At 43.9% G+C, this 130,000-nt stretch overlaps 8 protein-coding genes across 10 annotated transcripts; 3 read left to right on the plus strand and 5 right to left on the minus strand.

Moving 5' to 3' along the window:
* Window positions 1-18,777: 18,777 nt before the first annotated feature.
* On the minus strand, window positions 18,778-20,267 carry fam167ab (family with sequence similarity 167 member Ab; the record flags this gene model as incomplete). Its single annotated transcript, XM_084483724.1, has 2 exons — window positions 18,778-19,041; window positions 19,785-20,267. 2 exons carry the CDS (start codon window positions 20,265-20,267, stop codon window positions 18,778-18,780), a joined length of 747 nt encoding a protein of 248 aa, XP_084339850.1.
* A 4,367-nt stretch (window positions 20,268-24,634) lies between these two features.
* On the minus strand, window positions 24,635-32,741 carry lca5 (lebercilin LCA5). The gene is made up of 10 exons (XM_084484263.1): window positions 32,638-32,741; window positions 30,517-30,911; window positions 28,571-28,839; window positions 27,648-27,953; window positions 26,929-27,066; window positions 26,632-26,728; window positions 26,048-26,181; window positions 25,768-25,936; window positions 25,224-25,606; window positions 24,635-25,181 (listed from the first exon to the last, which is right to left on the minus strand). The coding sequence occupies exons 2-10, from the start codon at window positions 30,902-30,904 to the stop codon at window positions 24,732-24,734; spliced, it is 2,334 nt and encodes a 777-aa protein (XP_084340389.1). The 5' UTR covers window positions 30,905-30,911; window positions 32,638-32,741; the 3' UTR covers window positions 24,635-24,731.
* A 397-nt stretch (window positions 32,742-33,138) lies between these two features.
* On the plus strand, window positions 33,139-38,990 carry sh3bgrl2 (SH3 domain binding glutamate-rich protein like 2). The gene is made up of 4 exons (XM_084483574.1): window positions 33,139-33,327; window positions 35,180-35,365; window positions 36,679-36,762; window positions 37,910-38,990. Exons 1-4 carry the CDS (start codon window positions 33,283-33,285, stop codon window positions 37,922-37,924), a joined length of 330 nt encoding a protein of 109 aa, XP_084339700.1. The 5' UTR covers window positions 33,139-33,282; the 3' UTR covers window positions 37,925-38,990.
* A 2,922-nt stretch (window positions 38,991-41,912) lies between these two features.
* On the plus strand, window positions 41,913-59,701 carry LOC311363762 (scavenger receptor cysteine-rich type 1 protein M130-like). Of its 2 annotated transcripts, none has more exons than XM_084483733.1 (18): window positions 41,913-41,936; window positions 47,203-47,279; window positions 47,400-47,477; window positions 47,984-48,010; window positions 48,091-48,405; window positions 49,850-50,143; window positions 50,689-51,003; window positions 51,268-51,564; window positions 51,783-52,097; window positions 52,282-52,590; window positions 52,694-53,002; window positions 53,165-53,479; window positions 53,779-54,087; window positions 54,182-54,472; window positions 54,576-54,911; window positions 57,785-57,892; window positions 58,073-58,157; window positions 58,466-59,701. In XM_084483733.1, exons 3-18 carry the CDS (start codon window positions 47,435-47,437, stop codon window positions 58,620-58,622), a joined length of 3,825 nt encoding a protein of 1,274 aa, XP_084339859.1. In that variant the 5' UTR covers window positions 41,913-41,936; window positions 47,203-47,279; window positions 47,400-47,434; the 3' UTR covers window positions 58,623-59,701. The 2 variants fall into 2 exon arrangements, with proteins under 2 accessions (XP_084339859.1, XP_084339858.1); XM_084483732.1 differs by lacking the exon at window positions 41,913-41,936 and adding an exon at window positions 42,681-42,694.
* A 1,983-nt stretch (window positions 59,702-61,684) lies between these two features.
* On the plus strand, window positions 61,685-62,926 carry LOC311363766 (SH3 domain-binding glutamic acid-rich-like protein 3). Its single transcript, XM_084483738.1, has 3 exons — window positions 61,685-62,017; window positions 62,314-62,481; window positions 62,791-62,926. Exons 1-3 carry the CDS (start codon window positions 61,970-61,972, stop codon window positions 62,851-62,853), a joined length of 279 nt encoding a protein of 92 aa, XP_084339864.1. The 5' UTR covers window positions 61,685-61,969; the 3' UTR covers window positions 62,854-62,926.
* A 3,499-nt stretch (window positions 62,927-66,425) lies between these two features.
* ism2b (isthmin 2b) lies at window positions 66,426-77,830 on the minus strand. Of its 2 annotated transcripts, none has more exons than XM_084483958.1 (6): window positions 76,913-77,830; window positions 73,280-73,522; window positions 71,937-72,279; window positions 69,545-69,682; window positions 69,375-69,443; window positions 66,426-69,045 (listed from the first exon to the last, which is right to left on the minus strand). In XM_084483958.1, exons 1-6 carry the CDS (start codon window positions 77,045-77,047, stop codon window positions 68,528-68,530), a joined length of 1,446 nt encoding a protein of 481 aa, XP_084340084.1. In that variant the 5' UTR covers window positions 77,048-77,830; the 3' UTR covers window positions 66,426-68,527. The 2 variants fall into 2 exon arrangements, with proteins under 2 accessions (XP_084340084.1, XP_084340083.1); XM_084483957.1 differs by having other exon boundaries at window positions 73,280-73,528; window positions 76,913-77,829.
* Window positions 77,831-78,020: 190 nt separating this feature from the next.
* sptlc2b (serine palmitoyltransferase, long chain base subunit 2b) lies at window positions 78,021-101,782 on the minus strand. The gene is made up of 12 exons (XM_084484104.1): window positions 101,539-101,782; window positions 95,656-95,850; window positions 94,795-94,949; window positions 93,457-93,605; window positions 92,057-92,181; window positions 89,502-89,595; window positions 88,175-88,280; window positions 87,235-87,454; window positions 85,715-85,841; window positions 82,649-82,784; window positions 81,862-81,991; window positions 78,021-80,787 (listed from the first exon to the last, which is right to left on the minus strand). Exons 1-12 carry the CDS (start codon window positions 101,755-101,757, stop codon window positions 80,671-80,673), a joined length of 1,773 nt encoding a protein of 590 aa, XP_084340230.1. The 5' UTR covers window positions 101,758-101,782; the 3' UTR covers window positions 78,021-80,670.
* A 6,841-nt stretch (window positions 101,783-108,623) lies between these two features.
* Window positions 108,624-116,682, minus strand: snw1 (SNW domain containing 1; the record flags this gene model as incomplete). The annotated part of the gene is made up of 14 exons (XM_084483635.1): window positions 108,624-109,706; window positions 110,423-110,586; window positions 111,340-111,457; window positions 112,580-112,682; window positions 113,248-113,389; window positions 113,736-113,852; window positions 113,949-114,014; window positions 114,243-114,312; window positions 114,474-114,578; window positions 114,853-114,959; window positions 115,275-115,370; window positions 115,629-115,790; window positions 116,004-116,157; window positions 116,621-116,682. The coding sequence occupies 14 exons, from the start codon at window positions 116,680-116,682 to the stop codon at window positions 109,511-109,513; spliced, it is 1,662 nt and encodes a 553-aa protein (XP_084339761.1). The 3' UTR covers window positions 108,624-109,510.
* Window positions 116,683-130,000: the final 13,318 nt, after the last annotated feature.

Genomic DNA, 130,000 nt, shown 5'->3' on the forward strand with positions numbered 1-130,000 from the left:
GTAGTGTTAAGCTACACGATGCTCGCTAGCTCTTTGCGCCTTTTTTATGCTAATGTTAGCACTGAACTCCGGGACAAACAACCTGCATCTGCCATCTGTATTTTTCCACCAGGCTCTTTTATGCATAAGTATGCACTGGTTAGATGCCATTCTGTGAAAATCGATGCAATTTTTAGAATAATGACAACTATTAATACTACATCATTGCAAGGCTAGCCTACTTGACGTGCTATCTTTCTGCACTGCCACATTTTACCCTGCATTCTTTCAAAACACCGGCTGCATTGTCTTTGTTTATGTTCATGCATGTCAGAAAGATTGTGATTAACTTTGCACGGAAATCATGTGGATATATTGCAACAAATGCCCTTTTGCAGCATTGCTTGGTCAGCTATTTCTCGAGTTACAGATAATACATGGTCAGTTCATGTTTGCTGGAGAGATTTATGTTACTCTTGTCTAGAGTCTAGTGCAAACAGCATGGTGCCAAAGCGCTTATGTAATCCATGCAATAACTATGCATTGGTTAGATGCCATTCTGTGAAAATCCATTACCATCATTTACTTTCTCTTTGAAATTGCATTAAAATGTCTGACTCCGTTTGTAGGACCACTTCGATGAGACACAGTTAGAGTCACAGAGCTGATGGTGTTAGGAAGCTCAAGCCAAATTCCATCCCAACACTGTTCGTCTTTACCCCACCGACACCGCCCAGCAGATCCACCAAACGAAACGGACTGAAGATGAACCATCTCTGAATGCAAACATTCAGAATGTATTCAGAATGTATTATACGCTATATAGTGTAAGAAGATATTAAAGATTGTCTAATACAAAATGTATACTTTTACCGTAATATTTGAGATGTTTTAATGGCTCTTCCCAGATTTCACTGTTGATATTTTAATATGAATATTGAATATGAATTTTCCTGTTGGAGGATCTTCCTGAGAGTCTGTTGTTTAAATGATTGCGTACTGCTAGGATTTGAATGCAAACATTCAGAATGTATTATAAGTTATAGTCTAAGAAGTAACCAAAGTTATTTTTATATTGCTAACGTCTGATTCATTTTTTATGAAAGAGAAAACTCTTTAATTGATAAACAAAATCATACGTGTATGGTCTTTTTTCCCTTGGGCATTAGTCATCAGTCAGACTTTTAACAATAGACACAGTCTGATCATGACACCTAAGTAGGCTACGAGAAGGGTTAATTTGATGTTTAGGGGAAATATTTATAGTCTAGATTAAAATAAATAACCAAGAAGTTGTAATTTTTAGCCAATGTCTCAATAAGTAATCGTAGGCTACACGGCGACGGCTATCGGAGAAGGTGAACGCGGCTCCACTGATAGGCGATCAGGGCTCCAGAGTGCGACCTATTAGGTCGCATATGCAACCTAATTTCTTAAGGTGTGAGTTAAAATTTAATGAGGTCGCTCCGGTGCTACTTGCAGGAGGACGAGCAGATATGAAGCGGTCGATAGTAGATTATTTTAAGAAGAAAAATGTCTCGGAGGAGACAAATGAGGCTGTTGTTGGTGCTGGAGAAGGGTTAGCAGAGGTAGCAAAAAGAATCTCAGATTCTTATTCTGAAGAGGACAGTGACAGGTTGGCGAAAGAGGCGGGGGGCAGTGGGGAGAAAAAAGAAGTATTGTTTTCAACAAAAATGGCTGGTGCAGTTCCCGTGGTTGCGTTATGAGGGACAAACCATGGTGTGTGTACTGCAGGACATGTGGCCTGTCCGTTGCAGGCAAAACACATTTTGTAAATGGGTCTACACAATTCAAAGTTCAGTCATTAAAATTACACAATGAAAGCCAAAAGCACAAGACGTGCAGGGACCGCTGCATCACATGAAGCTCCCAGTCTCTCCCCACCTCATTTAATCGGATAAATGAGACCAATCGCTCGGCGGAGAATGAACAAATGATCATCAAGTTTAACACCGCCTACAACATCGCTAAAGAGGAACTCCCGTTCACAAAATGATGAAGAATAACGGACTGAACGTCAACACCACATATTCCAACGACACTGCGTGTGCACAATTTGTGGGAGTTATAGCAGACACACTCAAGGGAAAGACCGCTGACAAAGTCGCATCCGCCCCCTACCTCTCGTTCATGCTTGACGGTTCCACTGACAAATCCACCAAAGAGTGCGAGATTATATATGCCCGTATCGTTGAAGATGGAAAACCAATATTCTTATTGGCCATATTGTGGTTGAACATGGCCATGCAGAAGGTAAGGAGTGTGTCTCATATAGCCAAATGATAATAACTATATGGAAAAATGCTCTATAGGTTAATTATAATTTCCGTTAGAATTCAATTATTATTTAATGCCATCATGCCCAGGTATCTTATAAAAACACACAGAATTGTGTGTGTGTGTGTGTGTGTGTGTGTGTGTGTGTGTGTGTGTGTGTGTGTGTGTGTGTGTGTGTGTGTGTGTGTGTGTGTGTGTAAATATAAATATTCCATGTTATGTGCTTAATTTAAGGCGTTTATCTTTATTTTTATTCTTTATCTATTTATTTGTCAATCTTTCATAAACATAAGGTCATGTATTAATAACACGCTTTACAAAGAAAAATATGGTGCTACCTAATTTGTTTTGGTGCTACTAAATGAAAAGCTAGGTGGCACCAGTGCTACCTGTCAAAAAGTTAGTCTGGAGCCCTGTAGGTGATGTAGGCATAATTGTCTGTCTTCTCGAGACGTTCAACGTGATATATTTGTAAAAGCGTTTATATTTTAGCAAAGTATGAGAAACCTTTTAACATTCACAAACAGTTTATGATGATAATGAGCGATTTGTTGCAACATCTCATCTTCGTTCCATTGGCAGACGTTGTACAGTGAGCTGACTTGGGTCTACAAGATGGCACCCATGATTTCAGTTGGCAGAACTCTCTCTATATACGGCTCTGCCCAGGGCTATGTGATGCACCCGCTGCAGAGCAGCAATCACACCTCCATCATCAAATTTGCTGCTGCAATGGGTTGGTGCACCTGATCAGCAGAAACAACAATCAAATTGGCCTATACCTAAAAAGGAGCCCTATGAATTATAAGCCATTTAAAAATTTTCACTTTGAGGTTTTCTGACATTAAGTCGAGTTCCCCTAGCCTCCCTATGGTCCCCCAGTAGCTAAAAATTGCGTTAGGTGTAAACCGAGAAGTAGCTATCTTGCGCCGTCTTTGAAAAAAGGAACGCTGAAACGCTTCGATTTGGCTTCCGGCCCCATATGACGTCATATGGGGCCATGTTACCTTCCCTTTCTCTGCTTGGCCCGCCCAGAGAATTTGGCCCGCCAATGAGACAATGAGCTAGGACCGTGCGAGCGCCACATGTGTGTGTGTGAATACACACTGTAACGCAAGTGTTCTTTGTTATTTGGATAACCGTTCCGCTGTTGGTGTAAAGGCCCATTCACACCCTACGGTAAATACGGATACGGACGCTTTTGTCTGGTCCCGGAGGTCGTCCGTCAGTGGGTCCGTCGCCTCTGAGCTTACAAATCCGGAGTGCTCCGGACAAACCGGAGCACTACCACCGGAGATCGAGGCGGCAGTAGAGGCAGAAGTCCCAACCACGAGAGTAGTAGGCCTATAATAACTGATATGTATTGTTGTGGATTTTCGTATATAATCGTATATAACACGCGTGGAGCGTCTCTAAGCTTAATATCTAATCGATACGCCGCCCAAGAGATTCTGCCCTAAAATGGCGGAGTCCGAGTTAAATAAGAAGGTAGAGGTGGGCGTGTTCTGTGGCTTTAAAAGCCCGCCCCCTTTCATCTATGTATGATCAGCTTAAGTTATGTTTACTCAGCATTGTGGCTATGGGAGAATATTATGGCTGAAATATGTTACAGTATATATATTTTGTATTTAACGTTTTATACTTATACTATATACTTGACCTTATAATTTTATTGTACACCTGCTTTGGCAATGCAAATGTATATTTTTTTATGCCAATAAAACTTTTTTGAATTTAAATTTTGAGCAGAGAATCTTCAGGTTGGTGAGGGGTGCCACATGCCACCTCCACGGATGACACAGAGCATAATCATCTCCTCTACAGATACCATGTTTGCGATTGTCGATGCCGGTCATTTTATACACGACAGTCACTGCCCTCTAGAGGTTGTTTTGCGTAACATCCATAACACTGAAACCGGACGGAGGTATGAAGGGTAGTCCCGGAGACAACGTTTAGTACGGACGGACAAATTTCGTCCGGATCCGGAGGTATGAGGCAGCCTTCATGGCGCATAACATGCAACACAATAACGCAAGCTTGCATGTAGCTCCCATTTGGTGAAAAGACTAGACTGCGTCGGGTTGGTTGAGAAGGAATTGGGAACCGCGACATGGAGGAAAAAAGGATTGTTTCCTAGGATTGTCCGTCGGAGCCCCGCTGTAGCGGGCAGTGGGGCTGGGCGGGCAGCCCCGGGGTTGGCCAGCGTTCAGCAGGTAGCCCCGGGGGTGGCCAGCAGGCAGCGGGGCTCAGACAGACCGCTGCCGTGGCAGCAGGGCTGGGCGGGCAGCCCCGGGGGCGGCCAGCGTTCCGCGGGGATCCGACGGACAATCCTGGGCAACAATCCTTTTCTCCTCCATGTCGCGGTTCCCAATTCCTTCTCAACCAACCTGACGCAAACAACCCCGGGCAACAATCGCGGGCAACAATCCCCTTCTCCTCCATTTCATTTCTCCGTTGAGTCTGTAGCCTACTTAATATTGACGTGGAAGTGGAAGAACCAGAGGCGTCTAAGAACCCGTCGCAGTCGTTTGAGATTCATAATATCATACAGAGGCGCAAACAGTTTTTGACCATGATAATATATATTATATAGATATCTAAATATAATATGATATTATTTAGATATAGAGCTCCAGGACTCCCGCCGGAGCACCCGGAGTGTTCAGTGTTCCACTGTAAACACTAGCGCATGGTACCGTGGCTGCAAGCTGCTCAGGGCCACACCCCCACCCTCCACCTTGACCCGCCTCTAAAAACGGCACGTTTGTGGAGAGCTCATTGTGGGACTGGCTCGTAGTGGCTGTAACTCTGCACCAAGGCTGAATTTCTTAAACGTCTTCAAGTACTGTATTAGGGGCCCACTAACACCTTTATTAAAGCATCCATAAAATAGCATGCCATGGGACCTTTAAACAAATAACATTTCCTAGCATTCAGCTAATATCTCCTCATGATCCAATAGCTATGCGACCCCTGAGGGTGTTGTAAAAAAACTCTGGTCTTCTCAGCAGCACGTAGGCTGATAACTATGAAAACTATGTAAACTACACTACCGTAATTTCCCGCATATAGGCCGCATCGTGGACAAACCGCAAGCCTTTAATTTATGTATTAAAAAAACAATTGTGTGCATGAGAACGGTGAGAGTACATCAAACGCGCGTAGCAGCTCGGACCCGTCTTTCTTTACTGTCTCCGAGTGTGTGTCGCTGTTAAACACCTGACAATGAGCTAGTTTACCATGATAAGACCGCCATATGAATCTGGAAAAAATGAATAAAGACAGGATTTGGTCTCCTATATTTCCTATGTAGGATAACTCATGTGTGTTTCCATTGAAAACAAGAACATTCAAAGTGATCCTAAACTTTAAACCTACTCTACGTTCTGTTGGGCAAAAGCATCAACCAAGAAATTTAAACAAATAATACAAACTGAACTTCCACCATCATGCATAGCGCACATTTAAACAGATAAAAGAGCAAAGAGGAGCCAGCTCAATAAAAGCATCTTCCCTCATGGTATAATCTATCTATCTATAATCTATGGTATAATTCACCCCTGTGAGATGCGTGCCAGCTCACCAGCATAACCTGCAATGTCCACAAAACCAAGGAAATGGTTCCAACCCAATGTAGAAGAGTATATCACCCTTGTAGTTATGTGGCCCAGAACATTTGACTCGGACTGTAAGAAAAATAATAGCTTGTAGCCTGTAGAGGCCTAGACCTAATCACTAGTATCAAAAGAATGACCTGACAGGTGGTGAGTGATATGGCTGTGATCTAGCCCCCTAGTTCTAGCCAAAGCAGGTAGCCTCGGTCTAACATCTGCCGACAACAACCTGTATATCAAAGCAGCATCTTCCTCATGGTATAATCTGAAACCCCTGTCAAATGTGCTAGAGGGACTCACTTCACAACCAATAAGCTTTTATATAAGACAGGCAATTAACTTCCCTTCCCTCTCTCAAGCAGTCCGAGGGCGAAACAGAAATAAACTTTCAGATTTTCTAGTATTTTCAATTACAGTATCTTCATTTTACAATTGTATCTCTATGCTTGTAAAATTTATATTAATGACCATTAATACTTACAAGACACTGCTTGAAAAGTAGATTAGGATCTTCACGCAGGAACACAGGAAGTCCTTTCATGGCTGCTTCCTTGCCGTGTCTGACGATGTTGGTGGTCTCAAAGAAAAAAAGAAAAAACAGAAAGATAGCTCTAATAATAGCAAGACTAATTGTAATTCAACAGATTGAATTTCATCTGGGCAAAAGTATTGTTTGGTACTGTACTGTGCACACACCTCATCATCAAGCTTTCTCAGTATCTACTTCAGATCCTTGCCAAACTCTGTTTTTCGGGCGCGGTACAAACTCAGCAGTAGGGGCGCATATTTTTCTACAGCGGCTCTGAATGTTCCGAGTAGAGAACTTTGTTTGTAATACAGAAAAACTCCTCACAAATCTGTAAAATGCAGGAAAAAACAAATATGTACAGAGGAATAGTAAGTAAATTGGGAGAATTTGTAACCTGTCAAAAATTGTCTATAGCCATTATCATTTTTAAAAGCATTTACAGCCTCTCCAGGTTGTAGTGGGTGCCTGCTTGCGTGAATGAACGTGCGTGCACGTGTGTTCGTGCGTGTGTGTCGTCGCTTATTCAAAACTTGGGAATTAATACGGCGCGGTAAATAAAGTATTAAAAGCGAATAAGGGACGCTGTTTTTGTTGTTTATTTGGTTTTGAACGAATAGTTTTGGACGCATGCATCGGCTTTGAGTTTGTTACTTTGATATCACACACACACACACCAACCTGCCCGAGTGATGCCGCAGCGCGTTGACTAGTCCGTTCTGAGGCGTCCATAGGCTTTATGGTTTGTGTGTTTGAAAGCCGTGACACTCCTTTACCAGTTGGCCTGAAATACTCGACTTGATTCGGAGGTCTCACCTGCCTCAGCCATTTTTCATATCAAAGCAGTGAAGGCGGGGGGAGGGGGAAGAAAGAGGATAGCAGATTAACCAGCAGGGCGCGCACAGCGCACAGACTTGTGCGGAGGTGAACTTACAGTGAGCCGTTTGACGGGAGATCAAAAATAAATAGGCGGTCGACTGACCGCGGCACTAGTCTCAATCTGCTACGACCAACAACTCTGGTGGTCTGATCACGTGCTAAGTGCATGATGCCTGTAGTGCTAAAGCGAACTCACCGACGAGAAACTGTGTCAATTTCCAATGGATAGTGTAGCCCAGGGGTCCAAACTTTTCACCTACCATAATCTAAGATCCGAATCATCAGGCTGGGGCTAATATTCAGATCTTAGCTCCGCCGCCGGGGTTCCGCCGCCGGCCATAGGCCCGGTCAGGAATCTAGCTAAGATCTGCTAAGAGCTGACTGGCCCGGTGGTTGGGGACCGCTGGTGTAGCCTATCTATGGGCAATTAAAATGCATGAAAAGGCCATGCTGTATGGATAACGCGAACACATTGGGTACCTACATCTAATAGAAAAGTATTCATCGAACCGCAGGCCTTGACTAGGCTAGTCTACATAAAAAAGACGTGTGCAACTAGCCTAGCTAAACACCGAATTGTGTTCTCATTTAGGAATGAGGAGTTGACGTCACGGCACAGTAAGCCGTGTAAGCCCCCCCCCTTTCCGCCATGTTGGTAGGTACGCCCCTCCGAGTGCAGCTGAGCTTTGCGTTATTGTTGACACGGTAGCTGCTAGCAGAGGAGGTTGTTGAAATTCTTTACTGTTTTAACAATGCCTGGAAGCAACTGCTGCGTTAAAAACTGCTCCAATGCCTCACACGATCGCCGAGGAAACCGTAAGAACAGTGGGCTACAGTTTTTTAGGTTCCCTAAATGGAGAACGCACTTAGGAGAGCAAGTATCCGACATCACGAGGAGACGTCGGATTTCTTGGGTGGCTGCAATCAGAAGAAAGGACCTTACTTTCGATAACATTCCCCAGTCGATAAGAGAGTGTTCTCTGCATTTTCACTCAGGTACGTTCTCTAAAAATGTCTTTAAATTTGTTTATGTTGTCGTCTCTTAAAGCCACGGAGTGTACCTTATGTTGGTGCGAACCCTGAAGTGCATCTGAAGTTGTTTTCTAGCAGCTAGCTAGCTACCTAACAAACTGTTGCTTCTTAGAAAATGCTCGATGGCCCAACCATTAATGTTGTTTTAAACAAAACTAGTTGAGATTCAGTTCATGACATTAGTGTTTCCCATGATTGTTTTGAGCTTAACTAACACATTTTCTGTAAAAGCTTAAAGCATTGATTACATTGCATTAAAGCATTGATTGTACATTGTACATTGCATTAAAGCATTGATTGTAATTAAAGCATTGATTACATTGAGTTTTCATAATCTAATTATTCTGTTCTAGGTAAACCATCATATGAGATGGTGGAGAACCACCCTGACTGGACACCATCTTTGCGGTTAGGCCACAGTGATGTCAAGCCAACAGATGGAGCGAGATATCAGCGGCATGTAATGCGCAGCAGGACCCAGCTCCAGGAGCAAGTGCCACCGCTGGCAGAGCATCAGGAGCAGCAGCCTCCATCCCCGACAGAGGGGCAGTGGCCTCCATCCCCGACAGAGGAGCAGCGGCCTCCATCCCCGACAGAGGAGCAGCGGCCTCCATCCCCGACAGAGGAGCAGCGGCCTCCATCCCCGACAGAGGAGCAGCGGCCTCCATCCCCAGCACAGGAGCAGCGGCCTCCATCCCCGACAGAGGAGCAGCGGCCTCCATCCCCGACAGAGGAGCAGCGGCCTCCATCCCCGACAGAGGAGCAGCGGCCTCCATCCCCAGCACAGGAGCAGCGGCCTCCATCCCCGACAGAGGAGCAGCGGCCGCCATCCCCAGCACAGGAGCAGCGGCCGCCATCCCCGACAGAGGAGCAGCGGCCGCCATCCCCGACAGAGGAGCAGCGGCCGCCATCCCCGACAGAGGAGCAGCGGCCGCCATCCCCGACAGAGGAGCAGCGGCCGCCATCCCCGACAGAGGAGCAGCAGCCTCCATCCCCGACAGAGGAGCAGCGGCCGCCATCCCCAGCACAGGAGCAGCGGCCGGACCTGGAATGTGGACTCTGCACATCTAGAGGAGATGTAATCAACAGTCTTTTGGAGGAAAACCGAAAGCTGAAGGAGGAGCTTGATGAGTACCGGATGAATGAGAACTTTCTGAGTGGTGATGATAACATAGTGAAGTATTACACAGGACTTGCAAGCTGTAATGTTTCAGACACTTCTATGCAGTCTCACCCCATATCTGCCTCAAGGTAGGATGAAGAAACTCTCACCCTTCCAGCTTGTCCTGTTGACTCTAATGCGCCTCAGACTAGACCTGCCAGTAAAGCACATCAGCCATCTGTTTCGGGTACACAGGACAACAGTCAGTGATTTCTTTCACCATACCCTTGGAGTGATGTATGCACGGCTGTGTCCATTAGTGCACTGGCCAAGCAGAGACTGTTTATTGACGAGTATGCCACACCAGTTCGTGGAATCGTTCGGGAAAAATGTAGCCGCCATTGTGGATTGTTTCGAGGTGTTTATTGAAAAACCCTCAAATGTACTGGCAAGGGCACAGACTTTCTCTCAGTATAAACATGCATACACCATGAAGTACCTAATTACACCCTTACACCTACAGGGTGTAATTTCTTTCATATCCCAAGGGTGGGGTGGGCACACTAGTGACAAACGTATAACAGAGCAAAGTGGTTTCCTCAACAAACTATTGCCAGGTGACATTGTGCTGGCAGATAGGGGCTTTAATATCAGGGAAAGTGTGGGTATGATCATGTGTGCTGAAGTTAAGGTACCTACGTTCACAAGGGGTCGTGCACAGCTGGATGCGAAAGATGTGGAGACTAGGGCCATAGCACATCTCAGGATTCATGTTGAGGGTGATTGGTGTTGTGCGCAACAAATTTAAATTCTTACACTCCACTGTACCTGTGAACATGCTCATCAAATGTGAGGGTGAAAACCTAATGCCGTTGGATAAGATTGTCACTGTTTGCTGTGCCTTAACAAATATGTGTAAAAGTGTTGTTTGAGTGCCTCCTTACTGTTTCGTGTTGAAATAAATTCTTGAAACATGATATGGCGTAACTTTATTGAGAACTGTTAGAATAGAAATAGAACTATAAATTGAATAAATAGAAATTGACAGTGCAACATTTCAAAAGGTTGAAACAGTAAACAGTGCAAAAGAACAATGTGCATTTAAAAATAAACATTTAAAAATAGCAAAGAAATCAAAAAGAAATGTGCATGGATGTACAATCTCACTCAATCAACACTATTCAGCACAAGAAGGGCAAAACCATGCAGTGTCAGCAGAAGGGGTGTCCACAAGCCCCAGGCAATGGAAGTGATACCACTGAATTGTACAGTTCTGGTTGTCACAGGCCACCATTTGACCTTCCTCTGGTCCAGCACAGAGACACCACACTGCGTTTGTTCGCTTTGGTGCTTTTTGGGCAGACTGCTTCCTTGGACTCTTCACCACGGTCTGTGGCTGTAGTTCACGAAGCACACTGGGGCCAGGTGATGCTTGGGAGGTAGGTGGTATCGAGAAATATTGCACCGCAAGTTCAGGGAGAGCCACCTTCACAAAGAAGTCCTGTGCCTTCTGAAGCCGTGCATTCCAAAATGTTTTGTCTGGAGCTATGTGCAGAATCACACAGTCCTTCAATATCCACACTACAAAGTCACAGTAGGCACTCTCTGTTACAAACAGTTGGGTCTGGACCTGGGTGTAGTACTGGTGGTTCTTCTTGAGGTGCACCTGACCATCAACAGCATGCAGACAGAAGTTGCAGTCATCTGATGAGTACGCACCAAGGATTGTGCTGTCCTTGTACTTCGCGGGGCATTTCACTTCTATGCAGCCTTTCCCACAACAAGTGCAAGTAACAATGGCATCTGGCGATGCTCCTACCTGTGGGAAGGCCGGGTTGACAAAAAACCCACAAGTTTCCACTTGTTGATCGGTGTGCTGATCCTTTGTTTGGGCAGTGTCATCTTGTTTTGTTTGTGTACACAGCCTGCGCATGCGCGCTACGTAGTTTCCGGCCGGTCCCTGCGCATGACATACGTCACGACCAAACGCTATTGCGATTGGTTATGGCAGATCCAGAGTGGCACTGGGCAGATCCAATAGTTTTAAACTTCAACAGACACCCGCCTCCAAGTGAGTGAACGTTTGCCAATTACAGCAGTTCCAGACCTTCTGTACAAATGAAATGAAGTACGATGGTCTGGTAGCACCAGGCTATGGTGAACTAATGTCTGTTGCATAAACACAATGCATTGAGGACGCTGTGATTCTTCCAGCCCGTGCAGCAAACCAAAGTGATGAGTTGTGCTGTCCCCGCGTCCTTCTCTCTATCTGCACTGCCTGTTCCTCAGACACATCAGCAATGCTCCCTATGGTCTGGCAGTGCTTCTGCAGCGCAGGCAAGTCACTCCTATCAAGGCCACTTCCATTAGCCAGAGACTGTAAGCTGCGGATGGGCCGAATAGGGTCTCTGAACTCATCACAGTATTCGGGTAGCACACTCAAAATTGCTGATCTTGTCCCTGTCGTGCTGATTTCCCGGTAGAATACTGCTAGCTCTTCCGGTGTTGGTGTCAGTGTGTCATTGGCTGTTTTGGCTGGACGTGTTCTCAGCGCAGGACTATTGTGGGTCTCACCGTCTATTAGTCTGTTTAGAGACCTCCGTGTAGCTGCAGCAGATATGAAATTGATGCGTTGGCCAACCTCTGGCAGGACCTTGTTAATGCTGCTTGGCAGCTTCCAGTAGGCCGGTTCGTCTGTGACTGTGACCTTCTCCTTTAACCGTACACAGGCATCGACCATAAACAGCAGGGCTCCGACATGGGTTCACGACTCCGCTACACCAACCATGCATGTACAGTGGGCCGAACACACTTGCCCCGATGGTGTGAGGATGACCCATGGGGTGAGTGGAGGCTCGCAGAGCCGTCGTGAATGCATGAAGAGGTAAATAAATTAGAGAAACAGTAAAAAGCCTTGAAGACAAGGGACACAATTTATTTCAAGTTACAGCCTAGTCTAGATCCCCCATTTCCATTTGTATGCAGCTTTCCAGATTTACATTTGTCTGCAGCCTGAATCTCACAGACCTTTCATTCACATCGTTAATGGCTTGCTTTAGTCTAACCAGACCATTAACTACCCTAGCCTAACCAGAACTGGTTTGTCTACTTCGAAGCCCCCAACACACAATGCCTAGTATGTTTCATTGGGCTAAAATCAAATTAGCATAACAAGCTGCAAAACATGTGGGAAGTTAATCTAACGTTTGTGTGCATGGAACACCTCGTTACAATCTAGTGTTTACGAAACAATCGCGGTAAATTACTTTGTCACTTTTGTCAACGCAATGTATTCACAACACATTAGTATTAGCATAAAACTCAAAAGGTGAAGCAACTTACCTTTGCCAGTACAACAGTGTTTTGACCGTTTGGAGGCTTGTAGATGGCCAGGTCTTGCACCCAACCACAGCAGAATGTCTCATAGCTTTCTAGCGATTTATGGCTTTCAAATTCTTGCATCGTATATTGACTGATGCCAAAAACCAAGTAGTTCACTATGTCCATATATGTGCAAGGTGGTTAAAGGTCCAGGTCTCTGTCCCATTCTGCTGCAGGTAGCTCGTATGGGTCGACGTTGTTTAAGTCTGACAGCTTCTCCTCATACCTCTGCTTGGCGCTGGTAGTGAGTTTGTTCCTGTAAGGACCCTTTTCCTTCGCCTTATTCTTCTCCATTTATTTCTATCGTAATTTCTCCTGCGTCTCTGCGTCTATGTTTCCTCATCTGTCTGTATGCCGCTCTGACAACGTTTCTCCTGGCAACCGTGCTACCAGCATGGCGGATGGGCTCAAACCCCTTTCTTTAGGCTTAGGCTACTGTCTCCGAGTGCGTGTCGCTGTTTAAAACCTGACGAGGTGTTCACCAATGAGCTAGTTTACCATAATAAGACCGCCATACGAATCTGGAAAAAATGAATAAAGACAGCGAGGATGCAGGGAGTTCAGCAAGGCTACAGCTGAAGATCAAGGTAAATAGGTGCTGATATATTTTAAACGTCAGCATTAGAGGAATTGACGTGTTCCCCGATGGACAAATTTAACGCACAACTGTGTGTTTATGCTGAGACTGCTTTGCTTTTTGCTACCTGTCTGTGTGCGCCGTGCGGGATTTGCGCACCGTCAAGGGAAAGAGGCGGTGGTTGAAAAAAATATTTCGACCGCTTATTAAGTTCACTCGTTGCTTATAATGGTTTATTCGTTTCCCAGCATTTCATTAATTTAAATTATTATTATTATTATTTTTTTTTTTTTTGGTGAAACACAACACTGCCAATGTGGCAGTTCCATGCGCAACGGGGATTTATAAGGCTAGTTTTACCGCGATTAAGTGTTGAAGAATGAATGCGGGTGATGCTTGGTGCGCGTGTGTGTGCGCGCCCATCTGTCTAAACACACGCAAATTAAACACGTAAGTGTATGAGAAGGAAATCGAGTCAGTCGACCTGCGATAAGCAGCTGATTCTGAACGGACTCGTCTTCGAGATGGACGTGTTCTAACACATTTTTAATCAATGAAATGTTAACAACAGTATATATCTGACCATTTAATTTTCGAAATTTTAGGTGAAGCCGAGCTTCCCTTGCAGTCGAGAAGTCGCCACTACGAAAGAATGCAATGTATCCAACTAGCGGGATCTAAACAAACTAAGCTCCAGCGAATTAATACAATGCAGAAGTAGTGGAGAATGGCGAAACACAGCAACTCTAGCCTACTCTCAACCAAAATAAAACTATGGTAAACATGGTGAGCTTAAACACATTTAACCATTACCTAACCATCACCTAACCCTGACCATTAGTGACAATAAAATATATATTTAATTTTTTTTGGACGAAATTTGAGACCCCCTTCAAATTTTGCTTTGGAGGCTTTCAGGGGGTCTCATGGGTTAATCGGGGGGCCCAGCCCCCCCGGAACCCCCCGTATTTCGCACACTGGTTGGGACTATCCCAGCCTGGCATGATTTAAGTTTTTCTTTATATTCCTTTTTATCTTCGCAGATCCACCATTTCGTCCTCTGGTTTTACAGGCAGCCACAGATTAAGCGAAGGTCCGACCTCACTACCTGCCCTTCTGCTGCTGATGCTTTAGTTACACAAAACAGACGAGGGCACGGACCCTCTCAAGTGGAATGCTACATCTGGTCGTTAAAACGCCGCTTTGGCACGTGGCACCGCCCCGCCCGGGACACACACTGTGTGAGAACCTGCGATCTTATGCATCGGAGCAAACAACATCCGAGGACAGATTATGGTGGGGTTGTGCATCAAAGCTAACGTTTAGTGACAAGGTGACATCGTTGTGAGACAACGGCAAATAGTGGCGGAGAATTGCGTGACTTGCGGGCCCCCATGCTGTTCCAGTCATGCCTGCTTTCTCACGCTACATGAAGGGAGTTCGGCTAATTGGGGGGCCTGTCGGAAAATTTCAGGTTAATCCAGTTTCGGTGGGAAAATCGACCAAACCCTTTTTCACCCCCTCTTTCACAGGTAGTAAATACAGAAGGTCATTCAAAATTCATGAGCGGTTTTAATTAAGCCGTTTTTGATAGAATAATCCAAAAATGTAACAGAAGAATGATTTAATTTGCTACCTGGAGCGTTCCTCGTGTTGGAGAACAACTGGAATTGTGTTGATAGGCTTACTTCTTTTGTTGGAAGCTGTTAAAGTCAAGGATTAGTAGGGGAGCACCATCGTATTAAAATAAGCACCCTAGAAAGTGTCTTTAATTTCTCCATATCAACAGGGCCAAAGATCTTGGAACAAATGTTAAGACTTTGATTTACTTCCAAATCCTCAAGTACTGACTTAAAGGCTCAAAACTTCCAATAACTCATGAAATAAACATCTGAATTAGTGCAAACTAAATTACTCACCAAATGTCACCCTGTCCCATGACAGATCTTCAGGTTAGCCCCTTGTGATTCAAGTCTTGTGTCTCTCGCTGCTGGCCCAAGACGTTTTCACTCGAAGAAAAAAATTCAAGCCCTAGACAATTCTGAAAGGTAAAACTGATCATATACCATGATTCCGCGAATCAATATCCTATTTAAAAAGTGATCATGAAAATATATTTTTAACAATTACCACATGTCTGTCTGCTTACATACCGTATGTTCCTTTGTTTTGAATTCAGAAAACAACTTTAAATTGTTGGCATACCTCCACGAACAAATGTAAATAGGATCGAAGACAAATAGTAGTTATTGGGTAGAGATAGGAGAAGGAGAAGAAGAGAGAAGGATTCAGTGTGAGTAGGCTACTCAACATGGCAAGACATGTGCACATTCCTGCTCACAGTACACAGCACCAGTGTAGAACTTTTCTTCTGCTCTCTACAGGTCTACTCATTTGTTTTTGGTTAGAACTGCTAGTCAGCTCAATGCAAAGTGGATGGTTAATACTGTCTGCTTTATGTGTACCCCTCAATTAGATCCTCGTTTGGTTTAATGTTGGAGGCAACATGTCTATTTGATCCTATTCCTGTGTCTCTAAATCATTTAATTGCACGTTAAACCAGCAGCATAACGTCATCAGTATTTCTGTTGTCAGGGAGCAGAATCAACGGATGACTAATATTGAAGTGTAATGAAATAATAATCGCAGTTACAAGGTTGTAGGCCTACAGGTTGGAATGCATTTCTATCAATCATTACATGCTGTTGGATCGTTGCTGGGCAATACCCCATTCCACAGATGTCACCTTTTATATCCAACGATTTTTTTACTTTTAAGGTAGATGTTCTTCAACATATATGTTTCCCTTGAATGACTCATTTAACAACAAAGAGGAGGGGTTAGGGGGGTGGGGTGGATTTGGGACTTTTAGGAAGAATCAAATAATACACCATGCACTAAAAAACCTACTTGATGTGACACTTGAGCAGCCAGTCACTGAAAGGGGCTCGTGGCTTTCAGCCGCGATAAGCTCACATAGAGCTGGAAGTCATGCATGAAAATGAAAAAAATCCCCCTCTGCTCAGCAGAGTCATTGATCCTAGCCAGGCCACAGGGGTCCTGTACAGATCAATGGAGACACGTCGGTTTACAGAGAGCAGAATGTACAGCATGCCTTCCCCTTTGCCCCACTCACCATATGGCCAAGTCGTGTTCCCAAAGCCAGTGATATGCCTTAACCCACCCCTAAAGCCGCCAGATAACCCGATTTTATATTAAAACATATGCAACTTTTCGTCTTTTTCGTCACCCTTTGAATCTTTGTCCACATATTTTTATATCCAAGTCCACTTTAACTGTTGATTTTTCACTGACTTTAACTGACTGATATACATATTTAGATCATCCGCAATGTCACTGACAGCCTGGGCCACCGTTTCCCTTGAATGACTCATTTAACAACAAAGAGGAGGGGTTAGGGGGGTGGGGTGGATTTGGGACTTTTAGGAAGAATCAAATAATACACCATGCACTAAAAAACCTACTTGATGTGACACTTGAGCAGCCAGTCACTGAAAGGGGCTCGTGGCTTTCAGCCGCGATAAGCTCACATAGAGCTGGAAGTCATGCATGAAAATGAAAAAAATCCCCCTCTGCTCAGCAGAGTCATTGATCCTAGCCAGGCCACCAGGGGTCCTGTACAGATCAATGGAGACACGTCGGTTTACAGAGAGCAGAATGTACAGCATGCCTTCCCCTTTGCCCCACTCACCATATGGCCAAGTCGTGTTCCCAAAGCCAGTGATATGCCTTAACCCACCCCTAAAGCCGCCAGATAACCCGATTTTATATTAAAACATATGCAACTTTTCGTCTTTTTCGTCACCCTTTGAATCTTTGTCCACATATTTTTATATCCAAGTCCACTTTAACTGTTGATTTTTCACTGACTTTAACTGACTGATATACATATTTAGATCATCCGCAATGTCACTGACAGCCTGGGCCTACTTCTTATGTTACTTTAGCATTTCACAGGTGTGAGTGAGATGCCAAGATCATTCATTTTTGTTGCAGTCACAGTGCAACGACAATAAAGATGGATCTAACCGAATGTCTTTGTGTCTTTGTGCAAGAGAGGCACGCAGGGGCCTCAGGGTAGGAGACACGTAGGGGGGCCCCCCATAACAACAAGAGGTGTGAACCTTCTGACATCGGGTTCATGTTTTGCCGCTAGAGGTGTAGCAATGTGCTACTGGAAAGGAAACGTTCACCGACAAACTAGGGAACATAAACCAATGTGTTTTACATGTTGAGCTGCTGTTTTTTTTGTTTTTTTTGGGTGAGGCCCATTAGGTGAGGCCCATTAGTTTGACGTGTAACTAACAGGCCTTGGTCTCGATACAGCTTGTCCTCAGCTAGGCTGGGTTAAAGGTGTGGATGTCATGAGTTGGATTATTTAAGGGACTGCTACAGCCAGGAGTTCAGGTCAAGACTTTCCAACAGTGTGATAGGGATACTCAGCCAGTAAGAAAACAATAAAGTTTAATCATCATTGATTTCATCATAAGAGAATTAGAGTGATTAGAAAAAAATATATATAATCACAAATATATATATTTTTAAAAGGCATTTTTCATTTCAGGTACATGGGGATAGTACTTAGATACTCCTATCCCTACATTATACACAATATAAATCTATCCATATTATTTACCTCAATACTAAGCAGACCAAATGTAGAAATCCTACATGAAATCTTGAACGTAAGCAATTTAAGAGTTAAACATATCTAGATTGTTTGCCTGAAGATTAACTCTATCTTTAGCTGCCATTTGCAAATTTAACAGAATAAAATATTCTGATGTATGATCATTATTTTCCATAAAGGCCTACCACATATTATCAAACCCTATGATGTCTATGTCTCCCTCTTTCACCATCATCTGGAGAAATGGAGCCATGATTTAGCATCCATGAACCCATCCGGTCGTGTCGATTTTCACCACCCAGTGGTTACCAACCGAAGGGTCACGGACCCATTGCGGGTCCACATATAGGGTCAAGGGAGACTGGTGACATATATATATTCAATAGATATTCAGAATAAACAATGTAGATATTACATATTTGGAAAAAAAAATTGTGTTTTGAAAAGGCTTAAAAGGTCTCCTAAAGGTCCAGTATCGATGGAACAGACTGTACCCACGTGTGAACTACTACCAATCATCACTTTGTGCAAATACTATATTAAAACAATGTGTGTGTGTGTGTGTGTGTGTGTGTGTGTGTGTGTGTGTGTGTGTGTGTGTGTGTGTGTGTGTGTGTGTGTGTTTATGGCCTGGTTGGAAACCAACCGGCCACTGCCATGGCCAAACAGAACCCCTTCCCACAATCCCAGGCTAGAGGTCTTTCAATCTCATGGATGGGTGCGGTAACGTAGTGGCTAGCACAGCGAGAAGCGCCGGGAGTTGATGTTCATCTTGGTGACGCCGATGAGCCTCAGCGGGGCGGAGAGCCCCAGGCCCGGCGTGACCGGACACTCGCACAGCAGGTCGGACAGCTCGTCGCGCTCCTCCATGCCGAAGGTGGCGTCGTTCAGCATGCGGCGGTGCTGGTGGCACGTCTGCTCGATCTTCAGCTTGTGGATGTCGGCGCGGAGACGCATGAGCTGTCTGGCCAGCTGCTGGTCCTGCACACGCATCTCGGTCATTTTTTTGAAGAAGAAACAGTGCAACAAAAAAGCAAAGCGATGGAAGAGATGGAGAGTGACCATGAATGGATGCGATGTGAACAGGCACGGATATAGCCATGATCACAATGGTATTTCCTGGGATGTACGTTGTAACCTTCTGTGTATTTACGTTCATGGGTGTCTTGCAAATTGTCCTGACAAATAGTCCAGTGCGGTGTGATAAAAATGTGTCATGTGAAATATTATAGACAAGCCTTTGGTAAGTCTAAACAGTAGTAGTTTGAGTCGGTGCAACCGTATTTGGTTTCTGCTGCCAAGCGTTTAAGTATGTGGACCCAGAATGAATGAGCAATCTGAAAGTACAACTGATTGTACATGCATGAATAACTCAGATTCAACTCTGAATCCTAATCACTTCTACTTACTCTAAACGACTTATCGTGACTTACCGTATAAGTCATTTAGAGTGAGTGGAAGTGATTCCAGACCATCACAAACTGATGTGCTTTGCTAAACTCTATTAAGTTTCTCCCTTGGTTTTCACTATAAACATAACATCATTGAAATACTCTCCCCCCTACTCCGAACACCAACATCAGCCAACCGGTTTCAACTTTAAAAAGTGAATAGACTTTAAACAATGCCTTTGTTGATACAAGAGAGTAATAAATGGGGGAAATGAAGCCCTACGTATTTCCTTAACAACTCTCTGTTTAATTAACCGCCCCCTGGATTGAACATTAAACCTGGCAGCTCACCAGTTCTTTCCGGAGCCAAGTGAGAGCCTCGTCCATGTTTCCGAAACCCCTCAATAACCCTGATGGAAACCGGATCCCCCCATCATCACTGGGCGTCGCCCCAGCAGTAGCAGCAGTGGTGGTGGTCTGCTCCTCCTCCTCCACCTCCTCCTCCATGGGGCCCTTTGAGGGGCGGGATGTCTTGTCTCCAGGCTGGGTCCCTGGCCGGTCCACAGAGGGAGCCGGGGGGCCTGTGGAGCCGAAGCTGGGGGACTCCACGTGGGCCTGCCACTCCAGGTAGGAGGGCCTGCGGGTCTGCAGGTGGAGCTTCTCCGTCAGCGCCTTAAGGGACAGGAGGTGGTCGTCTTCACTGCCCACGCTGGGTCCGGCGTCCTTCTCTTCCTCCTCCTGCTCCACCTCCTCCTGCTCTTCCTCCTCTTGGTGTGTTTCCCGAGGATCGCTGGTGGCGCACAGCGTTGTCATGTGAGCTGTGGACGCTTCCATCTCTGTTCGGCCTCATAAAAACGCTGTACCTGAAAGAAAAACGTAAAACCCTTTCTGTCCAAATTATGAGGAAAGATGAAGGGGATTCTAGATATGAACTTGGGTGTTAAAACTTGATTCATGAGTTTGTGCCGGTTAGTACGTGCATCTCCTAGCAGATGGGTACTCGATTTGATCCCCACTGTCCAAAGCAGCAGCCTAACCTGTAGGCATCCTAAGAGCAAGACCCCTCAGTCCTACCTGCTCATAGGTCGCTAGTGCTAATGTAGCTAGGTCGCTTTCAATACAAGCATCTGCTGAGCCATCACAATAGTACATACATTCATCTGTTAAGAGGAGGAAGCACCTAGGAAGAGACACACCCGACACACACTGACCAATTTTTTTGGGAAGGAGACGTTTCCATGGCAACCAACCTGGCCACTGTGGATGAGTCAGTGTTTTCGTCTTGGTTTCCCAAGACGAAAAAGCCCAGTTCCAGTCTGTGACTGTGGCAGCAGATTGACAGAGAAGAGGAGTGTTAACTTGATACTCGATCCCTGCTTCTGTGTGAGGAGCCCAAAGATCATTGGCCGGGCTGCTGCTGGAACGGTCAGAAGAGCGCAGGACCACATTGGTTGAAGGACTAAGCATTTTTAGCACTAAGACTAAAACCTGACTACATCATCCAGATGATGGTCAACTCAGGCTCGGAAAACTTGACATGGACGCAGTAGCAATATCAAACATAGGGTGTAATTTGTGGGTTGACAGATACCCCGCCTAGTTATTTCTCACTGCAGGCTGCTGGTGGGAGTTATGTTACACACACCCATTCTAATGACTCTGACGACAATTGTTCTTAAGTATAAAATGAAAGAAAAAAATGTGTATGCTCATGTAGTGTTCTTAACTCATAATCTCCCCTGCGAAACTAAAATAAATAGATGATATCATGATGGCTTCTTCTATTCCCATTACCGTAGTTGCGGTTTTACATTGGCATTATTTCAAATCTAGACTCAGTCCACACAAAACACCCAACCAAGATGAACAAAAAACAAGGTTGGCCTATCTCGCAAAATATCAACAAAACAACTAATGAGCTACGCAATGAAGGCATTTACAAAGGATAGTCAGAGTCCAAAGTACTGTTCTTTCATTCAATACAAAGTGGGCAGAAAAGAAGCCTCATGCTCCTTTGCACAAAATGCTTAACCACTCAATAAGCAGTTACCCCTCCTTTACACAGTCCATGGTTGTTCCATAATGGGCCAAGGAGCGGACAGTGGTGAAGTCATTGCCCTTGTATCTAATGATAGGCCTGGCTGTTTTTGGCAAGGTGCGGGCAGACATGCCCCGCTGTGCCAAGTGGATGGCCCCTCTGAACGCACAGGGAATGGACTCTGTATGGGAAGGAATCGATGCATCTCCTGAGACGGTGTGCATCGTAATAGCATCACATTATGTGCTCAAGAAAAGAGAAAGAATCCATGCCACATGCATCTTTTCAAGGTTTTCTACAGGACACTGCTGCGTTACAGGACGATGAATATGAGGGAAAAGAATGACATAGCTTTTTCCAATATTATGGGATGGGAATTATAGATAAGTCAAGTAATAAAGACCATTCACAACCAGTAAAGAAGAAGGCTAATTACTTATTTGGTTCCACTTCACTACCTTTAAGTCCTAGTCCACTTAAACGTCACTTAAACATTTAAGTGGACCTTTAAGTCCACAGGACTTAAAAGGTTTGTGCTAATAGGATAATGAGTCAGCGGAAGGGAAACATCAACAATAGTAACCTAGGTTATGTGTGTTTCACATCATTTGCCAAATCCAGGGGCTGATATTAACAACGGCATATTAGAATCATAAGCCAAGAGGTTTTCAATGGAAACGGTGTCCAATTCAAAGCAGCAACCATAGGCTATTCCTTCTGTGCTGGCTGACAAGTAGTTTAACAGGCACTTAAATCATTTCTAACAAGACCAGGCAGTTATTTTCATCTGCTACCTTCCAAAAGTTACATAGCCTCCTCAATATCAACCCGGTGGCTTGGAGAGTGATATGGCATTAACGGAGCTCGGAAAAATAAAAGATCTAATTGCCCTCCATGATTTAAACCTCCTTTTTGACATATAAACAACCTGGAACGCCAGCCTCCCCACCATATTATGACTCTGGTTTCATCGCTACTGGCTGCAGATTGTGACAGCTCAGCAGCTACGTCCAGAGTAGTATGGGTTGCCATACCAAAAAAATCCATTTCTCTGTGGTGTTGAGTATGAGTTCATCACATCTGGTCTGGCCAAATGGCTTAGAAATGTCTGGGTAGTCTAGTGTCTATGCCATGGAGTCAATGTGGACACAACACATATCTCCTCCACTCGAGGGAAAATGTGGCCTATGCCTTAAGTGTTTAAGTAAGCCTGTGAAGGGGATATAGGCAAATGATAGGCCTATCATTCATAATTGGATAAATTGGATAAATATATTGAAATGTAGACCAAAGCAGACACTTTCATAAAGCCTTAACTAATGCCGATGGTTGAATGAGGGTCCTACATTTATGATTACATGAACAGCACAGTCAATATTGATTGCTTGCTTGATTGATTGATTGATTGATTGATCACGCGGGTTCCAGAAAGCCAACATACACACGTAACCGTATGTCATCCATTGAGTTCATTAGTTCATTAGGGCGAAACATTTTCATGCACAATTTATGAATGAGTGAGAAGAAGTATACACACAATCCAATCCCATGCCAGAAGTCAAACGTATTGAATAGCGGGTTCTCATTGGAATTTAAATTGCAAGACACGTTCGCGTATTTATAAGGTCAATAACACACATAAAACATACATACCTAATAGGTATTGACATATGCGTATATGTTATTTGATATATCAACTCTTTTTCAGTAAGATTGTTGCAATCTTGGTCAAGACACTTTTAAGAATAAATAAATACGTGCATCCATACCGGCAGGCTCTCTGCGTTTACTTCAACCCTCTGACGGAAACTCTCCTGCGGAATGACTCTGATCTGTATAACGACGACTACACACTCTCTCACTGATTTCATTTATATATCCTCTGAGTTCCCGCTACAGCTTCATCTCTGCTCACTTGTTGTTGTTTTTTCTTAACGGAGGGACCGAAGGAGGGGCAGTGAAAGGTGGCGTCAGGGTTTAGTTGCTTGGATACCTCCCAGGAATCTCCTGTGGTAGTTCATAGATCCAAGGGTCCGAACGTACAGAAGGCGGTACCTCTCGTCATCACCATCCAATCACTGCTCAGATGATTGGTTGGGAGCAGGGACAGGTGCCGCCCACTGTACGTTCAGACCCTTGGAACTAAACTAATGCTTTCCCTGTCACACGTCCCTCATCCAAAGACAAAAATTGCAGCAATTGCACCAGGGACTAACTAATACGTGGAGAATCGGTTGACTTCGTTTATTGACATAACAAAGCTATTTGACATACAAATAAAATACATGTATACACACTGTATAAAAACGGAAATAACAAACCTAATTCATAAATAACAAATCATTTCCCTCAAATCCTATTACTAATAACAGTTACAAAATATACACGAAGTATTAACTATTTGAAATCTTTTGAATGAGCACTGGCACTTAAAGGTAGTATACATAAGCAGAATGAGATATGGGAGCATTGTTGTTTACTGTTCTGAAGTTGGTACAATTCAGGGTTTATTTGACAAAATGTTATATCATATTTTACATTCTGGCACCGTATTCAATTTTCCATCATTCATCTAATAGGGTAGATTGCCTCAATTTCCTCTCAATTCAAGGCTTCACAAGCATGATTGTATCAGCTCCAATGCAAACTGTACTATTTAATAAATATACTAGCTTACGAATTAAGTACAATAACAAAACGGAAGTTCAGAAAATATATTTTTCTTGACAAAAGATTCACAATGACATCCAAACAAACACAAAATAACAAACACCATACATGAAATGATGAGTCGTGTCAGAAGAATAAGTGATATCAATGTATCATTTCATTCATATAACAGACTTGTTCAAAGAACAGTGCTGTTGGATAGCGTCTAACAGACTATAAGGGTTGACAATGTATGTACATATATTTTTTATACATTAGCACATCAAATTTGGACAATGTATAAAATTATACATTTGTATAATGTATTCATTCCATTTACAATACTTTTACCTGAGTACACAACCAATCACTGCCTACTACGTATTCTGAACTGATCAGATAATCAACCGCCTGTAGCTTAACAGTGCTTTAGCAAAATTTAATTGGAACTACTATGATGTCACTTCCTGCATCCAGATGTTCCAGATTCTGAACAATGGTACAGATACACACATACACACACACCCAATAACTTCCTCATACAAAAATTGCCTCACAAAATATTTTATAATAAAAAAGGTACCATCCCCTCCTCTTCTCCTGTGAGCCAATCACAGAGTGAGTTCCTCGATGTCGTCGTCGAACGAAGCGATGGCTCGGACCGCTGGCCGGCTCTCCGCCACGTGCAGCGTGCCCTGGAAGGCCGCCGCCGCCGCCACTGCCTCGGAGCCGAACAGCTTCTCCCGCCGTGGGCGCGTGTCGCTAGCAAGTGCCGCCATCCTATTGGATGAGCTAGAGATCTGGGCAGGGGGCGTGGCCAGCGTCCCAAACAGCTGCTCCATCAGACTGACGGAGTTCCGGCCCTCGCTGCTCCCCGCGCTCCTCTCCCTCTCCTTGTCCCCCTCTCTGGGCGGCGGCGGGGGTGAAGGGAAGCCGGAGGAAACGGAGCCGCGGGCAGGGGGTCGTCCGATGGTGGGGGCGTAGCTGCCAAAGGTCAGGTCGTCTGGGTCCGATGGCTGGGGCCGCGGCGGCCCTCTGCGCCCCACCCCCACCCCCACCGCTACACCCTCCCCACCCTTCCTCCCCCCGTCCCCTGCCCCCACAGTGGTGTGCGCTGTGCCTGCCGACTCCTCCAGTTGTGTGAAGCTGAAGATGGCTGCAGGGTTGAGGCTGTGGGGTGGGGGTGGTCCCGAGGCAGCGTGGTGGTGGTGGTGGTGGTGGTGGTGTGGGACAGAGTGGGGGTCTCGGTCAGAGAACACATGGTCCGGGGGTGAGGGCTCCTTCTGCAGGTCAATCTCCCTCAGCTTGGAGAGCAGACGGTCCTTCCTGCGTCGCTCCTCGTCGGCTTCCTCCTGGTTCCATCTGCTGCCCACCACCTCCTCCTCCTTCTTCTCCACTTCCTCCCGAAGCGGGCCCCTTCGCTGCCTCTTCTCGTCCAGCTTGTGGTTGAGGGTCGCCGGCTCCCTCTTCTCCTCTTTCTCCCATCCTGTTGAAGGAGCATGTTCTGATCAGGAAAAATATGTGTATTCTTTAGATAGCTGGAAAAAGGGCATGGACCTGTGGCGCCCCCATGTGGTGTATCCAGATTTGAGCCTTTTGATTCTATTTTGTGGCGACATAGGAATATTAACAAAAAAATGTTTTTACCCTCTTCTGATTTTGGCTTTGGCTTCAGCTCTGGTCCATTAGAAAACAATTTCTGCAGCCGTTTCTCCTCCTTCTCCCTCCCTCTACCCTTTGCCATCTCTCTCTCCTGATGGTCTTCATCCCTCCTCTCCCGGCTTCCCTCCTGCCCCCTGTGGTCGTTGTGGAGCTCCTGTACAGGGGAGAGAGAAGAGGAGGGAGAGAGTAGGTGAGGGGGGATCTCAATGTAGCATTTGGACGTCAAGAGTTGTAAAGGTAAAAGGTTTTAATCTTTTTTGTCTACCTTGAAAGACAGGTTATCGGGCGTTGATCGATTGGCGTACTCGTTGCAGTCGGCGATGGCCGCAGGGGGAGGCGTGGGGAATCCGGGGCTTGGAGGCCTGTCTTCGGTCTGCACTGCCTTGGTGATGCTGGGGGCTGGCAGGGAGGGGAGGAAATTTTCGTCATTCAGAGGGGAGCAAGTTTCACAAATCACTTTAGGAGATTGAATTTCACTTTCTTTTGCTTCATATTTGATTGTTGACAAATCATGTTGCAGGGACATAGTTGGTGAACAGACACTAGGCATTCGTAATCTGTAAAAAGTATGTGTCTGTAAAGGTTTCCAATCAACGTAGACTGGCCACTGTAGAAATACACATTAAAATCATTAAGAGTTTATGTTCGGTAGGGTATAAATCTAGGTGCAACTCAGTCCCTTGCAGTCCTGGTTTCCGGCCCAGTTCTCTGTGCAGTCTGCCCTCAGAAGATCTAGGACTGCTGGATCCGAGATTATGTAAATGTACCCTATACATTTGTAACATCACAACACAACACAACAACACAAATACACGCAAAAACAGACAGCCACAGACAACAGGGCCTTACCTCTGCTCTTCACTCCGAGATCTGTGTCTTTGCGAACAGAGGATTTCATCACGCGGTTGGCGTAGATGTTCATCGTGTCCAGCTCCCTCTCCTTCTCCTGAATACAGAGACACAACAGTACATCAGTGTCCTCTGAGCATGCTGCGATGCTTGATCCATGTTCAGCATTGTTAAAGTGCACTGGGATTCTGTTTTTACAAGAGTTACTGTTCCTTCCTTCGATGTGTGTGTGTGTGTGTGTGTGTGTGTGTGTGTGTGTGTGTGTGTGTGTGTGTGTGTGTGTGTGTGTGTGTGTACCTTTAGTTTACCGCTCAGCCTCACCAGCTCCTCCTGCAGCGTCCTCATTTCCTCCTGAACGCCAGTGGCCTTTCTCCTCTCGGCAGCCAGCTGCCGTTGGTAGCTGCCGTTGCTCAGCTCCAAGCCGCGTTCCAGCTCCTGCAAGGTCACACACAAGTCAAGACCTGTGGACCCTGGGCATGAAGCGATCTCCTGAAATGCTGTGGATTGATCCAGCGTCCAGCCTGCGCCTCACTTCTACAACTGCCCTAACTTGTAATAGTGTGTAATGGTTACGATCGTGGCCATGTAAACAAATGGAGTTACTGTTAAACCCTCATTATGGAAAATGTCTGGGACCCTGTGACAGTGCCTAACCATGTTGTACTATACAGATCTAGCTGACCTCGAGTCATGGATAAGATCCTGATGACCTTGAACCATGGATATATGTTATAGATCTGGATCACCTTGATCCGTGTGAACTATATAGATCCAGAAGACCCTGAGTCATATATATGTTATAGATCATGATCATCTTGATCCATGTGTACTAATAGATCCAGAGGACCTTTAAATGTAGACATGTTATATTATATATCAGGATCACCTTGATACATGTGTACTATATAGATCCAGAGGACCTTTAAATGTAGACATGTTATAGATCAGGATCACCTTGATACATGTGTACTATATAGATCCAGAAGACCTTTAGCCATAGTTATGCTATAGATCACCTTGATCCTGCGCTGGGCCTCCTGACCCAGGGTCTTCTCCTGCTCCAGCTGGCGGCTGAGATCCTCGCGGGGCCCCAGCTCCTGCTTCTCCGCCAGCCTCCGGAGCCGTGCCTCCGCCGCCTGGCTCCTCTGTAGGCGCTCCTCGGCGTCCTTCAGCCGGCGTTCCGACGCCCGCTCCCGCTCCTGCGCCCGCCGCAGCCGCTCGCGCAGCGTCGTTGTCTCGTTGCTGTGTCGGGTGAGCAGCTGCGAGATCTCGCTCTCCGTGTCGTCGTAGCGATGCAGCGCCTTCTCCTGGCGCACCTGGAGCTGAGGGGATACAGGGAGGGTGGGTTGTAATGGGGTTCTGACGTTATGGACGGACCAGCCCCCCCTGTGGTGACCTCATCATCGCCTCTGGAGAACGAGGCCTCAAATGTGCAAATCCATCTCAATCCATTTCGAAATACTATCAGCATGTGACTTCAAAAGTGGGAGAGCCTAGCACCCGTCCATACAACCTTACGAAAAACGTGGACGTAAAACGTCAAAATACACATTCCATAGGGAGCTTGGGGCAGCAGTGGCTCAGGAGGTAGAGCGGGTTGGCTGGTAACCGCAGGGTTGCTAGTTCGATTTCCGGCTCCTCCAAGCTGAGTGGCGAGGTGTCCCTGAGCAAGGCACCTAACCCTAACTGCTCCCGACGAGTTGGCTGTCGCCTTAAATGGCAGACACCACCGTCCACCGTGTGTGAGTGTGGGCATGAATGGGTGAATGTTAGGCAATATTGTAATAAAGCACTTTGGATAAAAGCGCTATATAAACGCAGTCATTTACCTTAACCGCATGGCTTTTGCCGCAGAGCAGTGTAAACGCTGTGTGCATGTTTACCCTGCTCGTACACCGTGTGGTGGAAGTGTGGCCTCGGGGACCGGCGTCAGCGTTACCTGCCGCAGCACGCGGTTCTCCTTCTGCAGCTCGTCCGTGCGCAGCTGCAGCTCGGTGAGCGCGTTGCGCAGCTCGTTGATCTTCAGCAAGCGTGCCGACAGCATGCGCTTGGTGACCAGGTCTAGGTCTTTGGGGGCCGCGGGCTCCTTGCTCTGCAGGGAGCGCCCGCCTCCGCCACCACGGTGCAGCGGTCGGGACAGAGAAGGGGGGCCACCGTGGCGCTGGGGGCGTGTCACTCCCCGACGGACCCCTCCTCCTCCTCCTCCTCCTGTAAAGGCGTACGGGGTGGTGATGGGGAAATTATTTGAATGCGATTCCTTTGCAGTTGACTTATTTGGTGAAAGCTTTTCATCCAGCGCAAACCAAGTGACTTACAGTACATTTTGGATACATGGCAGGTAGGGGGCTAGGCATTTTTTCAGTATTCAAGTTCCAGTATCTTTCAGCTGGGAGTTGAATGCCTTAGCTTCAGAACTATTCTGCACCCATCTTAAATTTGATAGAAAGTATTCCGAAAATATTCCCTGGCATGCAAGTAATTGCCTTTTCTTCATTTACATAAACTTTTTTAAATATTTCTATTTGAAAGAGTGTGGAAATCTGATTGCGTCCTTCCCTTACATAAGGGGGGAGAAAAAAATGGACCCTAATAACTATAGGCCAATATCCAGGCTGTCATGTTTGGCAAAAACGTTGGAATCTCTTTTTAACTGCCAACTCAAATTTTCCCTTTCAAATCACTCTATTTTGTCTGTACATCAATCTGGTTTTAGAGCAAACCATAGTACTATCTCTGCCATCACTCTGGTCACTAATAATATTGTATCTGCCTTAGAGAATAGAAAACACTGTGCTGCCCTGTTTATTGATCTTAATAAAGCTTTTGATACAGTCGACCATTCTTTATTATTAGATAAATTGGTTAGCATTGGTCTAACTGGAAATGCATGTAACTGGTTCCGTAATTACCTATCTGACCGATTTCAATGTGTAAAACTAGGTAATGTCCAATCTGGTTTCTTACCCATAACCAAAGGTGTTCCACAAGGATCAATTTTAGAACCAGTCCTATTCACCATTTATATTAATGATATTGTGTCTCTTGTCAGTGGTTGTCAAATTCATTTATATGCTGATGACACCATTTTATACTGTGTTGCTGACTCTGCAAAATCAGCTGTTGAGAAATTGCAACCGTCTTTTGATGCTCTTCAGAATGCTCGTTTCACTCAAGCTGGTTCTTAATCAAACCAAAACAAAATTAATGTTGTTCTCAAGGGCAAGAGATAGTGCTGGACTATGTGGATGTAGTTTATAAGTATGCGTCTGCTTCTACCCTAAAACCTTTGGATTCAGTTTATCATTCAGCACTTAGATTCATTACAGGTGATTGCTTTAAAACCCATCACTGCATCCTTTATGAAAAGGTTGGTTGGCCTTCTCTTTTTGTGAGATGTACAAAAAACTGTTTTAAATTTTTATTTAAAGCTTTTATTGGGAAACAGCCACCTTACATGTGGACCATGCTGGACTGGGACACAGAGACCTATTGTACCTCCTAAAGGTTCCCAGAGCTCACTCCAGTCTAGGAATGACTGCCTTTTCCATCAGTGCTCCTAACTCATGGAATGCTTCTCATTCCATGATACTTTTGGTTTATTTAAATCTATGATTTCTTAATTGTACACATCCCACTGTAACTGTTTTAGCTGATCTCATTCTCATTTAGTATTTCATCCTATTTTATTCTTGCTTTTTATATTGTATATACTTTATAGATATATTTTTATTGTAATTTTTATGATGTTATCCTTGTTGCTCGTAGTCACTGTAAATGAGGGAAACCTCAGTGTCTCTCGAGGGAAAATAAAGGTTATTGATTGAAAGGAGCAACGCCGCCATCTAATGGGAGGGTACAGGAACTACAACAACATTCGTCCCCCACCTGTCTTGCGGAAAGGACTGGCCTGCAGAGCCCCATTGGTGCGGGGCCCTCGCGGCGAGGTGCGCGACGGCGTGCGCGACCGCGAGTAAGGCGAGAGCGAGCGCCCCGAGGAGCGAGACTCGTAGTCGTCTGAATATAACGAACTACCGGCACTGCCACGCCTCTCTCCATCCGACGCCACGTCCCGGTCGGGATCAGTCTCCCAGATCCGGGTCTTGGACCTGTCCTGGCTGCGGTCCCGGACACTGGGGCTGCGCTTGGGAGTGGGCTGCGTGGACACTGGGGAATCTTTTCCTTTGCTCCGGATGGACAGACGGCCCGGGTCGGAGTTCCGGTTGTCGTCATGGTCACCGCTGTTGGTTTCCAACTCCATAGGGTCACTTGTCATGAGCTCACTGTGTTGAGGGGAGGCCAAAGGAAAAAGTGTTTCCTCAGTAATTAGGAATTAGTCATGTGTCAAAAGTGTTAGTGTCAGTGTCAAAAACTAAATCTAGCCCAAGAACCAGTCAAATAAAATGAGGAATCATAAAAGGCTCTCAAGTCTAATTGTATTATGCAAACCTTACAATAATCCCATTTTTAACAGTCAAATTGAAAGAAAAAAATGTAAGGCCTTATAACAAAAACACAATTGTCATATTGATTATCTCCTATTTATCCGTTCTGCAACCAGGCCAATAAGCCACAACACATTCACAATGGTGAATGTTCTCAATAAGACAGCATGAGGGGTGACACCCCGGTCACACAAACAACACTGCTCCTCTAGCTGTGACATACGTGGCAAGCTCGCACAATTATGTTCTCTACATCCTTTACAACGGAACAACAAAACTATGTCTATGTCTACTATGTATATCTATGTAATTATCTTTAAAATTTGAATGCTGTTGTGAGCTGTCTAGGGTTAGGTTAGGGTTTTTTTGCAGGAGGTTCTTAACCCTATTAAGTGTCCTGGTCACGTAATCAACCACAGACAAAGGAAAAGCACTTGATATCACGGTGTCCATGACAACAGGGGTAAACACAGACACCGCCTCCTAATATGGTGGGTCAGATACAAGTGCATCTATGTAATCTGGATATTGATTGAACAGCCAGATCACCCTCCATAATAGGTGGAAAAATACTAGTTAGTCAAGGAATATAAACTTCTGCCTAACACACACATGTATCAGCCATGTCAAGTTTCTGACAGCCGCCCTCCTAACGGTTACAAAAATCGGAATCTGCACATAACATATATATTGTCCATCTCTTTGACCATGTGAACAGTATGCAATCAGCAATCATCTCAGGAGAAATTGACCTACTATGAAATAATAGCTTCATCGGATTGTGTAGTGATTTCTTAACTTACACAGCCCCTATCCTCTTACAAGTCATCAAATTCATCCTCATATTTTAGTCGTGCCAACTATAGAGGTCATAACGTCCAAACGTATGCACGACGACCAATGTCTGGTAACAAAAGAAAGACAAAGAAAATAGATCAATTCGTAAAGGTGGATTGCTAGTGTCCGTATCTACGCGTTGGTGTCTTGTCCTGTCGTGACTGCAGGGGACTGAAGTAGAACATTTGGTAATACCCGTCAGGTACATCAAGTCAAGTGTGTCTGTCGTTCAGCCGAATACACACACTGGGAATAATGCCTAGGATACCACGTATTCAATAATACGTATATAGCACAGATAGCGAGCGATAGCGGAGTTATCTTCGTGGTGATTTAATCTACTAGTTACAAAACAAGGCGTGTGGCTACTTAGCAAACTAGCTGAGATTAAGGCTAGCTAGTTCACTGACATGCTAGCAGTGCAACAGGCTGTCCATGTTGGACTCGTGTTGAAGTTATCATGTTGTGGAGCTAGTGTGTCTGTATGCCATCCGCTCGTACACAACTTTCCTCGGCTTTCCAGTAGCAATATATATATTCGTGAACTAAATACCTGCGCTATCATTTGGAGTCTTGAGTTGAATTAGCCGAGATAGCTAAATGGCTAATATCGCTCGGTATACACTTACAGCGTGCCAGTAAATAACCACAACACCACCCAAAACAACCAATTAGACATAAACTACTCTTTTGGCGCAAAGAAAAACTCAAAACCACCAGAAGTTACCTCGTAATTTGGAGATATAAGGGTTAGATTTGTGTTTCTTCGCTCCAAATCATCTGCTCCTGACAGTCCCATCGCCGACGCTGCACCATGGCAACCATGGAATTGACTAAAGGAGTAGCAGTTCCACTTCCTCCCACGGGTGGCACTGTGGTGCACTTTAATTTAGTTTTTATGTAAATACACTATACATTTCGTTATAGCAGTAGGCCTACTACCGCTGTTACAACTATTTTCACGACTAATGGTAGGATGAGAACGAGAATGTTTCGACGATGATTCGATGCTTCTCAGTGAACAACATTTCCCAATCACACATACGCTGGATCAATCACAGGTGCAGCTTACTGGTACAGCCCGTCCCTAGCTGTTTGTGTGATGGTACAGTCGCGTCTAGAGATCGTGACGATAGACGCCAGCGTGAGAGCTCGGAAACGCACCGCGCGTTATTATTATGGCAAATTGTGCGCTTGGAGACGCGCGCTTTTTCCCATCTACCCAGGTTCTCGTACGATTCGACTTTTAAGCAAAGTCGTCTTTTACTATATATATATATATTTTTAAGGTTAAGTACTGTGAAAGGTCGAAACAGTAGCGTATTGGCTATTTATCAGCGTTTTGCGCTCGGATAGTTCATCGAAGATTAAAATGGTCATCAAGGTCTACGTTGCCTCCTCGACCGGATCTGTAGTGGTGAGTAGTGTGGCGTGATTTAGGTATTAAGGCTATTTGCATTTGATGCGTTTAGCCTATAAATCATTCGTTTCTTACTTTATTTTTGTGAGATGGTTTTGCCAGCACAAAGCATAACAGGAGCTCCCAGTTATGAAGGCCTAACGTGCTGCTCAGCCCCAATTGAAAAAAAACTTTTTGCCGACTAAATTTTATGCATTCACACATTTTCTATATTCAAGACACATGTTATAGATCTGGATCACCTTGATACATATGTACTATTTAGATCCAGAGCACCGCAAGTCGAACGCACACAACCCGCATTGGTGTATAATCGCTGCTATAAAAATATGTATGGCTCCATTTGTGTTGGCTTTAAGTTCAGCAGTCCAGATTTGCCGAATGATTTCCATTTATCGCCTCTCTCGTTCAACCTATTTGGTTATTCTGCACTCCACATGTCCTACTTTGGTTATTCTGCACTCCACCTGGATTGAATTTATTGCTTTCCCTTTTTAACCTGTGGGTTGCCATTATAGCAGATATACAACACAATAGTAGGCCTACACACACGCGCACACACAAGGATCATCACTTGTCTCTTTATTTATTCATTAAATGTAACACATTAAAAGCATTTCTGACAAATTCTTAAAACAAGAGCGAGCTCAGAGGATAAAGACTTGACGTTGTGAACATGTGAAAAATGGGATCACATGAACCGTTAAAAAAACAATGGTCTGGGCAGATGCCAACATTGAAGACAAATCCAGTTTATATTATATCTTAACCTTCTGTTGGAATAATGACAATCATTAACGGTGTGTAAAGTGAAGTTAATACCAACCCCTTTACCTTATAGACAAACGCTGAAAGAAAGACAGGCTTGTACGCCTTTCAGTTGGGCCTATTTTGGTCAGTTTGTTTGGCTCTTTGAATTGAAATGGAACAAAAGAGCGAGGAGGTGATATATTCAATGCATACATGTCATCCATTATTGTGCTCTGGCATGTGATGCAGCAGGGGCTAAAACGAGATCAACTAATTAAGAAAGAGATGGAGATATTGTGGATAGTTGCGTCATTCATACGTCCGAACACGACATGGAAAGCACACACAAAATAACATAGACAGGAGGTAACAAATGGAGTGTGAAAGAGAAATGAAGGAAGAGGTGGATGAAGGGAGACATCATGTAAGGGACAGCAACGGAAGGAGACAGGGAAGATAAAGGCACTAGGAAATAGTTCAAAATAACAAATTTGTCATTGGCTGGTAATGATCTGGTTGCTGAATACATCCATAAAGGAGACCCTTGTCAGTAATGTCTCCGTGTATCTATTCCACTTCTATTTCTGAGCATGAAAGTTTAGCCTTGGATGATTGTGTGAAGTGGAATCTAGGTTTCGGCTATAAAATCGGAAGTATAATCTCCCACGCTTTGCATTTTGCATTTCTCTGTTAGCAAAAGCATGTATTGCTAAAATCCAGTTCATCCTCCACAAAAGAAAATAACTAACTTGGTTTTACAAGACAAAGGTCTCCCTGCTGGTCTCCCAATTAAAGCTTTTTTTTTATCAGGCTGTATATGAACTATGAACAAAGAATATTCAGAGACAATGGAAGCCTGACACAGTTTCCAAGAGTCTTGTTTGGGTGTGCAGTGTCTGTAAATTACTTTCCAGCACAGACAATAGCTGAATTGTAATCACACACACACACACACACACACACACACACACTTAGTGAGTTTTTATTTACAGTTCAGAATCACCTCTTTTTCAGACCACATTAATCCAGCCAACCTCCAATTTTTCCTTTCCGTTCCTAATTTCTCTTCCCACCCTCTTCCTGTTCTCATCCCTTCCAGGTGAAGAAGCACCAGCAGGACGTGGTGAGTTTCCTGGAAGCAAATCGCCTGAGCTTCCAGGAAGTAGACATCACCATGGGGGAGGAGGAGAGGCTGTGGATGTGCCGCAACATCCCCCAGGACAAGCACCCAGAGGTGGGCAAGCCACTGACGCCGCAGATCTTCAATGGAGATCGCTATTGTGGGGTAAGGATTTTCCAGGGTTTATGGTGGTGAGATTTCCCAGTCCAAAAGTTCTGGGTCCAAGTCCCAAAGGTCAGAAGGCAGTAGGAAGACAGTGCTCGTCATTTTGAGTTTGAGTTGGCTGACGTGCACCACCCAACGTGATCCCTGTTTCCATGTTTGTACACGGCTGTAATCCAGAGTGAGTGCCATAATCCAGTCGAGTGATGTCGAAGATAATCTCATCTGGCAGCGCTCTCTCTCTCTCTCTCTCTCTCTCTCTCTCTCTCTCTCTCTCTCTCTCTCTCTCTCTCTCTCTCTCTCTCTCTCTCTCTCTCTCTCTCTCTCTCTCTCTATCAAAGCTAATCCTATATCACTCCCAGTGGACTGCTGGAAGAGCAGCCATACACAGAATGTCAAGAAGGCAGTCTATTGGGCACAGCTAACCGAGCCATCAACCTCAACAGTGATGTCGCAGCGAGTGGTTAAGCACTGGCCGTCTGTAGTAGAGAAATAGGAGGCTGGGGGCGTGGCTCTCGGGAGCCAATTGAATGGCAGGTCAATTAGCGACAGGTGTCAATCACTAATCAACTGTCTTCTTTTAAGGGCAAGAGACTGCACAAAAGACTAGTGTTAAAGGAGAACAGAACACAGATTGTAGATGGGTTTTTATTTGATGACTCCCTCTATAGGTTATTCTGGGTTCACACTACAGTATTGGAAGACTGATTTTGTTCACGATTTACTCATTCTGACAGCAAAAGCCTCTATTCTCTTGATGACACCACTGGGACCGTACATACGTACCGACATTTTTCGGTACGGGTCTAACGTTTCGATGCATGTTTCATTTCGGTACGTACCAGAAAAAAAAAAAGATCTATTTTTTTTTATTTTGATATTGATATGTGATATTGATTATCACACACTCTGTGACTGCCTTGTCTTGTCTTGTCCTGATGTTTTGTGTTGAGGACCTCAATGGAAATAAGTCCTGGACTTTATTATTTTTATCCTCACTTGTATTTGATGTCTTTTCATTTGTGTAAGGCATTTGTTTGATACAATTTTATAAATCAAATCAAAATCAAATCAAATTAAAAAAAAACATACCGAACCGTGACTTAAAAACCGAGGTACGTACCGAATCGTGACTTTTGTGTGTCGTTACACCCCTAGTCTAAAGTGAACAAGGGAGCCAGTGGCACCGCCCCCAGAATAAAGGTGGGGTAGGGGGTTTTGTTCCCCTCCAAACCAGCCACAGCTCCGCAGGGTTGTTTGTATGCAGATGTTATGTAATACAGTGCATGTCCGTTTCCTGTGTTCCCCCCCAACAGGACTATGAGGACTTCTTCCAGTCCAAGGAGAACAACGGCGTGTTTGCCTTCCTGGGTCGCTCTAGTTCCCAAGCCTTAGAGAAAGTAAGGGAAAGTAAACACTGCATTGGAACACACCACACACAAACACACGCATCAACACATACATGCATGCACACACGCAGACACACACGAAGACAGACAAACATACAGGCACAGATAGCCGCTTCGCTCACTGACATAAATGGTTCAGACACAACTACCCCCCCCCCCCCGCTCCCCCCCCCCCCCCGCCTCTCATGTCTCTGAGGACACTACTAGAACAGCAACAACAGCCTCAACATGAACTCCAGTTTGCTGACATTCTTAACCATTAGCAAACACTGGCTGAGTGGAGTAGTTGCAGCTCAGTCAAGCTCTATGTCACTCTGCATTGATGGAATAATGTCTATTGTCTTACATTTCAGAAAACAAATTCTGTGATTTGTTTAGGTTTACATACATTACATAAAGATTTACAATTTAGAATAAAATTATTAAATTGTAAACCGAGGTAAGTATTTATTTTATGTAATGGTGGATGGCACCAATCCAAATATACAAATATTACAACCAAAATGTATAACTTCCATCTGATGCGTCCTTTATCTATGTCCAAGGGACATAATGCTTCCAAAGATGGCGTTCAGAGTGTTTCTTTCTGGAATCTAGCATTATTGAGGCCACGCTTATGAGGCAAGGGTTCGGTAATTGATTGTCATTGGATTTCCCCCTCGGTCACATGGTATCGTTCTTACATTTGATTGGATGATTCAATTTTAGATAGGATTAAGTACAGAACAACAGGATGTCTGTTTTTCCACTCCGAAACTGTTTATCTGCTGAAATGCCTTCTGTGTTTGTTTTTAATAGTGCTTCTAAGAATTATTTGCATTATTTATTATTTGACAAAATTTTGAATGTGTCCATATTATGGATCGATTTTATGTATTCAAATATTGGTATGGTGGTCTTAATTCAAGACTGTAACTACCTTTTGGTATACATATATACCCCTAAACCTTATCTCTGTGATTCTTCCATCTGTTTGTGATTGTTATATCAGATTTTATTATTTATCTTGTTGTTTCCCATGCCAAGCACATTGCACTGAACAGTGTTCCACAAAGATAAGCGCTATATCAATCACGTTTGATCGAATGACGAAATTTAAAACAATCAAACAATTTAGATTGAATGATTGATCTTCCAGGATTCAGAGTCCTAGAGGGCGCTGCCACTACAGCAGCAGTGCGTGCCTCTCTGCAGTCGGTGAAGAAGAGGAGGTAGCCGGGGGTCACCGCCGCCCCCTGTCCCGCATTACTTTCTCCTCCTAGATCAACTCCACCGCGAGGGCCAATCGCTTTGTGAGAACATCGGCTGTTGGCCAAGTGACACACACAAACACACACACACATTTTCCCAGATGCACAGCCCCCCTCGCCCTACTAGAAGTTTGTTTGTGAGTGCTCAGAAACCCTTCCAGGAACCGCCGTCCCACCACTGCCAGGAGGAACTATTGTACGTGTGGACAACCGTTTTGCACTCACGTTTGGTTTGTAAGTTGTTTTGCTTAACGATGCCAACTGGCATGCGACATCGGTGTGTAAGATAGAATATCGTTCTAAAGCTATTTGCTAAGCCTAATGTTGTGCAATGGCCTTGAGATCAAAGGCATGATTGCTTTCTGTGTGGGTCGTGTGTGTGTGTGCATGTGTGTGTGCATGTGGAAAGTGAGTAAGTCTTTGGAAAAAGCTCTGTGTTGTCTATGTGGTTCATGAGGTCACGACGTTGTGTGCGTAGCGTCAAGTGGACGAGGAGATGACTGTCGATGCAATTAAAATCAAAGCTTGTTATTTTCAACAAAGTGGGCGGGAACAATGCTATACAGCTGTCAATCAAAATTATTTTAATTCATTAATAAATTATAGACAATCAATTAATGAATCAATCTTACAATGTTTCTTAATTTAACTCTGTAAAACAAACACTGTGCAATTTCAGTTATTTTTTAATTCAATGTGTTCACTCCATTGGTGTGTTCCCTCAACCCCTTGCACCCCTTGCCCTTCCTCCTCATTCCCACCCTTAGGTTCTGCCTATTAAATTATCACGGGTAGATGGTCAGATGAGTGCTGAGGTCTACACAAAGGCCTGCACATGCTCAGTGTTGTGAGTGCCATCTTGTGATGGCACTGCCAAAATGGCTAACCATGGCACTCGCATTCAGGTTATTCCTATTAATTGAATATGTCATTTTGTATAATAAATAATGGCTCATTTATACTAGGTATCCAGTCAGTAGTTTATGTGTCCTTTATAGTATTTCATTGCAATATTGATGGATATGAAAATCATCTCTTCATTGTCCTAATATAACTACTATTGGTTTTACTGTTCAGGACAGTTTGACCAAGGATACATAAGTAAATAGAAGGTAAATTAGGAAGCATAAATCATGGTACGTTTCTTGTAAAACCATGGTACTGTCATTAACCTTGGTGTTCTGTGAGACTACTTCAGAGTTCACCTGGACTCTGCATAGCCTCCCCCCTTACCCCCCACCACCCCTCCTCCCATAGTCTCCTAAAACAGTGGTTTTCAAAGTGGGGTCCCCAGACCCCTGGGGGTCCGTGGCACATTGCCAGGCAGTCCGTGAAGAGTTTGCTACAAAATATGTGAAAAAATAAAAAAAGGACTGTTGAGAACTGTCTGAGCATTTTTTTCTCTTAGGGATTATTTCACTTCTGCATGAGATGGAGATAGCTATTTGTAAGTTTCTGCAAACCATGGATATGTTGAATCTCAACATTACTGAACCAAATATGTGTTTTATATCAAGATAAGTTTACTGTAAGTGTATATCAAAGTAGAGTATTTGTTGTTTGTGCTGCTCTTAATGCACTTTTGGTGTTTTTAGGAAATAGTTGATCTACAGTCATGTATCTAGAAACGATGTGAAAGTTTTTTTGGTTCAGAAATTGTTATATTTTCGTAAAATGGGTTGAGATTATTAAGAAAAAGATGTATTGACATGAATAGCATTCCATAGTTTGCTGCTAGGGTTATATTCTAGAAAGCTTGTAGTAATAAATTTATTTTTTTGCATAGCTTAATGTTGTCTTTCCCTTTATTTTCTTCTTATATTGCACCTGAATACTTAGTTTACAGTACAGTTAAAATCACTAAGACTTTGCATGAAATAAGTGGAACTGTGAATCAACTTCACGTACTGTATGTCGCCTGCTGTGACTTCTTGGTTTAATGTTGAATTCAAGATAACCCGAAACGCGGTAAAAACAACCTCTGACTTGTTCAATTCGAGATGCCACACCACCCGCATAAGTTGCTTGTGATGTAATTTCCTGGCTTGTAGCACTTATAGCGTTCCCATTCATCTTTGTTGGCATCACTACATGCAAGAAAGCTGGGAGGTTTCCAGGGGTGGGAATCTCTTGGCACCTCACGACTCGATTCTGATTCAGAGGTTAACGATTAGATTCTAAAATGATTATCGATCGTTATCAAATTTTTTTCATGTACATTTCCATGTGTGATTTTCAAAAATATATATACATCTGAGTTTGCTATTCAGAGTTTGCAGATCACTTGCTACTTTTGTGATGATCATTAAAGACAATCAACAGAGTTCTGCAGCAGGCAAACAGAATGTTATAGCAGGCGAACAAATTAAAAATATATATATATAAAAAAATATATATATAAATATATATATATATTTATATATATATATAGAAATAAAAAAATATATATTTTATTTATTTATTCAAATTCAGATTATTAACTTATCTGTATCGAGACGGAATCATTCTAGAGAATCGCGATGCATTGAATTCAATTATTTTTCCCAGAGATTTCCCACTTGTGCAACTCGTGCAGGTGGTGTACGAGGCATTTCGAACACACCAGAAATTAAAGTTTGTCCAACTCGTGTTCTTTCTGAGTTGTCTTGAATGCGGTATGAGTAGGAGTGTACGGTATAAACGGTATAGAAAGTAGCTACACCGGTGTGAATTCGCGCTACGGTATGAAGTTTTACCATACCGTGAGGCCGGTGTGACCAGTAGACAGTGTTGTATGTAACGTGTTACAAAATAAGTAAATAAGTATAAGTAAATACAGTAATGTAACTTCTTTTTCATGTGAAAAGTTACGCGAAACTACTGAAAATATGGTAACAAAACGTAGTTCCTTTTTCAATTCGGCGCAACGTTTCCCAGGGACCGATTTGACAGCGATACTGCCTTCTCAGGGAGTATGCTATTGCGCAGGCACACAGGCACGCAGGCACGCAGCCTGCGCAATAGTCCCTTCACAAGCTATCATTCCACACTGTACGAGACAGACGCTGGTAGCGTGAAGCTGTCTCTGCATCTCAGACATCGTTTCCGGAGGCATTTTCCAGCCAGTCCTTACGACAAAAAAGCCAGCGGTGGAACGAGATAACAAACGCCGTCACTGTTTACCTGTGTAAGGACATGGTTCCCTTTCAAAATGTTTAATGGGCTTTAAAGAGATGGTCAAAACACTCGATTCCAGGTACCTGCCCGCACACACTTCAGCCATATTGAGATGCCAAAACTATACGGCAAGGTCCGGGACCAAGTGGAGAAAGAAATCCATGCTATCCATACTGGAAGTAACTTTTGGAAGTGGAAGTAAAAGATTTAGCATTTTTTTTCTATTGCAGTTTTGCTCAATAAATGTTCTTAAAATACTTCTGTACTATGTGAAATATTTCCTAGTAATACAAAAATACAGTAATAGCTGCCTAACCAGTATTTTACCCCTTCAGAAGCATTTATATCGAAATTAGAATATAAAATTAACATACCGTGATATAATACCGTTACCGTCTATGCCTCAAATCATACCGTGATATAAATTTTTGTCCATACCGTACAGCCCTAGGTATAAGTCTTCAAGTTCAAACTGAGTATTCTCCTTTTAATTACTTTTTAGCGAATTAGAAGATGCCTTTATCCAAAGTGACAAAGAGTGAATACCAATGCTCACATTTACTTTTCCCAAACTGTGTAAATATTTCCTACAATTTACAAAATACAACTTTAATCATTGATCCAAAAGTCACCAGGCATCCCAAGTCCAAAGGCCATTTTTCTCATTTCATCTGTCACCTGTAAAGGGATGTTCATTCGATTTAGTATCCTGGATTTGTCTGCTGTTAAGGAGATCCTTCCGTTGGGTGTACTTAGAAGGTAAAACTTCGCAATCATTATCTTACCAAAAGTGTTGCAGATTTTCTTTTTGTTTGTTTTCTTCGCAACATTGCCAGTCAATAGGTTCTACTTTTTGTCCACATAAATGAGCACCTACATATGGAAACCACTACTACCTGTGTATTTATTTTAATTCTCAGTATTAACAGTTAGGCTGTCCTTCATAACTACTATGAAGGCCAAACGTCTTCACGTCCTCCTTGTTATAGCCATAGGTAAGGATGTTTCTATCCTCTTCTGTTGCAAATGTGAAATATACGTGAACATTTCTAATCAAGATAATGTAGGGAATGAACTATTAGATCAATGCTATTTATTTGACAAACAGCACATTGACCAAATAATAACATCCCGATTACATCTGTTCCATCACAATGACATATAACAAGACACACAGACACACAAGACAATTTTTGAGAAAAGCGTACAATTATTTGAGAACTTATTTGTTTGTCTATTTTTCCAATCCTGATTTTCTGAACAGGATCAAGAACTTTATCAGCTAGTAGATTGCATCTTAGTTCTAGTTCGTTCTGGCGTAATACAATACAATACAATTGTATTAGCAATAGTTATAACAAAATCATTAGCCAATATTTATTATTGATAGGCCAATGGTTATTTTTATAATGCACATTATCATTATTATAAGGTAATATAATTATACTATTATTATTATGAATCCATTAATTGTTTTGTTTCCTCTGTAGGTCTACTGAATTCCCCTCTGAGTGCAGGTAAGTACGTTCAATCCATTTTACAAACGTGCTATACAAAGAGCAGAAGACCACGACATACGCCCACCCTCCAGACGCAGCGGCGATGCGGCTGGTCAACGGGCCCACCAGCTGCTCCGGTCGAGTGGAGGTGTTCCACGACAAGGTTTTTAATCACAGTGAAGACTGGCCACTGCAGGAGAACGCATTTTAAAATCCCCTTCTGGAGAATTAATTCACTCGCACAAACTAGTTTAGCTTCAGTAGATTAGCTGTGTAACGAAACAGGAAAAAAGGTGTAACTCCGCCCCTTTCAGTTTTTGGTTTGCGGCCAGGGCTCTGATGTGTCCCCCCAGAAGTTCTGCTACAACATAACGGTTGGTTTATTGTAACACTGCTCGTGCAGTCTACTAGACTAAATTGTTGACTCTGATATGCAAAGACAGGAGCGTGTAGACCTCTTAAATAGAAACCTTAATGGTGATTTAATGTTTTAGACTCTTTTTTTAATATAATCGTAATTTTCTGTAACATTTTGTAAAACGGTATTATATGTGAGACTCTGTTTTTTTTCTGATAATAATTTTTTTTTTAATTTTACATAATGAACAACAAAGATAACAAACAGGGACAGCAACAACAACAACAACAACAGAAAAAAAAATAAAATAAAAAAAAAAATAAAAAAAATGAATGAAAGTTCATGAATACATTCATGAGTCACCCCAACTACACACACACACACACACACACACACACACACACACACACACACACACACACACACACACACACACACACACACACACACACACACACACACACACACACACACACACACAACACAGATGGAGTGGTCCCGTTCTGAGACTGGCGGGGCTGGAGACATAACCCACCAGGACCGGGCACCACACAGAGAGTGCTGAGAGGGATACATTGAAGCATCATTCTGCCCGCTCACAGTGAAATGCAACATTTTAGCATTAGGAAACATTTAATCCTGTTCTCCTCCACCTATAGCGCGAGAGGATCTCTTCAGAGAAAAAGAGAAGAGAAAAAAATAAATATATAAAAATAAAATTAAAATAATAATACATTTTTTTTTATTTTTTTTTCCCCCTCTTTCTTTGGAGTAATATGGCAGGTACCACCAAAGAAACCATAACAACAACAATAATAATAGTAAATAACTAAATAAAATTTCAATAAACAAGAGTGAACAAAATGGCTCATCATTGTCAGTGTTGTATCAGGATATATCCTCATCAATTTGATTTTCTTTCAAGAGTGACATGATTTGACTCAGAGAATCTGTGTGGTCACTGCCCAGATCTTGCAGGACAGAAGCTGCTTGTTCCATAGAAACAAGTTCCAGAAAGTCCTTCTGCCAGTTAACTATATCAAAACAATTTGGTTTCTTCACTTTCCAGTTCATAAGGATTAACCGTTTAGCTGAAAGGAAGGCTAGGTCTAATAAATATTGAATTTTTTTTGTGGTTGCTCCCTCTATTTGTTTTCCTAGAAGACCCACTGCTGGTTCTAAAGGAAAGTTGATTTTAAATAATTTACATAGATAATCTCTGATTTTTAACCAAAATGTCTGTGTTTCTGGGCAGTGCCACAGTAAGTGGATAAGAGTTCCATTAATTCCACACCCATGCCAACATTTATCTGTAACACCATTATTCATTTTCTTAAGTTTATGTGGAGTGATATAGGATCTGAACAGAATCTTAATTTGTATGATTTTATACCTGACACATTTTGAAAGATTATTTGAGCGGCTCAAGATAGTTTCCCATTGTTCTGATGTTAAATGTATGCCCAAATCTTTCTCCCATTGTGCTTTTATAACTTTAGCAAAGATGCAAGAAGAAGTACAACATAACAGTTTATAGATTTTAGATACCTTTCCACTGCCAGAGACTGCATCCCTGAACTTAATATCAAAAGAGTCATTATCTGCTAATATGATATTTGCAAAGCTTTGCATGATGGACTTAATTTGAATGTACTGGAATGTATCCGAGTTATTCAAACCGAATTTCTTCTTGAGTTCATTGAAGGAGAGCATTTCTCCGTTGCTTCCCAGGATATGACCTAGGTTGGTGATGCTTTTTTCTTGCCATGATTCATTACATTAACATTAACATTTAACCTCTTTCTCTTGACAATTCCTTTTCTCTGTCATAGTGTAAACAAGTTTATTGAATCTAAATAAAACTACCTGACTACATTTTGTAGTAGGCGATTGAATCGGTTCTTCAGTAATTGACCCGGCTCCTCAGTAGGGGCCCAACCGACAGCTCGCAGCTCTCCCAGCCTCCGCACGATAGGTGAGTGGTGCATGACACAAACAAGGTTGATTGTGACTGGACCGGAGAGTGAGGCAATATAAAGAGGTTCAGACTTGTTCCCCGCTTCGTGGCCCATAGGGACTGGGGTGGTAAGAGACGCCACAGAGTTTGATCAAAACGCGTATAGTCTAAATTTAGCTTAACCTCATAGGGGCTTAAACGAGTGACCTGTGTTGGACACATAGACCAGAGTCTTCCTCCACTGAGCTTAGCCGAGGAACTCTAACACGTACAAAGAGGGCCAGCACAGGTTAAGCCCCGGGGCCGAAGAGAAACCAGTATCGGGTACCCCTCTCCTAGACGTCAGGAGAGGTCTTCCCACCTAGTGCGACTGAAGGTTCTCATATAGCCCTCATACTATAAAAACCCATTATAGGTTGGAACACTCGACAGTAATCATTCATATATCGTCAAGGATCTGGGAAAGGAACTGAAGAATCTACTGAAAATGTTCATTGATAGAGATTACTATTGGGATAATTGGTTTAATTTAGAACATGGATTTGCATTCCATTGGAATTTCACCTGTCGGCCTTCTTAGTTCTAAACTCTAGCAGGGTGATGGAACCACAGATGTATGTACAAAGACGCCACTTTGACAGCTTTGGCGCGTTGCTTCAGATCAACGTTGCTAACATATTTGAGAGGCCAAGACTGGCTATTAAACAAATACAAGTAAACGGGCTGCAGTTTGTAATATATGATTTAATATGAATACAAAAACTAAAATCGGTTGTAAACATAATTGTGCTTATTCCATTGTATTTGCTTATAGACTTTACCAATATGGCAGCGAAGTTGACTTACGATCCAAAGGCCAATTCTGTGTCTATGTATATGTCTATCTATCTATCTAACTGAATGCAGAATTAGGTATTCAGTTCCTTCATGCTGCTGGAGTTTAGTTCAAAGATGGGACCAAGATAAAATAAAGATATTAAAGGAGTTATATCATGCCACCAGGTGTAAGTGTGATTAGCCATTACAAGCCGTTTGAAAATCTGCCTTTCCCTGTGCCCTAGTGACATCCTTATTGGGCCTACCTAGATGTATGTTGGATAGATCAGTCCACCAGCCTACCCAGTGGACTGTGGAAAATGTTTCTTATCTATCCATCATACATCTAAGTAGACACGCCCACTAGTGATGTCACTAGGGCACAGGGAAAGGCAGATTTTCAAACGGCTTGTAGTGTCTAATCACACAGTCATGGCAATTTCCTTTAACATATATTTCGTCTAGGACAGATGATATTTCTAAACGCAAAAAGCACACACTTGTAGACAATTTACCTAGGTTTAATGCATGCATACATTACTCTTTAGCAGAGTGAGTCCAGAATACAGTTTGACAGAGCTATTTATACAGTTTCCCATCCTCCCCACATTGTAGATGTCAATAATCAAATCAGGTAATGTTTACCCAAGACACAGAGTTGCCTGTGTTCTCATCAAGCAGAAGAGTGCATAAGAGGATGTCTTCTCCCTTGTGACCGGTTTACCCAAGTACGAAGGTTAACATTTTGATTGACTCTGAGGAAGGCAGGCCGGTTACCCATAGAAAAGGGTTTACATTTAGATGCCACTGAGGAAGGTGGGACAGCTGACCAGAGCACAAAGGCTAACATTTTGATTGACTCTGAGGAAGGTAGGCCGGGTACACATAGGAAGAGGGAGATACCACTGAGCAAGGTGAGACAGTTGACCCGAGCACAAAGGTTAACATTTTGACAACATCACTCACTCTGACCGTAAGGTGGCTGAACCAAGCACAGATTATCAAAAAATGACGTAAAATAAAAAAAGGTTATACTAACGAATGTGGCTTTAGTGTTTTTGTGTGGAAGAAAGATTTTTGCTCGCTATGTTTTTTAATGTCATTGTATTGGATAAAATATCCTAGCCTCCAGCATTGTTTCCTTTTTGACCGATATTGCAAGATTTTTATTTTAGTTTTAGACCACTGCTGAGGATGATGATGTCAGATAATAAAGTATATTAACTGTGCCAATGTGGATATCTCATAGCGATGTACTTTTGAATAAAGTAGTGATTGATCAAGTGAATGATTGATCCAAAAGTCAACAGGCATCCCAAGTCCAAAGGCCATTTTTGTCATTTCATCTATGTCACCTGTACAGGGATGTTCATTTTGTCTTTTTTTCGTTTCCAGACTGTTCCACTATTTCAATTTAGTATCCTGGATTTGTCTGCTGTTAAGGAGATCCATCGGTTGGGTGTACTTAGAAGGTAAAACATCGCAATCATTATCTTACCAAATTGCCACAGCCAATAGGTTCTACTTTTTGCCCACATAACTAAGCACCAACATATTAAACCACTACTACCTGTTTTTAATTTTATTCTCAGTATTAACAGGAGTTGGGCTGTCCTTCATAACTACTATGAAGGCCAAACGTCTTCACGTCCTCCTTGTTATAGCCATAGGTAAGGATGTTTCTATCCTCTTCTGTTGCAAATGTGAAATATACGTGAACATTTTTATAATCTAGATAATGTAGGGAATTAACTATTAGATCAACGCTATTTATTTAAAAAACAGCACATTGACCAAATAATAACATCCCAATAACATCTGTTCCATCACAATGACATATAACAAGACACTAGAGACATTCTAGAGACACACAAGACATTCTAAAATTGTTTTGAGAAAAGCGTACAATTATTTGAGAGCTTATTTGTTTCAGTCTACTTTTTCCAATGCTGATTTTCTGAACAGATCGAGAACTTTATCAGCTAGTAGATTGCATCATAGTTCTAGTTAGTTCTGGCGTAATACAATAATTGTATTAGCAATAATTATAACAAAATTATTAGCCAATATTTATTATTGACAGGCCATTAGTTATTATCATTATCATTATTATACAATGTAATATAATTATATTATTATTATTATGAATCCCTTAATCATTTTGTTGCCTCTGTAGGTTTACTGAATTCCCCTCTGAATGCAGGTAAGTACGTTCAATCCATTTTACAAACAACATGTGCTATACAAAGAGCAGAGACCACGACCCCCCGTCCCCCCCTCCAGACGCAGCGGCGATGCGGCTGGTCAACGGGCCCACCAGCTGCTCCGGTCGGGTGGAGGTGTTCCACGACGACATCTGGGGCACGGTGTGTGACGACGGCTGGACCATGAGGAACACAGAGGTGGTGTGCAATTCGCTAGACTGCGGCACGGCTCTGGAGATAAAGGCGCGAGCCTTCTACGGCGAGGGCAAAGAGCAGATCTGGTTGGACGATGTGCGCTGCACCGGCCGGGAGACCTCGTTGCAGAAGTGCGAACACAGGGGATTGGGCAGCAACAACTGTGGCCACGCCGAAGACGTGGGGGTCGTGTGTTCAGGTTCGGCTGCAGTACAACGACATATTTTTGTATTTGTTTTTTATATATCGCCTGTTGTCCTTACACTCCACACCATTGATTTGTTTATCTTGTCTTGCATGTCTTTACCCTTAAAGTGTAATTCCGGCAAAAATTGAACCCAGGGTTTTTTTTTCGGAATTAACACCCATAAAATAAGCCCTCCAGACACTTTTTTTCGTTGATAATAGAGTATAGAGCTTGCCCGGAGCAATGTAACAGCCCAAATGGCTTCCATGTTATTGGCTAGGGGCACAGTGAACACTTCCAAATCTGCATTTTTTTAACCACTAATATTGTGCAAAATAGCACCAAACAGCACCAAACTTCTGCAGTAGCATAACAAGTCGATTACTGTAAATAATTACAGCTACTGTAAATAACATAATCTTAACAATCTCCCCTCTTCATACTTGGCTGTTTTAAATTAGTTGGCGCCTCTATTATATTATTTACGGTAGCCGGTAATCGACTTGTGTGGACTTCCTGGAAACATGGACCTACCGGTAAGACACAGACTGTAACATGATGTAACATGACCAATGTGTCTCGATGTATCGTCTGTGAGACGGGGGTGTTAAGTGCGTAGCCTTGCAGCCATCCAGATAAGACCCGCCCTTGCTTAATGCCGTTCATCATGGACAGTGGTGTGACACATGGCAGTAGACCTTATAGGCCTACCTAGAACGGCGCAATATGCATCTGTACATTCACACGGGTTAAAAGGGGGGAAGCAGATGAAACAAAAGTCTATGTCAGTGGGGAAGCAAGGCAGGTTTTGGTCTACCTGAAGATGAGTTCAACCACGCCTAAGGAGTCCAACAGCCTTAGAGAAGTTTGGTGAAAATTTAGTATTGAGCAGCATATTGAAAAAGAAGAGTCGTCAGATTGGCCACATTGTGAAGTAGTGTTATATGTCTGTCCAACATGAACAAAATACAGATGACATTCCAGGTCAACTACCTGCCACAATGGCAAGGCTACAATTCTATCTAGACACCTCCAATCTCAGCACTTGATTGGTGACTGAAAAGAGATATATACATATATGCATACGTATCAACGTATCGTTTGCTTAGTTTTCTCTTTTCCATTAGTTACGGGACATTGAGACCCTAACTTATGGGAAAAGGTATTCAATAAATTACTTTTTGTTTGTGTTTTGCAGGTGCTGGTGCTGTTATATTTATAAAATCGATAATGATGTAATATTTAAATAATAATTATAAAATATATTATAGTAATTATTTAATTGAATATGTAATATTATCTATGAAACAAGCGACAGTTTCATTCAAAATTAATTTATGACCCTACACAGTAGAAAAGTCAGAAGTGATTCTTACTCTTACACAGTCACATAAATTTAATTCACAAATTCACGGATCTGTTGGTTCGTGGTAACTTGTTGAGTTTTCTTTTTCAGACCACATCAAGCTGCTCAATGGGACTCAGCGTTGTGAGGGTCGCATTGAGGTCAAACATGGTGATCAGTGGAGGAAATTGTGTAGCAGTGGCTGGAGCCAGAAAGAGCATGAGGTGTTGTGTCAGGAGCTGAAATGTGGGACCCCGCTTGTTGGACAGGATATGCCAGACTTTGGGGACAGAAATACGCTAATAGGAGTCAAAGCAAATTGCCAGGGAAACGAGACGTCACTCATGGAGTGTGAAGTCAAAGAAACAGCCAACACGTGTGACAGCGCCTCCCTTCTCTGTACACGTATGTTAAGCCTTACTTGTATTGTTATTGGTAATGTGTGAAGAATGTGTGTGCCATTTGGTGGAAGCTTTTATCCAGGTGACTCCACTAGTCACCCATCCCCCTTGAAGAGCCATGCTTGAAGAGCATGGCTCTTCAAGGGGTGTAGGGTGTGGGGTTGGATTCCCACTGGAGGGAATTGTGTAGCAGTGGCTGGAGCCAGATTGTGGCCATTTTTGCAATCTCAAAAGTTTGTTGAAATGTGTTTTCTTAATACCAACCACCCTTGAAGAGGGTGGCTCTTTGAGGGTAGGTGGCCCTTCAAGGAATCAAACCCCACACCACACCAGGTTGATCCAGAGCCATGCTCTTCAAGGGGTGTAGGGTGTGGGGTACTTGAAGAGCCATGCTCTTCAAGGGGTGTAGGGTGTACAAAAAAGGCCACAATGTGAACGACTGCCAAACAATGTCTTATAAATAAACATTATGATATTCATATATCAGACATTGTTATTGGCATTTCACTCTTGTTTTGTGAGTAACTGTCCCTTTCTGAACCTGGATAGACAGTAAACAGATTCGGCTGGTCAACGGGACGACTCGTTGCTCTGGACGAGTGGAGGTCTTGCACGAAGGCCAGTGGGGATCAGTCTGCGATGATGGCTGGGGCTTACAGGAGGCAGATGTTGCGTGCCGCGAGCTGAAATGCGGGACAGCCCTGGGGGTAAAATACCAAGCCTACTTTGGCCAGGGGGCTGGCCCCATTCTGCTGGATGACCTTGCGTGCACTGGCCAAGAGAGAGCACTGGGAGAATGCAAACACGCAGGCTTTGAGGTCAATGACTGCAGCCATTCGGAAGATGCTGGCGTCATGTGTTCAGGTAATCACTTTTATTCACAATTCATCTCCAAATCAAGTGGGAATTCTATGTTGACAAACTGGGAAAAGGGTTCAACTAGTTTTTTCACTAAACAAGTCAATGTTGGAAAAGTCCCATTTGACGCAAGCATTCAGTAGATCTTTGATTAGGTGTGATCATGGGATCAAGAGACAAAAAGAGAGGCAAAAGAAGATAGAAGGCTTTTCAGGCTTGACAAGTAAAAGGTGAGAATGCGTTATGTAATATACTATTTGCCCTTTTCAGAGAAAGTCAAGCTGTTCAACGGCACTAATCGTTGCAACGGTAGACTGGAAGTTGAACACGTGGGCCAGTGGGTGAAGATTTGTAAAAACAGCCATTGGGGCAATAAGGAAGAGTCACTGGTGTGTCGTGAGTTAGATTGCGGCACGCCGGATAATAAGGCTGTGAGGCTCAACAACAGAGTGAGTACTATTCAGGGAACTTTCACGGCCAGTTGTGTCGGCGCTGAGAGCTCCATCGCCACCTGCCCGCTTCAGTTGAACCCGAGCGCATGCGAAGCAGTGGTTGTTTACTGCACAGGTAAAAGATAGCTTATTGATTTTTTTTCATCATGTGCATAATTGAGGCACAACATATTCTTGTTTATTATTTTAGAAAACATTTGAGATGTATACTGTGTGTGTGTGTGTGTGTGTGTGTGTGTGTGTGTGTGTGTGTGTGTGTGTGTGTGTTTTGTGTAAATACACGTCCAAGTAGCTGTAGAATCAATGACTATTGTATTCATGTATTACGTACAGGCCAACCAGATATTAAACTGGTCAATGGCACTGATCGATGCACGGGGAGAGTGGAGGTCCAAAACGACGGCCAATGGGGAACCGTTTGTGATGACTACTGGGACATCAAGGACGCACAGGTCGTGTGCCGAGCGATGGACTGCGGAACACCCTTACTCATCAAACCTGGAGCCTACTTTGGCCCGGGCAGGGGAAACGTCTGGTTAGATGACTTGGAATGTTTTGGTAACGAGACCTCCCTCATGCAATGCAAACACACAGACTTTGGTGAGAGCAACTGTGGCCACATGGAAGATGCTGGAGTACAGTGTTCAAGTGAGTATCCTGCATCATTGCGACCATTAACTGTTCAGTCATTTAGCAGACAGTTTAATCCAAAGCGACTTAACAGATGCCTACGGGTAGGCTTTGGACATCAGGGATCAACCTTTAAGCAACAAATGTCATTTCAGACGGTTGTGTGATTGCGATTCTGATCCTCCCATCCTGTGTTCTGCAGTTTCCATTCGATTGCTGAACGGGAGCAACCACTGCTCAGGCAGAGTGGAGATCTACCAGGAAGGACAGTGGTCACCAGTGTTTAATGCTAACTGGGGGCTCAATGAAGCGCTTGTGGTGTGCAGAGAGATGCAATGTGGAGAACCGGTGGTGACCTCAACACCGTTCAATTTCGGACATGCTAACAACAGGCTAACAGGGTACACCACCACTTGTAATGGCAGAGAAACCTCGATAAGCCAGTGCTCCCTGAGAGGTTATGCCCAGACCAACCGGGATCATGCTGCTGCGGCAACGGTGGTTTGTTCAGGTAAGAACTCTTTGGGAAGTCTCGGAAGTCTTGAAGGCACACCAATCATCCGTCACTATTTTTATATATTTTATATTTTGTCCTAATTGTCCTAATTGAACAGGTAACGTGAGGTTAGTCAATGGATCCAATAAGTGCACCGGAAGGGTTGAAATGTACCAGCATGGCCAATGGGGAACTGTGTGCGATGAAACCTGGGATATGAAGGATGCAGAGGTGGTATGTACGTATCTCCAATGTGGTAAGGCCCAGAAGATCCCCAATTCTGGCTTCTTTGGCCGAGGCAGCACAAACATGTTGATTGGAGAAATTAGTTGTAATGGACATGAGCACTCACCTGACGAATGCAAACAGAAGAACATCGGTTCCTCGACTTGCAACAGCACCTCAGTGGCTGGTCTTCTTTGCTCAGGTAAGATAACTTAGTTATTATTGTATGTTCTATATTATATATAAATTAATACTATTAGACCACTCCCAAGAAAAGAACAATCTAATTCAAATGCATAAATATTATGTAGTTATTCCAATGACCGATTTTATATTTCTTCCAACCACCTGTCCACCACCACAGATGGTTTGCCCACGCGCTTGGTCCATTCTACGGGTCATTGTTTTGGGAGAGTGGAGGTCCAACACGCAGGCCAGTGGGGCACCTTGTGTGGTAAAGACTGGTCCATGTCTGACGCCATGGTTGTGTGTAGTCTCTTGGGATGTGGGAAGGCGGCGAGCATCTCTGGCAATGCACAGTTTGAGCAAGGCACCGGGCCCATATGGGAAGCCAGCGATCTGTGTTTCAACAATGAGGCATCAGTCTTCAAATGCTCACAGAGTGGATTCAACGGCACTAGCTGTGGCCACGAACAGGATGCCAGTGTTGTCTGCACAGGTACACTGTGAGCTGGTTAGATAATGTTATACTACTCAGAATGATTCTGAAGTCTGATTGCCAATGAGCTAAAATCTGGGTGATCAGGGTGTTTCACTTTATATGGCTTCATATTGTTTTCGACCAATCATGTTGCTGGAAGCTGAAATCTGTAAGCACTTCAATTGCGGACTCAGCTTGAGAATCTCCTGTTCTCATCCCTATCCCCTTCTGTTTAACATGTTTATTATTTCCCCAGCTTAAACAATCAATGTATCTTTATTTAATGCAGTTCTCATTTCATCTCTTCTTGTATCCAGAACCGATAAGGTTGGTCAATGGCAGAAGTGAATGTTCTGGCCGGCTGGAGATTTCACACAATGGCGAGTGGGGAACGGTATGTGACGACGAATGGGAAATGAGTAACACTGACGTAGTGTGCCGGCAGATGGGGTGTGGCCATGGCATTTCTTTTGGTGGAAGTACTGATTATGGTCAAGGAAGTGGCCCGATATGGCTGGACAATGTTGTTTGCACCGGTGAAGAGGACTCAATCACTCAGTGTCCTCATCAGGACTATGGCGAAAATAACTGTGGTCATAGTGAAGATGTGGGCATTGTATGTTTAGGTAAGCAAACACCATTTGTTTTGGAAAATGTAATTGTCATTTGTATGGTATTGATCTGTTTGTCTGACATTGATATGTTTTTTCCTGTTTGCAGGTAATATACCCAAGCCACATGTATCTCTGAACCCGGGTCCAGAGGTAAATTTTGGTGATAGAGTTGAAATAACGTGCTCTGTGTTAACCGACCACCTGGGAGGAATGTATGTCTTAGAAAAGACACCAGGCCCCTTCAGAATGCAGAGATACTCTACGAGCGAAACTGTAACCTTCACTATCCCCAAGACCAACTTGAGCCATGGAGGCTTGTATCACTGCCATTATCAAAAGAAAATCCAATCCAAAACCATTGACATGCTGGGAGATCCTGTTGAGCTCAAAGTCACAGGTCAGCATCACTGTTTTACACATTTCTGTTGTTTTCATGACATGCCATTACAACAAGGCGTCGGCCAATCCTCTGTGAGTTCTGTTTGGTGTCTCCTTCACAGTGAGACTACAGCAGCCCATCATCTCCCTGCCATCGGGTGGCCCCATGATGCTCCTGCCCACTAACAAAATAGAGGTCAAGGGAGGAAGCACCTTCGCCATCTCTTGCTCCATTTTCTCCAACTACGAGGGGGGGACCTTCTACCTGCGCAAGTCCAACACCACCACCACAAAGCATCAGGCATCGTTAGGCCACTCCATCATCCAAGTGGCTTACTTTGATTTCTCCAGCGTGACCCCACAAGACCAGGGCGATTACACATGTGTCTATTCCATCAATATCTCTTCACAATCCTTCAATTCAAAGCCCTCGAAAACACTCCAAGTCATAGTGTCAGGTGAGTTGCAGGACTTTGTGTAACCTGGTCAGTGTTAGTGCAGTGAATAGACCCTTTTCAGAAAGGTGTCATCGTAGGATTAACACAGGTGTGGGTACTTAAATGGAGCGGACCCTTAATTTGTGTTCTGAGCAACACAGATCCACATAGACCTATTATGGGTCTATGACGGATAGTTAAAAGCAAAGTGAATTTTTGCATGCCACAATTAAATACAAAATCAATGCAAAGAAGCGAATAGATGCGAAGAATAGAGACGTTTCTTGGCGGTTGGTGCCGACTGCGTGAAAGGTGTGACTGGCGCAGCGCAAATGGTTTTAATGGCGCAGCGCAAACCTAAATTACTACTTCTAAATTATGTTTGCTAGACTTGAAATGTATGCTGACCAGAGCTAGTGAGCAGAGCAGAGTGGTGCGAATATTCCGCTCCTCGCTCACGTAGCTGTTCACTCGGCCGCTCCTCCACTCAAGGTCGCGTCAAGTCGCTCCGCTCAATTTCGCTCCCCGCTCCACTTAAAAATCCTCCCGCTCCAGAAAAATCGCTCCACGCTCGCTCCACTTTAAAAGAGGGAGAAATAATCTACTATGAATTGGCACCTTAAATAGAAAACTTAAATACTAAAGAACAAAGAGCAACAGCAATATATTTCAGTCATAGAACATTTATTTGCTTTGCTGCTGTTGCTGCTGCAGTTCTTTCTCTATGAAATACAATTTCATGAACAGCGATAAGTACATTACAAAGATTGTATTAGGCCTACTTTGAATGGCAAAACTAACTAAACTAGCCTGTATTTACTTTAGCCTTCTACTTGATATGAAGCATATTAAAAAAACTCACGTTTTTCTTTGCTCTGTGTGTGTTCGCGTAGCACACTCATGTTTCCGCAAAATGTGTCTTCTTAGATTCCAAAGTGAATCTTTACTCACTGAAACAGTGTCACCACATGGTTGATCTTGCTCTACATTGTTAGTATCTAGTTTTTTTGTAGTAATGGTACACTTGTATGACTTCTCAGTTTCCTTTCTAAAATATTTAGTGAACTCTCCAATCTCCAACAAGCTTACAATGGCCAATATTTGAAATTTACCGGTCGTGGTTGTATTAGGAAGAAATTAATTCTGGGTGGATTTGCTTGGGCATGCCTCAGACTCGTGGTGTGAGCGGTATCGGAGCGAAATTGGAGCGGAACAGAGCGGCCGCTCCGGCCTCTAAATAAAAAAACGGTCCACGCTTCAGCAAAATTCCATCCGCTCCACTCACTAGCTCTGATGCTGACAGGCTTATATGACGCAGCTTCATGCAAGTTTCGCACGAAGCTGTGTCATATAAGGCTGTCAGTGTTGTGTTTCTCTCTGCATCACTCACGTCCTGAAGTCCTAATTGAAACACAAAAGAGCCATTTGTGACTAAGGTTTGTAATGTCCACCTAATCAGATATATGGGAACAAGAAGCAAGATGTGATGAAGCTTTGAACTCGCTTTGTGCATGACATCAGATTTCAGATTCACTTACACATGTGAGATTTTGGATACTTATCCCACCATGCAAGTTCTCATTAGAGGTCATTCTAACCTACCAGGGTATAATAACATTCTCAGTGTAATTTTAAGTGTTTATTTTTAGGGTTTAATGAGGGTTGGATGAGTCAGATTATGAAAGAAGGTCTATCACACTCAACATGCCAAGATAATGTAAAACAGACACGCATGTAAATTGTTTTTAGGGGAATTACTGGGCAGAAAAAAAACACAATATAGAAAATAAAGTAAATAATTGTATCTGAACATGTCTAATTTCAGACACTTACTTCCAAATCATAGTCAAAAACAAAACTCTTAAATAATGCCATGTGTTGAGGTTGATCCAATTCAAGCCTTAAAATAAACCCTATATAACTAGTAGGATAAAAGAGGCGCGTCTAAAGCGAGGAACACACTGGCCCAACCATCTGAAACGTTTGGGGAGACTCAGGCCGTTTCTCAATACCAAGTACGCGAACTACGGACTGTAAAATGTTCCTATATATAGCCTATTATTATAGCTTACATACTAATATTTTAAAACATGGGAATGCGAAATGCATCCTGGGATATTTAACGGTCCCAAGTCTACACAAGTCACCTCCGATGCATCCTCAGTAGAACGGCCTCATTGAGAACGCATCGAGAACACTTCTGGGTTTTACGACTGTACTCGCGTACTTGCGTACTTGGAATTGGAACAGTACTTGGGCTACGACTGATGACGTTTCACGAGAACGCAAGTACACAAGTACAGACGAGAACGCAAATTGAGAAACAGCCTCAGACGAGTTCGGGAACAAATCTTTTCGGTGTGTGCAGCTGTGTTGGAAGCTTTTGGAACAGCAAGGATGGTGTCCGGTCAGATTCAACATGCAAAATCTGAGAGCGTAGGCGTCTAAGGTATAGAGCCTCTGATTGGTTGTGTACACAACCAGTCAATCAGCGTGGTGTGTTGGAGGGGCGGACTAGTGCCACGAGACTAGCGCCTGCATCTCCCACAAGCGCAAAACGTACACGCTACTGTAGTCGGCAGTAATCTTCGCAGTGTGTTTCAATGCAATTTTTCTGCAAAGGGGTCAGACGAGAGGCAACATCGGATAAAGGCAGTTGGTCGTTGGTTTGAGTCTGGGGGCGTTAAAATTGGGGTTTCATTGCTGGTATATACGTATATATATACATATTCAGATAAATGTTATAAAAAACAGGCTTCACCCCTAAGCCCCACCCACAATATAATGTTATTGGTTACTGACAGAAAAGGTGTCTAAAGGGTAGGTCTGGAAATGGATATCAACATACTTTTGGTAACACCTGGGGGTAAACTCTTCAAAACTTTCTCCAACAGGATCTGCTGTCTCTTCAACCGTGACAGGAACCATGGTTGGTCTCGCGCTAGTCCTGATACTGTCAACCATTGTGTATCTATGCTGGAGAAGGAGAGGAATGGCGTCACGTTAGTGGCACACACACACACACACACACACACACACACACACACACACACACACACACACACACACACACACACACACACACACACACACACACACACACACACACACACACACACACACACACACAGGCTGCTTTTTTTGCTACCCCAAGAAACACTATGTTGTACTTTGTGTTTTAGGCACCATGGTACAGTTCACCAGTAGAGTTGGGGAAGTGATTAAAGAAGACACTGCAGAAATAAGAGATGGAGCACAGAGTGAAAGGTAAAGACAGAAAACAGATAATGTCCAATAAAGCGGTTCATAATTATTTGTCAATATAGAGTCCAAGTTGTTTTATAAGGGAAGACCGTGTGATATGTTTGCAATTCTTCATAGTTTAATATAGAGGCATGATATTCTAGTGGCTAGGCTTCCCAACGAAAGCCACTGGATTCAAACCCCAATGTCTTCCTTTTCCGTCCATGAGCAAGATGCCCTCACCCATGGCATGCGTCTAACACGACACTTAGTCGCTTTGCTGAATAACCTCACTAAAAGTTCATACAAATATGCATTATTGTCATCCTCAGGGCCTACAACACCCTGGCGAATGAATATGGCAATGGTTCCAACCCTGAAGATAAGGGCCCAAACGAGGTTGAGTCCCATAACAATCTGGAGAGAAATGCCGCCGAAGATCTAACCGGGCGAGTTTGTTACGAGCTTGAGCCACTTATTCATTCATGAAAACAAACACAGAAGTGCCAATGGGTTGTGGTGTTATGTAATCATTCCTATATTATCAAGGATCTGGGAAAGGAGATGAAGAATTTACTGAAAATGTTCATTGAGAGAGATTACTATTGGGATAATTGGTTACCTTTAGAGCATGGATATGCATTCCATTGGACTTTCACCTGTCTGCCTTCTTGGTTCTAAACGCTAGCAGGCTAAGATTTTAAACAAATACAAGTAAACAAGCTGCATTTTGTTATATATGACTTAATATGAATACAAAAAATACTCACGGAAATCGGTTGAGCAATGTAAACGTGCTTCTTATCAAGAGAAACCGCAGTTTATCCTGTTGTATTTGCGAATAGAATTCCCCAATATGGCAGCAACGTTGACATATGATCCAAAGGCCAATGCGGTGTCTATGTACTGTATATACTGTATGTCTATCGATGGAACTGAATGCAGAATTGTGCATTGAGTTTCTTCACTCTGCTAGAGTTTAGTTTAAAGATGGGACCAAGATAAATCAATCTATTAAAGGGGTGATATCATGCCACCAGATGTAAGTGTGATTAGCCATTACAAGCCGTTTGAAAATCTGCCTTTCCCTGTGCCCTAGCCTAGTGACCTCCCTAGTGGGTGTGTCCACCTAGATGTATGCTGGCTAGATCAGTCCACCAGCCTACCCAGTGGACTGTGGCAATTGTTGCTTATCTATCATACATCTAGGGGGACACACCCACTAGTGATAATCACAGATTATAAAAAAAAGGACGAAGATAAAAAAAAAGTTTATTCGAACGAATGTGGCTATGGTGTATTTTAATCTGATTTAAATAAATGCCATAAAAAAGGCATTGGTGTAAAGAAAGAGTTTGCTCGCTATGTTTTTTAATGTCTTTGTATTGGATTTTATATCCTAGAGAGCGAATGCCTACAGCATTGTTGCCTTTGTGACCGATATTGCAAGCTCTATATTTTAGTTTTAGACCACTGCTGATGATGATGTCAGATGACAAAGTAAAATTAACTGTGCCAATGTGGATTTACGCATAGCGATGTATGTTTAAATAAAGTAGTGAATGTTACTTGAAAATGTTTTGTTACTTTAGAATATAGAATATAATGAATGTGGCAGGGGAGTCAAAGCAGTGATCATAACAGTGGTACAACAAGTTGCAGCGACTGGATAACCTGCTTAATAACCTGAAAAACCTGTTTCAGAACCTGCTTAATCAGCATTGCACCGTTGAAGGATCCGGACAGTTTTTGAGGTTATTTGTTAGGACGTAAATTAGCCATGACTTTTGTTCAACTCAAACGTCTCACGGTGTATATGTGTTCCGAAGTTGGGCAGTTGGCTATCAATTATAATTACTAGAGATTTCGTGGGCACATTGAGCCTAGTTTAATTACAACATCTAGTTGTAATTAAACTAGGGCTGTCAAAAGATTAAACATTTTAAATAGCGATTAATCGCATAGTATTGGTGAGTTAACTCTTGATTAATCTTACTTTTAAATTTCTATTTTAAATCCACTCCAATTGAAGTTAAATGAGATTATCAAATGGAATGACATATTATCATTCATACCAAATGTACTTAAAAATGTGCAAAAACTAGACCAAGTCATCTTGAGGGAGTTTTATTGACTCACTAAGTGTGGGTTGAATATGAAACTTACGGAACACCACAGATTTGGGAATTGTAAACAGGCAGTTAAAAATTGTAAACCAACAGTTACTACAAGTGTAGTTAAATTCAAATAAGTAGCACCACAGATTTGGGAATTGTAATCAGGCAGTCACTTACTGCAAGTGACCTGACGTTTTTTACCTGTTTTTTTATTTTTATTTTTGAAGGAGCAACAGTCTATATTTTTGAAGGAGCAATAGTCTATAGACAGAACGTCTTACCTGGGAGAGTATAGACGGCGGGGCCGTTAAACCAGTCGGAAGGGGGAGGGGGATATCAATATCACAAGACATTTCGGGATGCTCAAGATTCAAGTTGAGTAATATTAAAAAATAAATAAGGTTTAGCAAAAAATGTAGACTGTAGACCTGACGTCTTACCTGGGAGAGTGTGTCGATGGCTGGCCGTTATCTTGATCCTGCCGTTGTCTTCCAACTGAGCGGATAGGCCTATGTAATGGCGCGTTTCCACCGAGCGGTACGGTACGGTTCGGTTGCGTTTCCACCGCCAAAAGTTGGGCAGGGTCCGTACCTATTTTTCGGTAGGCTACTCCTCCCTTGAGGTACCAAGCGGTCTGAAAGTGCGCCGAAAAGGAGGGAGCCATACACGCCATCCGTTAATTGGGCGACAGAATCGTCACTTCAGTGCGACAGGGGGTTAAAAACAAACAAACACAGTACCAGCAAGGTATTTCTGGACAACGGCGAAAGCTTCGATCGTTTATTGAAGAAAATGTCGCGAAAAAGTTTGCCGTCCTTCTTGGACGTCCTCCATTTTTGCTCTTTGTTTTATGTGTCGCATTCTTCTTTTAATTTAATTTATTAGCAGGCTAAACCGTGTCGCGCTGCTATGATGTCACGATCGGCTCACGATGGAAACCCGAGCCGCAACCGAGCTTTCCCGTTCCGAGCCGGACTTAACCGTACCGCACCGTACCGCAAAGCACCGACTGCTGGTCACATGAGCACTGGAACAAGTGTGGAGAAGCAACTTGTCCGGCGACAGGCCTACTATTATAGTCGTAAGCTATATCAGTTATAAAACAAAAAATATAGAGGCCAAGGCCTATATGTTCCAAACGAGCAGCTTCCATGGCTGCATGTTTTTTTTTTTCAAACACAGGATATCGCAGACGAACTACCCTTGCTTGGTAGGCTATCTTTCACTAAAAGTGCCAACAAATAAAGATGTAGGCCTACACAAGCTTCGATTCTGTGTTTGAATGCCACTGCTCTTGCACATGCTCAGGGAGATCGAGGCGCGCAATATGCTACATACGTGCGAAGATTATGGTTGCGTTTAAGGTGATCATTCTCAATTCTCAATTCTGAATGCAGAGCAAGACCGCGAAGTGTGAGACAGCGAGAGGGTTAATTAAATAAATAAAGGAAGAAGGAAGTGTGGGTGGGGCAGACAGACTCTACGCAGACATTCCAGTGGGTGTGTTCAGGTAAGTCATGTCGCGACCTGCTCACCTGTTCTGCTACTGCAGCAAGACACCACCTTGATGTAGACGTGTTGTTCACATTCTCTCAGTTTCTCTGATGTAGGCCTACTTATAGGTACACCTCTGCTTAATTTACTCTTCCCGTCACACTGCTTTAAACCAAAGGGTTCACTAGTGGTTCATCGAGATTTGATGTCCTATAGAGTCTGATCATGTCAGAAATCCGAGTGTATTACTCCAGTGTCAGCGGCTGTAAACAGGTAGGTACCGTATTGGTTTTGTTTAATTTCACGTTATGTTATGTCTCATTTCATGTTACGACTCCCTAACTGAATAGGCCTACTAATGGGTCCATGGATTAATAACTTCCACGACATCTCTTTACTTTGTCAATTTAGTGTATTGCCTTTCGGGAGCTGTTCTCGTATCTACAGCCTGTACTGAGCGTTCTGTAATGTAGTGTCCCTGTTCACTTCAGTATGAGGCACTGGCTCAATGGATATGTCCAAAACAACAACAAAAAATAATCACCTGGCTCTGCGTTTACTTTTTCTAGACGAAGAAACAACAGCAACACATACTAATGGTTTTGGACGGGAAAAAAATAGTCCACACTGACGTGGACGTTGCCCAGAACCCTGAGCACAAGGACAAGATGAGGAGGATAGCCTGCAACGACACAGCACTGCCCCCCCAGATATGCAACGGTGACCAATACTGCGGGGTGAGTCCTTAAATCCACGACCACCCCTTGGTATTTTGATCACGTTAAAACATTTTGTCAACTTCGTGATGTTCCTCCAGCAGCCACACCTCTGTGCTGGGGGGTGGAGCTATGTGGGTGTGCCGCACATTCTGCAAATATATGTGCAGAACTGAATCACTGAACCGCAATATAGACTGTAGTCGCAGTACCCAAGTGTTTCTGGTCTTCAAACTTGCTATATTTGTTAAATACATGCACACACAGACACACGCAAACTTAGCAGTTGTCTTGTTGTATAATTAACTCTGTATTTCCTTCTTTCTATAGGACTATGAGGCGTTTTTTAATGCTGTAGAAGAGGAAAAATTGCCAGAGTTCCTTAAACTCTGATGACGACAACAAGGAAAAAGCGCATATGTGCCGACACATTTTTTAAAGATACAAATAAAGAGTTGTATAATTATCCACATGACTCAAGAATTACTGTTGCTATTCGTAGATTCTCTCTCAATAAATGCCACCCATTACCAATACCTTAAGCAATATCTCTTCGATTAGGCCTATATAGCCTATTATTATTTTTTTTAGCAAATCACGCACTTCATTTTAATTATTATTATTATTATTATTATTATTTAAAAAAAAATCTGTCCAATTTAATTGTAAGTGGTTACCCTTGCAATGAGATATGTTAAATAAAGCCTGATATAGAATATATATATATATATAATACATTCTAGGCCAATAGCAGTGAGGCTTCGTGGTATAGCCCTCATAGTCCACTGCAAAAGTAAACAATTGTTGAATGATTTTAACACATAAATCAATCTCAAAAAGTGCAAACGTTTTACATTCACACAACAATGTAAAATAAATCCGGCCTATCCGAGGGCTAAGCCTCAATGGTTTTGGTGTGAGATTGGGTCAAAGGAAGCGTTTAAACGGCAGGCAGTGATTTACACACTGATTAAATGCATAGACTTTGACAATCTTGCCTAGGGCGCCATGTTAGTCAGAGCCGGCTACAGGAAAGCTGTAGGCCTACAATGATAAACCTTCTGTTAGGGAACCTGTGTATTACGTGACGACGACCAGTAGAGGTCGCTCCAAGATCTCATAATCGCCAATATTTTCCCCATGCTGTGTTAATAGACAACCCATGTAAGGTCGCTGTTCACATATGTAACCGTGGACAGTTTAAGCAGCAGTGAATAGCAGAGCAACCCTCTGAGAGTCATCATGCGTTCCCTTTGCCCCATTCAAGATTATTAACCAAACTGTCTGATCATCTGCAGTCACTTCAAATACTTGGAATAGTTATTATTTCATTCCATACCTTGGCCAATAACCATATATGTCCATTTTCTCACTTTAAGAAACTGTGCTAGATGGTCGTGGCCAGTGGCGTCACTAGGCTGTTTTATTCGGGGCCAAAGCCCCGGATCAAATTGAAATAGCCCCGAATCTATTTGTGTTTGAAAAAAATAATAATAATAATAATAATAAAAAAAAGACAATTCAACCCCCCCCCCCCCCCCCCCCCCCCTACAATCGCACCTACAATCGCGCCTGGTCGTGGCTTTGAGATAGCTTGGTATTGTAAGTGGCTGCCTAGGATGAATTCTCAATTTGTATCAATGGAGAGAGAGACAATCAAACGGACTTATTCAGACACAGGATTATACCACGTCCGACTTTTTTTTTATTAGGAATTACTCTTTAAGATGGAGTTATTAAAAAGGTTTGGTGAAATCGTGTCATCCGTCGGCGAGAAGTGACTCATGAATATTCAACAAGTAGGGATGGGCGTAGGGCGTTTATAAAACCTGCAAATGCATGTTAAAAAACATATGTGGTTTTAGCTTCCGGAACCCCAGCATTTCAGGCAGCACTTCTCGCCTCACACACATTTTGGACCATTAGCCGGTTTTCCCAGCAGACATTTGAAAATACAAATAGGCCTACTAATAGTCTCCATCAGATAATCTGACCAACATCTTTTAGTGCCGTTTTTATTTTCTCTCTCTCCCTTTCTCTCTCCCGCCCCCCGCCCCCACCTCATTTAAACATCTGTGGGTTATTTATCTGTGATGGTGAAACAGCAATGTGGTGGACATCTGTCCTGCATAAACCCACTCACTTAGAATGAACAACATGCTTAGAGGATACCTCATCCACCTTCCTGTATATCGATTTGGGCTCAAAATAGAAACCCAGGTTTAGATTAACATATGCCAGCAGCGATATATATAAAGATTTGATTTTAACAGAGGGGAAGAGTTTCCAGGTTTAGAAAATGAAAGCCCTCCATTGTATTTTTAGGTTTAAGTGTCTTTGCTAAAGTTACTTTAATGGCAATGGTGTGCCATTGCTGAGTAGGCCTACTTCAAGCCCAGGCTCTGTGCTGTTTCACCCCTGAAGTCCTGCTATAATAACATTGTAAGACTGCAGCTGGATCCAAGATTACTGGCCAGTGATATCATCCTTGGCCCTGAAAAAGTGAATAAAGAGAATTAATCAAAATAAATGTTATCCTATCCTCACATTTCTTACTCCTCAAAGATGTCAGCAATGCACACAACGTATAAATACAAATGTGATTCAACTATTTAAAAATCACTACTTTACACTCCTCCTCATTGAATAAGAGAAGCCTGTTTGATTTTTCTGAATTAGTGAGTTTTTAATGTGAAAGTCATTTAAATCCAATCTTTATTAGTTGAAATTGTTGTTCTTTCTTCAGATTGAAGCATACAAAATTAAATTTGAAGGGCTTCTGGCCTCTGTTATGATCGATTGTGATAAAGATGTGGTGTTAGACCACATCTCAGACTAAACAAAACACAAATGGGATGAGGTTGTCACTACTACTGGACCCCAGTCTCGAAAAGTGGAGATTTCTCAAGAACTATAACGTACAATTACTTCACAACATGAGGGTAGGATAGTGTAGAGGTGTAGGGTGACTGACTCCCAACCGAAAGAGTCTTTGTTCGATTTCCTGTTATGGCCATGGCCTTACCCAGCAGATGTTCTGCTCTGTCTCCCCCTCTATGACAAGGTGGTCCATCGTTTTCCCAGGCTCTACACCTGTTCTTGACTTTCACACCTGCCTGCCTGTAATCCACCCTCATCTGTCCACCTCCTGTTTGTTCTCTGTAACAAACCTCTGGTTTAATTCAACTTCTTTTGTCTGCGCTTGGGTTCCTCCCAACATTCACAAATTTCCCAAGAACTACCTGCTCTTCAATGACATGTATCCAAGGTTGCTTTGGACAAAATCATCTGCCTAATAAATCTAAATAAAATGCATCCAAATACAATGATCAGCAAATCTATAAAACTATTTCTGACCAATACGGTCAGAACCAATAACAACCACGATGAGCCAGGGGATGAATGCAAAGTCTTTATGTATTTTTATATATATATTTATAAATGTATATATCTCTTCAACTGCATAACAACATATTCACAGAGCACACACTGGAAGTATACAACAGATTCAACAGACACTTGATATGATGGCGGTGAGGAACATGGCTTTCGAGGCAGCTTCCCTTTTGGTGACCCCTGACCCCAGTCCAAGTGGTGAGCCAACTTCTGTGTATAGAGTCATTTCAAAGCTTCAGCAAACTTAGAAAAAAACGGAAATAAATACTGTACAAGACCATATACGTAATACTATGTTTTTTTTATATTTTTGTTATTTTCTTCAGAAATCACCAAAATAAAAGTTCTCGACAATAGAACACCTTGATAAGCAGTTTGAGGACAGGAGCAATTTCCCCTTTTCGAAAACCTTTTTCTAATATTCCAAATATATATAAATATATATGATATATATATGATATATATATATCATTTGGAATATTAGAATATAAGATGACATCAAGTATATATATATATATATATATATATATATATATATATATATATATATAATTGATATAAAGTGCCTTCCTTCGTCATCGGTGGCCAAACTGCGTGAATGATACATACATCTGGGGGAAAAATCCTGAAATAGTTTGGGCGCGTTAGCCCATAGAACTAGATAGATAGAAGGGCTTGTTCCCAGAGCATCATTGTATTTAGTTGTGTTTATCAATGTTGACACAGGAATCATAATAATGATAGTAATAATTATAATATAATAATAACAACAATAATATAATGGTAATAATTATAAAATAACATATATCATGACTCCTCGACAGTGATAATGACTTCCCTTCGCTTATTTCTCTCCTAATATTCTTGTAATTAAAATCATGAGGAAGCTTCAAAAGGATTGCCCAGTCTGTTCATTTAGGCTTTACGTGGTTGATCCCAAAACGTTTTTGTTCAACCGAACACGTGTCATCAACGACCAAAGCAGTACTCCCTTATAACAACATGTAGAAAAAAACAAATTAAATTACCTGGAATAATAACACACAAAATAAAAATCACCTTTACTAATCCGGAGTGAACATAATTCAACCTTCAAGCAGTTGAATGCACTCAATGCACTTTTTGCGCTGGGGACAATTTGTGCTCTGGGGTCGAGGTAAATTGAATAAAACATTTAGATCATGGACATTTCCCCTGAGACCATTTAAGAGAGAGGTATGTGAGCTTTGCAGGTCTGCTGTGCTTACAACCTTGTCAGACCACGTTACATTAGAAAGCTGACTACGTCATAAAAAGATCTCTGGGAAAAAACATGGAAATACGTGTTGTTCTTGCTGTCTTAATTGATTGTGATGAAAACATCACACTTGAATCACAGTTACATACTTTGAGCCCTGTCCTTAGTTGGTTTTTGTTTTAGACTTAATTCCATCTCTTGGTATTAATAACCTCCAGGTTCAGAGATAACTAATCTCTACGACAGTGTGAGTTCAACCATCTGGAATGGCTAATTAGCACAAGCCCAGAATAAGAAGTGCATTAAATGAGTGGAGTCAGCTGGTTCAATGCATTGGGTGGATCAAGTAATGAAATTACTGTCTCACTTCCTGAACCCTGAACTGTCCATCACTGTTGTTTGATCTGATTTACAACCGTCTATATTCCCAAAGAGATTAATTTAAGGAAAGTTCAAGTCCTCAAAATGAGAGTCTGTTATCTTCTCACCCTGATGTCTGTTGGAATTCTAGTGCGGCTTTAACCTCCTCGTCACATAGAGGAAGCTAGTGCTCGCTAGCAGCCATTTGCACAAGACAATAGTAAAGGGAATAGGGGCTATTTTAATTAACTTACTTAAGAAATAATTATGAAATGATGAATTATGAAATACTGACATGTTCAATAGGAGATTTTAAACATTTTAGGACAAACCTTTCCTTAACTAGCTTCACTATGTGTTCATGTGCTGAAATTCTCGAATTATTCTATAGTTTTACATATGTCCGTCCATCCTGACCCAAGCACTTTCATCAACAGTGACTTTGAAATTCTAAGCTAGCTTAATTAATTTAAGCAGCTTTGCCAGGCTAGCAATAAATCGTTATAATAAATAATTAGTTCAAATCTGCACTCTGCACTTACTGAAACCAACTCTAGGTTCATTTCCTACGGTAAAACACACAGTCAAGATGGTAACCACATGTTGCAAATGTCGACCGCTTGAGTTCCAGGACACCATCAAAAAGACAAAAAAATAAACTGCCAGCAGGTAGACATCCTGCTTACATGCACAAAAATATGCTAAAACGAAGAGCCTGATGTCATGCCAGATGTGTAAACGGGGCAAGCACCGGTAGGATACTGCATTGTTTTGTGATATTCACGTGATTCAGTTCATAGCTCGGTTCCTGTCTGATATCGGGACACTCACGTCAGAGACCACCAACACTTCCCAGCTAACTTTGAAGCCACCCAAAACATCCAACACCGTATGTCTTTGCATGCCAACAACTTTGACAATAACAGATGCATGATTTAGAAGACATTTAATAAAACCTTAAAAGGGCCCCCCCACACACACATCTCGTGTTACGGGGACCGGCCCATCGGGATCTCTGGGTGAAGTGGAGGTTTTGGCTGTGTTCTCTCTCTCTCCCTCTTCCCCCGCCCTCTCTCAGTACTCCCTGGCCTCCTCCAGCTCGTTCAGAAACACGTCTTGGTGAGGGTTCTCGGGGCACGCCAGCCCGCGGTTGGGTGGTCGCACGGCATGGAAACGGCTCCAGTCACCCCGACAGAGGATCCAGGGCAGCACGTCCACCTTGAAGTGCAGCTCGGGGGAGAACTCGGTGCTGATCAGGTTGGGCGTGCCGGCACCCTTCCCCCGTGTGAGCAGCCGCCCGCGTTCGTCGTAGCAGCACTGCTGCGCCGCCAGCGTGGACGACTCGCCGGAGAGCGTGGAGCGGATGCAGGAGCGCGCCGACGGCTTGTACACGTCCAGGCGCTCGGTGGGGCCGCTGGCATCGCGCCACCGGAAGGGCCGGCCGCGCACCTCGTCGTGGAGGCTGACCACCGCGTAGGCCGCCGCCGACGGGTAGGAGCAGGGGCAGCCGGGCAGCTCGGACAGCACCTGGTGGAGGTAGCGCTGGAGGAAGTCGCTCTTGCAGCTCAGCCACTTCTCGCAGGTGTCCACGTCTGGAGGTTAGAGGGAGTAGGACACACGCATTACGGTCGGGGTAATTACAGAGCCTGAATTCTACTGCTGAAAATCTGTATTTCTAAAACTCCTTCCTCTTCCTCTCAAGGTAAGTTTTGCTGTCGCGTCGGCTATATGCTATTTAGTTATTTTGGAGGTGCTTTTATTCAAAGTGAAAGTGAAATTCACATACGTTTCATTAGGGAAAAGCATTAGGTCAAGCAATTTACTCAAGGGTGTAGGAATGAAGACTTTTTACTTTTTCAGCTTGGAGACAAACACCCTGAAAACCCGTCAAGAAATACAAACAAAACACTTCTCAACCGACCTGTCCCGAAGGGTTCTGTGCCGTTCTCCATCTCAAAGGGGAAGGGCTCCACCAACGTGTTAACATCATCTACGAAGAGCAAAGAGGACACTTAGCACCAACCAGTGTAGGCACCCACCACCACTGACAGTGAGTTAAAGTACAATCACAAAAGGCTAGATCCAACTCACCAGGACAAAGTTCCTGGTCACATCTGGAGGCTTCGGTCAGGGTGCAGGAGTAACCACATGACTTGGTTCTCTTGCGTTCTCCTTGGCCACAGGTCACCGAGCAGGGGGTCCAGGCAGACCACTCCTCTGTCTCCTTCTCTGTGGGAAGCAAAACAGGAAGGGAACCACCCATCCAGTCAATTTTACCCCGGTTGTACAACAAAATGTCATTTCAAACGTGATCCCTGCATTCGGCCTCTCTCTAGGACCCACAGTGCAGCGTCCAGGGACCGACCCCAGGGCTAATTCCGGAGCACTGGCAGGAATATTCACCTAACATTTATGTATTTTGGTGTGGGAGGAAACCAGAGCATCCGGAGGAACACTGAAACTCCACAAAGAAAGGTGCCAGCTGGGTTTGAACCCAAGGCCTTGTTGCCATGCTTCTCATCCTGCAAACTTACTTGTGTCAATCTATCCAGAATCCATCCATCTTTAGATTTTATTAATGTACTCAACCCTCAAAAGTATCAAATGAGGTTGATATTTTGACACCAATACCAAACAATACTTGAAGAGTCATTGTTGCTTGGGGTAGCTGGCCGTATTTAAGAATTGCTGCATATTTCTCCCAAGGAATGTTCCTAATATGGAAGAGACGGAATATTCTGGACCCTAATTCATAGAATGTTGTATAGGCTGCCATAGTCAATACCAATTGGCAATTATTTCCCCCTCTGATGTAAGCTTTCCCATACAACCCATAGTCATTCAAGTAATATGTTATGTATCCTTCAGTGAATTAAAGAGGGAGAGAAACAGATACAGAGTGACACTTGACTAGGGTGGGTGGATCATTCTGCAGTGTTAATGACATGGAAACAAGTTAAAAAAAAAACAATTAAAGGCGAAGGGTGCGGTAATACCAGCCTGGGTGTAGCAAGTGCTCCCTTTGCCCTCGTGGGTGCTGCCCAACAGCCATGTGACCCGGGTCTCAGAAGGGTTTTAATTACGGGATGGGTTAAAATAGGCGGCCTTGATTTAGGCCCAAGCAGTGTTTAGATCTCACCAAATCACAGGCAATGTTCCTGGATTCTTTTAATGTATTTTTTCTGGCTAGACGGTTTGTTCCCTCAATCCACATTTATATTATTTGGCGGAGGCAGTGTAGGACACATGGCTTTGACTGTTGTGTTGTTTCATCTACAACTACTGTGCTGGAGCACCTCCACCCATGAAGCAGGGGATTGCACTGATCTGGGCTAATCAGATCCATATAGTGGGGTTGACCACAACAAAGGCCAACACAAGCTTCTGTGAAATATAACGGCTGTTTCCTAAAGGACATTAAGACCTTCAGAAGGGGTGCCAACTTCATCCTTTCTCTCTGCGTCCTGTGAGAAATCTTCAAAATGATCCACCCTCCTGTGCTCATTTTATCTCCATTTCCTATTCACACCCGGGTTTCTTTAACTCTGTCTCTGTACGAGGCCCATGCCTACCGAGACAGGCCGCCACTTTTTTTTCCCACCGGAAGAAAGCAGGAAGATAAACAACAAACAACGAACAACAAAGCCATAAATGCTAGGGTCGAGCCCTTGAAAGCCCCTCAAAATTCTTGAACTGGCCTCGTAGCGCTCGGCCGCAGAGGGCAGTGAGGGCCACCGGGGTCCGGGATGGATGGGGGCACGGGGGCCCGTGGGATGGATGAAAGAGCCAGCCGAATGGCCCCTGTCATTCTGGATTCCCAATCTGCCCTCTAATTGTCCGCAAAGCCGCGGGCTGTTTTGTCCCTGCAGCACAGTGGCGGCCTCACGCTGCCATTAGCGAGCGCATCGGCTCCATCTTCAAAAGACGGGCCTCTACAAACCAGCACGACCAGTGTCCACTTCAAAGTGCCCCGGAGCCCACAATGGCATGATGGTCTAGTGCCCATGTTCCCACTCCTGGCATGCACCGGCCCACTCTGGCAGTTGGGACGGGCTATGCCGCCATCCGCCAAAGTCAATATCTCTCAATATTCTCTCTCTCTTTCACTCTATCACTCTCTCTCTCTCACTCTCCCCCCCTCTCTCTCTCCCCGCTCTTTCCCCCCCCCTCTCTCTCTCTCTCTCTCTCTCTCTCTCTCTCTCTCTCTCTCTCTCTCTCTGTACAAACATTCCAGCCCTTTTCATAGTTAATTGTATATCATTCCATACAACAAACTCAAAACCTAGCAGGGAACCTATTCATTTTTTCCCTAATTATCTCAAACAAATGCGGTTATATCTGTTGCAGTTAAAAATAATTTGGAAGCAGTAATTACTTGCTCCCCAGGAAGCCACACGGAACACACTGTGAAATATGCTCAAGCGCAAATATTTTAATACGGCCATAACGGCAGACGGTGAGCATGCCACTTGGCAATGCTTACCATAGTAGCTCTGCATGGGATCCCAGCCCTCGTTCCAGTGGCTGTCCCAGTCCCCTCCTACGCCACTGGGAAGGGGCTCCTCACTGCCATAGTCCAAGGAGTAGTCTTCCTCCTCCTCTTCCATCTCCTCCTCCTCCTCTCCGATGTCGTCCAGGCCGGAGCGGCCGGTGCTGTCCTCGCTGGAGTCTGCATCGGTGTATCCCCAGAAGAGAGGCCAGAAGAGCTTCTTCCCACCCAGCCAGTCGATGGTGGAGGACGGGGCAGAGGGCGGCTGCCAGTCCTTATCCTTGGACAGGTCCATCTCCACCTCCATCTGGGGCTCATCCACCACCTCGATGGTCACCTGCGGTGGGAGAACATGGTCAGATGTTGGGATAAAACGTACACTCTCAACACCGATTACGTCTGCGTTTTTAACGTGTATCGGCATCGTCCGACCCCATTATTATTTTTTTTTTTATTCATTTTTTTTCCCCCGCCATGATTTACTGACAGACAGAAATTGAGACTTGTAACATTTGTTATCATCATTGTGTCCTTTTTATGATGTAAATTGAGGGAGCAAAAGCAGTATCGACTCCAAATATCGGCTCAAGAAAATCTGCGTATTGGTCATTGGCTAAGGCTGATGAAAAAAATTTGGTATCGGCATCGGCCCTAAAAAATCCACATTGGTCGATCCCTAGTCTTTATCATGACGCAAGCAGTCTCCCGCTTCTGAAGCTCAAAAAGGAAATGCAGCAGAGCGATTAATGACGCAGACAAACGCAGCAGACACACTCGTTTGCAGATGATCGTTGATCTTTTGAACACATGAGCATTGGGTGACGAACGTATTTTGGGGAAGCGAACCATATCCACATTGGAAAATTATCTGTGTATATCGGGATGGCCCCGAACTTTGTTCAGCCAGCCAGACATGAGCACGATCACTGAGACAGATCAAACGAACCTAGCTCTAAAGTGAGCCACCTTCCACAGCTCCGAATGAGTCATTTAAGACACAACCGTTTTCAACAGCAGCAACTTCCGACATGTTCAATTAGGTGACAATAAAATGAGATACTCAAATCAGCATACATTTCTCCGTTATTTATTTTCTCTCCTCCTTTTGAGTCACAGGGAATGCATTCTTTAATTAACTTTATTCGTATCTACCAACTTGAGTTTCACCATTTGTATGAAATTTCCTGGTCATATAGTACTTCTACGTTTTTAATCAACGTTCAATTTCCCTCAACACAATTTTGTTAAGTGTCTTTGAGTGACAAAAAAAAAAAAAGCACTATATAAATCCCTAATTATTATTATCTAAGCCAGAGACGACAGACATGATACCTCACCTGTATATTGGGGTTCTGAGAGCTGATATCAGCGTTAGCCAGGTCTGGGAAGTTCTTGAGGTCCAGAATGAAGGGTTTGGTCTCTTCTTCTGGTTCCGGCTGGGGCAGGACCCCCACCGAGCGATGCGGTGATAGGGAGCCCCTTCTCTGGGGTCCGTGGCTCTCGGGCAGGATACTCTGGACCTGGTTATGCTCCTCCGGTTCCTCTGCAATGTTCTGAACCTCATCCTTCTTGTCAGCAGTCTGGGACTGACCAAGAAAGACATTTTGTTTTTTGTAATGTGTAGCATTAACGATTTAGTTTGCATGCAAGGCAACTTTTAGATACAGGTCATTAATGATCAGGATGGGGTTAGGGGCATCGCTCTCCAGGATGCCTTCAGGTTAGCCTGTCGGCATTGGGGCTCAAACCCAGAACCTTTCGGCTGAGAGGATTAACGAATTACATCTAGTGGGGTCCGGCGACAACAGAACAATAATAGCCAATGGCCATCTGCCCATTTCTTGTGTTCTCGTTTCCAGGACCGAAATATCCAGCATTTCACAGCTCTGTCAGTGTTTTTTTAAAAGCCATCAAGGCACCCAAGCATTCCTCCAATCAGCCGACCCCGACCTTGCTGCCCACCCCCCCCACCGGCACCACCCGCACCACCACCACCACCACTGCCCCCCCGTTTCCCACAGCAGCCATGGCACCCAGGCCCTCTGGACAAAGAAGGGGCCTGTGTAGCATGGATCCCTCCTCTCCACTCACTTAATGAGAGGCCCTGGGATGCGCGGGACCCCTGCACTGGGGCACGGTGGGGTTTGGGTTGGGGGTGCGGCGGTGGGGGGGTGTGAACTTCATCGCCATGCGGTCCGTGCAGGTTGTTAGGGGGAGGGGGCAGGGGGGGGCTATTATGCCGGCACATATCTGGGAAAAACAACATCTGAGGTCTGCCTTAATGTGTACGTCAAAGCCAGCTTTTACTCTTTATTAAAATGTATGCATGGCATAATTGTTATTTCACCTCACTTTTATTAAAAATAAATGTCTCCATGCTTGTCTTTGACTGAGCATCCTTTAGAAATGTCTTTCATTTGTGATTCCTGCCCATGTTAATCCCTCCAAATGGCCTTGTGTGATTGAAATCTTCTCCGTAAATAAACGTCCCTTGCCTTCACTGGAAACCTGTGATCCACACCCTTCCTGGTGAATGATGCATGAACGCAGTAATCGGCGTGTTGGATCGGTTGTGTCCATAAAATAAATATGATCTACTAAGGAGGATAGGTGAGGGTGTGTGGCAGGTTCCTGTCAAAGGGGTCCTTAAGTAAGCCCTTACTGTATCAACACATCCTCACCATCCTCACCTCACCAATACGATCCTACACAAAGTGTGGAAAACTGTGCTCACACACACACACGGACCAACAGACAGCTTGTTGCTTTGCACTAGGGTCCGACAACAAGGAGGGAGGGTTAGGGGGGCACATACCTTCACACCCCCCCTCCTCCTCTCATCCTGTTGCACATCTGGATCGCGTGTTCCTTTGCCCCGCATATCTCTCTCCTCCTTTCTCCCCTCTCTGTGATCGCTCCACATGCCTCCTCCTCCTCCTCCTCCTCCACCCCACCTCCTCGCCCAGTAGGAGCGTGCGGGGACGATCAAAGCAGACGCCCGATTGGCTGTGTCTTAGCATTGGTGATCAGCACCCTCTGCGCAGTCCCACCCACCTCCACCCACCCCTGCTGGACGTCCCGGACCCTGACATATATTAAGCCGGTGGACTAGGTCGACCAGGGAGGGTTGAGTGTACAGGTCTATAGGTTTGGGTATACAAGTTTATAGGGTTGAGCATGCAGGGGTGTAGAGTTTAGTCTAGCAGTCTTTAGTGATGACGAGTATGCAGTTTTATAGGGTAAGGTAAACAGGCTTATAGGGTTGAGTTTACAGTGTCAAAGGGTTGACTTTACAGGCTTATGGAGTTGACATGGTCCTAGGGTTGAGTACACAGGGTTGTGGGGTTGAGTTGGGTTTACAGGGTCATATGGAAGGGTTGAGCATACAGGCGTATGGGGTTGAGTGTACAGGCTTGTGTGGTTGAGACCAGGGTAGAGTTGAGTTAACAGGGTTATAGGGTTGAGTCTACATGGTAAAAGAGTAGTTTACAGGGTTGCATGGGTTGAGTATATAAGGTTATGGGATTGAGTATGCAACATATGGGGTTGAGTACATAGGGTTATAGGGTTGAGTATACAGGGTTATAGGGTTGAGTATACATGCCTATGGGGTTGAGTACGGAGGTAGAAGAAGCATGTGTGTGTGTGTGGAGCGTGGGCTGGGGTGCACAGGCTGTGTGGCAGGCCTTGATTTACGCAACCGTAAATATCAAAGGTTCTCCTGCACCCGGCCGTTTCCAAACCATTACAGAAGAACAATAAACTATGGACCCGCTTTGATCCCCATTTAAAAAAAAAAAAAAAAGAGTGGGGGGGGGGGGGGGGGATTGCCGGCATGATGGAGTAGAGGAGGAGAGGGGGAGAGGGGAGGAGGCAACACAGTCGCAGACAGTCGCAGACAGAGGCCATTCTCTCCTCCCACCTCCTCCTCCACCTCCTCCCACTCCACCCCTATGAGATGAGAGACCCCCCGGGTGAAAAAAAACAGGAAATTCCACATTAACACAAAAAAGGGCCAACGTAAACAATCAGACGGGTGACCTTTGACCTCTCTTGTGCTCTGGCGGGAGAGGAAGCTCAGGAGGTATGACTTGGCATGGGGACAGTTGCATATGGCTGGTTACCTTTGCACTTTAACTGTGCACAGGTATAAGGTTATATATATAACGTGAAGCCCAGTTGATGACCATGGATGACAAACACACAGTTTGGTGTATCTACAGCATCTCTTTCTTCTTTCCCTCTGTCTCTCTTTATCCGTCCCCCCTGCCCCCCCCCCCCCCCCCCTGCCCCCATCCTCTCTTCTTTGACATTTAACTGACATCAAACACATGGATGATATGACTGAGGCAGCGCGACAGGATATCTATGGGAGGAAAAAAGTTCAAAGGCACGGCACACATACACACACAAACCCAAACACAGACACACACACAAACACACACAATCTATTTTCATACGAATCATTCACTTGAAATCACAACATTCACACAGTACACTAAACACACCCGATCTATTTTCATTTTGACTTGAATACACAACACACACACAGTACACACAGTACACACAAGCTTCCCAGGGGCTGGAAACCGTCTCTGATACCTTAAATGGATGGAGAGAAGGAACCTGACATTATATACTGCGATCCGAGCTGGATACACTCTCCTTCATACCGTTTCTGCTCTGCATGCCTACAATTTCTGCTTTGAAATGTTGGTTTGTTTTTGCAACAAAAATAAAACATTGCGTTTACATCACTTTTTCCTACCTTGGAAAAATAACTGATCTGTAACATTTGTAGTTAAAGGCCAGGATAAGTGATTTGATCAAATTAGCAACTTATTGCATGTCGTCCGCAGGTGTGATCACGTGCATCGTCGCGAGAGCACCTCGAGACACGTGTTGCTGAGCTGGTCAGGAAAAGTACGTTAGAACAACACACAATTTAAAAATAAACTCTGAACTCTTACCTCCAGAGACACGCCGTTGTGGTGCAGTCTGTGGGCGACGTTCTTATGTCTGGTGGGGAAGCCCGTCACAACACTAGCGACAAGTAGAAGCCAAATCATCAAGACCTTTCCAAATCTCCCGGCAAGTTGACGCATCTTCTCACTCAAATTGCTTCTTTCGAAGTTTTTCCTTCACGTTGAATCGCGTCTATTCTATCCCCTCTTGTTCGGCTTGGACAATGGAAGACCACTGGTTAACTTTAGAAATAGCGGAGTTCCCTGTCTATCGTTTTATAAGAACAAGTGGTTTTACCGACTTGCCAGCTTCACAGTCTCGCACTTTATGAAGACGCGCGCCAGTGCTCCAGTGAAACCAACACGCGCTCCATGTCTCTTCTCAGCGACTCTCTCTGTTATCTCTGTCCATACGGCGGGGTCCAGGTCGCCCTCCACTGTCTCCAAAAAATCACTTTGGCGGGCTTTAAGTACCCAGAAAAGCCTTAATTCCCACGCGCAAATCTCCCCATCCGCACCGGCGCGCGCTTCTTCGACTACTTTAAAATGTGAGTCATCTCCTCGCGTGTGGGTGTTCTCTTCCAATACATTGACATCTGGAGTTCATGGTGTAGGCTATGCTACGCTTTTTACCTCTGCCGCGTTAATCCATTACCCAGTCGAAGTTCATCCTGGTTCGGTAGTGTTTGTGTGTTGTGTGTCTCTGTGCGTTTGACGCATGCCGAACGCGTTCGCTAAATTGGTCTTTTTTACGCACGCTTTCAGATGTCCTGAAACGGGACCGATGCTGAAGAAGTTGGGATGTGGGCGGTGCATTGCTCATAGTTCTAGGAGGGAGGAGGGGAGCGCTTTGAGGTTGTCGTTCACGGAGTAGCTAGAAAGGGTTCAAGAATGTTGGATTAGCGCAATGCCATGGTGCGTAATTGAGCAAATTAGACGCGTTCCAACTTCGAGCGGTCAAAATGTGGACGGTATCAGTATCCAATCTCTCTATAATCGTTCGTTCGTGTGTGTGTGTGTGTGTGTGTGTGTGTGTGTGTGTGTGTGTGTGTGTGTGTGAACACTTAGTCTACAATCATACAAAAAAAGTAGAGACCAGATACATTAATACAAATAAAGTGATTTAATGTTTGCAGCACCGTTTCCAAAACCATGTTCAACAAACATCATTGCTTCAAAACAGCCTTTCAGTGCTTTATCTTAAACTCCAAACACAACAAACTTCTCAAGGGCAAGAGTTACTGATACAGAGCTTCCAATGGGTAATGAAGGTCAGTTCCCAGGTTTATTTGTTGGTGGGTTGAGCAACAGCAAAGAACATCAAAGAGTTCCACACCGGCAGCCTCCTATTGGTCAGTCTTTGACGTTCCGTTTTAAGCCAGAAGACCCTGGCCTACCACCGGGCAAAATGTTCATGTTGCGTTATGTTGCAATCACATTGTGCCTTCACAGGAAGACAACCAGGAAGAGCTGGTATTCGGCATGGAAACTGAAAGTTGCGATTTCAAAGCAAATCCAAGGACAGAGAACAGAATATTCTAGAATACGTTGTGTTTGTTCTATATATTTTTTTATTATTAAATCATCGCTCAACTGTTATTCAAGCCGTTCGGGACAAAGACAAACAAACAAATGTCAAACCATCATTTTGGAATGAATGCAGAAAGGCAACACAATGGAAAATCAAATTTACAGTTTTAAAAAGTGACCAAATAGTCCCATGGTGCTAAAATGCCAGAATCATAAAAAAAAAAGAAGGTAGCTTGATATTTTATGTTAAGATTAATCAACATGTATAAAGGAATGACCAGATAGACCCCCACAACCGCTTCACTTACTGACAATGAGGTGAAATTTGCAGAACAACAACAAAAACAACAACAACAACAACAACAACAACAACGTGAAGCTGTGAACAACATGAGGGAACATGGAAAGCTGTAAGTGTTCTACCATCATACGTGTGCCACATCGTAGCGGCAACCTGCGACTTTAGCTAGCAAGGACAGAAAGTCGGAAGTAGTAGATCAACGAATAACAACGACATTCAAAACCCTCGAACCAGGTGGATCTCGAATGTCATCCATTCGGATCACAGACGATAAACAAAAAATAAAAAAATAAAAGGTTTTCCAAAAAACACGTCCAAACAACGCCAAAAGCCACCTTCAGCGCCTACATCATATGTGCATCTGCCATGCTTGTCAGTAGTTCTCGCACTGAAGTCAAACGTTGTGAGTAGTCGGGTACAAAAGACAAAAGACGGGCATTAACACAGGGGGGCACATCTCAAGCTGCTGTTCTGATAACAACCAAACAAATAAGACTACATTTTGAGAAACAAAGGCAGCTGGGAAAGAAATAAACCAAATCAAGAATACAACACAGGGCCAAAATAAATAAATAGCACGTCTGCACTTCGGAGAAGCGGCGACGCCTCGTCGTCATACATACAGATGGAGGTTCAGCAGTGCGTGGTTATCGCAAGGGGGAGTGGGGGGGTGGGGTGGGGGGCGTGGCTTTGGAAGCGTGTCCCCCGAAAAGCACTTGAGTGAGTGAAGAGAATGATGCTTCGGCAAAAGGCGTGTTTCTGTGTGTGCGTGTGTGCGCTCGCGTGTGAGTGTGAGTGTGAGTGTGTGTGTGTGTGTGTGTGTGTGTGTGTGTGTGTGTGTGTGGCATCATTCGCATATAGAAATGTTAAAGAAAGCTCAAGTGTTCGAGTGCAGGTGTCCACAGTAAATACAGTGGTGCTTCATGAAACGACAATCGAGTTTAAAAATGAAAAGAGAATGCTCTTCTGCCAGCCTCTTCCTTTAAAACTTTTAGCCTCCTTTCAGAATGGTTTGATTTGACATTTTAAAAAGAAAAAATACAAAATCTATCTATACAATTATATCCTTTGGTTAGGGGATTATTTTTTTTTTTGCGTATTCAAGTAAAAGTGTTTAAAGAGAAAAAAGCAAAAATACCAACATAAATAAAGAGACGAAGGACGTGTTTGCACGTTTGGCTTCCTGCATAGAAGCATTGGATGGGCCCCACCATGCTGTAGTCCCAATCTCCACAGACCAGGATAAATAATATTTACAAATATATTCTTTTCTCTTTCCTTTACTTGCGTTTGCATCGCAACCTCTTTTAAAAATCCTATTTCTGATTAGTATATATGTATTCTCTTTAGTCAACCAGTTGTTACGCAAGACAGGTAGCGGTTTACTCTCTTTTGCCTCCTCAAATGCTGTTGGAGTCACAGGAAGAAGGGGAAACAAGTAACCCGTGTGGTTGGATTGCTGCTATTGCACAAGTTAATAATTCTGTGTGAAGAAAAATCTAAAGATATTTAAATATATATATATTTATACATATATATATATATATTTCGATTTAGGTAAGGGTGAGGTGAATGCAGTCACAATAAGTTAAGACTTTAGCGAGCATCTGTGAAATGCATTGTGTAACAATGCTTTAGGGTTACGAAGGACTGAAAGTTAACCCCCCCCCAAAAAACAGATATCCCAGAGTGCACCACTGCAGCACAGGTGACACCCCCGCCAGGTTTGAGCAGGGCCACATAGCCAGAAGTTCAATGAAGAGGACTGTTGAAAAGATACTACCACCTCGTACAAGTAGCAAGGGCTGGGGGGGGGGCAGGACCAGGGTGCTGGGTGTGGGGTCGTGGTTGCCAGTGTGTTTTTAAAGGGGAAGAAGGGTCGCCTGGGAATGAAGCTGAAGGAGATGGTAGGCGTGGACACTGGAGGGCGGGCTCAGTCCTGCAGGTAGCTCTCCTCCGACATCCAGCCCAGGCCGGGGGTCACGATGGGCTGGTGCCGTGAGTACTTGAGCTGGAGCAGGTCGCCCACCTCGCTGATGGCCTTCAGAGCCTGAAGGGAAGACAACACAACAACAACTGGGTCAGCCGTCACCTTTTATGTTGGAGGAAAACCAAACATATATTATGTTAACTTTAGTTTTCACAGGAAGGGAGAGAAGGAGAGAGATGTACAGAGAGAGAAGGAGAGAGGGGAAGAGATTATGACATTACATCCCATTGGACAGCCAGTATTTGATCACTGTCCAATCAAAGTGAAGGAAGAGGATGGTAAAATACCCAGAACCACGCTTGCATGTCCACCCCTGGACAAATTAACTCACGACTCATCAGCCCTTAAAACATGAAAGATCCTGCACTCCTAGAACACAGCAGAGCACCTGGAACCAATTTAACCTCCTCTGTTGACCCCCCTCTCCTTTAGACACGCACGCACGCACGCACGCACGCACGCACGCACGCACACACACACACACACACACGCCCGATTCCCTTTTGAATGAAGTATTAAAAGCGGTGTTGACACAGGCCCCGTGGCGCGATGGATGGAGGGCCTTTGAAGAGACGCACGAGCCCTTTGTCAGCCTGATAAATGGTGATGAACGCCGGGTGCGCCTTGCCTTCCAACTTGGGTGTAAGGGGGGGGAGGTGGTTCATGATGAATCGTAACATCAGCTGCGTTTAGTGGCCAGCGCTGACAGCCACAAACCGACACAGATGGGAATGTGCATGTGTTGGCGTTACAACACACACACACACAAAAACACACACACACACACCGAGCTAAGGAGATCTGACAAACTTGACTGATGGTGAACCCCCAGATTTCTGGGCGCGGCGGAGGCGGCCGCCGGCCTAAACACATGGCCCCCTCCAGGGTCTAAACACCTCCTTCCATCAGAGTCACCCCCAATTACAATCAGCTCCCTCCGTCAACAGCGTCCGTGTGATCTCGCGGCTTTCCCTTAAACGCGTGCCAGGCAATGGCGAGTCCTTTTGATTCACCAGTCTCACGATAAACGTTTCCAGTTCTCTTTTTTTTTTGCGCGCACACACACACACACACACACACACACACACACACACACACACACACACACACACGGTCCCCCTAACCCCCACGTACCACGTCCAGTGTCTCTCGGGTGTGGGCGGCCGACACGCAGAAGCGCGCCCGCGACTCGATGATGGGCGTGGCGGGGAAGCCCACCACCACCGTGCCGATGTTGCGCTTCAGCATCTCCCTGCCGAACGCCCTGTAAACAACAACAACAACAAAGACATCGTTCACCACCACGGTGAGACCCGGCAGGTCTGGACACTGGACAGGTTGGTCCATACTCGTATGACAAAGTTTAATTTGACAGTTTTCCTGTAATGCTATTATTATTATTATTATTATTATTATTATTATTATTATTATTATTATTATTATTATTATGCGTGTCCATGACGGCTCCCATTGCACTCCTCAGCATCCCTAACATGAACCCCGCTCTCGGTTCCTTCTCAAGGTTTCTTCATTGTTAATGAAGGGTGTTTTTCCGGCCCGTAAAGCCCTTTGAGACTGCAGGTGGGATTAACGGCTATACTAATTGAATTGACTGACCTTACACAGAGAAGCGGTCTAACCCTATCCTGGCAGACTTGGTGTTTATGAGGGGTGAGGGGTTAGGGGTTTTGCTTAGGCAACAAGGGTTAGGAGGGGTTAAGCGCTATGTTTCGGTGGTTATGGTAAGGTGTGTTGAGTGTTAAGGTTAGAGGAAGTGGTGTCTTCCTAGGGTTAGGGATGATAGTCATGTTTAGGGGGTTAGGGTTTGGGTATGGGATTACGGTTAGGGGCATAGGGTGGTGGTCTTTCCCCATCTTTGTGAGCTGGTAAAGGGTTAGGGGGTTAGAGGAAGCAGTCTTACCCTATCTTTGCGGGCATGTACAGCATCATGGGAACCACAGGGGAGTCGTCGTTGCCGTAGATGATGAAGCCCATCTCTCGCAGTTTCCTGCGGAAGTAAGTGGTGTTCTCCGACAGCTGCCTCAGCCGGTCAGCGCCTGAGGGGGGAGACAGAGACGGACAGGTGAGTCACGATGGACTGCAGTTGTTGGTTTGTAAGTCTGTTAGCCCGTACAACGCTGAAACTGAAATGATACATAAGCGATTAATAATAATGATATGATATGATAAAAGGGGGCTAGAATTAATCCAAAATGTTGAGGTGAATTATACACATTCTGCGCCACAAAGTGGAGAGAGAGCCGTAATTCGATAAAACAAATAAAAGGGAATATCTTTACTCAAAAGTGTGTGTTTATTTGGTTTAGTCGTCAGACTCAGGGCCATCAAAACACACACACACACACACACACACATCACTTCCTGTGATTTGTGGTTACACCTTGCCCATTGCTAAACTGGGAAAAGGCTCTGGTAGATACCATCTTATCCAAGCAAACAAGCGTCTGGTACGGCACACTGATGACTGGCCCAATCCTTGGGCTTCAAAGTGTTGGGAGACGCAACAACGTTGGACATGATATTTATCGTGATTTATTTCCCCCGGGGGCTCCTCTCTGATCTGAGTGATTACATGGAGGGGGTGGGGGTGGGGGGACATAGTGGTTTCCCTTTGTACTGTTGTAGCATATTAGCATGTTGCATCTGTTATCCACTTTCCACTGAAGAATGCTTAGCTTGTTATGACGTCCACACCTGTAACTCATCCACGAATAAAAGCTTCCAACAGTAGAAGGCGACCATCTTGTTGCTTTAACACACCAACTGAAACTTCGAAAAACAACAACATGCAAGCAGGGAGCTTCATCTTTCCTCCACCCCCCGCCCCATCTCTTTTGGACTAGTATTCGTCGGAATGTGTCGGTGTCTGTGACTTCAAAAGGCGAGAGCCCTCAAAAGACCAGCACGGCTGCAACCAATCAGAAGTCACGCCACCCGTCACTGCTCATCTTCCAAGAGGGGAGGGCCTGCAGAGGGTCCGGGCGCACGTAGCCCAAGGTCAGAGAGACGTCTTGGGGAGAACAGGCCGCGGTAGAGGGGAGAACAGGCCGCGGTAGAGGAGAGAATGGGCAACGATGGAGGGGAGCGGGACGGTTCGCGGGAAAGGAAAGGGCTGATGGTTGGTTCCACGGACGACGCGGACGCGTCAACCCAGTCGTGAACCTGTTTTGGTTCTGCGTCGGGTTTTAGTGAGCGGACCAATCACAGACCTTGCTGCTGCGTCGCCTCGATGCAAGGTTCGCATTTTTTGGGAGGCGCACGTCAGGCCAACGCGGTGGATGCAAGGAGGGTCCGCAAGGACATAATGCGGCCGTAAACCCCTTTGTGTAGCGTCGACTTGGAACCATTATCAGCCCTGAAGGGACAGACGAACAAACAAAAGTGGCTTTGGTTCACTCTTCCGCGAAACGACCGTGTAATGGATCCGATGTCTTGTGTCATTTGATTTGACACCTTCAGAACCGGTTCGTCCGGCTGGAGTCAGACTGTACGTTTTGTCTGAAGAGGGTCCAGCGAGACAGGTTTCGGAAATTTAAGTAGTCTGCAACCGGTTTCAGGTGAAAAGAGGAGTGCAACTCTGCGATGATGCAACACTGCCGATTGATGCAAAATGCAGGGATCACGACGCAGATAGATGTATCTGATCGCTAGAAGTCTAAAGAGACAAAAACAACTGATCTACAGCAGCATCTATAGAGGCTATGGAGGGGGAGAGAGAGGGAGGGAGAGAGAGATCAAGGGAGGGAGCCCGTTTGATCGCAGGTCTTCGGCGTAGTGCCCCTTTGTAAACAGCTGTGCTACGCAAGATATACACAGTCCCTCTCACCCACACACACACACTGTTTGAAGTCCCAAGCCAGACTTCTGTGTTCCATCAGTTTTTAAGACTACGTTGATTCTTCATTTTCTTTTCTGTCAATTTGCAGAAACAATCCTGAAATGCTGGGAATTGGAAGAGCTTTGCACTTGGCAAGATATATAGAAATTGATAATAACTAAATGTTGACCATTGTTTATATTTAATCTTCATATTTAGAGTGTGAGACGGATGGAAGTTGGCTCGTCCACAAGATATGAGAGTCATATCTGGGCTGATACCCATGCCAAATACCGTTCCTTTATTTACAGATTTTCTATATGGCTTCTGGCCTTTTGATAACAGCCCATATCAGCTGGCTGGGAATGAGAGATTACCAGAGCAAGCAGAAAGTGGTTATCACGTAGAAGTAGCCAAAGTACAAAGGTGGGAAAGCTAAAACCCCAAATCTAAAATAAACAAATCGAAACAAAAAGGCCATGACAAGAGTTCTCTAAAAACGTTTGAGGCATTCAACATGAGTGGTCACATAACGTGGAGCCGAGATGCGTTCTCCACAAAGCTCTTGGACGCCCCCTTGTGGACGCTTCAAGGTACCGTCAATCCAGCAATGATGTCATACAAAATGCAGATGGCTCATTTGACTTGTTAGTCATTTAGCAGAAACTTCCGTCCAAAGGGAAAGTCTCAGTGGCTGTTAAGATACATTTGTTGAATAAGCAAATTAGGTTAGGATTCCTGTTAATTTCAAAACCAGACTCTTTTGACTGGTAGCACAAACCCCCTAACCGCACTAGAATATCCTGCCCTTTCACACAGAGTGGGTGTAAAGTTGGAGTATACATCTTATAGGCTTGACATAGAGAGGGTACCAAAAACCCAAAGACATGGAGAATAAATGAAAGATGGCCAGAGCCTAGAAAGCTGTCCTTATGAGCTAAATATATGATTTCAGCAGTCATCTCGCCCATGGAGTCCGAGGCAGATAATACATGATGGAGGAGTGTGTGCAGGAAAATAACACACACACACACACACACACACACACACACACACACACACACACACACACACACACACACACACACACACACACACACACACACACACACACACACACACACACACACACACACACACACCACCTACCCAGCAAGGTCCCGTCCTCTCCCATGATGGTGGACATTGAGGTGATGATCTGCTGGGCGACCGGCGGGGGCATGGAGGTGGCGTAGATAGCGCTGTGGGAGTGGCTGCGCAGGTACTGGATCAGCTCCTGGGGAGATAAGGCATGACATCATTGTTTGCGTTAGGGAAAAACATGACGTGTTTGTGCTTTGAGGTCATCATGTGCTTTGAGGTCTCCGCCACTGAGGTCAACGAAGACCCTGGTTTATATTATATTATATATTAATTTAGAAAAATTAGCGATTGCAGTAAAAATGATTTTCCAAATACAGAGAGAACATTTGGGGCGTGGCTAAAGGTACACCTAGGCACTAGGTTTGTGTACGTGTAGTTGTGTGTGTATGTGTGTATGTGTGCATCAATCCTTGATGATTTGATTGTGCAATAGTGTGAATAACTCGATTATTACGAGTACTTTTGGTATGTTGTCGATCAGGAACACGGCCGCTCCGGCTGACCTATTCACACTTTGAGTCATGGTGTCGTTGGGAACGTGTGTACGGATTGTTCTTTAATTTCATGAGGTGTCAGGTACACCAAAACAGGTTAGGCATAGAGATTAGTATTTTGTTTCTGGGTAGCGGTCAACATCATTAAGTCTTATAAATTAACCTCTTAAATCGTGAAGCAAAAGTTTTTTCCCCCCTTCACAAGGTCATTGCATAAGATTGCGAAAAAGGAAGAAAAAAAAAACAAGCATGTGATCAACTTAGTGCTGCTGATCATGTGAGACATACTGCCTCCAGGTTTATACTAGGGACGGCAGCACTCAGCCATGCATTGCATACAAAGGTCACAGCTCTCTGAAGCGGATTACAAACCACTACTTACAAACCTCCACACATCAACGATACCTCAACTTTAACGCCAATGTCCCTGTTATTTGTGTAAATGATGTCAGTTGTTTTGTTTTTTTGGGATGACTTTGTGTTGCTGCTGGTAATGTTCTGCTCGGTTTTCCATGCTTTAAGTTTGACAGAATGTTTAGAGAGGTCATCCATTTGACGAAAGTCACTTAGTGGACGCTCTAATCCGAGGTGACCTACTTAGTGAATTCAGATAAAGGTCATGAAGATCCCCCCCTACCTGCTCCTTAATGACCCAAATTCAGCTCCTCAATGACCTGAATTCACCTACAGTGAATTCACTTTTGATGAATTCACTCCTGAATGATCTGAATGATCATCAAAGTCAAAGTCAAAGTCAGCTTTATTGTCAATTCCTAAATATGTATCATACCATTCATTCAATATCATTCAGATCATTCAGGTGAAGGGGGACCGCAACTAGCAGCCCCCCTGCGTTTCACTTAAAGTGAAACTTAAAGAGTTTCTGTTCCCTGTTCACACACCACTATCTGTCAGCAAGCCCCCCAGCCTGTACCGGTCTAGGATTGCGTCATCATATTTTTACAAGCAGAGGTGCGTGTGTAGCGGGTGTGTAGTGTGGGGGATGGGTGCCTGACGCTCAGCCAGACTCACCGCCTTGCCACCGATGTAGCCGCCCGCGGCCCCGAAGCTCTTGGTGAACGTGCCCATCATGATGTCCACGTCCTTGGGGTCCAGGCCGAAGTAGTCCACCACCCCCCGGCCGTTGGGGCCCAGGGCCCCGATGCTGTGGGCCTCGTCCAGGTACAGGAAGGCCTTGTAGCGCTTCTTCAGTGCGATCACCTCGGGCAGTCGCACGATGGAGCCCTCCATGCTGCCACCGCGAGGGGGGGGGGGGGGGGGGGGGGGACAGCAAGTGAAGGTGTTAGCCACCTTTTAAAATCTTTCAAAGTCTGTACGCTAGATGGATCGACTTACCAGCCTACCCGGTGGTATGTACCAACCGGTAGACGGATCTAGCCATCAATACATTTGGGCAGACACTTCAACGTGTGACGTCCCTGTAGGGTCGATGGTTGTAACGGGTTTGTTATGGTGAATCAAAAAAAAAACATCCGGTGGTAAAACCACCGCACCATGGTTGACGTGGAGAGGAGCGCTAGCTTAGTGCAAATGGTCTTTGTATACTGGGTTTCATAGAGGGTGGGTGTGTGTGTGTGTGTGTATTTCTGGCGCATGTCCTCATAGTCCATTAACCTTGGATCAGTCGAGTGTATTGACTGCTTGAAGCACTGTATTGGCTCAAGTGTGTGTGTGTGTGTGTGTGTGTGTGTGTGTGTGTGTGTGTGTGTGTGTGTGTGTGTGTGTGTGTGTGTGTGTTCATTCTACGGTTTTTCGTTGATCACCATATACCAAACACATTAACCCTGATCATGCATCTTCAGGTTATGGTTCGTCATTCAAATTAAACATTGTGCCACTATGGAGCCCTTTCCGGGCCAAAGAGCTAACCAGATGGAGATATGCTTTTCATTGTATTGGATCATCAGCGTCATCCATGTAATTTGAGGGTGTGTTGAGGGCGTGGCTGCACCTGTAAATGCCCTCCACAACGATGAGGAGCTTCTTCCAGGGCCGGTGGGTCCTGGGCTGGCCGTGAACAATGGCATCCCTCAGTAGCTTCTCAAGGCTCACCATGTCTGAACACACACACACACACACACACACACACACACACACACACACACACACACACACACACACAGTTAAGCCAAGCCTTTACCAAAGGTCGACACGCCCGGATGAAGATAGTGACAGTGACTGACATTTTATTTCATTATTGTCGTCACATCTGGGAGGTTTGTTTTGTTATCGTTTTCGGGTTCTTGTCGTGTGCTGCGTTTGAACTCATGTAATTTTAAATGTTTTTTCTATTGGCTTTCCTTTTCGGAGTGAATAGTAAATTAGTGAATCAAAAGTCAACATGATTATCATCTCAATACTTTTTCAACATATCATGATTTTGTCGTTGCCCATCATGCAATCAAACAGCGCATTCAAGGCAAGGCCTACTTCTAAACAAACACGCCTCTTTTCAACGTGGTTTTCCCGTATATAAATAAAGTTTTGATAAATGGATTGAAATCATCCAAGCGTCTGTATAAAGAGATGTCACGCTCGGCCCGCTGAAAGCCGATGCGTCCTTGCGGTTCTTTGTGCGATAACCCCCCTCAAACACACACCACACACCATCACTACCCCCCCCAACTTGGGTAGCATTCAAATCGGTACAACAGGTGAAACCACTTGCAGCCGGCACACCCTTCATGTTCAGACGAGCTGTTTGCCTTTGCAGAGCTCATCAAACATGTCAGGGACGCGTCAACAATGGAGTCCGTGAGGGCCTGGGAAACACATTACTCTGTCGTGTTATCCAGTCGTGTTGAATTTAGAACGCACTCAGTTGAGATAGACTATCTCCGGTGCAACTGATATTCACGAATAAAACTTGAATGAAACTGGCGACTGGCCTTGTCTCCTATAGCAAAAAAATTAAGCCTGGCCTTGTCTCCTATAGCACTCGTTGTTGTTTATTTTACTTTACTTTTACTTTATTTTCATTGTCAGCCTCCCTTCAGCTTGGGCACCAGCCTTGTCGGGCACAATGGAATTTTGTCAAGCTTTAGTATTCAAAGTAAGCTTGAAACCTATACGAAGCAAGCGGAAAAAATACAGACCTATGTACATTTATACTTTGCTCCGTTACAACAATATGATTCCATTAATGTTTCGGGGTCAGACTACAATTAAGAATTGGAATGCGGCCTCTGTGGGCTTTGGGCTGTACTGTACGTCGCATTTGATTGAAAGCCCCCTGCTATGAATGGTTCGGATGTAAAAAGGGAGAGCCCCTGACTCACTGTTGTGCTTGAAGACCCGGATGGTGGAGCCCGAGAGGCGCGCGCCCAGCACCAGGGAAGCATGGTTCAGCTCATCGCTGAGGATCAGACAACCCTGGAACGACACAAGCAACACAGAGTGTCACATTTTGGGTCTCAAAGTGCATGCGTAAAACATTTGTGACAGCCCGACCAGGGCAGGTCTGAGGGGTTTCGTAAGGAGATTTGCTTCAAAGTCTAATCTATATATCATACGATTGTCTGGAGCATGAATGTTGCAAAAACACAAAAGAGAGGCTAGACCATCCAGCCCAACATTTAATCCTTGATGGTGAATGTGTTTTATTGTGAGCCTTGATACAAGGCGGGAGGGAAACTGCATTTATAGTTTCATCAACCATGACATTTGAGTTTAGCACACAATCCATTTCCTCATTCAGATGAACATCTGAACACAATGACTGGGATGACTGAGAAAATATAATACAGATAAAATATAATGCTGACCTGCTGAACATGACCAAACACACTTTGCTGTAGAGCACAAAACATTTTCTTTGTTGTTTTTCACGCAAACAATTTGTAGTTAAAACTGTACCAGTGAACAGTGAAAACCGCTCTCTTTACTACATTTCCCTACAATTCCTGAACAAATTGCCTTGTGTCTGAGACTATCAGTGTTTCAAATGCAACATTCATGTCTCAGTCATTCATGTTCACAGCTACAACAAACCACTTTGCTCCAGCACGCCCAACAGTAGCACAGCAATATGCACAATATACAATATACACTAGGGCTTGGCGATTAATCAAATTTTGATCGCGATTTCGATTTCAGAGTGAAACAATCACCAAACGAATATAATCGAGTTGAAACGATTTAATTATATATATATATATATATTTTTTTTTTTTTTTTTTTTAATAGAAATTGCAGAACAGCTGGATTCATATCTGGACTTTATTTTCTATTTGACCATTTTGTGTATATTTTTTAAGGGGAAATTTCAAAGTTCTCATTTACAAAGTGTTTTTTTGGGGGAGAAATTATGAATAAATGCATCATGTTTTCAAACTCAAAAATAATCGTTTGAATAATCGAGATTTCAATATTGACCAAAATAATCGTGACTATGATTTTTTCCATAATCGAGCAGCCCTAATATACACCTATAAAATAAAAATGTCATAAATAAAATGAATACAACACAAGCCCTAATGTTCCCTCCTTGCCAGGATTGAATCATAAAAAATATCTTTTCACACAGGATTTTTTCACACGGGAAAGATCCAGTCAAATACAAGTTCACACAAGTGCACATACATACATACATGCACACTTGTGTCAACTGCAAACGAGTGTGAACTTGTCAAAACCAACGACAAGTCTCAAGTCAGAATGACAGATGAAGGCCAAAAGTCAATAACAACGATAAAACCGTTTCACCAACAGGCAGAAGAAGAAAAAAACTGTCCCTGGCACAATCACCGAAACCTTATACAACCGTCTGCTGATTTTTCACACTGCACATTTTTCCCACCATCGCACACCTTTTCCGTTGTGCTAACGACGCCCCGGGCAGTTGCGTAAGTCGGTGATTATGTTGTGGAGTAAGATAGGGAGTCGGGGGGAGAAGTGACAGACACAGTGAGGAATGTATATCCCTATCAGCTGACCTGGACTGGAGAACAACCCTCCTCCTGTCCTAGGTTCTACCTCAGTGTTAGGAGTAGTCCCTCCATGTCTCCCTCTCTCTAGGACTCGGGGTCTCTCTTTCTCTATTACTCTGTGTCTGTGTGTCTCTCTAAGACGGTGGGTCTCTCTCTCTCTTGCCACAATTTATCTCCCAATCTCCCTCTGTGTCTCTCCGTTTCCATCCATTATATCTCCCCATGTCTCTCTCTATATGCATTTCTCTCCCTTTCGCTCAAACTCTCTCCTTCCTGTTTAAACACTGATACGGGGAGTAAGAGGAAGTAGCAGGGGTCATGGTTAGACGCCTAGTAGCTGAGGAAAGCCACGTCTCCCACACACACACACACACACACACACACACACACACACACACACACACACACACACACACACACACACACACACACACACACACACACACACACACACACACACACACACACCTCTCAGTGTTTTCAGAACAGCGAGTGGGAAGTGGTGATGTTTTGGAACAGCCTGAACTCTGCAGGACTGGAGGTGTATCTCAAAAACAAACATGTTTTTGGCCGTTTTTTCTGTTACGGCCACAGGAGGTGAGCAAATGGTTTTCATGACATTGACTCAACAGGATTGTCAAGAAAAGAAAGGAACAACAAATAAAGAGACAAAACCAGAGCTGAAAAGTATTTACGTTCAATTGTCAATTGTTGTTTTATAATGTAACATAAAGTTAACACAAAAAGCATAAAGTAACACAAATTGCCCCTAGTGGGATTAATAAAGTTGTATTGTATTGTACCTACACAGTAGCAAACGTGACGGAATATTCTCAGATAGCGAAAGAAATGCAATACAAGGACAAAAATGCCACAGAGTCAAGAGGAAGGAACCTTTTCCGTACCTTTCCAGCAAGTGCAGGAATGTTCATGGAATTGGTGGCGAAGCCCATACCGAAGGTCAGGGCGGACTCCACGCCCAGGAACCTGGCCACCAGTTCCTCCATCTCCTGGTGGATATCCAGGTTCCCTGGAAGGAGGACAGCGGGGACAATAGGTCAGCTACCAGCGTGCCACAACACTTAGTCACTGTCTACAGCTCCGGTGTACTGCCAGGAACGAGATGTATGTGGCATTTGGTGACACAATGACACATTTCCTCTTCAAAGACACCACATGAAAATGCATCACCGTTTTGCTCATTTCCACCATTGTATCATTTACGTGTTCAATAATGAATGGCAAAAAAACTGAAAGGAAAAAGTATTCTGTTTATTTGGCCTTTTAGATCCTAACTAAATTAATGTAACTTCCTCTACAACAGACATACACATTTTTGTTTTGGGATGACAACTTATGGAAAAAGGGGCCGGCTTAACTTTCAACCAATAATAAGTTTCGTCTCCCCTGCAATGGACCCAGCTGGCGAAACATTAATTTGCCGCTATCCAATCACTCCTCCCTGTAGGATCAAAACCCATCCCCCTTGTAATTTGCTCTGTGCTAATTAACCTGCCTGTTAGTGCGTGAGAAGCACGTCAGACTAAAGTGAATAACTTTAAAAAGCCTTACTCATCGGCCATAAGCATGAGTTCACTGGTATCGAGATAGGAGGGGCTATCAACACTTATTAAAGATGGGATTCTTGATTCTTATTTTGGTAACAATCTGGGGAACTCGGTTGTGGTTCATCAGCACCAAAATCTTTGGAAGAGCCGTTCATTTCTTCAGTGCATCATTAGGATTCACACATGGCAATCTGGAGGCACTTTGAAGGAACAAAATCATGTTGCATTTGTTTTGGATTTGCAAAAGTAAAACAAAAGAGGGAGCTGGGACTCGGCTCGGCTTTATTTTCATTTAGACAATTAGATTACATTACGAGTTCGAAGTAGCTAATTTTCAGCTACTTTCAGCGTATTTCACAGCGCTTGTCGTTTGGAGATCAGAGGCAGAAGCTGCTTTTTCAAAATATTTTACTAACTTTGAAGTGATTCTTCATGGCACACAAAAGTGTCCTATAAACACTTTTCGATGTTTGTGATGGGGATAGAAAACATGCATATCCCGTTTATAAAGCTCCACCTCAATGTCTATATGAAAAAGTCCATGAATCTTTGTTAACATCTATTCAGAATAAATAAAGCGCAAGAGATTGTCTGTAAGTCTGTGTGTGTGTGTGTGTGTGTGTGTGTGTGTGTGTGTGTGTGTGTGTGTGTGTGTGTGTGTGTGTGTGTGTGTGTGTGTGTGTGTGTGTGTGTGTGTGTGTGTGTGTGTGTGTGTGTGTGTGTTCCATCTCCCTTACCCATCTCACAGCGGGTGCCACAGACCCCGGCTCCGTACTTTTCCGTCACTTGGATGGCTGCGTCGGCACACTGGCCCACATTCTCTGCGAAGCCCAGGTAGTTGTAGGAGCCCATGTTGATCACATTCCGCATGATCTTACCCGTGTTCCTGGGTGGAAAAGAGGGAGGAAAAAAAAAACGTCAACACAAGTGTCAACAACAAGTGTCATCTTTTAATGTATGCTTTTATAAATTCTCACTTGTTTTGCATACATGTCTTAGTCCTACTAAATTAAATCAGTAATAACATATTAGTACTGATTTAATACTCATATGAAACTAATAGAGTTATAAAGGTAATTTATATGTTCTGAATCATAAAAAGTACTTTCACTTGGTTTCGACCTTTGATAGTGTATTCTGAATTTCAAAAACATAGTTTAATAACACTGCTGCCCTGTTATTGTTATCATTAACGTAATGTTATCACTAACAGGTCAGCCATTTAAAGCGATACATGGCTCTGGTTGGTTAAACATTACAATGGCCCACGGACGCACCTTAGGTTGACTCACACACATACTCTCGTTAAAGAGATATTTTCAAACAAATCCAATTAAATAATAAAGAAGTTAACAGAGTACAGATTTGGTTGGGGCGAGGCACATTTGGCCGGCCGGTTTGATTAATGACACATGGTACCTTTCAAAGACAAAAAACCACATGACACACACTCATAAGAGCAGATTGAGATGTGGTTACGAGTCGTCAGGTGGCCTTCACCGAGACATTTCCTTATGCTCATCACAACCAGGGGTCAACAGCCCTGAACACAACCATAAAATGGAGATAGTGGCCAGATATGCAAACTACACTGGCCCCACACACATAGAGTCATCCCCACACGCCCATTAGAGGAAGCATGACGACAGATGACATGTAACAACACAGGGAAAGCTTGTCAAGTGTGTTGACACACAAGGTGGATCTAACCAAAGTACAAGTGTGCACACATCAATAACACACCAACGTACTTTTATGTACACATGTATATAGAGGCACATGCAGTCACATGTAAGCCTAGATACCGGTACACACACACACACACACACACACACACACACACACACACACACACACACACACACACACACACACACACACACACACACACACACACACACACACACACACACCTGTAAAGCGCATGCAACAAGCATATCATACCCAAGCCAAATACACACACACACACACTCTGCGAAATATGCAAATATGTACACACTCTTGGCCTACATGCAACCAGGCCGTGCTCTTTGCACAAGGCAGCGCCAGGCGCGCGCCGGGACCGAGACACTCACTGGAAGGTCCTGTTGTAGTCGTGGGAGACCTGCTCCACAATGTCCATCTTGGACCCGGGGACACCGCAGAGGGGCCGGTTCCAGTTGTCCCGGATCCGCGTGTACAGGTTCCTCGTGTAGAAGTTCTCAAAGTCCTGGTACAGGGGGACGAAGTCCTACGACACGACGCGGACCGGAGGGAAGAGAAAAGCGGCGGGAGATAAGCAAGAGAATGCACGATAACAATAACAATAGGAGATGCATGTATTATAACAATACATCGGAAACACTGGGTTAGACTGATACAAAGATACAGTTTATCTCCGAGGACAAACAAGGTTCCCCAGCAGTGTCCTGATCTCCCATAAGGGGAGGGTAAGATATCTCCAAACATTAAGGGTTGCCGTGGAACATGACTCTTGAGGGATGATTTTCTCACGGCATTCGCCCTGATGTTGTCTGCATGATCAGATTGTCTAATCTGCGGTTAGTTTGAGGTCTCTCGCATGTCTCTTCATCTGACAGTTTTAGTGCATCCATTACCATTGAGGTTTTGAAGATTGAATTTAGAAGGATTTAGAATTTCAAAAGGATCAAGGGACGGACATTGCAAATTTGCATAACCTACAAATACTAATACGCAATGGACACAAATTACAATGCATCTATTTTAATGCATGGATAAAACACTCCGTCATACAGCAGACACTTTTATCCAAAGTATAGTGTGAATTGTTGTCATTAAAAAGCATCTAGGAGCCACGACACTGCTGAAGTGTGCCTACTGGTTGCACTGCGAGATATGGGGTATCGAACCTAGTACCACTATTCTACTGGAAGCCTACAACACAACAACACCCTGACCACGGGCAACGACCGTACCTTCTGCTCATCTCTCTCGCGCGCCACGCTGCACTTCTCGATGTTCCAGTGGCGCATGAAGTCACGCAGGTATCCGAAGATGGTGAGGATGCCGTAGCCCATGTATGTGAGCACGGCCACCAGCAGGGGGGTCTCCTCGAACGATTCCACGAAAGGCTTGTTGTACAAGCTGGGGTTCCGCACCACATTGTGATTCTGGGGGACAACAGGGAAAAGAGAGGAAAAACCTCCAATTAAACTTCTTCAAAAATCATACTTTTTGTCAGCCCCCTCCGCCCCGTACTCATGTTGAAGCTGCCCTGCCTCTTTTGATCTAGTGCTTTTAATCCACATTTTTTCGAGTAATGGTTTTTATGGTGCATGTTGAAGCACTTTGTAAACTGTTGCGTGTTGTGCGATACAACTAATACCATTCTGATGATTTAGTTTCCATTCTAATGATTCAGTATGCTTTTATATTTAATGAGCGTGTTGAGAGCGGGACCATTGAGAGCACAATTTCTATACAATATAACAAGATATTTCACCTGAAATACCCCAGGGCAGAAATAAGTAATGGGCTTCCAACACTAATTATACATATATAAAATCAATGGCTGCCTGCGGAGAGGTCATTCATTAACCCTCCTAGGTGTCTCGGATTACTCAAACGAAAACAAAGCACTGAAGATCAGAAAAACCCCGTCAACGCAAGGCAGAGGTCTCTTAAGACAACAATAGGGTCTGTGTGCCTTGGGCCATCCTCACAGCAGCCACTGGTTTCCCCCATAGGGCCTCATGGCTTATCAGTCCTTGTGATCTGTTAACTTATTAAACCCACCACAGTGCTTCTGACCCCGTTTTATATGTGACAAAGGACAGAAGGTATGGCCAGACGAAGAAGGAGGTGTGGGCGCCTGTATCTTATTGTTTCTAATTAGGAATGAAGGCAACGAGGGAAAGAGCTGCACACAGAGCCACAACATACTACAAGCTGCTAGTATATAGGGCCTTGGATGAATAGCTGCTTTTATTGTTTTAGAAGATGGTTACACGGTACAATACACAATATACTTATTTTTGTAATTAGAGACCAGAGCCATGCCGCCTCGCTTGGTGGTGAAACAGCCATCATGAGGTCAGGGTTAGCAGTAAATCATTACGTTTACGAACCAATAGTAGCATTACTGTTATAGGTTCCCATGAGCGCATTTTTCATAGACAGGAGAGGGGTGCGATTCTGACTCTACATGTAGGCCCATCACACCTGCTCTCCAACTTAAAAACATATCCGGGGCTTAGCAACCAAACAAACCACAGCAAGACTGTGAGCTCTCCTCCTGAATCTACACTAATCAAATGAGGTCTGTTGTTGCACAGCTACGCTGCCTCACGGCTCAGCAACCCCATAGCATGTGACCAGTCCCATGCTTTCTGGGAAATATCTCAGGGAAGGCAAAGAGGAGAAAACTGCTCTCTCTCCTCGTCTGTGTGTGTGCGTGCGTGTGTGTTTAATGCTGGTCGGGCAGGTTACTCCCTTTCCATACGAGTGCGTTCAAGACCAACACCAGGAGCAAACAAACAGAACGGGCCTGCCTAGTGTTTTGTGTACCAACACTAGTTAAAAAAAAAAAAAAACCTTGCCTGCACTGAGCACAAAGGCACTTCCACTCCCAAGTACAAACACTCGCTGGAAAATACAGAAAGAAACGGTTACATCGCGAGGCTTTAGAAAAACCCGGCTATAGGAGGACAGTGCTGGCACTCAAGTTGTGTTGAGTAAATGGAAGTGTGCTGCAACTGTTCCCAAGACCTTACAGTCTGGCCTGCTCGCATGTTGCAGCATGCGAGCAGGCCAGACTGGGAGAGGGGACACCACAGACATTGTCGTGTCTGTGGTGTGGTGTGGAGTGTAACAGATTCAATACAGATGTTCAAATAGTGAGGAAGCAAACAAATGTTACGTGACATGTATGTTAAAGAGTTATATGGTGTGTGTGTAAGTTGAGTAATACATGTCATAAAGAGGAACTATTGGCTGGTATACAGTACACTCAATGTACAGGACATCTCTGTTGGGGACAACTCTGATAAAGGGCTCTTGGACTAGGAAGCAGGAACAAAAAGCAATGTGTGCCAGAGATTAACATTCAGCCCAACTGGGGTAACCATCCACCATTTTTCCAGTGTACTTCATTTCAAATCAGGCATTTAAGCTGCATGGAGAAACACTGTCTTTTAACGGAAAATTCCAATGTACTGTAAGTAATGATCCAAATATTTACCTATGATCTAGAGACCTCTCCCTGTAACTGAAGTTGTTTCAAGGAATTCAATCAAACAGTCCAAAATGATTCCATAACGGCCTGTTAAGCTAAAGCACGGTAGTGTGCAAGGAGAGATATCTCCACGAACCAGAGGGATATACCGGAAGAATCCTGAAAGCTGCTTTAGATACGGGCCTGCCATATCTGAGGAGCCAGGCCTTTTTATTGGAGGTAAGAAAAGAACAACAAACGTGACTGCGATGGGAACAGACTATTATTGTGCAGTCGTAAAAGCTGTGTTTTGAGCCCAGCGCGTCCTTTTACATATACAATCGCAAGCTGTAAGTCCATCACAGGAAGCCTTCGTTCTGCCTTGAGTGATTTACAAGCCATACATCCGTGATGGAGGTAACTTGAAGGTGATGTGCTGAGGAGATACAAAGTATACAAACGGTTCCTCCCATAAAACAAGTTGCCCAGCATCTAGTGTTCAGTGTGCCTCAACCTGTATCTCACACACACACACACACACACACACACACACACACACATTATTACAATTTGAAATATAGTTGCCAGCAACAATAACGGGGTCCTACGGTATGACAGCCACCAGCCTAGCCATCAGCCTAGCCATCAGCCTAGCCGCCACATATACCATGTGCTCTAGTACTGGCCTCTTGTCAAGCCAGCACCTTCCCCCCAGCCACAAAATGAGACTCCCCTTAAATAAGCCAATCAGTCCCAGGTGGACTGATTGGGCCATACCAATAACAAGGGGAACTTCCCTGGCCAAGGCACCTTCTGCCCCCTAGTTCTTCTGAAATCCAAATACCACATTAAATATGATGTGAGGGGAGAGACAGTGAGAAGGTATGACCCACAGTATGACAGTATGACCAACAGTATGACTGTATGACCGACAGTATGACTGTATGACCAACAGTATGACTGTATAACCGACAGTATGACCGTATGACTGTATGAACGACAATATGACAGTATGACAGTATGACCGTAGACTGCCAAGGGCAGATTGGAGTATATTTTGAGAAATTTAAGTCTTTCCTATGTGGAGGTATGGTGAGCTTGGTTGGTATGGTAATATGCATTGGTATGCCTTAAAAACTGGTTTTCCGGCAGTTAACATATCAAAACAATCACCAACCATGTTACTAAAGCCTACTGTGTCAAAATCAACTGTCAAACGGATGTTTGCGAAATAACGTGTGTACCCCTTTAAGGCCCATCCTGCATTGTAGTGAGGCCATGGTTCAGAAGGGAGAACTTCAAACTAATGTTTTTTGGTTGTTTATTCAGATATAGTCTTTTTTTTTTTTCTTTTTTTTTTCAAATTTGGCATGGGTATACTATGGAATCTCCTCTTAATAGCCACATTCAACAGCTGGGCCTAGGTGTTTTGGATGTAATGTTGGAGCTGTTTAAACGTGTTGTTGAGCTGTATACATATGCATGTATTTCACTTTAAAATACATATCTCTGCCGTCTTTTGCCTTATTGCTATTATTTGATCACCCTATAGTCCCACAGTGACCTGGTACATGTGTGCCAAGTTTGGAGCTTTTCCCACTTTCAGCACCAAAGGAGTTAATGTGTGGGTGTTTGGTCAAGTTGTGGTCACTGCACTATATCCCAATGGTCTGACAATATGGGTTGCAATGTGAAAGTTGTTCATCATGAGAAATGGTGCATGTATACCAAGTTTCATACAAATTGCACCTTCCTAGTGGTAATGGCAGCCTGTTGAAGTCCTGAACTTCAAGGCCTTGTTATAGCGCCACCTATGTGTTATTCTGGCCCATCTTTTGATTACTTTACTAACTTTAAGAGTTCTACAAGCCTGCCAATTTTTATAACTTTTGGAGCCAAAAAGTCAGGATAAAAATAATAATAATACTAACGAATACAATAGGTTTCCTACGGATTCCGTAGGACCCCTAACAAGAACTGGAATGTGGCTGTACATAAAATAAGCAAGTTTCGGATTTCAGTTTCCATACATAATATATATATAACAGCCATAATTATGCCTTTGTGTATATTTTCAGGCACATTGTAATCAGCTGGTTTTGTAGGAGTTTTCTTTTGAAGATCACTGATCAAGAAAATCGCATTATGAAAAACATCACCAGGATATTTAGTGTGTTTTGAAAATACATTTCAACAATGACAATATCCACTGAGGGGGATGTATTATATTATGGAAAGCACAGCATCTCTCCCTGTATATAATAGGATTCACCACCAACGCCCTAGACATGTATTTGGTGAAATGACAGCTTTACAACTCAAGCCCTGCCTCCAACTCACTGACAATAGTTGGGAAGAATGACTCATGATCATGGATCCAACTGGCACCAAAGAATAAACACCTGGAACCAATTGTCCAATACCACAATTTGTCAAGTTCAACAGAAACCCAGCTTCTCGGCAGGGACAAACTGGAATCTAAAATGGAATCTGCCAAATCGTGAATTTGACAACATCAACTTGATGCACAATAGTGGTTCTGATTTGACAAACCACAGGTAAACATTCCTGTGAGGAAATCAGATATCACAGTTTTGTAATAATCACATTTTTGTGAATACTAAGTTAGGTTCAATTTAAGTTTTGAATTTGTATTGGTTTTGACAGCAAATCTTTGCTCAAGGCAGAATTATGGTATTACAATATGATCACAAACATTCATTTTTCCAGTTGACAGTTCCAGCTAGCTCTAGGCCTACAATCATAGGAAAAAGCGTGGAAGGCAGCATGAATGGGTGAACCCCATACACCAACCCAAAACCCAACTCTGTTGCCATATATTCCCGTTCACCGTGGGGGCCACACCCAGCTCAGACTGAAGACATTCTTCCCCAGAGAATAAAGTGGGAACAAACCCCCTCCCCTTCTCCCAGGCGACAGAGACGCCTCCTCCAGTTACATTGTACAACGGGGTACTAGTATTCTTCATACTGGTGCCAATGTAAACAGAGACACTCTCCGCAGTCACACCACACACACACACACACACACACACACACACACACACACACACACACACACACACACACACACACACTAACAACAAGGAGTAAGGTTACAAAGACCTCAACACTGCAATCAACCTGAATGAGCAAGTATGCACCTGTAGTTTGGGTAGTTTGTAGCCAAGAAACCGAAACGACAGGACTGGGAAACAAATAAATACGCTTCTCGTCAGCTTCAGAGTTGACAGTACAGTGGAATGACTTAACTCTATATCCCGTTACATATGTTAAAATTAATCCTGCCATAATTATATGGGCAGTCATGTTAGCGAATAGCCAATGATAAGGACAAACGAAAAAACACTCAAAGAAGTACTAGCAACCCCAACAAAAAAATAGATATTTGCAGTAGTTTGTGATAAGTTTGAACTGACCCGACCCAACGTAACTGTTGTTATGTATCAAGACTCAGAGCCCCAGGGCATAGCGATATTCACACCGTTAACACCGATCCACAGACCGTCAAAACAAGCAGGCAACGACGTGAACGTGTCGATCTCTATAGACAAAATGAGGATGAAAACACCTTGTTCCTCCCTAGTTAGCGGTTTATTATCCAACAGAGGATGGCTGGGCCTCACCTTTTCCCTCGGGCGGCGGTACTTTTGCGGCTGCTGAAACAGGCAGTGGTTCTTCACGAAGCCATTTTTACCCGATTTCTTGTCCTTTGAGCTCCGTTGGCAGGCGTCTCCATTCAGCAGCTTATTGCTGGAACTTTCTGTCATGTTCAGGCGGTAGCAGAAGGCGCCCGGCAACTGGAAAACTGAGGTATCTTCACTCGTGTGTGGTCGTGAAGTCATGTATGTGCCGAGGGGAGGGGGGGGAAGAGACGACAAGACGCCCACTCTGCACTATGCAACACGAGATTGCCGGAAACTCCCGCCCCTAACGCTGTACATTGGCCAATGACGCCGCGGCAGACGTCACTCACTCTTCTATATGGGGGGGATGGTCCTAAAAGCCCCGGGTCCACCTTATGGAAATGTCCTATAACCATATAACCTCATACCATAATACCATAACCTCTAACCATATAAGTCATATAACCTCATCATGGGAAATAGGGAGAGTCAAGCAGCGATACGTAGGACTTGCCGGTTTTTTTTTTTTCTTCACCCAATGAAATCCCTCACCTGAATGGTGTTGGGCCAATGGACTTGTTCTGCCCTCTGTCATAACAAATTATTTTATGTAGGCTACGTTGTTTGAGTAGCAGGTTACCTTGGCTTCACCTTCAGGTTTATTACTTAGGAAAGATTTAAAAAAAAAAAAAAAAATGACGAACGACCATGTCAGACTCATCAATCTCAGCTTCCTTATTTTATGGAGAAAAAAAACGACCACAGCTTCGGTTCCTAGTCTTGATTCCTGATTTCGTTAACGTATATTTTATATTTACAGTATTGTTTATTTGTTAATTTAGTGAGTAGGCCTACGGTTGTTAGTTACATCGTGTCTTTGTTTATGTTAGAAACCGCAACGTGGTTGCGTATCTTGACGTCATTATTTTTTTATCAAGAGATAATGACATAGGCCTATCTTTATTTTACATGTAGCAGAATAGTCCTACATCCGAAACGTTATGTATAACCTACATTCTATTCGAAATGTTACTTACGCACTGTACTCTATCATATCTAAATGTACAATGCAACCATGTAAAACAAACATTGAGTTGTCCAATTATCATATATTCAAATGTGCTGACATTTGGGCAACATTTCACTGAGGAATTACTTATTTGCCTGGGATGCACTTTTCGTGTCAACCTGCTAGGCGTCCCTGTTGAGCCACGTATTTTAAAAACACTTTCTATCATGCTACATTAGATGCATTAAATGTGGCAATGTGGTGGCAGCATTGAGGGGGGTGAATCCAGGACGCTGGTTTCATTGTTAAGCCTTTAGGAGGTGTCGTGGGCCTAACTTAACGAAACATCTGTGAAAGAGGGTGCCCACTTGATAACCCCAATTATATTCTGCTTACTGCATACTGCTGTATTTACTGCTGTTAGTTGGGATAGTTGTCTCGTGTTTTTTACCTTTGGTTGGTAGCTTAATAGCCAGCGTGCTTATAAGGTTGGTTTGGACAGGGGCTTCTGAATATGTGTTTTCCTTGGATTTTGGCACAAGGGATTATAACATCTGATCCTGTGTATTAATGAAATGTTCTAAAGTTTTAATTCAATTTGTCAAGATAGTTGTCTAATGTTTGTTTTGATGTGAATATTTTTCTGTATAATTCAATTGACCAATTTAGTAATTTCTTTATGTGAATGTCATGATGGTGATAAAGATGATAGAAGAAGGCTGTTCTTGCTCAAGTACAACCAGGAAGCGGAGCTTGCAACTGTCGTGACTCTTGAGAGTGGAAAATTAGAGTATCCAATCCTAATATGATCTAAATAGAGGTTAAGAAGAACAGACAATGCCTCTCATTGACACTGGGTATAAGCTGATATGGGACATTATTTGTTAAAGTGGAGACAGTAATACCAAAACAAACTTGAATTCAGATTCATATTCATATTACTGAATGCTTTCAGTAAGGTCTATAGGTCTGTCCAAATTGCTCTCTTCACTCACAGAAATGGAGAGCAGAAAAGTGAATGTAAGTTAAAAAAACAAACACAAAAGTACATTACAGTACAAAAAATGTTAGAATATCCCCAAAAAAAAAAAAAATATATATATATATATATTCACCTACTTTATATATATATATATATATATATATATATATATATATATATATATATATATATAAAGTAGGTGAATAGCCTACCATATGCTTAACTTCCAGCATATGGTAGTAGATTAAATAAAGTGATAGCGATTCAATACATCTATTCTATTCAAACCACAGTGAAAGTGTAATTTGTGCCTTGGTTTAGTTTTCATTTAATCACAAACACATTCAAACATTTGTATAAGTGTGTAAGAGTCGTAGCATACTTTACACACTAAACAACCACGGAAATGGGCTAGGCCTAGTGGTTTATGGTTTTGTAATGTTGCTCGACAACACCGAAATCCAATCAGTGCGGATACACCATATCAATGCAAAACACAAATACAATAATTATAATTCACACCCCTGCCAAGTTTATGTGCCGTAGTGTCTGCCATTTACAGCAATTTTCATTCAAATTAAGTCATGATTTCCTATTCACACAAGATGGATTCCTGCTCTCGATTTCAATTCCCATGCTTCGATGTTATCTAATGCAATCATCAGTAGAATCAATCTCTCCCTTCTATCTGCTAGACAGCCTATTAGGAGCCTGCGCTGCCAATGAGGAAATCTTGGGCAGCAAGTCATTTTTCATACTTCACCAGCCTCCTCCAACCTCTGAATGTTTTAGATAACAAATGGCAAAGCAAATGGCTCACAAGTAACTGTATGAATGAGTATGAATGGCCATGTCGGTGCCTTTAAAATTCCAGACATGAATTGAAGTGAGGTGGTTGCAAATGATGCATCTCTCAATTGGCCACTTTGAGAGATGAATAATATTGTATGTAAACACCCTGGACACTCAGGCAAAGACAAATTATTGCTGCACCAATCACAGAATTCCATTTTAACCTTAAATATCAAGGAAAATGTAGATGCATGTAGAATGAAACTAAGATATATACAAGCTTTCATAGTTTATATGATATTTTTTTAGGGAATTTGGACAGACACTGTTACATTCTTGCTATTTACTATTTATTCATCTTGCAGACGTTATCCAAAGTGACTTAGAGCAGATGACATTAATAAGGTGCCCTGCAGGAAGGGGTTTAGTATCTTGCTCAGGGAGGCTCACAGGTGGACTGTGAACATTGGGGAATCAAAGTTTCGGCCCAACGTGTCTTCCTTATGTCATATCATAATTAAATAATTAACAAGATAGCAACTTTGTGAATAACAAAAAGACATACGGGCCACCAAGGTCAATACAAAAGAGCAAACAGCCAGCTCAGAGACCAGGTCATAATTCAGACTTTCTTCCTCTCTCTCTCTCTCTCTCGCTCTCTCTCTCTCTCTCTCTCTCTCTCTCTCTCTCTCTCTCTATCTGGCCACATCTTTTCCAGCGTGTATGAAGACGTTGGGCTTTGTTTGGGCTTCGATCCATCCAAGAGGCGGTAGAAAATCTCTCCGCAGCCGTCTTCATCGTCAGGGGGCAGTTGCCCTCCAGGGTTGGCCCTGTGGCAGCCCCCTGTGGCTGGCCCGCTGCGACAAGGCGTTGGGGGGCCGATCTGTTTGGCTCAGAGTCCTGACTGACACAACCATTAGAGATGGTTTCGCCTGTCTAAACCCCCACTCCCCCTCTGTAATGCATTATCCTCGGAGGGAGACACTGAGGTCTGTGTGTGTGTGTGTGTGTGTGTGTGTGTGTGTGTGTGTGTGTGTGTGCGTGTGTGTGTGTGTGTGTGTGTGTGTGGGGGGGGGGGGGGGGGGGGGGTGTCCTGATCCCCTCCTCTGGTTGTCAGATGAGGGCCATGGCTCCGCACCGCCACGCCGCAGACAGACAGAATGACTGGCCGGGGGGACGCCGCCGCTGCCTCGTCTCCTTCCCCATCCGTGTGCATCAGCTGCACTCGGCTGAGGTAAATGATGGGTGGATTATGGATCGTAGTGAATACATGATGAGGGTGATGAGGAACTAATGAGATGAATGGGGGACAGAAGGAGAGGGGGGAGAGTGGTGATGATGATGATGATGATGATGATGATGATGATGATGATGATGATCGAAGTTTCTGTTAAGGCGCTGTTACTGATGTCCTGTCACTTTGACTGACTCAGAGTCATAGGTGATGTAGGTAGTATATTCAAATGACATGTGAAAGGAAATCAAGAAATACATACATAGAAAATAAGAAGCGAAGAGTGAAAATCTGGTGGGTAATGTGTTCATGGAGCTGCAGGCAACCGTCAATTGAGTAGGCGGGTGTATTCGTAAGGTGGAGGTACTGATATTCGTAAGGTGAAGGTACTGATGAATAAACATCCAATACATTTTGCATGTGAGAAATGGAGAGATGAGAAAGGAGATAATATATGGCTTCAGCTGCAAACAGCTGCCCAGGCGCCTTAGCGGTTTTCTCAGGATCACCTGGATTTGCCTGTTGTATTGTGGCTCTTCTGTTTTCACTACTAAGCTGTCTCTGACAAATGATCAGGCAAGGAGAGGAGTTTGTGTTGAGTAGCTCCATCTTACTGTACAAAGTTTGATTATTGATATTAAATCACAAAATAAGATTGTTCTTTCACCCCAGATGGGAAGTTCTACAATTGAATTGATCGTAACAAAGTAAATGATCTATTCACTTGTTGTACCCAGTTACCTAGGGCTTTCATTATATAACTCCAAGACAAGCTATACTAAAATATGCTACAACATGGATGGTTTTGGGTTTTCATAATGGAAGAATAGGATGAAACAACCAAGACGGTGGTTGAACCATAAAATATCGTCCATCAATCTCATGTTGTCACCTGCAAGCTAGGATTCTCTCATAAAAAGAAAATATCCTCGCCAACACTAGGCCTAGGTGTTAAGTAGACCTAGGTGATTTCTTTATGGAGACCGAAACATAAAACCCATCCAATGCTGTTATATGCCCACGGCAGCACCCCTTGATTCTCAGGCCGGGATGAAACAAATCTGAAAGCAAGTGCGATGATAACATCTATTGAAAGCTGAGACCTTTCTGACGAGACAAACTGTGCGTCTTCGGAGTCATCCATCACCACCCCCGAGTGTATTGCCGGGCCGTGATTAAGAGCACGGAGGGAAAATACAACTTTATCACAGCATAGACCACACTGTCCTCCGTGAAGTGGATAGAGTGTACAGATTGCCACAACTCAATAAAGTAGATTATTTCTCTGTTTGTTTCCCGCCAAGGTGAACACTCAATAAGCCCTGGTGTATCTCGCTGTCAGCGGAAGTCAACATCCCATTATGGTGTGACACGTCGCTTCGCTGTTTTCGGCCAGAACCGCACACAAACGCCGTAAAAAACAATTTCCTCTTTTACCTTCATGAATAAGGAAGCCATTCGTCCTCCTCCTGTGGACAGCACATGGAGGTGAATGATTAGTTGCACATCAGCACTTGAGCAGCGGAGTTGCCAGGCCCAGGTATTGTCTACAGGCCGAAGAGGAGGCGGCGCAGGAGGGCAGGCCACTATCTTTGGGCTGTTTTTGGGCTGTCATGCGATATCACCCCTGGTCAATACATCAATGAGGCGAAGTAGTAAAGACCAAAAAAAGAACAGGCAGGCCTTCACCACAGCATGGAGAGAAAAGCAGTTTTCTTCCCTCCCAATATGTTACAATGGGATGGCGTTGTGCGTAGCGTGATGCGTGTCGTCAGTCACTCTCCGCAAGCTGTGGGTCAACATGTAATCACAGCAGTCGGCTTTCTAATCGAAGCATGGTTTCATGGGGGTTAACCTGCATGGTGCCCTCCGGATACCCCGGCTGACGACAGCAGCATGCTGGCGATGAGCGTTTCCCCCATGGATCCGATCCATTCCTAGATGAAGACTGGATATGGAGGAAGAGACGAGACAGCCAGATAGGGGCTTTAAACAGCGAGGATAAATTAAATGTGGAAGTAAACGATTTTGCGGGGGCCCGGGACAGATGAGGCCCCATCTGTATCTCGGCAGGCCAGAATAATCTATCTATCTATTATAAATGGAAGGATGGTTAGTTCATGCACAGAAAATGAAATCAAACAGTCAAGCCCAGGAATAATCCTTAAATGACTTCCTAAAATGACAGAGATTGCCACTAACAATGTGTTTTGTCTTTATAATTACTTAAGAGGATAAGGGACCATAATATTTTGAGTAAGAAAATATTAAGGATAATGGTACTATGAGCATTTTAATGATTCATTATTCATTCAGATTAACGTGTCTGTAAGGCTTTCAGGGAGTAAAGAACAAATCTACAAAGGAATACATTTACCGTAGTTAATTGCCATGTGTTGTCTGTAAATTAGCCTTTGTGACCTACGGAACAGCACTCTTGGTTTGTGTGGTACAAAGCGGTAATTGTGTGTGTGAGTGAGGACGTTTACATTCCAAACAGAGCTACATATTTGGTGTCTTACCCAATATTTGTTTTTGTCTTTACATTCCTTTCGGCTATTATCCTGATGGTTCAGACAATTTTGTAGCCAAGGGGGTAGAACTGGACTTATCTCCAGCCAATGATTAACCTAACAAATACTAGAATTACTAGTTAACAAGTGTGGAGTTCCAGAGACTTATGGCTGTAGGCTATGAGTTAGTAGTTGGCTACGAGTTACACATTTGCCTGATTTGCTAATTTGTTTGAGGTTGTAATGACCTGCTTATTCCGTCGCAGGAATGAATGGATTGTAATTAATGGAATTCTTCTCATTTTAGTTGCAGCTTAAATCTCTTTTCCGCTACTGTTCATGCTTTTGGAATTGATTGCTTCCGAGAATAATCTTTCGATCTTTAAACCTCTGTATGTGGAACACATTACTATGTGTGCTGTAATGCGGCAGGGAAGCATTGGAACAATTACACAGCTAATGGACAACATAACAGCAAGAGCCTTCACCACAAGGAGATGAAACTTAAGCAGTTAAACACCATGCCGTAGCACAGAAACAAGAAGGAATAAATAGTTCATTGTTCAACTACGTTTTATTTAAAACAAGTGTTTATTGAGACCGAAAACACAAGAGAAAGACCTTCTTTCCCATGGTAGGAAATGTATTTTACTGTACAAGAAATATAGAGATGGGCTTTTCTTTAAATCCAAGCGCTAACAGAGGTTGTATCCGTCGACCATATATAAATCGTGGTAAGGAACGGTATGCTGGATTTATGCTATACAGGAATGCTATACACATCTATCGTATGTATAAGTATGGCTGCTAAATGTTTTCACGAATACACTCATGGCTTAAATAAAAACAGTAATCACAAATATTTCTATATTTGCATTGGGATGGTGAAATTCTAAAAACAAATGAGTACATATTAACAGTCCCAGATAGTTTCCGGTATGGGGCTGGTTTGGTTATTAAAAATAAAAAGACATGAGCAAATTGTAAATAGTTGTATCCCAATGGCCCAAATATAAACAGGGCATTGAATTGACATTGGTTGCAGCTCACAAAGAGAACAGTAAAACAGTGAGATGCAGAAACAGCTCTGGCACACTGCCAACAACACCACTACTGTAAACTCACTTGCAATCGCCTAGCAACCAAAACGCAACTCCCCATGGTAAAAGAAACAGTCAAAAACTAAAACAGAAAAACAATACATCCTCTTTCAAAATGAACCACATTTTGAATTTTCTGTTGGCCTCTTTTGTGTCGTCTGGGGTTCCTTCAAAAACGGAAGAACCCCAAAACAACACAAAAAAAACAACCAGCAGAGCGTTCCAGATGGAACGAGCATGGTCTCCAAAGCGGTCTGGAAGAACCGTTCCATCCTACCAAAGCCCCTCGGGGACGCTGCATAGCCTCAGCCACTGCTAGAACCAGCGCACCGGTGTTGGCTCTCACTCCTTGCGGCGCTTCTTGTCGTGGTAGTCGTCCTTGTTGGAGCGCCCACTGGTGGAGGGCCTCTTGGAGCCGCCGTGCTGCTTGGCCTCCTCCAAGAACTTGTCCAGACCGAAGGGATCCTCCTCGAACTGCACCGGTCCCTCCCGCCGCTGGGCGTGGTCCGCCCCGGTGAACTCCTTGTCGGGCACGAACCTGGAGGAGGGGAGGTCAGGGAAGAACAGGAGTTGGAGACATACCGCATACATCAAGGACAGGACGGCGCACGGGGTGTCCCAGCCAACTGATTGATCCCAAAATGTCCCCCAAAGTTTAACTGTAGCCAGAAGCAAGATGCGGCCGCCACACCCCTCAAGTCAATTTGGATAAAAAGAAACGTCTGATTTCTAAAAGAATACGTGTCTTGTTTTGTTTCTCTGCCTGACCCCAGCAATGCCATTGAGCAAACTAACGGGCCATTCCTGAAGGGCACAGACTTGGCGCTGGTGGCCAGCCAACATATGGGCCAGGCTACGCTCTGTTAGCCGAGGGTGGCCGTGTGAAACCAAGGACACCAGGGCCCGCTGGGAGATCAGGAAATGACGTCAACACCTCCCAAAGAGAAAACATGGTTTGATGATAATAAGCCTCCGTCCAAACTAATCCAGTAGCCCAAATAGGGGTGCTCCTCCCTATTTGGGCTACTGGATTAGTTTGGACGGAAGCATATTTGCGGACATTACTGTCCTGTACTTCCTCACCCTGATTTTTCGTCTGGGATTTAAAAATTCATTCAGATTTTCTTTTTAAATAAGAAATTTGTTGGAAACTGACAAAAATAGTCCATGTGTTGGATGAGGGTGGATCCAATAATCAGTGTTAAAGTGCTTTTTTAATCCATGTTCTTAGAATCATTAGTCACACACACACACCTGTTTTGTTTGGTGAGGGTTGCAAGGTCGTCTGCGTAGGCGTCCGTGTTGATGTTCTTGCTGGGCCGGTAGATGTTCTGGGCCATGTCTCTGCCGCTGCGGAAGGGCTGGTCGTACACATTATACGTGTCATCCTCACCGCCCGCAAAACCGCTGTCCATACCCTGAGGGGGGAGAGAGATGTACATGGTAGGAAACATTAGAAAACAAGATATATTTGAGAAGATCCCCACACCTTAACAGGGTTAGGGTGTAGACAAGAAAAGAGAATCCGTTGATCCAATCACAATTGGTTCCAAGACTAAAAAAATGACTTCTTGTACAAATTAATCTAGTGACATAAAATATGAAAAAAAAAGGATTTATCACATGATAAATTTGCATGCCTCGATAACCAAGTAAACCCACCCATTACATCGCCATTTGCATGCTATGTAAGCCCAAAACAGTCAACAGGCTTGCCCAGTGTAGCCACTTTGACCTGAATGTCGGTGCTATAGCAACAACGCAAATGATCTGCATGAGGCCAACACCATGTTGTGCTGACCATTATGAGGCCAAAGCTATACTGAAGCCATCACTGGAGACAAAGGTTGAGCACCAGGTGGAACAGGCTGTATGGATTGAATGCCCCTAAAGTCTTACGCCCAAAGAACACTGAGCACGAATGTCCGTTCAGAGTTGTACTAGCATGACCCAAAAGACCCATAATGCACACATCACATCACACAAATTGTAGCAGGGCTGTACTTTCTGCTTAGGGCGTAAGAGAAAAGGGAAATGGGATATTTATCGTCTCACAACGACGTGAGCTATGGGGCTGTAGATGCTGAACCAGCACCCCATGTTCAACTGCCATATGTTCATGGAAAGGAGGAACGGCACTTCAGGTAGCCTGCAGGAGGCGCTCTACTAACCCGGTTGCGGTTAAACAGTCTCTGGTCGTACTGGGCCTCGCTGGTGGTGCGGGGGTTGGGCACACCCAGTGCGATGAGCTCACTGACGTCTCGGTCCTGGTCTCTCTGCAGCTTGGACCTGGAAAACAAACACACACGTTTAAAAACAACAACACCAAACGTGCAGGACAAATCCCAAGGAGACGGCTACTTTGCCACAAATGCAACCTTTATTGTAACCACACATAAAGATATGTGTTAGATTAGATGAGATTGTTCCCGGTGGGACGGTTGAGGGCGGCAAAAACATAACTGCCGACAGATGTCAGCCGTTTCAATTCCATTTACAAAGTCTACAAACCCTCCAAAACCGTGGGCGCAGTTCACCCCGCAGCGGTATCAAAAAGTGATAACAATCTTGTGTAATTGTGCTGGGAAGACCACCGCCATTCCAGAGTCAGAAGAGACAGGGAATGGAGGTTAACTCCACTCGAAAGACAGCATGAATTGTCATTTGGATGAAATTAATTCTCCACCCCCCCCCCCCCAGACCCCAATGTGGCCACAACGTGTACCGCAACTAGGGGTGCAAACATGTACTAGAGTAAACGAGTACTCATCAAGAAAATCATACAGGATTACCAAGATATGATAACTGAAAATCTTTTGTATGCATTTTACAATACATTTTATATTATGTTGATATGTGTTTTGACAAACTTTGAGCAGGAAATATCACTTAATAGTCAAAGGCCTTTGCTGTTGTGCAGTCATGCACTGTTTGAGAGGCTTTATTATTAACAGCATATGCTGTTTCATCTTTGATATTGCCCAGATATTCACGCTGTGAATAAGGCCTCGTTCAGAGCAATTCAGGCACTGCGGCGAAAAAGGGCAGTTCAACCACTGAAGTGGTCTGAATGAGTCCTGAGGGAGTGACGCAGTACAGTAACGAAGCGTTCCAACTAGCTACATCACATTTCTAAATGGTACCGATGCAGGGTACTCCCCAAACAATATTTAGACCCTATGAAATACAGATAAACACACTTTTCATGTGTAAATTAACTACTGCAAAAGAAAAATAACAAATACACCAAAAAGCACCTAAACTGAGTACTCACTGATTTAGACTATTCTCCTTTTCTTTTTTTGCATCCCTAACCGCAGCCACGTGAATATCGCAAAAAAAAAAAAAAAAAAATCACACTCACACTGAACGCCACCCTGCAGGCCCTGTGAATTAGCTGAGAGACAGTACCTCTTATCGGGGGCGGCCCTGGAGATGTTTCTGTCGTGCTGCCGCTCCTTCCGTCTGTCATGGCGGATCTCGTCGCGCTCCCTGGCCTCTGTGTCCTCACCCCCTGCGGAGGGGGAGGAAGGAGGAGGACAGAGTTAAGATGGAGGCAGCAGAAGTAGCAAGCAGGAGGAAACGGTAGGGTCGGGAGGGTTAGAGAAGGAAAGCATGGGGCAAGACTCGTAACAAAGTAAAGACAGCAGGGGAGCGACGAGGAAGAATGCTATTGGGGTTAAAAGTCTAGCAGAAGAGCATGAACATGAGCTTCGACACGAGCAGAGGAGGCAGAAATAGCAGGTTAGAACTAAATGGAGAGAAAACTATTTTATGGTTGTTGCCAAAAAAAAAAAAAAAAGACAGCAGATGGCTGTTGTTTTTTTTGCGTATGAACATTAAATTCAGTGGAGACATCATTAAACCACAGCAGGATTCAAATTCATTCGAGTGTTTTCCAAACCGTCCAATGGGCATTTTGCACTTGATTATGTGTCGATGCACCCGAATGACCTTTTCTACGTGATCTGCATTCTTATGGCTTGTGTGAAAAATAATGTTATTTTCTTTTCCATTAAACCCAACGGTTAACCACACACACACACACGCACGCACGCACGCACAACCTTGAGACCAACCTTTGTCTCCGTGACCTTTGATCCCAGCCCTGCGGTCTCGGGCCATCTGGGCCAGCTCCCTGAGCTTCTCTTCCTTCTTCTCCTTCTCTTTCTGGGCCATCTTCTTCTCCACCTGGGCACGCATCTCCACCGCCTCTCTGGCCTATGGAGAACAAGCACCACAGTCAAGGCAGCTCAAGTAAACATCCATTTTGGCCAATTCATCTTTGCACAAGACAAAATGCAATGCTTCCAATGGCAGTTGAGGAAAAGTAGTTTAGGGTTGACTTGAGTTGAAGTCAGAGTTCTGTCCAAACTTCATATATACACTTTTTATATTCTGTGTTTTTCATTCATTTTACCTTCTTTTGCTTTTTATCTTTGAAATACAACTCCTGTCCATGTAAACCACCGAATGGCATTTGTGTTTAAATCAATGCTAATAAAATGCGAATTGCCAAAGACATGTCTCAGCGCCCCAGAATGAATACTAAATCCAAGCCAATGACCTTTCTGTCAGCGATGTAGAGCGCCTCAGCGAGCTTGGCGAAGTTCTCGTTGATGTGAACGGTCTGAAGACCTCGGCCATCAGCAGCCAGACGCTTATCCAGGGGGATGGTGTACCCCTGAAGAAAACAAACAAACCACAGATTTAAAATTCACAATTATTAGATTGTTTTGAAAGCCAAGCGCCCATTTTGAGACAGCTGTTGTAACAGTACCTTGGCGTTCTTCCAGTTGGAGATGCAGGGAGGAATCTTCCACTCCTGTTGCTCCTTGACTGTCATCTAAAGAAGGGGAAGGAGTTGGTCACCAAACATGTCATGGCATCAAATTTTGGACCAATGGCATCAATTTCGATCACCTGGTAAGGCGATTCAGAAAAAATGGTATGGAAAAAACAAAAACGACTACACCATGATCAATTCCCTTATCGTCTAAAATGTATCCTACAATTTGTAGCCAACTCACAGCGCTTTTGAATAAAAATGAATAGATTAAATTGTGAATCGTACCTTCCTGCTTGGGGAATGCAGAACAGGGGCCGGGGGAGAGGGGGGACCCCTGGGAATCTTCTTATTGATCCTGAAGGACACAAAAAACAAACACCACATAAATCTCAATTGGTAACAGCCACTTATTAAACTGTTTATTCATAGTGTAAAGCAGGCAGACTTTGATATTAAGTTACATGCATACAATTCAGACCTAGTTAATGGAGTGGGGCAGAGGAGTTATATACATACTTGAATCTGGGGGGCTCCATTGGGTCCTTCTGCATCTCCACCATGCGGATGACCCTCTGCTTTGCCCCCGAGTTGAAGGCCACTCCTTGCTGAGATGGAGTGTATCTGCAAGTAGAGGAAATTACCAAAAAGTTGTAGCCAGATATAACCTTTTGATACCAAATGCACATTACACAAATGACCATAAAAAATTAAATAAAATAGAAATAAAATAAATGTATGAATTGAAGATCCACACATTTGTTTAATGTAGTGAATGTAGTAGTTCAAATGCATGGTCACAGATGATGGGTCACGTTTTTGGACAGCTATAGCAAACCACAGTGCTCTGGCTGTATCCAAATGCCTGGCTGAATGGGTGTCATGTATTGTTATGTACCTGATGTACTGGGCAGGAGCCTGTTTGTCTGCGGCTCTCACAGGCATTGCAGCAGCGATCTTCTGAGATACTTGTTTGTCCAGGGCAGCGCGCGTCTTATCCGTCAGCTGGAGATGGAGAACATACACACAATATGTTTAGGGATTCATGTTTTCATAATTGGTCTCAAAGTATTACTATAAGCGTTGAACAAACAACTTTATCCAAGGCAATTTATTTCAGTAGTACCTCTCGACAGAATGTTTGACAATCACTCCAACTACTTCAATATGAATATGCCATAAAATAAATAAATAAATAAATTCCAAACCATTTCAGATCAATTAAATCTGATTAACATCAACCAGATACAATCAAATTGGCTGGGATCAGGTTCCTTCCAAATACCAGAAGCCACATCCACAAACAGCTCTAGGATTTACCTCCTTGACAGCCTCCTCATCCGGCCGCTGGAGCTCTGGGGCATCATCGTTCAGGACCTCCTTGGGAAGCAGGTCTGTGTATTTACTGAAGACCACCTACACACGTAGAGATGGGGAAGCAAGTTAGTAATCCACAGATGCAAAGCCGAGACTGGCTACATTGTTACAAAATCAGTTCTTAAAAATAAATAAAAATCTGCTCAATATGAATGGATGCATATTTAAGATTTTGAATAGAAATAGAATAGAAAATTAGCCAAACACGAATGTATGCATGTTTTCCGCCACAGTATTCACTGTGTGTACTAAATCTGTACTTCACATATAACACACACTGTTCATACAATGGCTTACCTTATCCTTTCCCTGTCCTTGTCTGGCGATGGAATCATATTTGATCTTCCCTTCGGCGTCCACCTGCACAGCAAGGGCATTGGACGTCTTCTTCTTCCTGCCCATCTCCAGGGGAAACTGGGCCACATGGATCTCTGGAAAAGCACCTCCATCTCCAAAGTCCTACGCAAACACAGATGGCAGCAAGCAAGACAGTATGTGGGTGTAAGAAGAAGTGGAAGAAATAATATTGACAAAGCTAAACGATTTCCACAATGAAACGGATATACTAAGGTATTGGTTTTTAACAAAAAAATAGGTTTATTTCATCTTAAATCTATACCTCACAAAGGCACTGTACAGTAAATACTGCTGGGCAGTTAGTGTCATGCTTACCTCAAGTGCACGAGGCACCCAGCCCTTTCGGTGCTCGTATGGCGGGGGTTCATTGCGAGAAGATACCACGACGGTCGAGTACGACTTCTTTGCCCGGAGTCTCTCTTCCGCCTCCAACTGGTCCTGCGACAGCTGGGTCGGCGCGGGTAAAAAGCTGTAGGAATTCAATACATCCCGGGAGTGAACTTCAGCTCCAGCAGACACATGTAGAATATCTGACTGGCTATGCGGCCTAGCTAACCCGTTGTATTTCCCTTTATAACATAAAACTACAAATACAAACACCCACATATGACGATATATCGATAGATCGATGACGATATATCTGATAGCAACCATTGTGTCAGTGAAATGCCCGTTTGATTGCATCATACATGAAGTTGAAAAGCTTTACAGGGCAACTGCTATGCTAGCATGCTACGTTCGCCGTGTTTACTAGCAACGTTAGCCGGCGCTAAGCACAGATGGTAGTTTTTCACTATCTCACAAGACACCGTATACATTTCCCTTTGCGATACACTTATATGTCGCATAAAAGACCATACTACGCATTCAAAAACAACATACACATTCAAACCACTTTCAAATGCAAGTAGGGCTTTGTCAGACGGACTTACCTCGAAAGCGACATTTTCCTTTCTTCCCTAGCCAGGAACTGAGCATGCGCACCACGGGTCATAGAGTAGCGTTGAGACAGCGCAGCACTGTATAGAATATAATAGAATGGAACAGCAAACAATATAACTAAAGAATTTAATAAAACCGAATCGTACCGATTTTCTGGGGGGAAAAAAAATAAAAATATAAAAATATATATATAATATGGTTTTAGGGTAATTTTCACAGATCGACAATAGTGGCGTAAACCCTAACTTACTGTTCCTATAGTTTTAGTTTCACTAACATTAATTCACTTTTTATACCTAATGTCTTTTTTTTAATTAGGCCTACTAACTTTAGGTTAGTTTTATTCTATCGCAGCCCCAGCCTGCTCAATAATTGTGGCTGTACATCGCGTCATGTAGCAACGACCACCTCAGTTTTGGAAGCATATGGCGCATTGGCATGTTAATTATTATGTGAGTAGTAATGCTTATTTGTTTAGTAATTCAGCATGACATTATTTGTCGTCATGGAGAATGGAAACACCCACACGTTTTCATAAGTCAGGGTATATTTACGTTGATTTAGGATTTTACAGAACTCTCTTTTTGCACACGAACACATGTACCCATACATGCAGTCAAAACAAAACACACACAAACATGCGCACACTCATACACGCACAAACACGCCCATGCACTCACACTACTCCCATGTTTTACTGTTGAGTGTGCAAATAGAGGCGCAAAGTCTATCTTGAAATGCATGAAAATCGGCTGAAAAAGTACTTAAAAAGCACTTAGTTATCTGTATGTTCATCCCAAAATGATTTATTGCGTGGCCTGTAAACATACACAAGAATACAGGCGAACTTTTATGGATAATGAGCATAATGGGGATTAATCTATTCCTCACTATTCACGGAGCCTGAGGTGAATAATTGTTTTAGTATAGGCCTACTACACGTGAACACTCTTTGTTTTTATTAGCGGTTTATTTGTTTTTATTAGCGTGACGATCTTAATCATAAATAATATTATAATATTAATAATATTAATAATATTAATATTAATTTAGCGGACCAATAACTAATGTTATGAACTACCTGTGTTATTCCTATTGTGAAAAGGTTATTTTATGGGGAAAAAAATCCTCCCATTGCTGAACTATTGTTACCCAAATGTTGTATACTTTTAGTTTCCTACTTAATTGTGCTGCATCCTCCATTTTAGCCATAGCCCACAGCTTAGTGTAAGCAGTTCCTCTTCTCTCCCACTCACAAGTGTCAAGGCCACGATAGAGGTCAGTCAAGGCATACTCTTCCACAATGGATTCCTTCCTCTCTTTGCCTGTTAGTTAGCAGAATGGCAGTGATGAATAGCCCATTGCTTATGTAACTGTGGGAGCCATTGTCCGTTCCACTCTCTGCCAAGTTCTCACTTGATCCAGGCCTCTCTTGGGTAAATATAGTTCATATTGCTCCTTCTTTTTCTCTTCTGTGTTAAGACTTGCCGGGCTCATGCATTGGCTTTCTCCAAACGGAGTTCTATCACCGAGCACTAGTACAAAGGGCTGAAATAACCCGTTGGGGCAGTGCTCAGATACAATGGGGGCAGAATGTCATTATTAATACCGCAGCAAAGGATTATGGGAAACAAATTGAAGCTCCTTTGCAAAAATGTGATTTGGGTGAGTTTGAAATGGAATATAATTAGAAAATGCTCCTGTAGGTTTTATGGGATATAGGAGGAATATTAAAATACTTTTGGATTATGGTTGTCCCATTCTTTATTTTCCCCTTCTTTCTTTATGTTTCTTTCTTGTTATTGAACCTATCTTACCTCAATCTACTTCAATTCTTAGTAAGCGTTCAAGAATGAAACGAAAACCCTCCATGGCCATTCTCCATTGAGAGACTACATCCTATGAAGTGTGGGGATGTTGCCTTCACTGAATACTTTAACGTTTGGTCTTTTAGCGGACACTTTTATGCAAAGCAACTTACAGGTGAGGCCTAATCAATCCAAAGCACACAATCAATATTAAAGACACAACCAAAATATAAGCTATGTGCTTCTTCTGAAAGGTTATTACATTTACATTTAGGGCATTTAGCAGACGCTTTTATCCAAAACAACTTACAATGATTAATACACACAGACAGCGGAGTCAACCAAGGCCACAGCCAGCTCTTCAGAAGCAGTTAGGGTTAAGTGTCTCGCTCAGGCACGCATCGACACTAGGAGGAGCCGGGGATCGAACTAGAAACCTTCCGGTTAAGTCAACCTGCTCTACCTCCTGAGCTAAGCCAAGGTTATCAAAAACAAGCAAATGGCCAGCGTGAAGAGTATGGGTGCACTCACACTAGGTCATCTGTATTGTGCCCGAGTACGTTTGCCCCCTAAAGTCTAGATCGTTTGGCTAGTGTGAGCACGCCATCTGTACTCAAGTACAGTTCAATTCCGTGGCCTCAGTACACTTTGGGAGGTGTGCTCAGGCCAGGGCACAGATGCTAATGAGCCGACACGCACAGATATGCAACCTATATGTACAAGAGGCAACCATACTCAGGCCCAGTTGAGATAGACCTAGTGTGAGCACAGGCCAGCCCCCACTGTGCCGCACAGGCCAGCGGCACAGTGGGGGGGGGGGGGGGGAATCGTACTTGAGTACGGTACAGGGCAACTTTGCCTAGTGTGAGTGCGCCCTCAAGCTACATGACTTGGAAACCATGATTAGTTGTTTAATTTGTTAGATATTGTATTTATATGTATTTATGGCAGTCAACTGCATAGTTGGAGTCAGGGCATCGCAACAAGGACGATTTTTTTCTGTTCTACCTTGGTTCCGGGTTTGAACCTCATTGTTTGCAGTCTACCTGTAGGTGTCTTTGAGCAAAATGACATGTATTGGATCTGACTACATGGTGTCAATCAAAGCTGCATACAACAAGCATAAGAAATGCATAGGAAGGTGCATATGTGGTAGAACGGTTATACAAATAAACTGAAGAGAGGTGGAGAGAGGGACGGAGGGAGAGAGAGAGCGAGAGAGAGAGAGAGAGAGAGAGAGAGAGAGAGAGAGAGAGAGAGAGAGAGAGAGAGAGAGAGAGAGAGAGAGAGAATTGATGAGGGCCAGCAGAGAGCTAGACACATTCAGCACGGTGATTATCAGATTCAGCGGTTGGCTCGTGACTGCAGGAAATACATTTATAGTGTAATGAGCTGGTGGGTAAATGCATCAATTGCTATTGAGCTGTCCCATCCCAAGTTATGAAAGGCTTGGTAGGAAAATAAACAATGATCCACCATAGCCTGCAGATGTTGTGGATAATACCATATTGTGTGTTAATACCTTATCGATCTGTACACTCCATGTTACAAGGGACTTACTAAAACCTCAGTTTGACACATTTGAAGAGAGGCGAAAACAGAGATGCATCTAATACATTATTTATGGTTTAATACAAATTTGGATAGAAAATACAGACAACGAAAGTACTTTCAGCAGCCACTAAGTACTTTTGCAGGCCACTTTCCAGGTGTTTTAAGATTTACTTTCTGCTCACAAGCCAATCATTCACATGCCAATATGATGCAAACAATACAAGCACACTCAAAACCCTACATGGGAGTAGGGTGTGTGTCTGTGTGTGTGTGTGTGTGTGTGTGTGTGTGTGTGTGTGTGTGTGTGTGTGCGCATGTGCATGTGCATGCATTTATGTGTGTGTTTGGGCTCACATGCATTTGAGTGTGTGCGTGTGTACTAGTGTTGTGGAGTTTGTTTCTAGGCTCGGCTCCTCCCTGTCGGAAATGATTCATATCCTACTGATTCCCAGGTAATTACTGGGGGGAGGAGGGGGCAGGAGCAGGGGAGGAGGTGGGGGGGGGGGGGGGGGGGGGGGTGAGTGGCGGGGGAGATCGAGGGCCTTGTGGCTGCTCACGGGGAGTGAATGATAGATGGAAACAACGTGAACTGGGTCAGTGGCCTGCAGCTTCCTGCTACCGAAAACGCACACGTGCACACACACACACACACACACACACACACACACACACACACACAACCATAACTACATCCATGTACAATTTTTGGCTTATAATTTCTATGGGCTGTCATAGTTTAGTTTCAGCCTAGTTTGGCATAACATCAATATTTGTATCATAAAATACTGACATATATGAAAATATTGATGTTTCAGATAATTTTTCACTTTTATCAGAACCTTTTCCCTAAGGTTATTTTCACTTTTACCTTTTCCCTCTATGGAAGAGTTTACTACCAATAACTTAGTTAAAAAAATAAATTGCAAGTGATCAAATGTTCAACGGTAAATAAGAGGCTGAAATGTTGGCCACTAGATGGCAGCCCTAACAAAGGTGGGGTTCCAATCATTAACACACACGAGCACACACACACACACACACACACACACACACACACACACACACACACACACACACACACACACACACTAATGCATACTCACCCCCCCCCCGCACAATCTCAAGGACATCTTGCCATCAGGGGAGCCGATATGCTTCCTATACGCTCACTTTGATAACTTAATACTTGAACAGTGTGCGCAACACATACTGCGTGCAGGCTAATGAAGGGGAAGCAACATCTCCTAAACACCACTGCAGCAACACATTGTTTTTCCAATCTGGGGAGGAAATCGCTCATTTTCTAATCGACACAAATTGCTTTGTCACTCTGGGAAATATTGTTGTGCAGAAAGCAAACAGAGTGGTGAGCTAATTAAAATGCTCTGAACGAACGTGGTCGGCCCTGTTTTTACACAATTTCCCCCTTCCTGCTGCGTGCTACCGTCGCAGTAAACAAGTGATCACGGCAGTGGTCGCTTTTTTTCTGATACCCCTCATTTCATGCTGCATTTGTCCCATACAGGCCCATGGCGCGGCCAGGCTGCAGCACAGCGTCCAAACGCGGCTTTGACCTTGAGGAGGAAGCTGGGAGATGGATGTATGGAGCCGTTAATCTCATGTTCCTAGATGATGGTCGCTGATAGCGAGTGCCAGTTAAAGGTATCATCGTTCCAGCTTTAAGCTTGACCCCTGCGTGAAGGTCCGAGTGTTTTGGCAAGTGGAACCCAGTCGAGCTCCGTTGATGTTTGCAAAATAGTTTATCGTGTCTCTGTTTTGGCGGGAAGGTTATACACGGATTCTGATGCGATGCTTGTGATGCTTGTACTTAATTGTGTAGCATGTACTTAATTGTGTTGTGCATGCATGTTAGCATGTACTTAGTTGTGTAGCATCTGCAGTAGCTAGCTATCACTGCTGTATACGGGGAATGGGGTTAGCCTGGCGATTGTTAGTACTTGCACTTGGTTCTATGAACATCTTTATTGTACCGACGGCGATATATTGTTTCACTTCTTATGACAAATGTACTTATTGTAAGTCGCTTTGGATAAAAGCGTCTGCTAAATGCCCTAAATGTAAATGTAAATGTGACATTGCATTGCATACATTGGACATATGCTTAACTTAAACAAAATCAGACAGGCCCAGAATACAAGTAATGGTAATATCACAGTAGGCAAGATAACAACACATGAAATGTTGTTACGCCACAGCCTTGCAGAACTTATTCTAATAGTGTAACATAAGTTGTAGCCCTCAAGCTACCATGCTAAAGTGCTGTTAACACGTATCACAATGCGAGAGGAGGACTTTGGAGCAAGGAGAAGGTATGACAAAAACAATCTAGTAAATCTTTTGATGTCCCTGAATGTGAAACCTCTGTTCTTGTTTCTTCTTTTTTTGCTGAAACATGTATTATTCAGTGTCACACTGCAACTCAGATTCCCATTTCCTTTGCCTAGCTTACTTTTCAGCTCGATCCAGGAGCAATCTTGAAATAGGGTCTGGGACACATCGTATGCATACGATAGCACACACGCACGCTCCATGCATGCGCACAACTCCCAGGCATGCCCAATAGACTACATGCCCCTATGAACTGATAGAACTTGGCATAATCCTGTCCCTGTTTTAACACAAGCAGGTGTGCCCTCTAACCACTATCAGGTGAATATCATAGCGTTGCTTCATGCAGTCATCACCTCCTCCTTGGTGTGTGGGGGTGCGGGGGTATTTCCCCATTGACTCATCCACTCTTCACCTCCTCCTGCCACAATCTCTCCAGCATCTGCTCACCCCTTTTCCCCCCTCTCTCTGGGGGTTACTTCCCAAACTTGTGGTCGGGACCCCATTTGGAGTCGCCTAAATTGCATATGGCATCGTGGGAGATTGCAGGCTTATAGGCTATAGATAGCTGATGGTACATTTTAATGTGAAAACGGTGCGGGGTAAAAGGTCCCTTACATACAAACAGACTGTCTATTGATTCATAGCTACAGGCAAACGACTAATAACCACCAGACTGGGAGATGGAAATTACAGGGAAATGTATTAAAACAATATGTTGGAAAGCAAATGCACAAAAATGTACGAAGTTAGGCTCACAAGAATGGCCGAAAGAAGGGGTCACAGCCAAAAGAGGCGGGAACCGTCTTGCTTCGTACCCCAACTTCATCCCCCCGCAGAGTTGCAACCATCCTTTCCACCACGGATCTCTTCATCTTAATAGGAAGGAACAGCACGGGTCACCAGGGGATCTCCCTCACAGAGTAACCAGGCAACATGCATGGGGAATGAGAGCGAGTGCGACCGGGCCACTCTCCCCTAACTGTATGCGACAGGTGAGGGAGTGGGCTGAGGCAGGGGGGGGTGCAGCTGCCCCGCGCGGCACATACCTGGTGGCTGGATCAGCTGGCCTCACCTCCTCAAGGAATAGGTGCCGCAGCTGCCGCGTTTGTTCCACCTTGGAACAAATGGTCTTCTATTGATAAGCTGTGTGTGTGTGTGTGTGTGTGCATGCTTTGCGGTACAGGCAATGCGTTTGTTTGATTCCGTTTTTTTGTGTCTTTGTTTAATTGGAATTTAACAACAAATTTTTTTTTTTTTTGGGGAGCAGAAAAAATACAGCACATCTACGATAGATTTGCCGGCAGCTTGAAGGGCGATTTGTATTCAGTATTTGCTCAGGCACACCGCACGTTTTGATTGGTTGTCATATTTGAATGTGTAACCCTGCCTTCACTGACGAATTTATGGAAATAGATGGAGGACATGAGTGTAATATAGCTTTATCTGAGAAATACAGGAACTGGGCTGAATTGTAATGTGTTTTTACCCTGGTTGGTTGTGAGGGCATCCAACCAGTGCAGGACATCATGGTAAAGCCCTTTTCATATCTGGTAGTCTAAATCTGTCCTTCTTATCGACATATGACTCAGGATAAAAACAAAGATTTAGTATACTCCGGCCTTCTCCAGGCAATAAAAACGCTTGTGATTTTATGGCAGTTCAAGGGCAATTCTTCATTATATTTTCCCCCAGTACCTCACCTTGCCATGGTATTTCATGGTGCCCCTCTCAAATTACAATTAGAGGGAACCTACAGAGGGAACCTACAGAGGAAACAAATCATACTATAGCGAGGGGACGGACATGTACATCTCAAGAGCCATCCAAGGGTGGCAAACCAGAAATGGAACAGCCACCACTGTCGCCCACAGCGCTTCTGTCATGGTCTTGGAATTAAGAAACAACCAGAGAATATTATGAATCCCCAAGGTCTTTCTCTTTTTCTTCCTCATGAAGATAGCACACTGTCTATCCGTACCACTGGAGGTCCTAGCATGAATGGCTATGGGTGGGGGGGGGGGTAGGGTGGGGGTGTGGGTGAAGGCGGGGGAGGGACCACAGCGCACGCGATTCCTCATGCTCGCCTGAAGAGCAAATTATCCACGCATGACGGAAAAATACATGGCATGAAATTAGCTACAGCTCCCCCCTCTCTCCAACCTCCCCCTCTCGCCAACCCCCCTCCCTCTCTCCAACCTCCCCTTCTCTCCCACCTCCCCCTCTCCCTGTGCTGTGCCCCCCTGACGTCAGCCAAACCCTGCTGTATTTCTCCCGTACATTTCCCGTGCAAATGAACTGGCATATAATTAATGCAGATGAGATTCATTGTTAAGAGCCAGTGACTGTCTGCGTGATTTCAACGTTTAAATAAAAGATCAGTCCACCCAGGCGTGGGTTGGTAATAGTTTTTGCCGCACGTGAAAAGGCCAACGCATCGTTTGATTTTGTACTTGTCCTCGTTTGTCAGGCGATGGTAGCGAGACATACCGGTAATAAAAAAGGTATGTTTCGATTCTTTCCAGCGACTCCTGTGTCTCATTCCTCAGCTTGTTTTATTAGCAAATGAAGAAAACGTAGACATTAATTTTGAGTTACTAACATAAACAAGAACCAAAGCCCAATGTGCCTCAAATTCGGAATCAATCTTTTAGTCATTTTTGTTTTAACATCCCTGTTTGTGACCTACACTACACAATATCATATTTAATGTTTGTTTCTTTTTAGACAAAGTCCAGTGACTGAGGTGCAATTACAACATGCCAACATGCAATAAACAGTTTGCCCTGGTAGAACAGACAAAGTACACAATGAAAGGTTACACGGCTGGCAAGCCCCCTGTTCTACTCTCACTTTCAAGCCTACCCACAAAGGCAACTTTAATTGTTTAGGTTACAACTGCTCAATTAAGCAGGCTCAAAACATGTCAATTATCGAGCCCTTTGGGAGGCGGGCGTGGAAACGGTCCTTGGTTGACTTTGACTCAAACAACCCTGGCTCTCCCGTCGGACCCCTCGGTGTTCTTCCTGGCTGAGGGAGCTGTGTTTCAAGGTTACACAGATAGACGCATTCAGACGGGATGGTGGCGTGTAACAAGGGTTTTCCTGAGGGATGGGACGGTCACTTTGTGGATGGCAGGTGTGTCTGAGCCTGGGGAGAGGCGGGATGGGGTGTAACCGACTCAGCCTTCACGTCTCCACTGCACTCTGTGGATTAATACTACAACGTAGAGCACCTCTGGATGCCCGTCTTCTGCATATCCCCATCTAGTTATCCTTTTTTTTCCCGTCATTCTCCTCCCCCTGCATTCATTGCCTCCTATGATATTAGTCTCCGTCACTCTATTCTTGGACTGTAACCTCACCCTTGCCTATTTTTCTCTTTTTCCCTCTCTTTTTCCTCCAATTTTGTGATCCTCCATCACAAACTCACAACATTTCAGGGACAGTTTACTCCAGTGGCCAGGATGTTCGACTCTCACCCTACAGTACTGGGTTCGATCCCCAATGTCTGTACACTAGCTTGCAGGCACCCTTGAGCAAGACGCACAACCCTTACCTGCTCCTTAATGACCTGCATCGAAAATTCACTGCAAGTCAATACAACAGTTATTTTCTCTGGAAACGCAGAATCTTGCGGGTTTTTTTTTTTAACCGTCTCAGCTTCTCGCTCTTCTTGTGTAGGGTGTCGTCATGCACACACAAAATGAGAGAGATTGGGAATTCCCACAGGCTTCTCATATCTGGAACATCAAGCACTGAGCCATAGACGCAAAGGCAATGCAAGCCAGCTTGAAGTAGAATCATAAGCTTTACATAACATATATAGCATGATTGCAGCATCTAGCATAGGGTTCCAAAGTCATATGTTCTAAGAAGGTTTGGTGAAAATCATAGTTTGGTTAGTTGATAAAGTGGGCAGAAACCAGCACTAGGCATGCACTTGCTCAAACAGACAGATACACACACACACACGCACACGCACACGCACACACAAACACACACACAGCGACTGGATTTATGTACATTGTGCTCATTTTAAATACCTCTTCATTCAACAAGAACAAGGACATTTTCTTCTGGCACATCAGTTATTATACATGGCTCCTTTCTCCTCGGATCATTTGTTTGCTCCATTTCCCCCTCTCCCCTTGCTCCAGCCCCAAGCCCCTCCAGGTATCAACCGAGGCAGCCTCTCCTGCCACACGTTTCATGGCTGACAACGCCACAGCAGGTTAGCATGCTAGCATGTTATCGGCCTAAGCAGCTTGGCAGTAACTGAATGATGAACCGCGGCGTGGAATGATGTAGACAAGTCATTAGGTTGTGTGTTGGCTCAGTGTGAAGCCCCCCCCCCCCCACACACACACACCTTCACAGCCATTGTCACAGTTCATCCACGATTATTAATGATGTCACTGGGCTGAGAGTGGAGGGCAGAGAGAGAGAGAGAGAGAGAGAGAGAGAGGGGGGAATACTGATCAAGTTAGGGACAAAAGAGGGAGAGAGAAGAAAAACGGGGGAGAGAGAGGTAGGGAAAAAAGGGGGCGAGTAGGAGAGAGCTAGGCTGCCTAAGTTGATGTATACACACATACGGAGCCGGGGAAACAGGATTAGAGGGAGAGTGAGGGAAAACAGATGAGTGGTATGAGAGGTATGTGAACTTGCAGGGAGATAGTTGAGTCAATGGGCGCACTGTATGTACGTTGGCCTTGCACTGCAGGGCTTGAATATTATGAGCATAAGCACAGCATTCTAGAACTGGCACAGGAGCTAAAATGAGGACAATTTAAAGTCTATAATAACCTTGGTTCTTTGTGGGAGTGTGTGTGGATGATGGCTGGTTGAAGCAGCCTCACCCGGACCGAGGCAGACTGATTGGACTCTGGGGCTGGATGAGGCTGCACACCTGTTGCACGTGGAGCAGTCAGTGAACACAGGTTAAACCAGCTATCTCCACAGAGGGAGAGAGAGATCTCTTGCATGGCAACATGGAGCACCAGCGCAGTGTATCATTATCTACAAACTTTTACACTAAACCGGTTTCCAACACCACCTCCCTGCTTCCTTGTCTGGAGGTGCCCAGAAAAAAGTAACCTAGTCGGAGTTTGGCAGCCAAGATGGCGTGTCGCAATTGTTTAATGGCATTGTATTATATTGTTTATCATTGTCTATTATTGAATTGTGTATATTATTGTGTTGCATTGTACTCATATGTTTTGTGTTGTATATATATTATTGTATTGAATTCTATGGTGTTGTATATTATTGTATTCTAGTGAATGTTATTATGGGTTATTGTATTGACGAGAGAGTGAGAGAGAGAGCGTGAGAGAGAGATGATAACAATTCCAGCATCCTGGGATTCATCCAATTAGATGAAGAGTCCTAATAATACGTGACTACACATGGTGTAGTCACCATGACTTTCTCCAACACACAACGCATTCCCTCTGCGATCGACCAATAAGTGGGCGGTTGAGTCCTGTCCTGCTGTGTGCTGTTCTATGAACCTATTCTGTAATACACATCCACCGTGTGTCACCGGGGGACTCACCGTACCACAACTATTCAGGGGTGAGGGTATACAGGCAACTGCTACTGTGATGTCTATTTATCCAATATTTCTATCCAAACAGCACACACAGTGAATCCAGCCGCCTGTCATTAAGGAGCAGGTAGGAGTTGTGGCCTCTTACTGGAAGTTACTCACATCCCTGAGTTTCAACCTGATCACCACACTATTGTCAGCATCAATTCTGTTAATTTTCCCCGGTAACTGTATTGTACTGTCTTTGTTGACACAGTGTTTTGGCACTGGGGAGCTCACGATGGGTATGAAACACAAAAGTAACGGAAGCCGATGTCCTTGTCATTCACTGCGTGTCGTTGTAAGGCTACAACACTGAGAGCAGAAGTCTACACCGGAGCTCAGGGATCTTAACCTGTATCTTATTTCTGCCCTCCCAAAGATCACAAAAAAGTTATTATGTTCACAACAACAACACCGGCAGCCTTTCCTTCACCTGCCCTGTGCACCCCCCCCCCCCCCCTCCAGGGAGCGTTCAGCACTGTTTGAACCAGACCAATCTCCACATCCATGATTCATATCCCATCGCAGGTAAACGTGAAGCCCGCAGCGCGCATATATATACACACACACTGCGGGCTTCACGTTTACCTGCGATGGGATATGAAAAATTAACAGAATTGATGCTGACAATAGTGTGGTGATCAGGTTGAAACTCAGGGATGTGAGTAACTTCCAGTAAGAGGCCACAACTCCTACCTGCTCCTTAATGACAGGCGGCTGGATTCACTGTGTGTGCTGTTTGGATAGAAATATTGGATAAATAGACATCACAGTAGCAGTTGCCTGTATACCCATATATATATATATATATATATATATATATATACATATAGTAGATTGCATTATATATTTTATATATAGATCTTTATAGACATAGATTTACAAAATACAATACCATCTTTGGGAAAGGTGGAATATTGAAGATTGAGAAAGAAAAAAACACACACACACACACACACACACACACACACACACACACACACACACTTCCTTTCGACCTCTTTAAAACTTGCCTGAAAAAACACCACTGAGGAGCTGAAGTGCCTTGGCAGCTCTCGCTCCCTGGCTCTCAGCGCTGCCGTATGAACAACACGGTGGCGTTGATCAATGTGAGGGTAATTTGAGTGCATGGATTATAATAGAGGCTTTAGTGTCCATTGATTTCCTCTCAGAAGGGCTGGGGTGCGGTATGAATACATTCAATAGATTCATCACTTCTCTCACCGCTAAGACCCTAAAGGACCCCTCTAAGCCCCCCTCTGGGAATCTGAATGTCAGGTTGATGGTGTGATGTCTCCCGGCGCTGCACTGGGGCCAGGTTAGGAATATGTACATTGGGTGAAGTCGTTCCTTAATGCCATTGACAAATGCAGTTACATTTAGATTTACATTTAGTGGGCCACGATGGATAGAGTAGCGGTTAGGGTGTTTGTCAGGCTGAAATCTTCTCGGTTCAAACCCTTATACCTGCAGTCTCCCTTTATGCATCCTTGAGCAAGATGCCTAACCCCCTACATGCTCGCTAGAATGTCTTGGTTATATTGCACTGTAACAGCGCCAGTGCTGCACGCCACCTAGGTGGCTGTCACACCACCTAGGTAACTTTAACTGGGCTCCTCCAGACAAGGACGCAAGGCGGTGGTGTTGGAAGACTGGTGTAATGTCAAAGTTTGTAGACAATGATCCATGACCTGGTTCTCCAGGTTGCCATGCAGGAGATCTCTTCCTGAGTGTGTGTGGTGATGGCTGGGTTACCCTGTGCGCATTGAGAAATCAATGCGCACAATCTACAGGGCTGCTAAAACCAGCCCTCAAACATCATACACACTCCCACACACATGTTTTTATGAAAATACTATTCAAGGCTATTCCATAAGCTCCATAGGCGTCAGTTCACAATATAACATGTTCACGTTTTATGTACCTCTGCGTCAGTAGATGTTGATGGTTGCCACAACAGCCGCAGGACATTTGATACAGCCCAGTATGTCTTGGTCTGGCCGTGAATGTATCTAAGAGGGCGAATCTGGAAATATAAAATGACAATTTATGACACTTTGACACTTT

The sequence above is a fragment of the Micromesistius poutassou genome, assembly GCF_964030765.1.
Source record: "Micromesistius poutassou genome assembly, chromosome: 19".
NCBI classification, from domain to species: domain Eukaryota; kingdom Metazoa; phylum Chordata; class Actinopteri; order Gadiformes; family Gadidae; genus Micromesistius; species Micromesistius poutassou.

Bases quoted from the DNA above. Each gene is read 5' to 3' on its own strand.
- sh3bgrl2 (XM_084483574.1), top strand. From the start codon at position 33,283: ATGGTCATCAAGGTCTACGTTGCCTCCTCGACCGGATCTGTAGTG. The intron at 33,328-35,179 runs GTGAGTAGTGTG...CATCCCTTCCAG, and splicing joins CCTCGACCGGATCTGTAGTG to GTGAAGAAGCACCAGCAGGA. The intron at 35,366-36,678 runs GTAAGGATTTTC...CCCCCCCAACAG, and splicing joins ATGGAGATCGCTATTGTGGG to GACTATGAGGACTTCTTCCA.
- lca5 (XM_084484263.1), bottom strand. From the start codon at position 30,904: ATGACAAGTGACCCTATGGAGTTGGAAACCAACAGCGGTGACCATGAC. The intron at 25,937-26,047 runs GTAGACAAAAAA...TCCCCTGTACAG, and splicing joins CCGATAACCTGTCTTTCAAG to GAGCTCCACAACGACCACAG. The intron at 25,182-25,223 runs GTGGGGGCAGGG...GGGGAGGGTGTA, and splicing joins CAGGCACAGCGCACACCACT to GCGGTGGGGGTGGGGGTGGG.
- LOC311363766 (XM_084483738.1), top strand. From the start codon at position 61,970: ATGTCAGAAATCCGAGTGTATTACTCCAGTGTCAGCGGCTGTAAACAG. The intron at 62,018-62,313 runs GTAGGTACCGTA...TACTTTTTCTAG, and splicing joins GTGTCAGCGGCTGTAAACAG to ACGAAGAAACAACAGCAACA. The intron at 62,482-62,790 runs GTGAGTCCTTAA...TTCTTTCTATAG, and splicing joins ACGGTGACCAATACTGCGGG to GACTATGAGGCGTTTTTTAA.
- ism2b (XM_084483957.1), bottom strand. From the start codon at position 77,047: ATGCGTCAACTTGCCGGGAGATTTGGAAAGGTCTTGATGATTTGGCTT. The intron at 72,280-73,279 runs GTGAGGTATCAT...CTCCCACCGCAG, and splicing joins CTCAGAACCCCAATATACAG to GTGACCATCGAGGTGGTGGA. The intron at 69,683-71,936 runs GTAAGCATTGCC...TGCTTCCCACAG, and splicing joins TCCCATGCAGAGCTACTATG to AGAAGGAGACAGAGGAGTGG.
- LOC311363762 (XM_084483733.1), top strand. From the start codon at position 47,435: ATGAAGGCCAAACGTCTTCACGTCCTCCTTGTTATAGCCATAG. The intron at 52,098-52,281 runs GTGAGTATCCTG...TGTGTTCTGCAG, and splicing joins TGCTGGAGTACAGTGTTCAA to TTTCCATTCGATTGCTGAAC. The intron at 53,480-53,778 runs GTACACTGTGAG...TCTTGTATCCAG, and splicing joins TGCCAGTGTTGTCTGCACAG to AACCGATAAGGTTGGTCAAT.
- sptlc2b (XM_084484104.1), bottom strand. From the start codon at position 101,757: ATGACTTCACGACCACACACGAGTGAAGATACCTCAGTTTTCCAGTTG. The intron at 94,950-95,655 runs GTACGGTCGTTG...GTCGTGTCGTAG, and splicing joins GCGAGAGAGATGAGCAGAAG to GACTTCGTCCCCCTGTACCA. The intron at 89,596-92,056 runs GTACGGAAAAGG...GTGTCGTTCCAG, and splicing joins TTCCTGCACTTGCTGGAAAG to GGTTGTCTGATCCTCAGCGA.